At 41.3% G+C, this 144179-nt stretch overlaps 1 protein-coding gene and 1 pseudogene across 1 annotated transcript; both read right to left on the bottom strand.

The window, feature by feature from the left end:
* Positions 1–40391: 40391 nt before the first annotated feature.
* Positions 40392–104582, bottom strand: PYCR1 (pyrroline-5-carboxylate reductase 1). Its single transcript, XM_053705759.1, has 8 exons — positions 104439–104582; positions 99963–100082; positions 99770–99840; positions 97202–97381; positions 95378–95599; positions 70169–70261; positions 69928–70091; positions 40392–41443 (listed from the first exon to the last, which is right to left on the bottom strand). The coding sequence occupies exons 2-8, from the start codon at positions 100027–100029 to the stop codon at positions 41299–41301; spliced, it is 942 nt and encodes a 313-aa protein (XP_053561734.1). The 5' UTR covers positions 100030–100082; positions 104439–104582; the 3' UTR covers positions 40392–41298.
* Positions 71460–71571, bottom strand: LOC128646324 (uncharacterized; annotated as a pseudogene).
* Positions 104583–144179: the final 39597 nt, after the last annotated feature.

Raw genomic sequence — 144179 nt, 5'->3', positions numbered from 1 at the left:
CAGAACAAAGCAGCACAATCTTGTACTACTTAAAAAATAATAAACTCTCGATTGAAGAATCTTTAACTAACACTTAACTTTACCACTTCCTTGCTCTAACGTAGGCAAAGAGAATGACTGGGGTGGGAGGGAAGGGAGGTGATATTTAACAGCTTTGCTGTGGTGCTCGTTGCCGCCTCCTGCTGGGCAGGAGTGATATTCCCAAGAGTAATTAATGATGATCCGTGGACTCGTGTCATTAGAAAGAAAGAATATTATCAGGTAAGCATAATTTACTTTTGGGAAAACAATACCCAAGCTATAGAGGACACTGAATGTTAAAAACGGGAGGGTACAAAAGGCGGCCTATTCTGAGGGCATCCAGCCTGAAAACCCTGCGCAGCAAAAAACCCTACTTCGTCTGAAGCCGAGAAACTTTGAAAAAAAAAAAAAAGGACACTGATCCACAAAGGATCACAAACCTTGCTAAAGGCCACAGAAAATAGGCACCATCGTCCAGCAGCCGGTCCCCACAACGCACCTCTTACGAGAGAAAGGTATCAACTACTGTAAACCACCAAAAAGAAGAGAAGAGAACACATAGAAACCAGACATGGATACCCGGAAAACCCTAAATAGGCTACGACAAGTTCCAAATAAAATAAGGAAAAAAATCCAGTGGTAAGTCAAGCTCACAGAAACCAAAAAACAGTCCTGAGAAACAAGGGGAGGCAACGCCCAGACCCAAAGAGTACAGAACCACAAGATTAGGCCCTCGATCCGAAAAACAGAGAAGAAAACTTCTATTACAGTGCAAACGCACCCTGATAATAACTGAAGATGAAGTCCTCAAGTGGCAAAGAACTCAGAATATCAAGATATTCAGAAACCAACATACGTGCCGCAAACCCAGATAGAAACACCTGCATCAAGCACATGTAATAGTCATACCAGGATGACTGTGTAAACAGAAGGACTTGCAGAGCAATTAAAGAGCAGCTAAAGTAGATTTGATAAAATACACTTCCCAGTAATGGGAATCAAACCTGACTTGTCAAAAGACCTAAGCTGATGCTCTAACTATTATACTAGATCAGAGCACCAACCCCACCTTCAATTAGGAAACATCCACTGAACAGTGGACCCATCACAGGTTATCCAAGCCACCAAACTACTTGCATAACTTGAAAATAGGGAAGCACTGAAACCTCAAAGAGGCTCACCGTACCTCAAACCCGAGAACTAACTCCAGATCCCAGATTCTGCTCCCAAAACCAGACCAGCCCAGCTACAGGCAGATCTGACAAGCAGGGGAGCAAAAAGGACCCCACAGTCTCCGGCCCAGAAAAAGGATGAAATGGAACGGACCTAGCCCTCCAATAGAGTCCGGGTGCCAAGTCAAAAAGGTCCCTCAATTAGGAACTCCCAAGAGAACCTCAGAGATAAATGGAGAAATGCAGTAGATCCCCATAAGATACCATGACAGTCTCAACATGGACAGCCACCCTGTATATTGGCCGCTATCTCTGGCATAGCATATATATGTGTTATCTTATCCAACACCTCTGACCATTGTGGCGCCCCAGTGTCTGGCAATACATACCCTTGTAGCTGTGCACACTGTCCGAATGAAGGTATTAATTACTTTATTATATGGTCTTAGTCTGTTGTTAAGAAGCACATGCGCCACCGTCAGGTCCACCGCATCTCCCAATACTTTTCCCAGAAGTGTCTCTAGCCGTTCCCAGGTTGGCCTAATCTCAGTGCACTCCCACCACATGTGTAGATATGTCCCCTTGGCCCCACATCCCCTATAGCATTGGTCCGAACCAACTGGGGTAAAGTGTCTTGTCCTGTCTGGGGTGAGGTACCACCTAAAGGCCGTCTTAATACAATTTTCCCGAAGATCAGCACTTATCAACCCCTTGCTTGAATTATAGAAAATCATATCCCATTGAGACCTCGAGAGAGCCAGTCCCGTGTCCTGTTCCCATTTGGTCGCAACCGACGACCTGTTCTGAGATTTAGCTCCCTGGATAGCCAAGTATAGTGATGTGATAGCTTTTTTTGATCGTTCTCGCGTAATGCATATATTTTCTAGTGTAGTGAGAGTTTGTGTAGTCCCCAGGGAGCAGTATTTCTGTAGCGCTGAGGAGATTTGTAGGTAGAGAAACCAGTGCAATCTAAGTGGGTGAATGCAGTCCTGTATCTGTGAGAACGTCCGTATACGATTACCTTCCAGAAAGTCAGCCACCCTATACAGCCCCTTATTTTGCCATTTACCCACCCGCGCTCGCAAATCTGGATGCAGCAGAAGGTTCAGTGGTCTAGCCCTCGAGTTACTATGAATCAAAGCTAAAGATCCCGTTGATAATTTCCTTCCCCTAATTGTTTCCGCCGTGGCTTGAGTCTGAAAGGAGGGACCCTCCGTCATGTGTCTAGTCTCCCAAAGTACGTCTGCTGGATATACATAGCCCCCCAGGTCCGCCTCCAGTCTGGTCCATATGATGTTATACTCATTTTTACTCAGCAAAGAGTCTTGGGCCAGTCTGGCTGCCCTATAGTAGTCGGACAGATTTGGGAGGCCTACCCCTCCCAATTGTCTATGTCTAGTGAGAGTGTCTGATGCTATCCTGCCTCCTCTCCCTCCCCTCAAATAGTTGGTCAGTGAAACTTGTAATTTCTGCAGCTCAGTCCCAAGTACCGCTATTGGGAGTGCCCTGAACAAATACAAAAGTCTTGGTAGAATATTCATTTTAATACTAGAGAGCCTACCATACCAAGAGAAATTAAATGCCTTCCACTTCTTCAAGTCCCTATTTATAGTGTTATATAATGGAATGTAGTTCAAACCATACAGGTGCTGATACAAACCCGCTAATTTGACACCTAAGTAGGTGATGGACTTCTTGGCCCAGGAAAACTCGAAATTAGTTTCAACCAGTTTTTTAGTCAGCTGGGGGAGATTCATGGGCAGTGCCTCACACTTATCTAGGTTGATCTTAAAACCCGAGACAAGAGAGAAGTCCTGCAGAATTTGGTATAAATTAGGCAAAGATATCAGGGGTTTGGTCAGTGTCAACAGGATATCATCAGCAAAAAGCGATAATTTATATTCTGCCTCCTTGACCAACACCCCCGAGACATCTGGGTTATTCCTAATATTTGCCGCCAGCGGCTCCATGCATAACGCAAACAGAATCGGCGAGAGGGGGCAGCCCTGGCGGGTCCCATTTAATACCTCAATAGTCTTAGACTGAAAGCCTGCTGCCCTAATAACCGCCGTTGGTGTGGAGTACAGGCCCCCAATCGCCTTCATAAATGAACCCTCAAAACCCATTTCCTCCAAGACCGTGAAAATATACTTCCAATCTATCCTGTCGAACGCCTTCTCCGCATCCAAAGATAGGAGCAGAGAAGGCATTCCTCTCTCTCTCAAGCATTCAATCAAGGATACCACCCTCCTTACATTATCTGGAGCTTCCCTTTCCGAAATAAAGCCCACCTGGTCTGGATGGACCAGCTTCGGAGCTATTCTCTTGAGTCTATTGGCCAGTATCTTAGTAAGAATCTTAACATCCTGGTTGATTAGCGAAATGGGCCTGTAGCTTTGGCATCTCTCTGGATTCTTACCTGGTTTGGGGATCACTACAATTTTAGCACTAAGCATTTCAGAAGGGATAGCCCCACCATGCATGACATTGTTACAGAAAGTCTGTAAGTGGGTAGCTAATTCCTCCCTAAATGTTTTATAATATTCCCCCGGGAATCTGTCCGGACCCGGGGCTTTACCCACCTTCAGATCTTTGAGAGCTAACAGGACCTCCCCCTGCTAATGTCAGCATTCAACAGGTCTCTGTCCTGTTCGTCAATTTTGTTGAGAGTAGCGTTAGTCAGTAATCTCTGGAGGGTTTCCTGAGTTATAGGGGTGTGCTCCACTATTTTCCAGTCTTACAGGGTAGAATAATAATCTGCAAAACATAGAAAACATAATTTATGTAAGAACTTACCTGATAAATTCATTTCTTTCATATTAACAAGAGTCCATGAGCTAGTGACGTATGGGATATACATTCCTACCAGGAGGGGCAAAGTTTCCCAAACCTTAAAATGCCTATAAATACACCCCTCACCACACCCACAAATCAGTTTAACGAATAGCCAAGAAGTGGGGTGATAAGAAAAAAAGTGCGAAGCATATAAATTAAGGAATTGGAATAATTGTGCTTTATACAAAAAAATCATAACCACCACAAAAAAGGGTGGGCCTCATGGACTCTTGTTAATATGAAAGAAATGAATTTATCAGGTAAGTTCTTACATAAATTATGTTTTCTTTCATGTAATTAACAAGAGTCCATGAGCTAGTGACGTATGGGATAATGACTACCCAAGATGTGGATCTTTCCACACAAGAGTCACTAGAGAGGGAGGGATAAAATAAAGACAGCCAATTCCTGCTGAAAATAATCCACACCCAAAATAAAGTTTAACAAAAAACATAAGCAGAAGATTCAAACTGAAACCGCTGCCTGAAGAACTTTTCTACCAAAAACTGCTTCAGAAGAAGAAAATACATCAAAATGGTAGAATTTAGTAAAAGTATGCAAAGAGGACCAAGTTGCTGCTTTGCAGATCTGGTCAACCGAAGCTTCATTCCTAAACGCCCAGGAAGTAGATACTGACCTAGTAGAATGAGCTGTAATTCTCTGAGGCGGAATTTTACCCGACTCAACATAGGCAAGATGAATTAAAGATTTCAACCAAGATGCCAAAGAAATGGCAGAAGCTTTCTGGCCTTTCCTAGAACCGGAAAAGATAACAAATAGACTAGAAGTCTTACGGAAAGATTTCGTAGCTTCAACATAATATTTCAAAGCTCTAACAACATCCAAAGAATGCAATGATTTCTCCTTAGAATTCTTAGGATTAGGACATAATGAAGGAACCACAATTTCTCTACTAATGTTGTTGGAATTCACAACTTTAGGTAAAAATTCAAAAGAAGTTCGCAACACCGCCTTATCCTGATGAAAAATCAGAAAAGGAGACTCACACGAAAGAGCAGATAATTCAGAAACTCTTCTAGCAGAAGAGATGGCCAAAAGGAACAAAACTTTCCAAGAAAGTAATTTAATGTCCAATGAATGCATAGGTTCAAACGGAGGAGCTTGAAGAGCTCCCAGAACCAAATTCAAACTCCAAGGAGGAGAAATTGACTTAATGACAGGTTTTATACGAACCAAAGCTTGTACAAAACAATGAATATCAGGAAGAATAGCAATCTTTCTGTGAAAAAGAACAGAAAGAGCGGAGATTTGTCCTTTCAAAGAACTTGCGGACAAACCCTTATCTAAACCATCCTGAAGAAACTGTAAAATTCTCGGTATTCTAAAAGAATGCCAAGAAAAATGATGAGAAAGACACCAAGAAATATAAGTCTTCCAGACTCTATAATATATCTCTCGAGATACAGATTTACGAGCCTGTAACATAGTATTAATCACGGAGTCAGAGAAACCTCTATGACCAAGAATCAAGCGTTCAATCTCCATACCTTTAAATTTAAGGATTTCAGATCCAGATGGAAAAAAGGACCTTGTGACAGAAGGTCTGGTCTTAACGGAAGAGTCCATGGTTGGCAAGATGCCATCCGGACAAGATCCGCATACCAAAACCTGTGAGGCCATGCCGGAGCTATTAGCAGAACAAACGAGCATTCCCTCAGAATCTTGGAGATTACTCTTGGAAGAAGAACTAGAGGCGGAAAGATATAGGCAGGATGATACTTCCAAGGAAGTGATAATGCATCCACTGCCTCCGCCTGAGGATCCCGGGATCTGGACAGATACCTGGGAAGTTTCTTGTTTAGATGAGAGGCCATCAGATCTATCTCTGGGAGCCCCCACATTTGAACAATCTGAAGAAATACCTCTGGGTGAAGAGACCATTCGCCCGGATGCAACGTTTGGCGACTGAGATAATCCGCTTCCCAATTGTCTACACCTGGGATATGAACCGCAGAGATTAGACAGGAGCTGGATTCCGCCCAAACCAAAATTCGAGATACTTCTTTCATAGCCAGAGGACTGTGAGTCCCTCCTTGATGATTGATGTATGCCACAGTTGTGACATTGTCTGTCTGAAAACAAATGAACGATTCTCTCTTCAGAAGAGGCCAAAACTGAAGAGCTCTGAAAACTGCACGGAGTTCCAAGATATTGATCGGTAATCTCACCTCCTGAGATTCCCAAACTCCTTGTGCCGTCAGAGATCCCCACACAGCTCCCCAACCTGTGAGACTTGCATCTGTTGAAATTACAGTCCAGGTCGGAAGAACAAAAGAAGCCCCCTGAATTAAACGAAGGTGATCTGTCCACCACGTTAGAGAGTGCCGAACAATCGGTTTTAAAGATATTAATTGATATATCTTCGTGTAATCCCTGCACCATTGGTTCAGCATACAGAGCTGAAGAGGTCGCATGTGAAAACGAGCAAAGGGGATCGCGTCCGATGCAGCAGTCATAAGACCTAGAATTTCCATGCATAAGGCTACCGAAGGGAATGATTGAGACTGAAGGTTTCGACAGGCTGTAATCAATTTTAGACGTCTCTTGTCTGTTAAAGACAGAGTCATGGACACTGAATCTATCTGGAAACCCAGAAAGGTTACCCTTGTTTGAGGAATCAAAGAACTTTTTGGTAAATTGATCCTCCAACCATGATCTTGAAGAAACAACACAAGTCGATTCGTATGAGACTCTGCTAAATGTAAAGACTGAGCAAGTACCAAGATATCGTCCAAATAAGGAAATACCACAATACCCTGTTCTCTGATTACAGACAGAAGGGCACCGAGAATCTTTGTGAAAATTCTTGGAGCTGTAGCAAGGCCAAACGGTAGAGCCACAAATTGGTAATGCTTGTCTAGAAAAGAGAATCTCAGGAACTGATAATGATCTGGATGAATCGGAATATGCAGATATGCATCCTGTAAATCTATTGTGGACATATAATTCCCTTGCTGAACAAAAGGCAATATAGTCCTTACAGTTACCATCTTGAACGTTGGTATCCTTACATAACGATTCAATAATTTTAGATCCAGAACTGGTCTGAAGGAATTCTCCTTCTTTGGTACAATGAAGAGATTGGAATAAAACCCCATCCCCTGTTCCGGAACTGGAACTGGCATAATTACTCCAGCCAACTCTAGATCTGAAACACAATTCAGAAATGCTTGAGCTTTCACTGGATTTACTGGGACATGGGAAAGAAAAAATCTCTTTGCAGGAGGTCTCATCTTGAAACCAATTCTGTACCCTTCTGAAACAATGTTCTGAATCCAAAGATTGTGAACAGAATTGATCCAAATTTCTTTGAAAAAACGTAACCTGCCCCCTACCAGCTGAACTGGAATGAGGGCCGTACCTTCATGTGAACTTAGAAGCAGGCTTTGCCTTTCTAGCAGGCTTGGATTTATTCCAGACTGGAGATGGTTTCCAAACTGAAACTGCTCCTGAGGACGAAGGATCAGGCTTTTGTTCTTTGTTGAAACGAAAGGAACGAAAACGATTGTTAGCCCTGTTTTTACCTTTAGACTTTTTATCCTGTGGTAAAAAAGTTCCTTTCCCACCAGTAACAGTTGAAATAATAGAATCCAACTGAGAACCAAATAATTTGTTTCCCTGGAAAGAAATGGAAAGTAGAGTTGATTTAGAAGCCATATCAGCATTCCAGGTCTTAAGCCATAAAGCTCTTCTGGCTAAGATAGCCAGAGACATAAACCTAACATCAACTCTAATAATATCAAAAATGGCATCACAGATGAAATTATTAGCATGCTGGAGAAGAATAATAATATCATGAGAATCACGATTTGTTACTTGTTGCGCTAGAGTTTCCAACCAAAAAGTTGAAGCTGCAGCAACATCAGCCAATGATATAGCAGGTCTAAGAAGATTACCTGAACATAGATAAGCTTTTCTTAGAAAAGATTCAATTTTTCTATCTAAAGGATCCTTAAACGAGGTACCATCTGACGTAGGAATGGTAGTACGTTTAGCAAGGGTAGAAATAGCCCCATCAACTTTAGGGATTTTGTCCCAAAATTCTAACCTGTCAGGCGGAACAGGATATAATTGCTTAAAACGTTTAGAAGGAGTAAATGAATTACCCAATTTATCCCATTCCTTAGAAATTACTGCAGAAATAGCATTAGGAACAGGAAAGACTTCTGGAATAACCGCAGGAGCTTTAAAAACCTTATCCAAACGTATAGAATTAGTATCAAGAGGACTAGAATCCTCTATTTCTAAAGCAATTAGTACTTCTTTAAGTAAAGAGCGAATAAAATCCATCTTAAATAAATATGAAGATTTATCAGCATCAATCTCTGAGATAGAATCCTCTGAACCAGAAGAGTCCAAAGAATCAGAATGATGGTGTTCATTTAAAAATTCATCTGTAGAGAGAGAAGATTTAAAAGACTTTTTACGTTTACTAGAAGGAGAAATAACAGACAAAGCCTTCTTTATGGATTCAGAAACAAAATCTCTTATGTTATCAGGAACATTCTGCACCTTAGATGTTGAGGGAACTGCAACAGGCAATGGTACATCACTAAAGGAAATATTATCTGCTTTAACAAGTTTGTCATGACAATTATTACAAACAACAGCTGGAGGAATAGCTACCAAAAGTTTACAGCAGATACACTTAGCTTTGGTAGATCCAGCAGGCAGTGGTTTTCCTGTAGTATCTTCTGGCTCAGATGCAACGTGAGACATCTTGCAATATGTAAGAGAAAAAACAACATATAAAGCAAAATAGATCAAATTCCTTATAAGACAGTTTCAGGAATGGGAAAAAAATGCCAAACATCAAGCTTCTAGCAACCAGAAGCAAATGAAAAATGAGACTGAAATAATGTGGAGACAAAAGCGACGCCCATATTTTTTGGCGCCAAATAAGACGCCCACATTATTTGGCGCCTAAATGCTTTTGGCGCCAAAAATGACGCCACATCCGGAACGCCGACATCTTTGGCGCAAAATAACGTCAAAAATGACGCAACTTCCGGCGACAGGTATGACGCCGGAAACGGAAAAGAATTTTTGCGCCAAAAAAGTCCGCGCCAAGAATGACGCAATAAAATGAAGCATTTTCAGCCCCCGCGAGCCTAACAGCCCACAGGGAAAAAAGTCAAATTTTTGAGGTAAGAAAAAATATGATAATTTAAAGCATAATCCCAAATATGAAACTGACTGTCTGGAAATAAGGAAAGTTGAACATTCTGAGTCAAGGCAAATAAATGTTTGAATACATATATTTAGAACTTTATAAATAAAGTGCCCAACCATAGCTTAGAGTGTCACAGAAAATAAGACTTACTTACCCCAGGACACTCATCTACATGTTTGTAGAAAGCCAAACCAGTACTGAAACGAGAATCAGTAGAGGAAATGGTAAATATAAGAGTATATCGTCGATCTGAAAAGGGAGGTAAGAGATGAATCTCTACGACCGATAACAGAGAACCTTATGAAATAGACCCCGTAGAAGGAGATCACTGCATTCAATAGGCAATACTCTCTTCACATCCCTCTGACATTCACTGCACGCTGAGAGGAAAACCGGGCTCCAACTTGCTGCGGAGCGCATATCAACGTAGAATCTAGCACAAACTTACTTCACCACCTCCCTTGGAGGCAAAGTTTGTAAAACTGATTTGTGGGTGTGGTGAGGGGTGTATTTATAGGCATTTTAAGGTTTGGGAAACTTTGCCCCTCCTGGTAGGAATGTATATCCCATACGTCACTAGCTCATGGACTCTTGTTAATTACATGAAAGAAACATAGAATTTGACGGTAGATAAGAACCAAAAAGGCCCATCAAGTCTACCCATATTACATGTTACTTTTTCCTTAGGATAGCCTTATGCATGTCCCAGGCATTTTTAAATTCCTTTACAGTCTTTGTGTTTACCACATCAAATGGAAGTTTATTCCATGAATCCACCACCCTTTCTGTAAAAAAATGCTTCCTCAAATTTCTCCTGAATCTACTACCCTCTAACTTTAGATTGTGACCCCTTGTTTTGGCATTTATTTTTTTGTGAAAAATGCATTCAGCTTCTATTTTATTAAGTCCCTTCATATATTTGAAGGTTTCTATCATGTCACCTCTTTCCCTTCTATCCTAGTCCTATCTGCCATCTCTTGGGGATCAAAAGTTCGCTTGCCATCTACTCTCACTATCGAGGGCATTGAGAAGGCACTAGTCCTCTCCCTAATTTTGTGCGCCAAGTATCTGTCTGGTTTGTTCGAGTACATAAAATACTGTGCTTTCAGTCTCTGAATGGCTCTAACCGAGTTGGAGTCTAGAATTTTCTTTAGCGTCTGTCTTTTTAAGTGTAACAGCTTAAGTATAGATCCAGACATTGTTTGTCGATGTCTTTTCTCTAATTCCCCAATCTCCCTCTGCAATGTGTTGATAGTCTCTAAGTTTTGTCTAATGAATCTCGCTTTCTCCTTGATCAATAAGCCCCTAAGATTTGGTTTATGAGCCGCCCAAGTGTAAAGTGGATTAACAGTTGTATCTACATTGTGAGTCCAGTATTCCTCTATCAGCTTCGCAAAAGTCTGTTGGGTCTGGGGGTCTCTAAGTACTGTCGGGTCAAAGGTCCAGGAACGCTGTCTATTGTAGCTAATTAAACCCGTCATCTCTAGCAGTATAAGTGAGTGGTCAGACCACACACATGGCTGTATAGAGGATGCCATCACATTCGGAACCAATATCTGGCTCACAAATATGTAGTCCAACCTCGAGTACGTACGGTGGGCTGAGGAATAATATGTGTGGTCATTTGTCCTACCATATTTAACTTCCCAAGTGTCCAACAGGTTGTGCGCTGCTAGGGAGTCCCTGACACCCTTAGCCACAGAATTGTGTCTATGTTGTTTGTTGTTTAGTTTTACCATCCCTGTTGGGCTAAGTGGGAGTAAAGAAATATTGAAATCCCCCCCCCCAAAATGATTCTGGATTGGGACCACTGGGTTAATAAGTGAGAAATGTGTTTAAAGAATGCCCCTTGCTTCTCATTGAGAGCGTTTACATTGCAAATAGTGACCGGGGTAGCTTGAATGGATCCTCTGACTATAAAGGTACCTCCCCTCCGGGTCAGTGATTATTTCCTCTGTTTGAAATTGGAGCGATTGGTGAATGAGAATGGAAACCCCTCTCTTTTTTGTATCCGTCACTGAGTGATAATGCGTAGGGAACTGCCTAGACCAGTACCTAGGAATAACTGAGTTAGTGAAGTGGGTCTCCTGTAACAAAATTAACTCCGCCCTCGCTCTCATATACTGTGTGAGTGCTGTCTTCCTCTTCACATCTGTATTGAGTCCCCTCACATTATGTGTGATTATTCTAATAGAGTTAGCCATCTATCAGATCCTACCTATCAAGTTTTTCCTTATAGCCCTTTCCCTATATCTATTGCAGGATCCAGTGCCACATATAACCAAAAATAAACATAATAAACAGTATAACGTAGTAAAACAAACATTATAAGAAGAAAATGGGCTTAAAGCCCTAGTCACGTTAGTAAGCATATACAAACAATACCCACTTTGTAAACATAGCCTCCTTGTGCACTTAACATTTATATTGTTCATTCTAAACTTTGAACTCGCAGGAGCAGCACATTTCTTTTGTACTTAAGGCACTAAATATCTCCCCCCCCCCCCCCCAGCATACACATTTCCTCCCCAATCTTCCCTGAATCCCACAGTCACCAAGTCCATGGAAAGTCTCTAGATTTCAGACCCCAGTAAACTGTATATTAACAAAACATATTTATACTCATCTGATTCTGTTAAGTCCTTGATAGGCAATAGTCCCTGAGCCTCCTTTCTTCTGCAAATTTTATTCCAATTTCCCCTTAGAAGGGGATTCAGGTCTTCGGCTTCTTTTTAGACTGATTTACCCAGTTCTGTCTCTGCGGCATAGAACAGGCTTTATTGTAATCCTTGTTGTTAGAATCCGAAGGATCAGCAGCCACCTGAGGAGTCTCCAGTCCCAGGTGACCGCAGACCTCCGGGATGTCTTTAGCATCTCTAATAGTAAAAGTAGCTCCTTGATGTAGCATGATGAGAGCGAAAGGGAATCCCCATCTATATTTTATATCATTCTTTCGCAGCAGGAGTGTAAGTGGTCTCATAGTATGTCTTTTCTGTAGAGTCCGAGCACTCAAGTCCTGATAAAGCTGCACCACCGACCCCTTAAACTTAAAGGTTGGGTTTTTCCTTGAAGCTGCCAGGATGGCCTCCTTCTCTTTGAAGCGAAACATACGAACAATGACATCTCTTGGAGGTGCATCCCCCCTAGGTTTTGCCCTGAAGGCTCTGTGGGCTCTCTCCATCTGAAAGCAGCCCTCCTCAGAATGTCCCGTGATGGCTTGAAACAGCTGAGATAGGTAGCTCTCCAGCCCCTCTGAGGGCACCGACTTCGGGATGCCCTTCAGGCGAATATTACACCTGCGGCTGCGATTCTCAAGATCTTCCATCTTGTGTAATGGAGTTGACCTCCTCCAATACTGTAGCTTCACCATCTTCTAGAGTAGATACTCTGTTGCCCAGATCTTGCATGTCATGTTTGATTTCATCCAAACTACTGGTCACTGAGTTTTGCATTGCATCCATCTTTTCCCAGAGTTTGTCAAATGTATTTGATATATCCTGTTTGGAGACTAGCATTTTAATGTCAGCCTTAGTGACCGGGTTCTGGTCTGTCAGGAGCTCAGATATACTATTATCCGAATCTGCCTCTTCTACCTGTTCTGCCTGTGGGGTTACCACAGCCTTATCTCCCTTCACCTGTTTAAAAAAATGATGTGTAGTGGTGGCTTTGCTTCCCTGAGAGGACTTAGTTGGTTTCTTTGCTGCTATCCTTAAAGTGTGTTGCCACTATAGGACTGCTCTGCCAATAATATAGAAAAACAAAACCGAGTGTCTCTCTCCTTCTTTCCCAGCAAGAAAAAGTTCACTCAGATTAACTCAAATCTCTGCTTCTGGAGATCTCGTGTCTCTATCACTCCTCTGTGGTTTTACCCCAAGCCCATGTAAAGGTCTGTTTTGAGAGGCCTTGCTGTGTGTCCCCTCAGTCAGTCTGTGTCCCTGTCCGGATCTTTGCCACTATCTGCTTTGAGGAAGCTGGAGGAACTGCTCTGTCATCTGATCCTCATAACTGCATGCTTCAGCTTTTCAATTCTGCTATTTTTCCCCCCCTGACCAGACCCTCTGTGTCAGATTAGGGCCAATGCTAGGCATTGCAGGGGGTTTAGATGGCCGTTTTTGCTATAGGCTCTGCGGTCACAAGCTCCCCATTTATGGCCCTGTATTGCTCAGTACCGATATGAGGGGACCCATCTCCTTTGCGCCTACCTCCTTCAGCTGGCTCCGGGTCTTTTTATATCTCTCTGTAGCTTCACCGGCCTGAGTGTTCTGCTGATCGGCCCTCCACGTGGGGATCCAAGATGGCCACCGCACTTGCTGTCTCACAGTGTACCATGAGCTATGTGATCGTGGCATTATGCCACGTCTCCAAGCTGACCCTCGCCTAAGCTTCTGGCAGCCTCACCACATCTTCAGCTCACCAGATGGGCCCCCTCTCAGTGTCAGATCATGCCTATTCGGCCCCTTTGAGCTCTGGTGTGCACGGAGCTAACACACAATGCGTCTTACTCCAATGCCCTCTAGGCTCCGCCCCCCGAACTTTTAGAACTAAATTCAAACTCCATGCAGGAGCAATTGGTTTAAACACAGGCCTGATTCTAACCAAAGCCTGACAAAAAGACTGAACATCTGGGACATCTGCCAGACGCTTGTGTAACAAAATAGATAAGGCAGAGATCTGACCCTTTAGGGAACTAGCCGATAAAACTTTCTCCAATCCTTCTTGGAGAAAAGACAAAATCCTAGGAATCCTGACCATACTCCATGAGTAACCCTTGGATTCACACCAAGAAAGATATTTACGCCATATCTTATGGTAAATCCTTCTAGTTACAGGCTTACGCACCTGAATTACGGTTTCTATGACCAAGTCAGAGAAACCCCACTTAGATAGAATAAAGCGTTCAATCTCCAAGCAGTCAGCTGCAGAGAAGCTAGATTTGGATGAAGGAAGGGTCCTGGAATGAGAAGGTCCTTCCTCAATGGAAGTTTCCAAGGTGGCAGGGATGACATGTCAACCAGATCAGCATACCAAAGCCTGCGAGGCCACGCAGGAGCTATGAGGATCACTGATGCCTTCTCCTGTTTGATTCGAGCAATAACCAGAGGAAGGAGAGCAAACGGGGGGAATAGATATGCTAGGCTGAAGGAACAAGGAATTGCCAAAGCATCTATCAATTCCTCCTGGGGGTCCCTGGACCTGGACCCGTATCTCGGGAGCTTGGCATTCTGACAAGATGCCATGAGATCTAAGTCCGGCTGACCCCACTTGAGAATCAGATTGGAAAACACTTCCAGATGGAGTTCCCACTCCCCCGGATGAAAAGTCTGCCTGCTCAGAAAATCCGCCTCCCAGTTGTGGATCGCTGACAGATGGCAAGAATGGGCCTCCGCCCACCGGATTATCTTGGCTACCTCGGTCATCGCTAAGGAACTCCTCGTTCCTCCCTGATGATTAATGTAAGCAACTGTCGTTATGTTGTCCATCTGGAATCTGATGAACTGAGCTGAAGCCAACTGAGGCCAGGCCAGAAGAGCCTTGAAGATCGCTCTCAGTTCCAGGATGTTTATAGGAAGAGACAGACTCCGTCTGAGTCCACACCCCCTGAGCCTTTAGGGAACCCCAGACAGCTCCCCACCCTAGAAGGCTGGCATCTGTTGTTACAATCACCCAGGATGGTCTGCGAAAGCATGTTCCCTGGGAAAGATGATCCAGAGACAACCACCATTGAAGTGAGTCCCTTGTCTCCTGTTCCAGGATTATTCGAGGAGACAAGTCTGCATAATCTCCATTCCACAGCCTGAGCATGTTTAGCTGCAGAGGTCTGAGGTGAAACCGAGCAAATGGGATGATGTCCATTGCCGCCACTATCAGTCCGATTACTTCCATGCACTAGGCCACTGACGGCCGAGGATTGGACTGAAGGGCTCGACAGGTATCTAGAATCTTTGATTTCCTGACCTCTGTCAGGAAAATCCTCATATAGAATCGATTAGAGTTCCCAAGAAAGTCACCCTTCTCTTCGGGATTAAGGAACTCTTTCCCAGATTTACCTTCCACCCATGAGTTCTCAGGAAGGATAATACGATGTCGGAATGGGACTTTGCTTGTTGACAAGATGGTGCCTGGATTAGAATATCGTCCAGATAAGGCGCCACCGCAATGCGCCAACAGAGACCCCAGTACCTTTGTGAAAATTCTGGGTGCCGTGGCCAGCCCGAAAGGAAGAGCCACGAACTGGAAATGTTTGTCCAGAAAGGCAAACCTTAGAAACTTGTGATAATCTCTGTGGATAAATTGACCCTCCTGGATCAATGGAAGAATGGAACGAATAGTTTCCATCTTGAAAGATGGAACTCTGAGAAACTTGTTTAGACTCTTGAGATCTAGGATAGGTCTGAAAGTTCCCTCCTTTTTGGGAACTACAAACAGATTTGAATAAAAACCCTGCCTGTGTTCCTGTACAGGAACGGGACAAATTACTCCCATGGAAGAGAGGTCTCTTACACAATGTAAGAACGCCTCTCTCTTTATCTGGTCTGCAGATAATCTTGAAAGAAGAAACCTTCCTCGGGGGAGGATAATTTCTGAACTCCAGTTTGTATCCCTGAGATACTCTCTCTATAGCCCAGGGATCCTAAACATCCCGCACCCAAGCCTGAATGAAGAAGGAAAGTCTGCCCCCTACCAGATCCAGTCCTGAATCGGTGGCAAACCCTTCATGCCGACTTGGAATCAGCAGCAGGTTTCTTGGATTGTTTACCTTTGTTCCAAGAGTGGTTGGGTTTCCAAGTTGACTTGGATTGCGAATAGTTTCCTTCCTGTTTAGAGGAAGAAGAGAAGGAATTTCCCTTGAAGTTTCGAAAGGAACGAAAATTACTCTGTCGTCCCTTCTGCTTGTTTCTTTTGTCTTGAGGAAGGGGATGACCCTTGCCTCCTGTGATGTCAAAAATAATTTCCTTCAATCCAGGCCCAAACAAGGTCTATCCCTTGTAAGGAATTGCCAGGAGCTTAGATTTGGATGATACATCCGCAGACCAAGGTTTCAACCATAAGGCTCTGCGGGCTAGGATAGAAAACCCTGAACTTTTAGCTGCTAATTTAGTAATTTGCAGGGAAGTATTTGTTATGAAAGAGTTTGCTAATTTCAGAGTTTTAATCCGATCCTGGATTTCCTCTAAAGAAGTCTCAGTCTTAAGAGATTCAGCAAGAGCATCAAACCAATAGGCTGCCGCACTGGTGACCGTAGCAATGCATGCGGCAGGTTGCAAAAGCAGACCCTGGTGAACATAGATCTTTTTCAGTAGACCCTCCAACTTCTTATCCATGGGGTCCTTGAAAGCACAACTATCCTCAATAGGAATAGTAGTTCGTTTGGCCAAGGTGGAAATAGCCCCCTCCACCCTAGGAATCGTTTGCCAAGTTTCCCTGACAGCGTCCACTATAGGGAACATTTTCTTGAAAATAGGAGAAGGAGCACTGCTTGGGCGGGCGTTAAAGGTTGGGATGCTTGGGGAGAAAGCTGTGGCATACTCTGCATCTCATCGTTAGACTCCTGAGAAGCATCCGCCTTTGACAATTTTTTTATCATGACATTTTTTTTCTTTATAGCTTAGAGCCCTCTCAACACGAGGGACAAAAAGGAACAGGAGGTTCCACATTGGCATCCAAACACATTGCACAAGTAACATTTTATAAGTCCATGATATAGAACAGGCATGAAAATGAAATAAACAAAAAATAGAAATTGGCCATTTAATTTACACTGGCCCTTTAAAATATACTGGCCCTTTAAATTTCTAGCACAGAACTCTCTTACTATATGAGAGAAAGAGTGATGCAAAAAACAGAATTTATGCTTACCTGATAAATTACTTTCTCCAACGGTGTGTCCGGTCCACGGCGTCATCCTTACTTGTGGGATATTCTCTTCCCCAACAGGAAATGGCAAAGAGTCCCAGCAAAGCTGGCCATATAGTCCCTCCTAGGCTCCGCCCACCCCAGTCATTCGACCGACGGACAGGAGGAAATATATATAGGAGAAACCATATGATACCGTGGTGACTGTAGTTAGAGAAAATAATTCATCAGACCTGATTAAAAAACCAGGGCGGGCCGTGGACCGGACACACCGTTGGAGAAAGTAATTTATCAGGTAAGCATAAATTCTGTTTTCTCCAACATTGGTGTGTCCGGTCCACGGCGTCATCCTTACTTGTGGGAACCAATACCAAAGCTTTAGGACACGGATGAAGGGAGGGAGCAAATCAGGTTACCTAAATGGAAGGCACCACGGCTTGCAAAACCTTTCTCCCAAAAATAGCCTCCGAAGAAGCAAAAGTATAAAATTTGTAAAATTTGGCAAAAGTGTGCAGTGAAGACCAAGTCGCTGCCTTACATATCTGGTCAACAGAAGCCTCGTTCTTGAAGGCCCATGTGGAAGCCACAGCCCTAGTGGAGTGAGCTGTGATTCTTTCAGGAGGCTGCCGTCCGGCAGTCTCATAAGCCAATCGGATAATGCTTTTAAGCCAAAAGGAAAGAGAGGTAGCAGTCGCTTTTTGACCTCTCCTTTTACCAGAATAAACAACAAACAAGGAAGATGTTTGTCTGAAATCTTTAGTAGCCTCTAAATAGAACTTTAGAGCACGGACAACGTCCAAATTGTGTAACAAACGTTCCTTCTTTGAAACTGGATTCGGACACAAAGAAGGTACAACTATCTCCTGGTTAATATTTTTGTTAGAAACAACTTTCGGAAGAAAACCAGGCTTAGTACGCAAAACCACCTTATCTGCATGGAACACCAGATAGGGCGGAGAACACTGCAGAGCAGATAACTCTGAAACTCTTCTAGCAGAAGAAATTGCAACCAAAAACAAAACTTTCCAAGATAGTAACTTAATATCTATGGAATGTAAAGGTTCAAACGGAACCCCTTGAAGAACTGAAAGAACTAGATTTAGACTCCAGGGAGGAGTCAAAGGTCTGTAAACAGGCTTGATCCTAACCAGAGCCTGAACAAATGCTTGAACATCTGGCACAGCTGCCAGTCTTTTGTGTAGTAAGACAGATAAAGCAGAGATCTGTCCCTTTAGAGAACTTGCAGATAATCCTTTCTCCAAACCTTCTTGTAGAAAGGAGAGAATCTTAGGAATTTTTATCTTATTCCATGGGAATCCTTTGGATTCACACCAACAGACATATTTTTTCCATATTTTATGGTAAATTTTTCTAGTTACAGGCTTTCTAGCCTGAATCAGAGTATCTATCACAGAATCTGAAAACCCACGCTTTGATAAAATCAAGCGTTCAATCTCCAAGCCGACAGTTGGAGGGAAACCAGATTCGGATGTTCGAATGGACCCTGAACAAGAAGGTCCTGTCTCAAAGGTAGCTTCCATGGTGGAGCCGATGACATATTCACCAGGTCTGCATACCAAGTCCTGCGTGGCCACGCAGGAGCTATCAAGATCACCGAGGCCCTCTCCTGATTGATCCTGGCTACCAGCCTGGGAATGAGAGGAAACGGTGGGAATACATAAGCTAGGTTGAAGGTCCAAGGTGCTACTAGTGCATCTACTAGAGTCGCCTTGGGATCCCTGGATCTGGACCCGTAGCAAGGAACCTTGAAGTTCTGACGAGACGCCATCAGATACATGTCTGGAATGCCCCATAATTGAGTTATTTGGGCAAAGATTTCCGGATGGAGTTCCCACTCCCCCGGATGGAATGTCTGACGACTCAGAAAATCCGCTTCCCAATTTTCCACTCCTGGGATGTGGATCGCAGACAAGTGGCAGGAGTGATCCTCCGCCCATTGAATTATTTTGGTCACTTCTTTCATCGCCAGGGAACTCCTTGTTCCCCCCTGATGATTGATATATGCAACGGTCGTCATGTTGTCTGATTGAAACCTTATGAATTTGGCCTTTGCTAGTTGAGGCCAAGCTCTGAGAGCATTGAATATCGCTCTCAGTTCCAGAATGTTTATCGGGAGAAGAGACTCTTCCCAAGACCATAGACCCTGAGCTTTCAGGGATTCCCAGACCACGCCCCAGCCCACTAGACTGGCGTCGGTCGTGACAATGACCCACTCTGGTCTGCGGAAGCTCATTCCCTGGGACAGATTGTCCAGGGTCAGCCACCAACGGAGTGAATCTCTGGTCTTTTGATCTACTTGAATCATCGGAGACAAGTCTGTATAATCCCCATTCCACGGTCTGAGCATGCACAGTTGTAATGGTCTTAGATGAATTCGTGCAAAAGGAACTATGTCCATTGTTGCAACCATCAATCCTATTACTTCCATGCACTGCGCTATGGAAGGACGAGGAACAGAATGAAGTACTTGACAAGAGCTTAGAAGTTTTGATTTTCTGACCTCTGTCAGAAAAATCCTCATTTCTAAGGAATCTATTATTGTTCCCAAGAAGGGAACTCTTGTTGACGGGGACAGAGAACTTTTTTCTTTGTTCACCTTCCATCCGTGAGATCTGAGAAAGGCTAGGACGATGTCCGTATGAGCCTTTGCTTTTGACAGGGACGACGCTTGAATTAGGATGTCGTCCAAGTAAGGTACTACTGCAATGCCCCTTGGTCTTAGAACCGCTAGAAGGGACCCTAGTACCTTTGTGAAAATCCTTGGAGCAGTGGCTAATCCGAATGGAAGTGCCACAAACTGGTAATGCTTGTCCAGAAAAGCAAACCTTAGGAACTGATGATGTTCCTTGTGGATAGGAATATGTAGGTACGCATCCTTTAAATCCACGGTAGTCATAAATTGACTTTCCTGGATGGTGGGTAGGATCGTTCGAATAGTTTCCATTTTGAACGATGGTACCCTGAGAAATTTGTTTAGGATCTTCAAATCCAAAATTGGTCTGAATGTTCCATCTTTTTTGGGAACTACGAACAGATTGGAATAAAATCCCATTCCTTGTTCTCTTATTGGAACTGGATGTATCACTCCCATCTTTAACAGGTCTTCTACACAATGTAAGAATGCCTGTCTCTTTGGTTTGAGGATAAGTGAGACCTGTGGAACCTTCCCCTTGGGGGTAGTTCCTTGAATTCCAGGAGATAACCTTGAGAAACTATTTCTAGCGCCCAAGGATCCTGAACATCTCTGGCCCAAGCCTGAGCAAAGAGAGAGAGTTTGCCCCCCACTAGATCCGGTCCCGGATCGGGGGCTATCCCTTCATGCTGTTTTGGTAGCAGTGGTAGGCTTCTTGGCCTGCTTACCCTTGCATTGGTTTCCAGGCTGGTTTGGGTTGTGAAGTATTACCCTCTTGCTTAGAGGATGCAGAATTAGAGGCTGGTCCGTTTCTGCGAAAGGGACGAAAATTAGGCTTATTTTTAGCCTTAAAAGACCTATCCTGTGGGAGGGTGTGGCCCTTTCCCCCAGTGATGTCTGAAATAATCTCTTTCAAATCTGGTCCAAATAATGTTTTACCTTTGAAAGGGATGTTAAGCAATTTTGTCTTGGAAGACACATCCGCTGACCAAGACTTTAGCTAAAGCGCTCTGCGCGCCACGATAGCAAACCCTGAATTTTTCGCCGCTAATCTAGCTAATTGCAAAGCGGCATCTAAAACAAAAGAGTTAGCCAATTTAAGTGCGTGAACTCTGTCCATAACCTCCTCATATGAAGATTCTCTACTGAGCGACTTTTCTAGTTCCTCGAACCAGAAACACGCTGCCGTAGTGACAGGAACAATGCACGAAATTGGTTGTAGAAGGTAACCTTGCTGTACAAAAATCTTTTTAAGCAAACCCTCTAATTTTTTATCCATAGGATCTTTGAAAGCACAACTATCTTCGATAGGAATAGTAATGCGTTTGTTTAGAGTAGAAACCGCCCCCCTCGACCTTGGGGACTGTCTGCCATAAGTCCTTTCTGGGGTCGACTATAGGAAATAATTTCTTAAATATAGGGGGGGGAACAAAAGGTATGCCGGGTTTTTCCCACTCTTTATTTACTATTTCCGCCACCCGCTTGGGTATAGGAAAAGCGTCGGGGGGCACCGGAACCTCTAGGAACTTGTCCATCTTACATAATTTCTCTGGAATGACCAAATTGTCACAATCATCCAGAGTAGATAACACCTCCTTAAGCAGTGCGCGGAGATGTTCTAATTTAAATTTAAATGTCACAACATCAGGTTCAGCTTGATGAGAAATTTTTCCTGAATCTGAGATTTCTCCATCAGACAAAACCTCCCTCATGGCCCCTTGAGATTGGTGTGAGGGTATGTCAGAACAGTTATCATCAGCGCCCTCTTGCTCTTCAGTGTTTAAAACAGAGCAATCGCGCTTTCTCTGATAAGTAGGCATTTTGGATAAAAGATTTGCTATGGAGTTATCCATTACAGCCGTTAATTGTTGCATGGTAATAAGTATTGGCGCACTAGATGTACTAGGGGCCTCCTGTATGGGCAAAACTGGTGTAGACACAGTAGGGGATGATGTAGTATCATGATTACTCCCCTCATTTGAGGAATCATCTTGGGCAATATCATTATCTGTGGCATTACTGTCCTTACTTTGTTTGGACGCTATGGCACAATTATCACATAAATTTAAATGGGGAGACACATTGGCTTTCATACATATAGAACATAGCTTATCTGAAGGTACAGACATGTTAAACAGGCTTAAACTTGTCAACAAAGCACAAAAAACGTTTTAAAATAAAACCGTTACTGTCTCTTTAAATTTCAAACAGAAAACACTTTATTACTGAATATGTGAAAAAGTATGAAGGAATTGTTCAAAAATTACCAATATTTCACCACAGTGTCTTAAAGCATTAAAAGTATTGCACACCAAATTTCAGAGCTTTAACCCTTAAAATAACGGAACCGGAGCCGTTTTTAAATTTGACCCCTATACAGTCCCAGCTATATGCTTTGCTGAGACCCAACCAAGCCCAGAGGGGAATATGATACCAAATGACGCCTTCTAGAAGCTTTTTTAGTGATTCTTAGATCCTCACACATGCATCTGCATGCCTTGCTCTCCAAAAACAACTGCGCAGTAATGGCGCGAAAATGAGGCTCAGTCTATAACTAGAAAGGCCCCCAGACTAAAAAAGGTGTCCCACACAGTGCCTGCCGTTTTTTAAAACGTTCCCCAAGATTATAATGCCAATTGTTAGCTAGAATCTGCATAATATGCCCCAATAAAGCAATCGTTTTAGCCCATAAAAATGTCTACCAGTTTTTTAGCCCTTTTTTAAGCCCTTTATTCTTTTATGTTTGACTAAGAAAATGGCTTACCGGTCCCCATGAGGGGAAATGACAGCCTTCCAGCATTACATGGTCTTGTTAGAAATATGGCTAGTCATACCTTAAGCAGAAAAGTCTGCTAACTGTTTCCCCCAACTGAAGTTACTTCATCTCAACAGTCCTATGTGGAAACAGCAATCGATTTTAGTTACTGTCTGCTAAAATCATCTTCCTCTTACAAACAGAAATCTTCATCCTTTTCTGTTTCAGAGTAAATAGTACATACCAGCACTATTTTAAAATAACAAACACTTGATAGAAGAATAAAAACTACATTTAAACACCAAAAAACTCTTAACCATCTCCGTGGAGATGTTGCCTGTGCAACGGCAAAGAGAATGACTGGGGTGGGCGGAGCCTAGGAGGGACTATATGGCCAGCTTTGCTGGGACTCTTTGCCATTTCCTGTTGGGGAAGAGAATATCCCACAAGTAAGGATGACGCCGTGGACCGGACACACCAATGTTGGAGAAAAGTATTAATGTTAAAATAATACTGTGCCCTTAAGTAGTAAATGCAGCTATTTTGCTGTGCCGAGCAAAAACGTTTCACATCTGAGCAGTTTAAAAACTTTTTTTTGTCCCACATTCAGACACCTCTCCGCCTCAACAGCTAAGCTGAGGCGCCTACCTGCCGACCAGTCTCCAGACCGCTTCCAGCAATGTCTCAGCTCAGGCTTCAGCGTGCTAGCAACCGCTTGCTTTCTTAACCATGCGGTTCTAGCGCAATGCCTGATGTCCTGCAAGACTAAGCAGCAGAAATGTCGCTTTACAAGACCGGAACGGATGTATAAACAAACTGCGCAGTGTCTCTAAAGCGCGCGAATAGAAGACCCGCCCATCGTGGGCGTCAATCTGTACACAGCCCTTACCGGATAGTTGTTTTTTTTTGTTAAATAATTTTTATTTGGAATAAACATGTCAGTAACAAAAGCTTTTACAATTTAGACAATAGAGGCTCCATAGTTCTTACATTGTCCTTATGGATTAGTGGCAATGATTTTTAAAGTATTCAATCCGGACTACCCATAATGAGTAGGTCTTGAAAAAGTCTACAATAGTACCATAGATTTAAGTTAAATAACAATGAATAATAATATAACATGAATAAACAAACAACAAAATAACAAAGTTTGTGAGAGTGAATACACCAGACCTAGTAAGAAGAGTGTAAGGCTTTGTCTGTATTAAATGAGTTAAACCCCAGGCCCCCCAAAAATGTCTATGTTTAGATTAAGTTTAAAGGCATGGCCTTAGTTGTTCAATTGGAACTGTACTTTTATGGTAGGGTTCGAGATTCCCATAAAAAACATAATTTATACTTACCTGATAAATGTATTTCTCTTGTAGTGTATCCAGTCCACGGATCATCCATTACTTGTGGGATATTCTCCTTCCCAACAGGAAGTTGCAAGAGGATCACCCACAGCAGAGCTGCTATATAGCTCCTCCCCTCACTGCCATATCCAGTCATTCGACCGAAACAAGACGAGAAAGGAAAAACCATAGGGTGCAGTGGTGACTGTAGTTTAATTAAAATTTAGACCTGCCTTAAAAGGACAGGGCGGGCCGTGGACTGGATAAACTACAAGAGAAATAAATTTATCAGGTAAGCATAAATTATGTTTTCTCTTGTTAAGTGTATCCAGTCCACGGATCATCCATTACTTGTGGGATACCAATACCAAAGCTAAAGTACACGGATGATGGGAGGGACAAGGCAGGAACTTAAACGGAAGGAACCACTGCCTGTAGAACCTTTCTCCCAAAAACAGCCTCCGAAGAAGCAAAAGTGTCAAATTTGTAAAATTTTGAAAAGGTGTGAAGCGAAGACCAAGTCGCAGCCTTGCAAATCTGTTCAACAGAGGCCTCATTTTTAAAGGCCCAGGTGGAAGCCACAGCTCTAGTAGAATGAGCTGTAATCCTTTCAGGGGGCTGCTGTCCAGCAGTCTCATAGGCTAAGCGTATTATGCTCCGAAGCCAAAAGGAGAGAGAGGTTGCCAAAGCTTTTTGACCTCTCCTCTGTCCAGAGTAAACGACAAACAGGGCAGATGTTTGACGAAAATCTTTAGTAGCCTGTAAGTAAAACTTCAAGGCACGGACTACACCCAGATTATGCAAAAGACGTTCCTTCTTCGAAGAAGGATTAGGACACAATGATGGAACAACAATCTCTTGATTGATATTCCTGTTAGAAACCACCTTAGGTAAAAACCCAGGTTTGGTACGCAGAACTACCTTGTCTGAATGAAAAATCAGATAAGGAGAATCACAATGTTAAAGAACTAGCTGATAAGCCTTTGTCCAAACCCTCTTGGAGAAAGGACAATATCCTAGGAATCCTAACCTTACTCCATGAGTAACTCTTGGATTCACACCAATAAAGATATTTACGCCATATCTTATGGTAGATTTTCCTGGTGACAGGCTTCCGAGCCTGTATTAAGGTATCAATGACTGACTCGGAGAAGCCACGCCTTGATAGAATCAAGCATTCAATCTCCATGCAGTTAGTCTCAGAGAAAGTAGATTTGGATGATTGAAAGGACCTTGTATTAGAAGGTCCTGCCTCAGAGGCAGAGTCCATGGTGGAAGAGATGACATGTCCACTAGGTCTGCATACCAGGTCCTGCATGGCCACGCAGACGCTATCAGAATCACTGATGCTCTCTCCTGTTTGATTTTGGCAATCAGTCGAGGGAGCAGAGGAAACGGTGGAAACACATAGGCCAGGTTGAAGAACCAAGGAGCTGCTAGAGCATCTATCAGCGTTGCTCCCGGGTCCCTGGACCTGGATCCGTAACAAGGAAGCTTGGCATTCTGGCGAGACGCCATGAGATCCAGTTCTGGTTTGCCCCAACGATGGACCAGTTGAGCAAACACCTCCGGATGGAGTTCCCACTCCCCCGGATGAAAAGTCTGACGACTTAGAAAATCCGCCTCCCAGTTCTCTACGCCTGGGATGTGGATCGCTGAGAGGTGGCAAGAGTGAGACTCTGCCCAGCGAATTATCTTTGAGACTTCCATCATCGCTAGGGAACTCCTGGTTCCCCCTTGATGGTTGATGTAAGCCACAGTCGTGATGTTGTCCGACTGAAATCTAATGAACCTCAGTGTTGCTAACTGAGGCCAAGCTAGAAGAGCATTGAATATTGCTCTTAACTCCAGAATATTTATTGGGAGGAGTTTCTCCTCCTGAGTCCACGATCCCTGAGCCTTCAGGGAGTTCCAGACTGCGCCCCAACCTAGAAGGCTGGCATCTGTTGTTACAATCGTCCAATCTGGCCTGCGAAAGGTCATACCCTTGGACAGATGGACCCGAGAAAGCCACCAGAGAAGAGAATCTCTGGTCTCTTGATCCAGATTTAGTAGAGGGGACAAATCTGAGTAATCCCCATTCCACTGACTTAGCATGCATAATTGCAGCGGTCTGAGATGCAGGCGCGCAAATGGCACTATGTCCATTGCTGCTACCATTAAGCCGATTACTTCCATGCACTGAGCCACTGACGGGTGTGGAATGGAATGAAGGACACGGCAAGCATTTAGAAGTTTTGATAACCTGGACTCCGTCAGGTAAATTTTCATCTCTACAGAATCTATAAGAGTCCCTAGGAAGGAGACTCTTGTGAGTGGTGATAGAGAACTCTTTTCCACGTTCACTTTCCACCCATGCGACCTCAGAAATGCCAGAACTATCTCTGTATGAGACTTGGCAATTTGAAAGCTTGACGCCTGTATCAGGATGTCGTCTAGATACGGAGCCACCGCTATGCCTCGCGGTCTTAGAACCGCCAGAAGTGAGCCCAGAACCTTTGTAAAAATTCTCGGGGCAGTGGCCAACCCGAAGGGAAGAGCTACAAATTGGTAATGCCTGTCTAGAAAGGCAAACCTTAGGAACCGATGATCTTTGTGAATCGGTATGTGAAGGTAGGCATCCTTTAAGTCCACTGTGGTCATGTACTGACCCTCTTGGATCATGGGTAGGATGGTCTGAATAGTTTCCATTTTGAAAGATGGAATACTGAGGAATTTGTTTAAGATCTTTAGATCCAAGATTGGTCTGAAGGTTCCCTCTTTCTTGGGAACCACAAATAGATTTGAATAAAATCCCTGTCCTTGTTCCGTCCGCGGAACTGGATGGATCACTCCCATTACTAGGAGGTCTTGCACACAGCTTAGGAATGCCTCTTTCTTTATCTGGTTTGATGATAACCTTGAAAGATGAAATCTCCCTTGTGGAGGAGAAGCTTTGAAATCCAGAAGATATCCCTGAGATATGATCTCCAACGCCCAGGGATCCTGAACATCTCTTGCCCACGCCTGGGCGAAGAGAGAAAGTCTGCCCCCCACTAGATCCGTTTCCTGATAGGGGGCCGTTCCTTCATGCTGTCTTGGGGGCAGCAGCAGGCTTCCTGGCCTGCTTGCCCTTGTTCCAGGACTGGTTAGGTTTCCAGGCCTGTCTGGAATGAGCAAAAGTTCCCTCTTGTTTTGAAGCGGAGGAAGTTGATGCTGCTCCTGCCTTGAAATTTCGAAAGGCACGAAAAACAGAATTTATGTTTACCTGATAAATTACTTTCTCCAACGGTGTGTCCGGTCCACGGCGTCATCCTTACTTGTGGGATATTCTCTTCCCCAACAGGAAATGGCAAAGAGCCCAGCAAAGCTGGTCACATGATCCCTCCTAGGCTCCGCCTACCCCAGTCATTCGACCGACGTTAAGGAGGAATATTTGCATAGGAGAAACCATATGTTACCGTGGTGACTGTAGTTAAAGAAAATAAATTATCAGACCTGATTAAAAAAAACCAGGGCGGGCCGTGGACCGGACACACCGTTGGAGAAAGTAATTTATCAGGTAAACATAAATTCTGTTTTCTCCAACATAGGTGTGTCCGGTCCACGGCGTCATCCTTACTTGTGGGAACCAATACCAAAGCTTTAGGACATGGATGAAGGGAGGGAGCAAATCAGGTCACCTAAATGGAAGGCACCACGGCTTGCAAAACCTTTCTCCCAAAAATAGCCTCAGAAGAAGCAAAAGTATCAAATTTGTAAAATTTAGAAAAAGTGTGCAGTGAAGACCAAGTCACTGCCTTACATATCTGATCAACAGAAGCCTCGTTCTTGAAGGCCCATGTGGAAGCCACAGCCCTAGTGGAGTGAGCTGTGATTCTTTCAGGAGGCTGCCGTCCGGCAGTCTCATAAGCCAATCGGATAATGCTTTTAATCCAGAAGGAGAGAGAGGTAGAAGTTGCTTTTTGACCTCTCCGTTTACCAGAATAAACAACAAACAAAGACAAAGTTTGTCTGAAATCCTTAGTAGCTGCTAAGTAAAATTTGAGAGCACGAACTACATCCAAGTTGTGCAACAAACGTTCCTTCTTTGAAACTGGATTAGGACACAAAGAAGGCACAACTATCTCCTGGTTAATGTTTTTGTTAGAAACAACCTTTGGAAGAAAACCAGGTTTAGTACGCAAAACCACCTTATCTGCATGGAACACCAGATAAGGAGAAGAACACTGCAGAGCAGATAATTCTGAAACTCTTCTAGCAGAAGAAATTGCAACCAAAAACAAAACTTTCCAAGATAATAACTTAATATCAACGGAATGTAAGGGTTCAAACGGAACCCCCTAAAGAACTGAAAGAACTAGGTTGAGACTCCAAGGAGGAGTCAAAATTTTGTAAACAGGCTTGATTCTAACCAGAGCCTGAACAAAGGCTAGAACATCTGGCACAGCTGCCAGCTTTTTGTGAAGTAACACAGACAAGGCAGAAATCTGTCCCATCAAGGAACTTGCAGATAATCCTTTTTCCAATCCTTCTCGAAGGAAGGATAGACTCTTAGGAATCTTAACCTTGTCCCAAGGGAATCCTGCAGATTCACACCAACAGATATACCAAATTATGTGGTAATTTTTCTGGTTACAGGCTTTCAGGCCTGAACAAGAGTATTAATAACAGAATCTGAGAACCCTCGCTTTGATAAGATCAAGCGTTCAATCTCCAAGCAGTCAGCTGGAGTGGGTCGAACGGACCTAGAACAAGAAGGTCTCGTCTCAAAGGTAGCTTCCATGGTGGAGCCGATGACATATTCACCAGATCTGCATACCAAGTCCTGCGTGGCCACGCAGGAGCTATCAAAATCACCGACGCCCTCTCCTGATTGATCCTGGCTACCAGCCTGGGGATGAGAGGAAACGGCGGGAACACATAAGCTAGTTTGAAGGTCCAAGGTGCTACTAGTGCATCCACTAGAGCCGCCTTGGGATCCCTGGATCTGTACCCGTAGTAAGGAACTCTGAAGTTCTGACGAGAGGCCATCAGATCCATGTCTGGAATGCCCCACGGTTGAGTGACTTGGGCAAAGATTTCCGGATGGAGTTCCCACTCCCCCGGATGCAATGTCTGACGACTCAGAAAATCCGCTTCCCAATTTTCCACTCCTGGGATGTGGATAGCAGACAGGTGGCAGGAGTGAGACTCCGCCCATAGAATGATTTTGGTCACTTCCCCTGATGGTTGATGTATGAACTTGGCCCTCGCTAGCTGAGGCCAAGCTTTGAGAGCATTGAATATCGCTCTCAGTTCCAGAATATTTATCGGTAGAAGAGATTCTACCCGAGACCAAAGACCCTGAGCTTTCAGGGATCCCCAGACCGCGCCCCAGCCCATCAGACTGGCGTCGGTCGTGACAATGACCCACTCTGGTCTGCGGAAGGTCATCCCTTGTGACAGGTTGTCCAGGGACAGCCACCAACGGAATGAGTCTCTGGTCCTCTGATTTACTTGTATCTTCGGAGACAAGTCTGAATAGTCCCCATTCCACTGACTGAGCAAGAACAGTTGTAATGGTCTTAGATGAATGCGCACAAAAGGAACTATGTCCATTGCCGCTACCATCAAACCTATCACTTCCATGCACTGCGCTATGGAAGGAAGAGGAACGGAATGAAGTATCCGACAAGAGTCTAGAAGTTTTGTTTTTCTGGCTTCTGTCAGAAAAATCCTCATTTCTAAGGAGTCTATTATAGTTCCCAAGAAGGGAACCCTCGTTGACGGAGATAGAGAACTCTTTTCCACGTTCACTTTCCATCCGTGAGATCTGAGAAAGGCCAGGACAATGTCCGTGTGAGCCTTTACTTGAGGAAGGGACGACGCTCGAATCAGAATGTCGTCCAAGTAAGGTACTACAGCAATGCCCCTTGGTCTTAGCACCGCCAGAAGGGACCCTAGTACCTATGAGAAAATCCTAGGAGCAGTGGCTAATCCGAAAGAAAACGCCACGAACTGGAAATGCTTGTCCAGGAATTCAAACCTTAGGAACCGATGATGTTCCTTGTGGATAGGAATATGTAGATACGCATCCTTGAAATCCACCTTGGTCATGAATTGACCTTCCTGGATGGAAGGAAGGAGTGTTCGAATGGTTTCCATCTTGAACGATGGAACCTTGAGAAACTTGTTCAAGATCTTGAGATCTAAGATTGGTCTGAACGTTCCCTCTTTTTTGGGAACTATGAACAGATTGGAGTAGAACCCCATCCCTTGTTCTCCTAATGGAACAGGATGAATCACTCCCATTTTTAGCAGGTCTTCTACCCAATGTAAGAATGCCTGTCTTCTTATGTGATCTGAAGACAACTGAGACCTGTGGAACCTCCCCCTTGGAGGAAGCCCCTTGAACTCCAGAGAATAACCTTGGGAGACTATTTCTAGCGCCCAAGGATCCAGAACATCTCTTGCCCCAGCCTGAGCGAAGAGAGAGAGTCTGCCCCCCACCAGATCCGGTCCCGGATCGGGGGCCCGCATTTCATGCTGTCTTGGTAGCAGTGGCAGGTTTCCTGGCCTGCTTTCCTTTGTTCCAGCCTTGCATAGGTCTCCAGGCTGGATTGGCTTGAGAAGTATTACCTTCCTGCTTAGAGGACGTAGCCCTTGGGGCTGATCCGTTTCTGCGAAAGGGACGAAACTTAGGTTTATTTTTGGTCTTGAAAAGACCTATCCTGAGGAAGGGCGTGGCCCTTGCCCCCAGTGATATCAGAGATAATCTCTTTCAAGTCAGGGCCAAAGAGTGTTTTCCCCTTGAAAGGAATGTCAAGCAATTTGTTCTTGGAAGACGCATCCGCTGCCCAAGATTTTAACCAAAGCGCTCTGCGCCACAATAGCAAACCCAGAATTTTTTCGCCGCTAACCTAGCCAATTGCAAGGTGGCGTCTAGGGTGAAAGAATTAGCCAATTTAAGAGCACGAATTCTGTCCATAATCTCCTCATAAGAAGAAGAATTACTAATAATCGCCTTTCCTAGCTCATCAAACTAGAAACACGCGGCTGCAGTGACAGGGACAATGCATGCAATTGGTTGTAGAAGGGAACCTTGCTGAACAAACATCTTTAGCAGACCTTCTAATTTTTTATCCATAGGATCTTGGAAAGCACAACTATCTTCTATGGGTATAGTGGCGCGCTTGTGTAGAGTAGAAACCGCCCCCTCGACCTTGGGGACTGTCTGCCATCAGTCCTTTCTGGGGTCGACTATAGGAAAACAATTTTATAAATATGGGGGGAGGTACTAAAGGTATACCGGGCCTGTCCCATTCTTTACTAACAATGTACGCCACCCGCTTGGATATAGGAAAAGCTTCGGGGGGCCCCGGGGCCTCTAAGAACTTTTCCATTTTACATAGTGGTTCTGGAATGACCAGATAATCACAATCATCCAAATTGGATAACACCTCCTTAAGCAGAGCGCGGAGATGTTCCAACTTAAATTTAAAAGTAATCACATCAGGTTCAGCTTATTGAGAAATGTTTCCTGAATCTGAAATTTCTCCCTCAGACAAAACCTCCCTGGCCCCCTCAGACTGGTGTAGGGGCCCTTCAGAAACCATATCATCAGCGTTCTCATGCTCTACAGAATTTTCTAAAACAGAGCAGTCGCGCTTTCACTGATAAGTGGGCATATTGGCTAAAATGTTTTTGATAGAATTATCCATTACAGCCGTTAAATGTTGCATAGTAAGGAGTATTGGCGCACTAGATGTACTAGGGGCCTCCTGTATGGGCAAGACTGGTGTAGACGAAGGAGGGGATGATGCAGTACCATGCTTACTCCCCTCACTTGAGGAATCATCTTGGGCATCATTTTTACTAAAAAATTTTTATGACATAAAATACATATAGTTAAATGAGAAGGAACCTTGGTTTCCCCACAGTCAGAACACAATCTATCTGGTAGTTCAGACATTGTAAACAGGCATAAACTTGATAACAAAGCACAAAAAACGTTTTAAAATAAAACCGTTACTGTCACTTTAAATTTTAAACTAAACACACTTTATTACTGCAATTGCGAAAAAGTATGAAGGAATTGTTCAAAATTCACCAAAATTTCACCACAGTGTCTTAAAGCCTTAAAAGTATTGCACACCAAATTTGGAAGCTTTAACCCTTAAAATAACGGAACCGGAGCCGTTTTTATATTTAACCCCTTTACAGTCCCTGGAATCTGCTTTGCTGAGACCCAACCAAGCCCAAAGGGGAATACGATACCAAATGATGCCTTCAGAAAGACTTTTCTATGTATCAGAGCTCCACACACATGCAGCTGCATGCCATGCTGTCCTCAAAAACAAGTGCGCCATACCGGCGCGAAAATGAGGCTCTGACTATGATTAGGGAAAGCCCCTAAAGAATAAGGTGTCAAAAACAGTGCCTGCCGATATAATCATATTAAAATACCCAGAATAAATGATTCCTCAAGGCTAAATATGTGTTAATAATGAATCGATTTAGCCCAGAAAAAGTCTACAGTCTTAATAAGCCCTTGTGAAGCCCTTATTTACTATCTTAATAAACATGGCTTACCGGATCCCATAGGGAAAATGACAGCTTCCAGCATTACATCGTCTTGTTAGAATGTGTCATACCTCAAGCAGTAAGAGACTGCACACTGTTCCCCCAACTGAAGTTAATTGCTCTCAACAGTCCTGTGTGGAACAGTCATGGATTTTAGTTACGGTGCTAAAATCATTTTCCTCATACAAACAGAAATCTTCATCTCTTTTCTGTTTCTGAGTAAATAGTACATACCAGCACTATTTTAAAATAACAAACTCTTGATTGAATAATAAAAACTACAGTTAAACACTAAAAAACTCTAAGCCATCTCCGTGGAGATGTTGCCTGTACAACGGCAAAGAGAATGACTGGGGTAGGCGGAGCCTAGGAGGGATCATGTGACCAGCTTTGCTGGGCTCTTTGCCATTTCCTGTTGGGGAGGAGAATATCCCACAAGTAAGGATGACGCCGTGGACCGGACACACCTATGTTGGAGAAATTAGACTGTTTGGCCTTTGATTTGGCCCTGTCCTGAGGAAGGGTATGACCCTTGCCTCCAGTAATGTCAGCAATAATTTCCTTCAAGCCAGGCCCGAATAAGGTCTGCCCCTTGAAAGGAATGTTGAGTAATTTAGACTTTGAAGTCACGTCAGCTGACCAGGATTTAAGCCATAGCGCCCTACGCGGCTGGATGGCGAATCCGGAATTCTTAGCCGTTAGTTTAGTCAAATGAACAATAGCATCAGAAACAAATGAGTTAGCTAGCTTAAGCGTTCTAAGCTTGTCAATAATTTCATTCAATGGAGGTGTCTGGATGGCCTCTTCCAGGGCCTCAAACCAGAATGCCACCGCAGCAGTGACAGGCACAATGCATGCAAGGGGCTGTAAAATAAAACCTTGTTGAATAAACATTTTCTTAAGGTAACCCTCAAATTTTTTATCCATTGGATCTGAAAAAGCACAACTGTCCTCAACCGGGATAGTGGTACGCTTTGCTAAAGTGGAAACTGCTCCCTCCAACTTAGGGACCGTCTGCCATAAGTCCCGTGTAGTGGCGTCTATTGGAAAAAAAATTCTAAATATAGGAGGTGGGGAAAAGGGCACACCGGGTCTATCCCACTCCTTGCTAATAATTTCTGTAAGCCTTTTAGGTATAGGAAAAACGTCCGTACACACCGGCACCGCATAGTATCTATCCAGCCTACACAATTTCTCTGGAATTGCAACTGTGTTACAGTCATTCAGAGCAGCTAATACCTCCCCAAGCAATACACGGAGGTTCTCAAGCTTAAATTTAAAATTAGAAATCTCTGAATCAGGTTTCCCCGAGTCAGAGATGTCACCCACAGACTGAAGCTCTCCGTCCTCATGTTCTGCATACTGTGACGCAGTATCAGACATGGCTCTAACAGCATTTGCGCGCTCTGTATCTCTCCTAACCCCAGAGCTATCGCGCTTGCCTCTTAATTCAGGCAATCTAGATAATACCTCTGACAGGGCATTATTCATGATTGCAGCCATGTCCTGCAAGGTAATCGCTATGGGCGTCCTTGATGTAATTGGCGCCATATTAGCATGCGTCCCCTGAGCGGGAGGCGAAGGGTCTGACACGTGGGGAGAGTTAGTCGGCATAACTTCCCCCTCGACAGAACCCTCTGGTGATAATTCTTTTATAGATAAAGACTGATCTTTACTGTTTAAGGTGAATTCAATACATTTAATACACATTCTCCTATGGGGCTCCACCATGGCTTTCAAACATAATGAACAAGTAGGTTCCTCTGTGTCAGACATGTTTAAACAGACTAGCAATGAGACTAGCAAGCTTGGAAAACACTTTAAAACAAGTTTACAAGCAATATAAAAAACGTTACTGCGCCTTTAAGAACACAAATTTTCCCAAATTTTGAAATAACAGTGAAAAAATGCAGTTACACTAACGAAATTTTTACAGTGTATGTAATAAGTTAGCAGAGCATTGCACCCACTTGCAAATGGATGATTAACCCCTTAATACCAAAAACGGAATAACAAATGACAAAAACGTTTTTTTAAACAGTCACAACAACTGCCACAACTCTACTGTGACTTTTTACCTCCCTCAATACGACTTTTGAAGCCTTTTGAGCCCTTCAGAGAAGTCCTGGATCATGCAGGAAGAAGCTGGATATCTGTGTCTGTAATTTTTGCTGTGCAAAAAAACGGCAAAATAGGCCCCTCCCACTCATATTACAACAGTGGGAAGCCTCAGGGAACTGTTTCTAGGCAAAATTCAAGCCAGCCATGTGGAAAAAACTAGGCCCCAATAAATTTTATCACCAAACATATGTAAAAAACGATTAAACATGCCAGCAAACGTTTTAAAATACACTATATTATAAGAGTATGTATCTCTATTAAAGGGATACCAACCCCACATTTTTTCTTTCATGATTCAGATAGAGCATGCAAATTTAAGCAACTTTCTAATTTACTCCTATTATCAATTTTTCTTTGTTCTCATGTTATCTTGATTTGAAAAAGCAGTAAAAAAGGTTAGGAGCCGGCCCATTTTTTAGTTCAGCACCTTGGTAGAGCTGCTGATTGGTTTGCTACATTTAGCCACAAATCAGCAAGTGCTACACATGTGCTGAACAAAAAATGGTCTGGCTCTAAAGCTTACAGTACTGCTTTTTCAAATCAAGATAGCATGAGAACAAAGAAAAATTGATAATAGGAGTAAATTAGAAAGGTGCTTAAAATCTCATGCTCTATCTGAATCATGAAAGAAAACAAATGGGTTTAGTATCCCTTTAATAAGCCTGATACCAGTCGCTATCACTGCATTTAAGGCTTTACTTACATTACTTCGGTATCAGCAGCATTTTCTAGCAAATTCCATCCCTAGAAAAATATTTTAACTGCACATACCTTATTGCAGGAAAACCTGCACGCTATTCCCCCTCTGAAGTTACCTCACTCCTCAGAATATGTGAGAACAGCAAAGGATCTTAGTTACTTCTGCTAAGATCATAGAAAACGCAGGCAGATTCTTCTTCTAAATACTGCCTGAGAGAAACAGTACACTCCGGTACCATTTAAAAATAACAAACTTTTGATTGAAGAAATAAACTAAGTATAAAACACCACAGTCCTCTTACGACCTCCATCTTAGTTGAGAGTTGCAAGAGAATGACTGGATATGGCAGTGAGGGGAGGAGCTATATAGCAGCTCTGCTGTGGGTGATCCTCTTGCAACTTCCTGTTGGGAAGGAGAATATCCCACAAGTAATGGATGATCCGTGGACTGGATACACTTAACAAGAGAAACACTATTTCGTAGTAAACATCTAAGGTGTTGGATCTTACTGGATAGTTTTAATAATAAAATGACCGATAATACCAGGCATTTTAGCCCTAGCCCAGTGCCTGTACACATGCTGTCACCATAGGAAAGCCCCTTCCAAACATGAAGAGCCTCTATTCCCAGGAAATCAATGTAACCAACGTACAAGTACAGAGTCCACTCTGAGTCTCTGTAAATGTGCCCCAGAATAATAAGAAACTGCACATACCTTAAAGCTGTCTGGCAGAAAGACACCTCCAACAGGTTTAGGAGGTCCTCTCTCTCCCATAGTCCTGTGGAAACAGATAGGACCTGAGTTAGATATTGCTTAGGCCATCATGAGAAGGGCAGCATAACAATATGGGAGGCGCAGTGAGAATTATGTCTCACCAGTTCCCATTGCTCTAAAGCCACCAAAAGCTCTACTGTAGAGACTGATATGGACTACGGCTACATCCCAGTCAAAGCAGCACACTCTGGCACCGCTTTAAAAATAAAAAAACTCTTGATTGAAGCATCAAAAACTAACACCTCACTTTGCCATTTCCTATCACTAACGTAGGCAAAGAGAATGACTGGAGTGGGAGGGAAGGGAGGAGCTATATATAGCAGCTCTGCTGTGGTGCTCTTTGCCTTCTCCTGCTGACTAGGAGGCGTAATCCCACAAGGATGAAATCCGTGGACTCGTGTCTTTAAAAAGAAATAAAACAAACATGAGCTGTAATCAATAAACAAACTTCCTAACCGGAGTAAATAAGAAGGAAACCCGTAGGTTATTGCCCAACAAGAAGACACCCCAACAGTGACCCTGTTCTTCCAAGCTCAGAACTGGAAAGGATACTCATCCTGGGACAGAAGGCAAACAATGACTGGGGGAAGTGGGAGGGATATTTAATCCTTTGGCTGGGGTGTCTTTGCCTCCTCCTGAAGTAATGAATGCAGCTGTGGACTCTTTCCATTTATGAAGACAAAGCCCTAATCTAAAAAACAAAACAACCACCCCCCCCCAAAAAAAAAAAAAAATAGCACTATCCCAAAAATAGGTACTCAACATTGACGAAGTCCGGCGATCCATCTTCATCCAGGCGGCTCCATCTTCTTTCATCTTAAAGGGACACTGAACTCAAATTTTTTCTTTCGCGATTCATATAGAGCATGTAATTTTAAGCAACTTTCTTATTTACTCCTATTATCAATTTTTCTTCATTCTCTTATCTTTATTTTTTTTAAAAGACATCTAAGCTTTTTTCTTGGTTCAGCATCTAAACTTACATTCTTGCATTTCAAAAGTAGATACCAAGAGAATAAAGAAAATATGATAATAGGAGTAAATTAGAAAGTTGCTTAAAATGTCATGCTCTATCTGAATCACGAAAGAAAAAATTTGGGTTCAGTGTCCCTTTAAGTCCATCTGCCATCTCCTTGTCGGCGGCGCAGAGCAGTCATCCGAGAGGCAGATCCGTAGTGGTTAGCTGAAAATTTCAAATCAGCCAACAGGATGAGAGCTGTTTAAATCCTATTGGCCAATTTGTGTTGTGGGGGGGTTGGCGAATTAGGGGTTAATAGTTTTATTCGGTAAATTGCGTTGTGGGGGTTGGCGGTTTAGGTGTTAATAGATTAGATACTTTGCAATGTGGGGGCTTGGCGGATTATGGGTTAATACTTTTATTATTTATTGCGACGTGGGGGGATGGCGGGTTAGAGATTTATAAGGTAGTATGCGATATGCAGGATGGTGGATTAGGGGTTTCGACATGTCTGTTTAATTTTTTTTATTAGACGTTAAGATTTTTACGTGGGATTTTTTTTTTTAAAACTTACTTTTTTCTATCCTTGGCTATAAGCAGTACTGGGAGGTAGGGGAAGTAGAAGGGATGCTTGAAACTCTCGTGTAGGGGGTCTTTGCCTCCTCCTGGTGGTGTAATCCCAAGAGTAAGGATTGTGGACTCTCACTACTAAGAAATAAATTAATTTATCAGGTAAAAATCAGATTGTTTTTTAATTCATCATTCATCATTAAAGGGATAGGAAAGTCAAAATTAAACTGGCATGATTCAGATAGGACATGTCATTTTAAGACACTTTTAAATTCACTATTTTCAAATGTGTTCTCTTGGTATCCCTTGTTGAAAAAGAATATGCACATATCCAACACTAGTGGGAGGCTAGCTGCTGATTGATCCCTGCACACATTTGTCTTTTGTGTTTGGCTAACTATGTGTGTTCCCATAGCTGCTAGTAGTGTAATGCTGTTTCTTCAGCAAAGGATAACAAGAGAATGAAGCAAATTTGATAATAAAAGTAAATTGTAAATTTAAAATTGTATGTTCTGTCCAGGTCATGAAAGAAAATTTTGGGGTTTTCTGTCCCTTTAACACTAGCTAAATATTGATCTCTTTGCCTAACAAGGAATCTGCTATAAAAAAAAAAATCTTGAAAGAGACTCACATGCATGTTTCTCAAAGGGATTTTTTATTCTCCATATATCTTGTACTTTCAAAGAGGATCTGAACCTTTGAAGTAATCGGTCTTCTTTCTTCAAATGATTATCTAGATCTCGACCTCTACTACTTTTCCTATGGATAGGGAATGGTGGTGTCAAATTAAAATCTCCTGCCACTATTAAATTATGATCTAGATAATAAAATAACTTTCTTTGTAAATAAGGCCAAAATTCATCATCTAATTTGTTCAGGCCATATAAATTGCCAATTGTAAATATGTGTCCTTTTACTTTTACAGTTAAAAAACAGGCATCATTATCCAGAACAACGTCTAAGAGATTATATTCTAGATTTGTATTTAATAGAACAGCTACTCCCTTATTTTTATTGGAACATAAGGTAGCAAATACCTCACCTACCCAATTCACCTTGAGTTTATTTACTCTAGTTTCCTAGCGCATACAATTTTAATTAACTTTCCAGTTTCCTTTTATTCCTTTCTAGTAAAGTATACCTAGGTAGGAGCAATGCACTACTGGGAGCTAGCTGCTGATTGGTGGCTGCACATATATGCCTCATTATTAGCTCACCCTATGGGGCCGATTTATTAAGGCCCGTATATAGCCTTATACAGCTGTTTCCAAACGAGCCTTCAGGCTCGCCGTAAACAGGAGTTAAGAAGCAGCAGGCAGCTCCTTAACTCGTCCACCACCTCCGAGTCGGTGGATATCTCTTGCTAGCGGCCGATAGGCCGCGAATATGCAGGGGCAGGATTGCACAAGCATTTCACTAGAAATTGCTTGTGCAATGATAAATGCGTATGCTGTCGGCATTTATCGATGTCAGTCCGCATATTGTTAAATCAGCTCCTATGTGTTCAGCTATGTTTGTGCATAGCTGCTCCTTTAATAAAGGATGCCAAGAAAATGAAGCAAATTGAAAAGTTGTTAAAAATTGTATGCACTGAATTGTTACAGATTTTTTTTGTTTCCGTTTCATGTCCCTTTAAGTTTTTCCCTTATTTCTCTCTTCTGTTACAGACTATTAGGGACAGATATAAATCAGGCAATAAAAAGGACTGTGTGCAAACAAGGTTGCCTGGAAACCCATTTCGACAGTTACTTTAACATTCCTATGTTCCACACAGCTTTGTTTTATTGCCTGTTGTATGTCTGCCCTTAATTGTCCTGAGCAGTAGAGATAGATACGGAGAAAACAAGTTTAAACATGGCAGTGCCCATTACTTGGATAGAAAACCAACAATTAAATTACTTGAGGATGGGACAAAATAAATAATGAATGTACGCTGCAAAGTTTTTAAACTATACATAATTAACCTTTTTATATTACAATTTCATACTGTTAAAACATCCCTTTAGCGACAAGATTACAAGCAAGCATAAATTCAGATATAGATGACATTAGCGGTTTAGATAACACTTTACCATCATATATTTGGGTAACGCAGGGAGGACATAAATCTTGTAAGCCCAAACAGAATTACAAGAAATGCGCTATGCTTTTGTCTCAGATTAAACCATTGTAAAAAACAGGGTTTATTTTTCTGTGAGGTATCAGGGCTGTAATAAATATATACAGTGAGCAATCTACAAGAAACACAAAAGGAACAGTTAGTCCTGCCCATTCTGTGAATCTGCTAAAAGGAGTCACTTTATATAGGTAAGGAGAAGTCTGGTTGTGTTCATTCCTGATAAACACTGGCTAGGGTAAGCCAAGGTAAACTGTTATGAATTTAAATTTAGGGGTCATTGTGAAAGTATGTAAACAAAACACTGGAGAAGAGCAACACTGTGGTTCTTGGCCTTTGTAGAGAAGCCAACTATAGATTTCCTAGAACATATCCGCTCGTCTGTCCTACTCAATGGACACTTTTTATTCTAAAGTGAGGCTATCTAGACAAATTAACTCAGGTTGATTATTGGACCGCGTATATAGGGCCGTGTGTATTCTACCTGTCTATAAAGTACCACACAGAATGTCAGAAAGCAGCGATAAAATTATTTTTTTCAGCTCTGATTTGTCTGATTTTGTTTGAGATGAGAGATTTGTGAGTGGTTGTCATCTATCTGCTCCTCTAGTTGTGCATCAATATTATTCCATATGAGTAGACTCTTCATCTAGCACAAGTTGCTAATACCACATTTTAGTGTGTTGCTGCAATGCAGATTCCAATAATGGAAATTATTTCTCTAAATAACCTCATGTAGCTGAGAACTGAAATCTCTCTCAACCAGCAAAAAAGTGAGAATAAAACACAAAGTATTAATTTCTTTTATTAAAAAGCCATCAGACAGAAGTGGAATGGTTTGCTATGTGTAAAGCCGTTTCATTTTGCAGTGTGATCCACGTGGTGGGGGAGACAGGTCTACAGTATTGTGCAGAAGGAAGAAGAGAAAGTATGAAGGACACGAAGTATGTGGGTTATGGAATGGTAACAATACAATTAGGGTCTGATGATCTAAAGCGGTCTGCTCAGGCAAGATTATCTAAGATTACTGTGAAGTCCCTCAAATAATTTTGGAAAGGAGAAATTTAGCTTGAGAGCTATTTATCTCAATATACAGGATTCAGCAAGCGAAGGACAGATACTGTACATACTTTTCAATATAATGCTGGAAAAAAAGCAAGAGTTTGCACAATTTCTCTCCATGCCTGCAAACTTTTCATCATCAAGCCCTAAGTGACACTTAAGTCATGAGTGTAAAATCATTTTACTAAAGATAATCATATAAAAGAAGCCCATGTAATAAAGAGGTATTTTACTGCTTTGGAAATTAAAATTAGTATAAAAAGTCTCATTTATCTTCTAGCATTAAATAATGTTATAATAATAATAATAATGTGAGAGTCTGTAAATGGTATGAAGATCTGTGCATATAAACCATGGCAGATAATGATTAAAATATTAAAACTTTGCTTTTTACAGAGAATATTAAAAATGAGACCAGGATGTATAAATCGTCCCCGATTATATAACACAATCCATTCATTTCACTCTATTCATTCAAATATTTCTACACACAAAATCCCAAGCAAAACACTTTCACTTTCTATTCTCACATACACCCTTCTTTCCCCTGAAAACACCCAGTCTCACCACCACATACATTCCTGCATTTGCCCACTCCACTTCGGATTATAGCTTTTTATGAGTAGGGGACCACTCAGTACTTCTTGTTGAACAGACTGACTTTGGCTCCCTGAGGGGCTGTAGAAACTGATGGGGATTCTCTCTGCACTTGGCTTAATGTGGTCTTCTTAATTGCAGCTGCAGGGATCTTCTCTTGGTCTGCCACATACTGGAGTTCCCTGCACAGAGCGGAAGAGAGTTATGCACATTGATAGGTTAGGAAAATATATATATATACATATATAAATATATATATATATATATATATATATATATATATATATATATATATATATATATATATATATATATATATATATATACACATACATATACACACACACACACATACATATACATACATACATATACATACATACATATACACACATCATACAATTTAAAAAAAGTTTCCAGCTTAACTCTATCAAATTTTGCTTTTTTCTTAGATACTAAGGTAGGTGTCTGGAGCACTAAATGGCAGGAAATATTCTTGCAAAACTGCTGCCATAAAGTGTTCGACACATGCGCACTCCTGAGCTTACGCCCTTGCTTCTTAACAAAAGATACTGGGGCTCCATGTACTAAGCCGTCAATTCATCCGTCATTTTAGACGCGGATAAACTCGCCGTTACTCGCCGCGGGCGAAATGGTGTCCACTGTCACTATGTACTAATAATCCCCCAATAAATAGACAAGTCTAGCCCGCCGCGAGCAGTGGCGGATTATTGATAAATTTGACGTCTCGCTCGCCGCGACTAAGCTGATGTACTTTTAACTTTCAGTTGAATTGTCTGGCCAATTATTAACACGTGACATGCAAGGTGTCACGAACATCATAGTAGTCGCGGGAATAGAATTTTGCTCCTATAAAAGTTCAACTTATCTAAACAACTTTATTATTGTTCTAAATTTTTTGAAGAGTGATAACAGCGTTATTTTTGTAATATTTATTTACAATTTGGATATGGCTTCATCTGGATCTGATAATATATAAATATTAATATAAAAATAATTATAAAGATTGACAACTATACAATACAAATTTAAAATATAGATTACTCTTTAATTACAGTCGACAAATTTGGCGCAATTTATGTACATGGAAATGAGAGACAAATTAGACGCCAGTTATGCTGTACAATGCTGATATTACTGCCTTTTATATATGTCTAGACTGGCGTCTAGATTGACTTTCCTATTGTTTTGTACCTAGCCCGCCACCTAAAAGGTGGCGAGGCAAAAATAACGAGGTGGGAGCGGAAATTGTAGCGAGCGGACAAATAGATTTTTTAGTACATTCGTTTTTGGCGAGTTGGTGTCTAATTACAGTGAAAAATGGAGCGGTAGCGAGGTTTGGCGGATAAGTACGCTCGCAATTTTAAAGATGCGAGTTTTAACATAATTGACAGCTTTGTACATATCAGTTTGCGAATTTTGACGCGAGATTTGTTGCGGGTAGCTCGCTGACTGCTTAGTACATGGAGCCCCAAGAGAACAAAAAACATGATAACAGAAGTAAATTAGAAAGTTATTTAAAATCATATGGTCTATCTTAATCATGAAAGAACAATTTTGGATTTTATGTTCCTTTAACATACTAACAAAACTTAAGAAGGATAAAAATGTAGCTTTTATTCCATCAATCTATTAAAAAGAAGAGCTGTACAAACAGAGAAACACACAAGTAGCGGTTGAAAGAGCAGAACTGGCTTACACGTTTCGGCTGTCATAGCCATATCGTTTGAAGTTCCAAGCCGGATTTAAAAGTACTAAGAACATAATTGATGGGCTAACAATTGTATTACGCATAACAATAATACAAAATAGTTACAAAAAAAGTAAGAAAAGAGTTACACTGATAATCTGCTAAGTATTTATAGCAACAAAATGCTAAAAATCCATTGATTAGTAAAATATGCATAGCTAACTCATTGTTATAATTTATGAAGGTGTAAAAAAAAAAAATAAATGTATGCTTACCTGAAAAAATTATTTCTTTCCTAGCATGGAGAGTCCACAAATCCATTCCAATTACTAGTGGGAATTCAACTCCTGGCCAGCAGGAGGAGGCAAAGCACACCCCAGCAGAGCTGTTAAGTGTCACTCCCATAAACAATCCCCAGTCATTCAGCCGAAGGAAAATGGAAAAGATGATGAGACAAGGGTATAGAGGTGCCTAAGATTTATACAAAAAAAAGGTCGTCTTAACTCAAATTAAGGTCGGGTCGTGGACTCTCCATGCCAGGAAAGAAAGACATTTATCAGGTAAGCATAAATTTTGTTTTCTTTCCAATTGCATGGAGCGTCTACAAGTCCATTCCATTTACTAGTGGGAACCAATACCCAAGCTAGAGGATACAGGAAGGGAGAGAGAACAAGAGAGGCTGACCTAAACAGAAGGCACCACCGCTTGAAGAACTTTTCTCCCAAAGGAAGCCTCAGCCGAGGCAAAAGTATCGAATTTGTAGAATTTGGAAAAGGTATGCAATGAGGACCAAGTGGCCGCCTTGCAAAATTTGCTCCACAGAAGCTTCATTTTTGAAAGCCCAGGAAGAAGAGACAGCCCTAATGGAATGAGCCGTAATTCTCTCAGGAACCTGTTGTCCAGCTGTCTCATAAGCTAACTGGATAACACTACTCAACCATAGACAAAGCGTAGTAGAAGTGGCCTTCTGACCATTACGCTTACCAGCGAAAACAGGGCAGTCGATTACAGAAAATCTTTAGTTGCTTGAAAGTAAAATTTTAGAGCATGCACAACATCCAGGTTATGCAACAGGCGTTCCTTCTGAGAAGAAGGATTAGGACAAAAAGAAGGAACAACAATTTCCTGATTGATAGTGTGATCCGATACTACCTTGGGAAGAAATCCCAACTTAGTATGAAGAGCCGCCTTATCCGCATGAAAAATAAGGGAAGGGGAATCGCATTGCAGAGCCAAAAGCTCGGAAACACTGCGAGTAGAAGAAATAGCAAGCAGAAATAAAACTTTCCAAGATAACAACTTAATATCAACTTATGCATAGGCTCAAACAGAGCCTGCTGCAGAACTTTAAGAACAAGATTAAATTTTTGTGGGGCGGAGCCTATAGCTGTTGCGGTAGGACGTGTGTCTGTGAAGCTCCTGGTCTTTCAAAGTTATTTTAGAGATATTTTTCAACTATAACTTAATTTACTATTTTGGAACCATAGCTATATTCTCCTGTGTTGTCCAAGCAGAGACTAGAGGCACCTTACACATAACAGACTACCTATGCTCTTCAGCTGACTGCACTGCAGATAGCCATAAGACTGAGAGGCCTCTCTAGACTGATAGTGCCGTCAAAGCTGCCGCACGTATACCCCCCAGGACCCTGGGTTATCAAACCAGTTCTATAGTAACTGGACAGTTCTTAGATCCCTGTAATACCTAGTTTCCTTTCATAATGGTGACCGGCACTCATAGTATGCTGTTGGAGATTGAGGCCCTTCTACAATCGCACTTTGAGGAAATCTCTAGAGTTTGGGATACTGAAGTAGAGAAACTGCATTCTCTTACAAGATCTATCACTTCTAAGACAAGTAAAAGTAACATGGTTGAGTCGCTTGGAGGCGAAACCCAAAAAGAGTCAAGTATTACGCAGCAAATGTTGGCATATCCGCCAGTGAGGATTGCTGATACAAATACCATTTCCATGCGTGCCGGAGAGGCTTTGGGGGAACAGAGGACACAAATAAGCAGAGCCACTGTACAGATCATCCAGCCTGTCCCCTGCCACTACGAGAGATTGCAAATGCAGGCGCAGGCACCATGCCCTCCTAATACCACCATGAAAGACACTTCTGAAAGTAAGCAGAATGCTAAACTGCAGAACAGTAACGGCGAGGACAAACTTATCCCTGACCTAAGTGCTGGGATTGAGCAGTATGGTGTTTGGGAGGCAATAGAAAGATCAGCACAGTACTTACCCAAAGATGTTGTTACAATACAACAATCCCTATACAGTCAAGCCCCAGACGCCAATGACATTACACCTTCGATACTGGAGGTGGTCAGCCAGCCTCAATTAGCCTGGCCGAGATGTGTAGAAGAGGGTGGTGGGCTGAACCGTAGTCATGGCTTCCTAGGTTCTCCAGAGGCAGCAGATCCGCATGTGCGCAACAGAAGGCCTGTCCCGGCACTCACACCTAAGATTGAAAACGGAACAGTGGGTAGAGAGAAGCTCCCGACATCACTGTCAAGGCACCAAGGTCTGTCGCCTACGGAGCGATAAGTGCACTCTATCATCTACATTTTGCTGGGAGAGGTAGGCAGAGCACTTGCTGGGGGAACACGGCAGCATTTTTCTCCTGCCTTGGAAACATATTTTGCGAGGTCAGCACCTTGGTCTTCAAGCGGAACGGAGTTGGGTAAGCTGAACAGAGTCAATCCGACTGACAATCCGCTTCAGGCTCGGCATACCTCTGCACCCATTGGATTTAAACATCCTGTTTGCCCCTTTATTTAGCGATAACTATGGTATAGCGAGAACTTACCCCAGGTCACAGGATGACAAGCAAGATATTTCCTGACCAAAACTGATGGTGGGCGCTGTTGGTGCTCCCTCCCCCCATTAACTGCCCCATAACTATTGGAGTTCCAGCTGGGCCCATTGACTCATGAGTGCCATCGCTCTCAATCATATTTACTTGAGGTGCATGTCGTGTATAAAGTGGTTAAAGTGCTTATTAGTGTGTAGTAACTGTCATGTTCATTTGTGCTAATACCTAGTGAGCGCAGTTTTTCTGTCATAGGTCGCTATAAGTCATTAAATTCATATATCTCCATATCCCTTAAGCCCTTTGTAGGTCCCACTCATTTTAGTAGAAGGGCTAGGAGTAATACTATTTCAATATCCCTATAAGTCTGTTATTGTATGTTGACTCGCTGACCTTAACACATTAATTCTGCTAAATAATTCTCATAACTGCTTAGCCTTGCTGTCTTGCCACCTATATAAGTATTTATGCTAGTCACACCACATAGTTTACTATTAGATGCAATCAAGTAGAACATAATCTGAGAATTTGGGACCTCTATATACATACCACCCCTATATATTCATCTTTATTGGTAGAAATACTTTAAATCCTCTCTAGATATTTTAGGTTTTGGTACCTCATTATTCATGTTATGTTGTACACATAGATAAATGTTAAGGACTAGCCTACAGTTGTATTATACAAAGCTAGTTACCTAGTGATTTATATACTCCATAGTACCTGCATATATATAACTTAACTTTTTGTTCTAATGTCCTGTTGAAGTGTTTTGTATGATCTGACCTTTACACTATACCGTTAACTATGTTAATTATGGTACCCTTACTGCCGTTGCTATTATCTAGTTTACAAAAACATTGAATATGATGTATTATAATCATGACCCAAGAGTGGCCTTCGAGATTTATTAGCCCCCCTTCTCTATGTCACACGAATATGTATAGGCCCAAGAGTGGCCTTTTGTCTAACGGGGGAACCCTAAAATATAAAAACGAGGTTTAATTTAGGTTTGTCTTATATACTTTACAGACACTGTCCTGTGTCCTGGAATACTGGACAATATTTTGTATTGGATGTTATTTTCTTTTATGTCATTATCATATTTTTTCCTATGATCGTCTCTATTATATATCTTGAAACCTCAATAAAAACTTTATAAAAAAAAAAAAGGAACAAGATTAAAGTTTCAAGATTTAAACACAGGTCTGATTCTGACCAAGGCCTGCACAAAAGAAAATCTGCCAGACGTTTGTGCAAAAGAATAGACAGAAATCTGACCCTTCAGAGTGCTGACTGACAAAACTCTCCAGGCCATTGTGAAGAAAAGACAATTCGGGGTACCCTCACCCTGTTCCAAGAGAAACCCTTTGATTCACAACAAAAAAAAGGTATTTACGCCATACCTTATGGTAAATCCTTCGAGTAACAGGTTTACAAGCCTGAAGCATAGTATCAATAACCTTCTCAGAAAAACCACGCCTAGCTAGAACTCGGCGTTCAATCTCCAAGCAGTCAGCTTCAGAGAACCTAGGATTTGGGTAGAGGAAGGGTCCCTGAAGTAGAAGGTCCTTTCTCAAGGGAAATCTCCAAGGGGAAAGAGATGACATCCTCACCAGATCCTGCAAGGGCCAGGCAGGAACTATAAGAATCACTGATGCCCTCTCCTGTTTGATATGAGCAATAACTCGAGGAAGTAGAGCAAACAGAGGAAACAGGTACACAAGACTAAAGTCCCAAAGGACTGCCAGAGCGCCGATCAGAGCTGTTTGTGGATCGCTTGATCTTGACCCGTACCTTGGAAGCTTGGCATTTAGATAAGATGCCATCGGATCCAATTTCGGAAACCCCCACCTGAGGGTTAACATTGTGAATACCTCCGGATGGAGAGCCCACTCCCCGGGATGAAATGTCTGCCTGCTCAGAAAATACGCTTCCCAGTTGTCCACTCCTGGGGTGTGGATGGCAGAGAGAACACAATCGCAAGACTGTAGAATGCGAGTCACCTCCTTTATAGCTAAGGAACTCAGTGTCCCTCCCTGATGGTTTATATACGCCACTGAGGTGATGTTGTCCAATTGGAACGTTATAAACCAGACCAAATGCAATTGAGGCCAAGCTGATAAGACATTGAGGATTGCTCTCAACTCTAGGATATTTATAGGGAGAAAAGACTCCTCTCGAGTCCAAAGACCCTGAGGCTTTAAAGAACCCCAAACTGCTCCCCAGCCCGAAAGGCGTGCATCTGTAGTCACAACCACCCAAGATGGTCTCAAAAAGCATGTTTCCTGAGACAGATGGTTCTGAGAAATCCACCAGGATAGAGAGTGTCTCTCGTTAGGGGTCTAGAACTATTTTCTGAGATAGATCCGAGTGGTCTCCGTTCCATTGTCTGAGCATACATTACTGTAGAGGTCTCAGATGGAAACGAGCAAAAGGAATAATGTCCATGGAAGCAACCAATTACTTCCATATACTGAGCCACTGATGGACGAATAGAGGACTGAAGTGAAAGACAAGAAGCAAGAATTTTGGATTTTCTGACATCTGTCAGGAAAATCTTCATGGACAGAATCTATAATAGTTCCCAAAAAGCACACCCTGATGTGTGGTACCAGGGAACTCTTTTCCAGGTTTACTTTCCACCCATGGGAACGAAGTATAGACAACAGAGATTCTGTGTGGAATTTTGCTAAATGAAAAGATGGCACCTGAACCAAGATGTCGTCCAGGTATGGCGCTACTGCTATCCCCTGAGATCTGACCATTGCCAAAAGGGCTCCTAGGACCTTTGTAAAGATCCGAGGAGCCGTTGCAAGGCCAAAGAGAAGGGCAACAAATTGAAAGTGATTGTCTAGAAAAGCAAAACGCAGGAATTGGTGATGTTCTCTGTGAATGGGAACATGAAGATACGCGTCCTTCAGGTCTATGGTAGTCATAAACTGACCCTCCTGAATCAAGGGTAGAATGGAACGTATAGTCACCATTTTGAAGTACGGAACCCTGAGAAATTTGTTGAGACACTTGAGGTCCGATATTGGTCGTAAAGTTCCCACCTTTTTGGGAACCACAAAAATGTTTGAATTGAATCCCTGACCCTGTTCCGCTCTCCCAGGGAAGATAGGTCCTTAACGCAATCTAAGAAGCCCTCTCCCCTGTGGGGACAAAACTTGAACCCTATCTTGTATCCCTGGGATACTACCTCCATAGCCCAAAGATCTTGAACATCTCGGATACAAGCCGGTCGAAAGAAAGCCTGCCCCCTACACTTGATCCAGGACTAAATCGGGGGCGGCCTCTTTATGCTGATTTAGACTCAAGAGGAAGATTTCTTGGATTGTTTCTCCTTATTCCAAGGTTGACAGGACTTCCAAGAAGTCCTGGATTGCTCCGGCTTGGAAGAAGAGGAGGAGGAAGACTTTTGTCCTTTGAAGTTGCGAAAGAAACGAAAGTTAGAATTCTGGCGACCCTTAGGTCTAGCCTTCTTGTCGTGAGGTAAGAAAGATCACTTTCCACTAGTAACTTCAGAAATAATCTCGGCCAGACTAGGACCAAATAAAGTCTTACCCTTAAAAAGGTAGAGACAGAAGTTTGGACTTTGATGTAAAATCATCAGACCAAGATTTTAGCCACAGAGCTCTACAAGCTAGAACTGCAAAGCTAGAAATTTTGGCTTTCAGTCTAACAACTTAAATGCTGGCGTCACAGTATTAGCCAGTTTTAGAGCTTTGATCCCATCCTGGATCTCCTAAATGGTAGTCTCCTCTGAAATTAGGTCAGACAAGGAGTCGCACCAATAAGAAGCTGTACCTGTAACCGTAGCAATACTAGCAACTGGTTGCCATTGTAAACCCTGATGAATATACATCTTTAAGTAAGCTTCCAGATTCTTATCCATAGGGTCCTTGAACAAGGAACTATCCTCAAGGGGGATAGTTCTCTTGGCTAGAGTGGATATAGCGCCCTCTACCTTAGGTCAGCAACAGGAAACATTTTCTTAAAAACAGGGGACGGGGAAAAAGGGATCCCCGGCTTCTCCCATTCCTGATCTATAATGTCCGACTTACGGTCTGGGACCGGGAATACCTATACAGATGTAGGTACAACATCAGAAACTGTTACGTTTATTAGACTTCTTAGGAATCTCAGCGGCAGTTGTGTCATAGTCCTCCAAGGTGGCTAGGACCTCCTTCAAAAGTAGGTGTTCCAGCTTGACTCTAAAATTAACCTCCTCTGGATCTGTTGTACTAGCGACAGCAGTCTCAGAGTCTGAAATCTCGTCCTCAGAAGCCACTGAGGAATGATCCTCCTCAGATAGCTGAGAAAGGTTGACTAACACAGACTTAGTGGAGTCAGAACTCTTTGTATGAGGTATATTCTTAGATTTCCTCTTTCTTTTACCAGCTATAGGAAAAACTGATAAGGCTGCAGAAACTGCAGTAGTTATTTGCGCAGCAAAATCTCCTGGTAAATAAACACCCCCAGGAATTTGTTGAGAGGAACCGCAGGGCACTGCATGTGACATTGCTAAAGCTTGGGATGCTTGACGGAAAAGCTGAGGCATGGCACGAACAACATTATCCTGAGAGACAGATGGCTCTGAGAGGGATTTTTTATTTTTAGACAAAAGCATAGTGTTTAAACATAAGGAGCAAAACTGCACAGGAGGAATAATTTGCGCCTCCAAGCAATATAAACATTTCTCAAATGACACACTTAAGTTTGCATCAGGGTCACTAATAAAATTAATGTCCAATTAGTTAAATATTCTCTTACAAAAAAACAAAAAAATATTGTATACCCACAAACAAAATATAATTAGGATCCCAGAAGGATAAAACAAAAACTAACTGGCACCTCTAACCCTCAGCTCTGTTGAGGACTTACCACTCCAGTGACCAGCAGAGAATATCCCACTAGATGAAATTAGACGACTCTATAACCATCTAAGCAACACAGATCCGGATCAGCTAAGCAGACAGTTGCTAAAATATCCAGCTCGCCAAACACTCCGCTCAACTGTCGGCTTGATAGAGAAAGCCATGGAGCAGAAGAGCAGAGACCGGTCACATGACCAAAACAGTAAAAAGAAACTGCGCCACAGTGAAAAACAGGGAAAACTGACTAAACAAACCGGTTATTATAGACTAAGTGAGCAACTACCATTGTATAACGATAATCTGCCACACACAATATAAAGAATAAATTACCTTATAAAAACTTGCTCTTCAAACCTGGTTTGCAAAGGAAATTATATATAATAAATATTGAGCCTTCTCAGATATTTATGAGCTCCCTTAACCCTCTCATTGCCAGCCTCTTAAAATATAACATGAATATTCAAATTATATACCCCTATTAGCAGATGCAGTACTCAATTGTATGCCGCTGTTCTTACTATTTCTCCACCTTTAGAAATAAGTTATGTCCCAGGAAAAATTCCAGAGGATTTAACCCCTAAAGTGCCAGTTCTTTCTAACCTAGAAGGGAAAGCACTTATCTGTGGATCCAGCTGCAGGGCAGGGAACAGCTTCTTAGGTGTGACAGACTTAACCTCTGGCAGGGACCTGCAGAAAAAGACTAACCAACTCTGGATTTCTATAGGGGTAGCATTGATGGTAGAAGTTAAAGGGACACTGAACCCAAATTTTTTTCTTTCATGATTCAGATAGAGCATGCAATTTTAAGCAACTTTCTAATTTACTGCTATTATCAATTTTTATTCATTCTCTTGCTATCTTTACTTGAAAAAGAAGGCATCTAAGCTAAGGAGCCAGACATTTTTTGGTTCAGAATACTGGAGAGCACTTGTTTATTGGTGGGTGAATTTATCCACCAATCAGCAAGAACAACCCAGGCTGTTTACCAAAAATGGGTCGGCTTCTAAACTAATATTCTTGCTTTTGAAATAAAGATACAAAGAGAATGAAGAAAATTTGATAATAGGATTAAATTAAAAAGTTGCTTAAAATTGCATGCTGTATCTGAATCACAAAAGAAAAAATATGTGGGTTCAGTGTCCCTTTAAGCAAAGACCAGCTCGCCGTCTTCTAACTGCTAAAAGCCACCAATACTCTTACTAAAGAGAATTACATGGACACAGCATAGCCCCAATACTTGCTTGCAGGGAAAAGTACCCATTAAAGGATTAAATATCTTCAGACACCATCTACGCACATTCTCCTGATGAAAAAGGCAAAGAATGCTGGGGTGTTCTTTGCCTCCTCCTGCTGGCTAGGAGTAGAATTCCCACTAGTAATTGGAATGGATTTGTGTACTTTCCGTGCCATTAGAAAGAAATATATTTAACGTTTACAAGTACACACAGTTTCATAATTAACTATTCCAAATAAACCGCTATTAAACAAAATAAAAACTCAATTATGTTCTTAGTACTTTTAAATCAGGTTTGGAATTGCAGACGATATGGCTATGACTACGGTTGTGTAGCCGAAACACATAAGCCAGTTCTGCTCTTCAACCGCTACTTGTGTGTCTCTCCATTTGTAAAGCTCTTCATTTTAATGGATTGATGAAATAAAAGCTATGTTTTATTTATTTATGTTGGTGAGCTCATCCTTTTTAAGTTTTGCTACTTACAAACAGTGTTTGCTCTACCGATGTCACTCTACCAGAACTCACAACGAGGCTTGACATGAGACAGCGTGTAACCAACTCCCGCACGTACCAAGGGTAAGAGGCAGTAATCCTCCCCGGTAGGAAGTTGCTAGGAGTGCACCACAAGATGTCCCGCAGCCCTGTGGATTGCATGTTAACAAGCAAATCGTTGCCGCGATATTGTTGACCAGATGGTGAGTGACTTTTTTGCATAAGGCATGTGGTATAATTATATTAATCTAGCAACGGATCACATACATTACTGGATTTATTAACCCTTTGGGCTAAGCCATTTCCCACCTGGGTGCTAATAAAAAAAAAAACACAATTTATGCTTACCTGATAAATGTATTTCTCTTGTGGTGTATCCAGTCCACGGATCATCCATTACTTGTGGGATATTCTCATTCCCAACAGGAAGTTGCAAGAGGACACCCACAGCAGAGCTGTAATATAGCTCCTCCCCTAACTGTCATAGCCAGTCATTCGACCGAAAACAAGCAGAGAAAAGAGGAACCATAGGGTGCAGTGGTTACTGTAGTTTAAATTTAAAAATTACCTGCCTTAAAATGACAGGGCGGGCCGTGGACTGGATACACCACAAGAGAAATACATTTATCAGGTAAGCATAAATTGTGTTTTCTCTTGTAAGGTGTATCCAGTCCACGGATCATCCATTACTTGTGGGATACCAATACCAAAGCTAAAGTACACAGATGAAGAAAGGGACAAGGCAGGAACTTAAATGGAAGGAACCACTGCCCGTAAAACCTCTCTCCCAAATATAGCCTCCGAAGAAGCAAAAGTATAAAATTTGTAAAATTTTGAAAAAATATGAAGCGAAGACCAAGTCGTCGCCTTGAAAATCTGATCAAAAGGAGCCTCATTTTTAAAGGCCCAAGTGGAAGCCACAGCTCTAGTGGAATGAGCTGTAATCCTTTCAGGAGGCTGCTGTCCAGCAGTCTCATAGGCTAAGTGGATTAAGCTTCTTTAGTCAAAAAGAAAAAGAGGTTGCCGAAGCCTTTTGACCTCTCCTCTGTCCAGAGTAGACAACAAACAAAGCAGATGTTTGACGAAAATCTTTAGTAGCTTGTAAGTAAAACTTTAAAGCACGGACCACGTCCAGATTGTGTAACACAAGGATGGAACAACAATCTCTTGATTGATATTCTTGTTAGATACCACCTTAGGTAAGAACCCAGGTTTGGTACGCAGGACTACCTTATCCGTATGAAAAATCAGATAAGGAGAATCACATTAATATACAGATAGCACAGAGACTCTACGAGCCGAGGAAATAGCTACCAAAAAAAGAACTTTCCAAGATAAAAGCTTGATATCTATGGAATGAAAGAGGTTCAAACGGAACTCCTTGAAGAACCTTAAGAACCAAGTTTAAGCTCCATGGTGGAGCAACAGGTTTATACACAGGCTTGATTCTAACTAAAGCCTGACAAAATGCCTGAACGTCTGGAACATCTGCCAGACACTTAACTAGCTGACAATCCTTTTTCCAAACCTTCTTGGAGAAAATATAATATCCTAGCAATTCTGACCTTACTCCATCAGTAACCCTTGGATTCACACCAATAAAGATATCTACGCCATACCTTATTGTAAATTTTCCTGGTGACAGGCTTTCGTGCCTGTCTTAAGGTATCAATAACTGACTCGGAGAAGCCACGCTTTGATAAAATCAAGCGTTCAATCTCCAGGCAGTCAGCCTCAGAGAAATTAGATTTGGATGGTTGAAAGGACCCTGAAGTAGAAGGTCCTGTTTCAGAGGCAGAGACCATGGTGGAAAGGATGACATGTCCACTAGATCTGCATACCAGGTCCTGCGTGGCCACGCAGGTGCTATCAGAATCACCGATGCTCTCTCCGGCTTGATCTTGGCAATCAGTCGAGGGAGCAGAGGAAACGGTGGAAACACATAAGCCAGGTTGAAAGACCAGGGCGCTGCTAGAGCATCTATCAGTGTCGCCTTGGGATCCCTGGACCTGGATCCGTAACACGGAAGCTTGGCGTTCTGGCGAGATGCCATGAGATCCAGTTCTGGTTTGCCCCAGTTGTGCAAATACCTCCGGATGGAGTTCCCACTCTCCCGGATGAAAAGTCTGACGACTTAGAAAATCCGCCTCCCAGTGCTCTACACCTGGGATATGGATAGCTGATAGGTAGCAAGAGTGAATCTCTGCCCAGCGAATTATTTTTGAAACTTCTAACATCTCTAGGGAACTTCTCGTTCCCCCTTGATGGTTGATGTAGGCTACAGTCGTGATGTTGTCCGACTGAAATCTGATGTACCTCAGAGTTGCTAACTGAGGCCAAGCCTGAAGAGCCTTGAATATCGCTCTTAGTTCCAGAATATTTAATGGAAGGAGAGACTCCTCCTGAGTCCACGATCCCTGAGCCTTCAGGGAGTTCCAGACTGCACCCCAACCTAGAAGGCTGGCATCTGTCGTAACAATTGTCCAATCTGGCCTGCGAAAGGTCATACCTTTGGACAGATGGACCCGAGATAGCCACCAGAGAAGAGAATCCCTGGTCTCTTGGTCCAGATTCAGTTGAGGGGACAAATCTGTGTAATCCCCGTTCCACTGACTGAGCATGCATAGTTGCAGCGGTCTGAGATGTAAGCGTGCAAACGGCACTATGTCCATTGCCGCTACCATTAAGCCAATTACTTCCATACACTGAACCACCGAAGGGCGCGGAATGGAATGAAGAACCCGGCAGGAATTTAGAAGCTTTGATAACCTGGACTCCGTCAGGTGAATTTTCATTTCTACAGAATCTATCAGAATCTAATCAAGCGTTCAATCTCCAGGCAGTCAGCCTCAGAGAAATTAGATTTGGATGGTTGAAAGGACCCTGAAGTAGAAGGTCCTGTTTCAGAGGCAGAGACCCGGCAGGAATTTAGAAGCTTTGATAACCTGGACTCCGTCAGGTGAATTTTCATTTCTACAGAAGTCCCTAGAAAGGAAACTCTTGTGAGTGGGGATAGAGAACTCTTTTCCTCGTTCACTTTCCACCCATGCGACCACAGAAATGCCAGTACTACGTCCGTATGAGACTTGGCAATTTGGAAGTTTGACGCCTGTATCAGGATGTCGTCTAAATAAGGGGCTACTGCTATGCCCCGCGGCCTTAGGACCGCCATAAGCGACTCTAGAACCTTTGTAAAGATTCTTGGGGCTGTAGCTAATCCCAAGGGAAGAGCTACAACTGGTAATGCCTGTCTTGAAAGGCAAACCTGAGAAACCGATGATGATCTTTGTGTATCGGAATGTGAAGATAAGCATCCTTTAGATCCACTGTAGTCATATATTGACCCTCCTGGATCAGTGGTAGGATGGTACGAATAGTTTCCATCTTGAACGACGGAACTTTGAGGAATTTGTTTAAGATCTTTTAGATCCAAAATTGGTCTGAAGGTTCCCTCTTTTTTGGGAACCACAAACAGATTTGAGTAAAAACCCTGTCCCTGTTCCTCCTTTGGAACTGGATGGATCACTCCCATAACTAGGAGGTCTCGTACACAGTGTAAGAATGCCTCTCTCTTTATCTGGTGTGCAGATAATTGTGAAAGGTGAAATCTCCCTTTTGGGGGGGAAGCTTTGAAGTCCAGAAGATATCCCTGGGATATAATTTCCAACGCCCAGGGATCCTGAACATCTCTTGCCCACGCCTGGGCAAAGAGTGAAAGTCTGCCCCCTACTAGATCCGTTCCCGGATAGGGGGCCGTTCCTTCATGCTGTCTTAGAGGCAGCAGCAGGCTTTTTTACCTGCTTACCTTTTTTCCAGGTCAGGTTTGGTCTCCAGACTGTCTTGGATTGAGCAAAAGTTCCCTCTTGTTTATTATTAGAGGAAGTTGATGCCGCACCTGCCTTGAAGTTTTGAAAGGCACGAAAATTAGACTGTTTGGGCCTAGATTTGGACCTGTCCTGAGGAAGGGTATGACCTTTTCCTCCAGTGATATCTTTAAGAGAAACAAATTTTGTCAGAACTTGAAAAAAACTGAAAAAAATGCAGTAAATCAAACAAAATGTTTACAGTGTGTATAATAGGCTAACAGAGCATTGCACCCACTTGCAAATGGATGATCAACCCCTTAGTTCAAAAACGGATCAAAAAAACGAAATAGACATTTTTTAACAGTCACAACCAACTGCCACAGCCTTACTGTGGCCCTACCTTCCCCAATAAACGACTTTGGAAAGCCTTTGGGCCCTTTAGAGATGTCCTATAGCATTCAGAGGGCCTTTGATGGAAGCTAGATGTCACAGTTTGTAATTTTAACTGCACCAACTGTAACTTTTATACTACAACAGTGGAAATTGTTTCTAGTCAAAATTTAAGCCAGCCATGTGGAAAAAACTAGGCCCCAATAAAGTTTTATCACCAAAGCATATATAAAAACGATTAAACATGCCAGCAAACGTTTATATTGCAATATCATAAGGGTATTACCCCTGGGAGTAAGCATGATACCAGTCGTTATTAAATCACTGTATTCAGGCTTAACTTACATTAATCCGGTATCAGCAGCATTTTCTAGTGTTTTCCATCTCTAGAAAAAATTATAACTGCACATACCTGATAGCAGAATAAACTGCACGCCATTCTCTCGCTGAAGTTACCTCATCTGTGTAATCCCCTCAGACATATGTGAGAATAGCAATGGATCTTAGTTACAACCTGCTAAGATCATAGAAACCTCAGGCAGATTCTTCTTCTATTTACTGCCTGAGATAAAATGGCACAACTCCGGTACTATTTAAAAATAACAAACTTTTGATTGAAGAAAATAAACTAGCTATATTTAACCACTCTCTCCTACAACGTCCTTGCTTGTTGAGAGTTGCAAGAGAATGACTGGGTATGACAGTTATGGGAGGAGCTATATTACAGCTCTGCTGTGGGTGTCCTCTTGCAACTTCCTGTTGGGAATGAGAATATCCCACAAGTAATGGATGATCCGTGGACTGGATACACTTTACAAGAGAAATGTATTATTTTTGAAAACTTTTTTTTTTTTTTTTAACTTTTTTTTTATTTATTTTACAGACCCCCAAGACTTACACTGTTGGAAGGGTTAGGAGATTACCTTTCCAATAATGGGTCTTGGGGGCATGTAGCTGCTTAGATGCCTGAGATACACTCTTCTAAGCAGCATGCCCCTCCTCCTATACTTAACATTGTTAAGTATAAATAAAGTTGTGCGGTGACGTCATCACGTAATTGCACGTGACGTCACTGCGCATCACGTGAAGCCCGGGCGATGCCTGTCACTCTACAGGCACGATTGCCGGGGTAGGAGCAGTAAGGAGCCCCCAGATCTCCCTCAAGGTGAGAGAGTGCTCATAACGGCTAGCAGAGTGAGAAACTCTGACGGCTCAGAGCCGTCATTAGCACTCAAAGGGTTAAGTGATGTTTTGGGGAATACACCCCTTCATCAGACCAAAGTACATACAGTGAAACCAACATTTATAGACTCACAGAATACACTGAGGGAGGGTCTTCTGTGAGTCTATAAATGTTGGTTTCACTGTATGTACTTTGGTCTGATGAAGGGGTGTATTCCCCGAAACGCTAATTACTATTGGAAATATCACTCCTGGCCAGCAGTAGGAGGCAAAGAGCACCACAGCAAAGCTTTTAAGTATTACCTGCCTTCCCTCCAACTCCAGTCATTTGACCGAAGGAAAAAGAGAGAAAGGAAGTAACACAAGGCACAGAGGTGCCTGAGGTTTATAACACAACAAAACTGTCTAAATAAACAGGGCAGACCGTGGACTCACCTTGTCAAGAAAGAAAGAAAGACATTTATCAGGTAAGAATACATTTTGTTTCCTTTCTAATGACACAGTGAGTCCACGGATCATCTCTAATTACTATTGGGAATCAATATCCAAGCTAGAGGACACAGATAAGGGAGGGACAAAACAGGGAACCTAAACGGAAGGCACCACTGCTTGAAGAACCTTTCTCCCGAGGTAAAAGTATCAACTTTATAGAATTTTGAAAAAGTGTGTAGAGAGGACCAAGTTGCAGCCTTGCAAATCTGTTCCACAGAAGCTTCATTTTTGAATGCCCAAGAAGAGGAAACGGCCCTCGTGGAATGAGCCATGATTCTCTCAGGAGGCTGTTGTCCAACAGTTTCATAGGCCAAACTAATTATACTCTTCAGCCACAAAGAAAAAACATAATTTATGCTTACCTGATAAATTTATTTCTCATGTAGTGTATTCAGTCCACGGATCATCCATTACTTATGGGATATATTCCCTTCCCAACAGGAAGTTGCAAGAGGATCACCCACAGCAGAGCTGCTATATAGCTCCTCCCCTCACGTCATATCCAGTCATTCGACCGAAACAAAACAAGAAAGGAGAAACCATAGGGTGTAGTGGTGACTGGAGTTTTAATTAAAATTTAGATCTGCCTTAAAAAGACAGGGCGGGCCGTGGACTGAATACACTACAAGAGAAATAAATTTATCAGGTAAGCATAAATTATGTTTTCTCTTGTTAAGTGTATTCAGTCCACGGATCATCCATTACTTATGGGATACCAATACCAAAGCTAAAGTACACGGATGATGGGAGGGACAAGGCAGGAACTTAAACGGAAGGAACCACTGCCTGTAGAACCTTTCTCCCAAAAACAGCCTCCGAAGAAGCAAAAGTGTCAAATTTGTAAAATTTTGAAAAGGTGTGAAGCGAAGACTAAGTCGCAGCCTTGCAAATCTGTTCAACAGAGGCCTCATTCTTAAAGGCCCAGGTGGAAGCCACAGCTCTAGTGGAATGAGCTGTAATTCTTTCAGGGGGCTGCTGTCCAGCAGTCTCATAGGCTAAACATATTATGCTACGAAGCCAAAAGGAGAGAGAGGTTGCCGAAGCTTTTTGACCTCTCCTCTGTCCCGAGTAAACGACAAACAGGGAAGAAGTTTGACGAAAATCTTTAGTTGCCTGTAAATAGAATTTCAGGGCACGGACTACGTCCAGATTATGCAAAAGTTGTTCCTTCTTTGAAGAAGGATTAGGACATAATGATGGAACAACAATCTCTTGATTGATATTCCTGTTAGAAACTACTTTAGGTGAAAACCCAGGTTTAGTACGCAGAACTACCTTGTCTGAATGAAAAATCAGATAAGGAGAATCACAATGTAAGGCAGATAACTCAGAGACTCTTCGAGCCGAGGAAATAGCCATCAAAAACAGAACTTTCCAAGATAAAAGCTTAATATCAATGGAATGAAGGGGTTCAAACGGAACACCTTGAAGAACTTTAAGAACCAAGTTTAAGCTCCACGGAGGAGCAACAGTCTTAAACACAGGCTTAATCCTAGCCAAATCCTGACAAAAAGCCTGGACATCTGGAACTTCTGCCAGACGCTTGTGCAAAAGAATAGACAGAGCGGAAATCTGTCCCTTTAACGAACTAGCAGATAAGCCCTTTTCTAAACTCTCTTGTAGAAAGGACAATATCCTAGGAATCCTAACCTTACTCCATGAGTAACTCCTGGATTCGCACCAATATAAATATTTACGCCATATCTTATGGTAGATTTTTCTGGTAACAGGCTTCCGTGCCTGTATTAAGGTATCAATAACTGACTCCGAGAAGCCACGCTTTGATAGGATCAAGCGTTCAATCTCCATGCAGTCAGCCTCAGAGAAATTAGATTTGGATGGTTGAAAGGACCTTGTATTAGAAGGTCCTGCCTCAGAGGCAGAGACCATGGTGGACAGGAAGACATGTCCACTAGGTCTGCATACCAGGTCCTGCGTGGCCACGCAGGCGCTATCAGAATCACTGATGCTCTCTCCTGTTTGATCTTGGCAATCAGTCGAGGCAGCAGTGGAAACGGTGGAAACACATAAGCCATGTTGAAAACCCAAGGGGCTGCTAGAGCATCTATCAGCGCCGCTCCCGGGTCCCTGGACCTGGATCCGTAACGAGGAAGCTTGGCGTTCTGGCGAGACGCCATGAGATCCAGTTCTGGTTTGCCCCAACGATGAACCAGCTGAACGAACACCTCCGGATGAAGTACCCACTCCCCCGGATGAAAAGTCTGGCGACTTAGAAAGTCCGCCTCCCAGTTCTCCACACCTGGGATGTAAATCGCTGACAGGTGGCAAGAGTGAGACTCTGCCCAGCGAATTATCCTTGAGACTTCTAACATCGCTAGGGAACTCCTGGTTCCCCCTTGATGGTTGATGTAAGCCACAGTCGTGATGTTGTCCGACTGAAATCTGATGAACCTCAGTGTTGCTAACTGAGGCCAAGCTAGAAGAGCATTGAATATTGCTCTTAACTCCAGAATATTTATTGGGAGGAGTTTCTCCTCCTGAGTCCACGATCCCTGAGCCTTCTGTTGTTACAATCGTCCAATCTGGCCTGCGAAAGGTCATGCCTTTGGACAGATGGACCCGAGAAAGCCACCAGAGAAGAGAATCTCTGGTCTCTCGATCCAGATTTAGTAGAGGAGACAAATCTGAGTAATCCCCATTCCACTGACTTAGCATGCATAATTGCAGTGGTCTGAGATGCAGGCGCGCAAATGGCACTATGTCCATTGCCGCTACCATTAAGCCGATTACTTCCATGCACTGAGCCACTGACGGGCGTGGAATGGAATGAAGGACACGGCAAGCATTTAGAAGTTTTGATAACCTGGACTCTGTCAGGTAAATTTCCATCTCTACAGAATCTATAAGGGTCCCTAGGAAGGAGACTCTTGTGAGTGGTAATAGAGAACTCTTTTCCACGTTCACATTCCACCCATGCGACCTCAGAAATGCCAGAACTATCTCTGTATGAGACTTGGCAATTTGAAAGCTTGACGCTTGTATCAGAATGTCGTCTAGATACGGAGCCACCGCTATGCCTCGCGGTCTTAGAACCGCCAGAAGTGAGCCCAGAACCTTTGTAAAAATTCTCGGGGCCGTAGCTAACCCGAAGGGAAGAGCTACAAACTGGTAATGCCTGTCTAGAAAGGCAAATCTTAGGTACCGATAATGATCTTTGTGAATCGGTATGTGAAGGTAGGCATCCTTTAAGTCCACTGTGGTCATGTACTGACCCTCTTGGATCATGGGTAGGATGGTTCGAATAGTTTCCATTTTGAATGATGGAACTCTTAGGAATTTGTTTAAGATCTTTAGGTCCAAGATTGGTCTGAAGGTTCCCTCTTTCTTGGGAACCACAAACAGATTTGAGTAAAATCCTTGCCCTTGTTCCGTCCGCGGAACAGGGTGGATCACCCCCATTACTAGGAGGTCTTGTACACAGCGTAGGAATGCCTCTTTCTTTATCTGGTTTTCTGATAACCTTGATAGATGGAATCTCCCTCGAGGAGGAGAAGCTTTGAAGTCCAGAAGATATCCCTGAGATATGATCTCCAACGCCCAGGGATCCTGGACATCTCTTGCCCACGCCTGGGCGAAGAGAGAAAGTCTGCACCCCACTAGATCTGTTTCCGGATAGGGGGCCATCCCTTCATGCTGTCTTAGGGGCAGTAGTAGGTTTTCTGGCCTGCTTGCCCTTGTTCCAGGACTGGTTAGTTTTCCAGGCCTGTCTGTAACGAGCAACAGTTCCTTCCTGTTTTGGAGCGGAGGAAGTTGATGCTGCTCCTGCCTTGAAGTTTCGAAAAGCACAAAAATTAGACTGTTTGGCCTTAGATTTGGCCCTGTCCTGAGGAAGAGTATGACCCTTACCTCCAGTAATGTCAGCAATAATTTCTTTCAAACCAGGCCCGAATAAGGTCTGCCCCTTGAAAGGAATATTAAGCAATTTAGATTTAGAAGTCACGTCAGCTGACCAGGATTTAAGCCATAGCGCTCTGCGCGCCTGGATGGCGAATCCGGAGTTCTTAGCCGTTAGTTTAGTTAAATGTACAATGGCATCAGAAACAAATGCATTAGCTAGCTTAAGTGCTTTAAGCTTGTCCATAATTTCATCCAATGGAGCTGTGTGAATGGCCTCTTCTACAGACTCAAACCAGAATGCCGCAGCAGCAGTGACAGGCGCAAAGCATGCAAGGGGCTGTAAGATAAAACCTTGTTGAACAAACATTTTCTTAAGGTAACCTTCTAATTTTTTATCCATTGGATCCGAAAAAGCACAACTATCCTCCACCGGGATAGTGGTACGCTTAGCTAAAGTAGAAACTGCTCCCTCCACCTTAGGGACCGTCTGCCATAAGTCCCGTCTATTGGAAACATTTTCCTAAATATAGGAGGTGGGGAAAAGGGCACACCGGGTCTATCCCACTCCTTGCTAATAATTTCTGTAAGCCTTTTAGGTATAGGAAAAACGTCAGTACACACCGGCACCACATAATATATATCCAGCCTACATAATTTCTCTGGAATTGCAACTGTGTTACACTTATTCAAGAGCCGCTAAAACCTCCCCTAGCAATACAAGGAGGTTCTCAAGCTTAAATTTAAAATTAGAGATCTCTAAATCCGGTTTCCCTGGATCAGATCCGTCACCCACAGAATGAAGCTCTCCGTCCTCATGTTCTGCAAACTGTGACGCAGTATCGGACATGGCTCTCAAAGCACCAGCGCGCTCTGTCCTTATCCCAGAGCTATCGCGCTTGCCTCTTAATTCTGGCAATTTAGATAATACTTCTGTCAGGGTATTATTCATAATAGTAGCCATGTCTTGTAAAGTGATTGCTATGGGCGTCTCTGATGTACTTGGCGCCACAATATCACGCGCCTCCTGAGCGGGAGGCGAAGGTACTGACACGTGAGGAGAGTTAGTCGGCATAACTTCCCCCTCGTTGTCTGGTGATAATTCTTTTACAGATAAAGACTGACCTTTATTATTTAAAGTGAAATCAATACATTTAGTACACATATTTCTATGGGGCTCCACACTGGCCTTCAAACATAGTGAACAAACAGATTCATCTGTGTCAGACATGTTTAAACAGACTAGAAATGAGACTAGCAAGCTTGGAAAACACTTTAAAATAAGTTTACAAGCAATATAAAAAATGCTACTGCGCCTTTAAGAAGCACAAAAAACTGTCTCAGTTGAAATAACAATGAACCAAATCAGTTATAGCAACCAAATTTTCACAGTAAATGTATTAAGTTAGCAGAGCATTGCACCCACTTGCAAATGGATGATTAACCCCTTAATACCCAAAACGGATAATCAATAGAGGAAAAAAAAAACGTTTTTAACACAGTCAAACACACTGTCACAGGTCTGCTGTGACTGATTACCTCCCTCAAAATGACTTTTGAAGTCCCTTGAGCTCTCTAGAGACGTCCTGGATCATGTAGAAAGAAGCAGGAAGACAGACTGAATTTTTACTGCGCAAAAAAGCGCTAAAATAGGCCCCTCCCACTCATTATTACAACAGTGGGAAGCCTCAGTTAACTGTTTCTATGCAGAAATATAAGTCAGCCATGTGGAAAAAATTATGCCCCAATAAGTTTTATCACCAATGTACCTCAAAAAACGATTAAACATGCCATCAAACGTTTTAAACATCCTTTTTTAAAGAGTATGTATCTCTATTGATAAGCCTGATACCAGTCACTTCTACTGCATTTAAGGCTTTATTACATTACTTCAGTATTAGCAGCATTTTCTTAGTCAAATTCCATTCCTTAGAAAATTACTTTACTGCACATACATTAATCAGCCTGATACCAGTCGCTTTCACTGCATTTAAGGCTTTACTTACATTACTTCGGTATCAGCAGTATTTTCTTAGTCAATTCCATTCCTTAGAAAAATATTTTACTGCACATACCTTATTTGCAGGAGACCCCGCACGCTATTCCCTTTCTGAAGTTACCCAACTCCTCAGAATGTGTGAGAACAGCCAGTGGATCTTAGTTACTTCTGCTAAGATCATAGAAAACGCAGGCAGATTCTTCTTCCAAATACTGCCTGAGAAAAAACAGCACACTCCGGTGCCATTTAAAAATAACAAACTTTTGATTGAAGAAATAATTAAGTATAAAACACCACACTCCTCTCACGACCTCCATCTATGTTGAGGGTTGCAAGAGAATGACTGGATATGACATGTGAGGGGAGGAGCTATATAGCAGCTCTGGTGTGGGTGATCCTCTTGCAACTTCCTGTTGGGAAGGGAATATATCCCATAAGTAATGAATGATCCGTGGACTGAATACACTTAACAAGAGAAAGAAGTAGCTGTAGCTTTCTGACCCTTGCGTTTCCCAGAGAAAACAATGAACCAAGCAGAAGACTGGCAAAAGTACTTAGTTGCCTGTAAATAGTATTTCCACGCACCACATCTAGGTTGTGCAGCAGACTTTCTTTATGAGAAGAAGGGTTAGGACACAAAGAAGGAACAATTTCTTGATTAATGTTCCTATACGAAAACACTTTAGGAAGGAAACCTAACTTAGTACGCAGAACTACCTTATCCGAATGAAAAATAAGGTAAGGGGATTCACACTGCAATGCTGAGAGTTCTGAGACTCTGCGAGCAGAGGAAATTGCAACAAGAAACAAAACTTTCCAAGATAACATCTTAATATCTAAGGAATGCATAGGCTCAAACGGAGCCTATGAACAATGTTAAGACTCCAGGGAGGAGTAACCGTTTGAACACAGGCCTGATTCTGACCAAGGCCTGACAAAAAGGCTGCACGTCTGGTACATCCGCCAGACGTTTATGCAACAAAATAGACAAGGCAGATATTTGACCCTTCAAGGTACTAGCAGATAATCCCCTTCTCCAGACCCTCCTTGAGAAAAGAGAAAATCCTAGGAATTCGAACTCTACTCCAAGAGTAACCCCTGGATTCACACCAATACAGATATCTATGCCATATCTTATAGTAAATCTGTCTGGTAACAGGTTTACGAGCCTGAATCATGGTCTCAATGACCGACTCAGAAAAATCACGCTGAAATAAAATTAAGCGTTCAATCTCCAAGCAGTCAGCTTCAGAGAAACTAGATTTGGGTGAAGGAAGGGCCCTTGAAGTAGAAGGTCCTTCCTCAATGGAAGTCTCCAAGGTGGAAGAGATGATGATATCTTCACTAGGTCTGCATACCAGATCCTGCGAGGCCACCCTGATGCAATGAGGATCACCTACGCCCTCTACTGTTTGATTCAAGAAATGACCCGAAGAAGGAGAGCGAACAGAGGAAATAGGTATGCTAGATTGAAATTCAAAGGAACCGCCAGAGAATCTATCAGTACAGCCTAAGGATCCCTCAACCTCGACTCATACCTCTGAAGCTTGGCATTCTGTCGAGATGCCATGAGATCCAGTTTTGGCTGTCCCCATTTGAGAATCAAGTTGGTAAACAACTCTGGATAGAGTTCCCACTCCCCCGGGTGAAAAGTCTGTCTGCTCAGAAAATCTGCTTCCCATATGTCCACTCCTGGAATGTGGATCGCAGACAGAAAGCAGTTGTGGGTCTCCGCCCACTGAATAATCTTGGCTACCTCTGTCATGGCCAAGGAACTCAAGAGTTTCTCCCTGATGGTTGATGTAAGCCACTGAAGTTATGTTGTCCGACTGGAACCTGATAAACCGGGCTGAAGCTTACTGAGGCCAGGCCAGAAGAGCATTGAAGATTGCCCTCAGCTCTAGGATGTTTATGGGGAGAACAGACTCCTCCCAAATCCATGTCCCCTGAGCCTTTGAGTCCCAGACTGCTCCCCATCCCAGCAGGCTGGTGTGTTGTCACAATCACCCAGGTGGGTCTGCGAAAGCAGGTTCCCTGGGAGAGATGATCCTGAGACAACCACCAAGGAAGAGAGTCTCTTGTCACCTGATCCAGATGAATTTGCAGAGACAGAACCGCATAATCCCGGTCTATTGTCTGAGCAAGCAGAGGTCTGAGATGGAACCGGGCAAACGGAATGATGTCCATGGCTACCATCAGACTGATTACCTCCATACATTGAGCCACAGACGACCGAGGAGAGGACTGAAAGGCCAGACAAGAGTCGAGGATCTTTGATTTTCTGACCTCTGTCAGAAATATTCTCATTGATAAGGAATCTATTATGGTTCACAGGAACACTACCCTTGTAGCTGGAATCAAGGAACTCTTTCCCAAATTCACCTTCCATCCGTGAGAACGCAGAAAAGATAACATCTCCGTGTAAGAGTTTGCTTGATGAAAGTAAGGCGCAGAAAAGATAACATCTCTGTGTAAGAGTTTGCTTGATGAAAGTAAGGCGCCTGGAACAAAATGTTGTCCAGATAAGGCGCCACAGCAATACCCCGCAACCAGAGCACCACCAACAGGGCTCCCAGGACCTTTGAGAAAATTGTGGGAGCTGTGGCAAGGCCGAATGGAAGAGCCACAAACTGGAAGTGTTTGTCTAGAAAGGAAAACCTCAGAAAATTGTGATGATCCCTGTGGGTGGGAACATGTAAGTACGCATCCTTTAAATCTACAGTTGTCACGAATTGACCGTCTTGAACGAAGGTAAGAATGGAACGAATAGTTTCAATCTTGAAGGACGGTACTCTGAGGAACTCGTTTAGACTTTTGAGATCTAAAATTGGTCTGAAGGTTCCCTCTTTTTTGGGAACCACGAACAGTTTGGAGTAGAATCCCAGACCCTATTCCTGCATTTGGAACAGAAACTATCACTCCTAGGTCGGCATGGTCCCGGACACAGTGTAAGAACGCCTCTCTTTATCTGGTCTACAGATAACCTTGAGAGCAGAAACCTGCCCCTGGGGGGAATGGTTTTGAACTCTAGTTTGTATCCCTGGGATACGATGTCCACTGCCAAGGAATCCGGCACATTTCGAACCCTGGCCTGAGCTAAGAAAGAAAGTCTTCCCCCCACCAGATTCGGTCCCGGATCAGGGCAGAGCCTTCATGCTGACTTTGAGTCACTAACGGGCTTCTTAGATTGCTTCCCCTTGTTCCAAGACTGTTTGGACCCCCAGGAAGGCTTAGACTGTTCCTGCTTGGCAGAGGGAGAGGAATTTTTACTCTGACGTCCCTTCTGCTTATTCCTCTTATCCTGAGGGAGGAAATGACCCTTTCCTCCCGTAATGTCTGAAATAATTTCAGCCAAGCCCAGCCCAACTAAGGTCTTACCCTTGTAGGGAATCGCCAAAAGCTTAGACGTGGACGACACATCCGCAGACCAGGATTTCAACCATAAAGCTCTGCAAGCCAGTACTGCAAACCCAGAAATCTTTGCTCTCAACTTAATAACTTGAAGGAAAGCATCCGTAATAAAGTAATTGGCCAACTTTAAGGCCTTGATCCTATCCTGAAACTCTTCAACGGGGGTATCTGTCTGAAAAGAATCAGACAACGCATCAAACCAGTATGCTGTCGCACTGGTGACGGTAGCAATACATATTGCAGGTTGCCATTGTAAACCCTGGTGTACATACATCTTTTTAAGTAACCCTTCCAACTTCTTATCCATAGGTTTCTTAAAAGAACAGCTATCCTCTATGGGATAGTGGTTCTCTTAGCTAAAGTGGAAATTGCCCCCTCCACCTTAGGGACCATCTGCCAAGACTCCTTGATAGAATCAGCTATTGGAAACATCTTAAAAATTGGGGATGGAGAAAAGGGAATACCAGGTCTCTCCCATTCCCGAGCGATAATCTCTGTAGCCCGGTCTGGTACAGGAAAAACCTCCACTGTGGAAGGTACATCAAAGTATTTATTTAGCTTACTAGACTTCTTAGGATTGACTACGACCGTCATGTCTGAGTCGTCCAAGGTGGCCTAAACCTCCCTAAGTAACAAACGGAGGTGTTCTAGCTTAAACCTGAATGATACAACTTCAGCATCAGAAGAAGGAATTACACTGAGTCTGAGATTTCACCCTCAGATGCCACCGAAGTATCTTCCTCCTCAGACTTCTGGGAGGGAACATTCGGAATAGCCACGACTCTTTATATTTCCTCTTGCGCTTTCCCTGCAGCATGGGAAAAGCAGACAGGGCATCAGTTACCGCAGAGGATATGTGATTAGTAATGTCTTGCAAAGTAAATCCAACTTGAGTGTTAGAGGAAGCGCAGGGCACTGCATGTGGGGACGATAAGGTTTGGGACACTTGAGGAGAAAGCTGTGGCATATCTTGAACAGGAGACCCCTGAACAGCATCTTCCTTAGATAATGATTGCTCAGAATCAAAAAGTCTATCCCTGTACTGTAATGTTCTCTCAATACATGAGGAACAAAAAGGTATTGGTGGTTAAACATTGGAATCAAAACACAAGCTACATGTCACATTTTGCAGGGCCTCTTGATCCATCTTTACCCCCAAATTAAATAAAAATGTCCTTATTTAATTTTAAAGTAATTATCAAAAAAAAACTTTACGGTCACTTTAAATTTTAAAATTAAAATTTATATTCAAACACGCAACCGCAGAGCAGCTGCTCACTTACAACCTCAGACAGCCTCTTCACCTCAGCACTTTTGCTGAGGTGCCTACCTGTCCTGCTGGAACAAGGGAAATAGGAGATTTAACGATCCGGACCAAGAGCTGCTCAAACAGGCTACCAGCCGACAAGATCCTTGCTAGCAGAGCCGCAACGAACCCCTCTATACCGGATCGCACAGAAGGGCGTGACTAAACTAACTCCCGGTCGCCATTATACCTCCCTGTAGCCGTCACATAATAAAGCATACAAAAAACACATACCACCAAGTCAGGAATTAAACCGGAGCTGAGCATCGATAATGAGTTACCTCTCACATAACAGCAGCATATCAGCAAATATGCTACTGCTCCTCAAGCCTCCAGTGCCTGCATAACTGCCTATATGAATCCCATTGAGCCTAAATAGGATTGTATTAAAATGAAAGGTCCCATACAGATTTAACTGTAAAAGTGACATTCTCCTGACCCAAGAAAATAAAATTAGGCACTTAACTGAATACAACACTGCACGGCAGCAGGGCAGTTCACTTGGTTTGAGAGGCACACCTACTCACATGGACCTGTGAAAAAAAAACCTGAATAATCCTACTCAGGCTTTCAAAACAGGGCAGCAACAACTGCTTGGGAGGCGCAGTGAGGATTATACCCCACAAGTTCCCAATTGCTTAAAAGCCACCACTGCTCTACTGAAGAGACTGACAGGCTACGGCTAAACCCCAGGAAGGAGCAGAGCAAACTTGCTCTGCTTCAAAATAATAAAATCTTGATTGAAGAATCTTCTTTCAGACACCTAAACGTTACCACCTCCTTGCTTTTAACGTAGGCAAAGAGAATGACTTGGGTTGGAGGGACGGGAGGAGATATTTAACAGCTTTGCTGTGGTGCTCTTTGCCTCCTCCTGCTGGTCAGGAGTGATATTCCCAATAGTAATTAGAGATGATCGATGGACTCACCGTGTCATTAGAAAGAAATATAAATTTATTATATACATGAAAATTTGCAGCATTGCTTTATCACTAACTACTAAATTTGCTCTCCAGGTGTTTTTCGCTGACTGGTCAGCTATTTCAAATGTGTGTGTTTAAATGGCAGTGTCTTCATTCACACAGAGCATGTCACCTTGTCCTGATGCAGGATGCCTCCACAGCATTGATAAGCAGAGATCGGAATCCCCCACTCTCAAGTAAGTGTAGAGCATAAATAGTGGCACCTCCAGGGGAACATACATTGTCTTTCAGCTGACTTGGGTGTTGCTCGGATTCCAGAAGCATTTTTGCTGCCCCCTGAAGAATAGATAAACTGAGTTATCAGGAACTAAATCACCCAAGCAAAAAAGATGGGCAGATAGACACCTACTCACCAGCATGGCCTGAGCTCCAAGACGAACTGCAAGGCGTCTGGGGAGACCCATTTTTACTCCTCCATCCGCAAGAGCGTCTAGGGCTGTAAATGCCTAATATAAAATAAAAGTTAAGTTCTAAAGTGTTAGGTTCATGTAAAAATAACATGCTCTATCTTGCTAACAGTGTATTTAACGCCTACAAAGGCTTGGAGCCTTACATATACACATGTAACCAAATGCACTGTTTACATATGGACAAACTCCAACATAACACACAGAATACAGCCAGGTATATTTGCAAAATGCCGACAGTGAAGATCATACATTGACACATACAAACATGCTGCTCACATTTAGGCAAAACTGTAGGCCACTTTCATATATTATAATTATATCTTATAAATATATACATATTGTATAACTTTTTTTTTTTTTTTTTTTAAAAGAAAACCCAGCAGATTCAGCCAAAACCATTATTTTATGTATATATCATACCTGTCATGGAGAGTCCACAAATTCATTTAATTACTAGTGGGAATTCAACTCCTGGCCACAAGGAGGAGGCAAAGAACACCCAGCAAAGCTTTAAGTATCCTCACTTCCCACCATCCCCCAGTCATTCAGCCGAAGGAATATGGAAGAGAAGAGGACACAAAGGGTATATAGGTGCCTGAAGTTTAGAAATGACAGAAACCAACTCTGGTCGTCCCTAGGGGCTACCAATACCCAAAAGAGCGGAGCTCTGAGGCAAAGGGCCGCTGGAGCGACCTGGGGTAAAGTTAGCGGGTGTCTGGAGTGATGCGGCCAACCGGCAGCTCCAGGAGCCCGGGCAGCCGGAAAGGGGTTAGGCGGGTGTCCGGGGTGATGCAGGAGACCGGCAGTTCCAGGAACCCGGCCAGCCAAGAAGGGTTTTCACAGTCAGGGATCAGCTCTTTTGTGAGGGAGGTACAAGCAATAAAGTAGCAATATTAAGAGTCTGGGAGATCCTGTAAGCTCTGAGAAGGCCAAATCTGTAGTAAAAGGGAGTGAGCTGGGCAGTAAGGGGGTGGGGGAATAGCCTTGGTAACCTGGTATCCGTGACAGAGACAAAATAGGGTCACAAGTGACTCCTAACAATAGCCCCTCGACATGCGAAAGATTATAGGAAATGGATTAGTGTCCTAAGATCACTAAGAAAATGATAAAGAAACAAGATACAATACATGTCACAGACAACAGTATAATTACCTCAATATGAGAGAGATTAATATATAGAACCCCATAGATAAATCTAGGTGAAAACATGTTTACAGAAATGAAAAACGCACTTTGCACTCAGAATTAAACACTAAAGCTCTTTCTCATGGTTAACGAGTTAAGACACTTTAGAGCACATTTCTCCAGTCAAAAACTATAAAAATGATCCCTGAAAGTATCCACAATATGAGAGATTACTATATGGAACCCCTATAGAAAAACATAAGGGAAAATCTGTCAAAGACGGTAGTAAATTCAGGAAATTCCCTACGTATAAAACATAGGAAATATATGTAAGACATTAGGAAAAATCATCTTGGAATGAGAGAGATTAAAATAACTAGCTCCTATAGATAATATAGGAGAATAAATGTCACAGGCAAAATAAAATAACATATTAGCGCTGAAAAAGCGCTAAAATAAATACGTATACAACACACATGGGTACACTCGTCAGACATATAAAAAAAATATCAGATACATTAGACAATACATGCTGAATTGAACAATACACAATGAATTATAAATATATTTTGCAACTGAAAGATAAGAAAATCTTGACAGAGGGAATCTCATTATTAGAAAACTAAAAAAAAATGAAGATACAAGGAAGCACAAATAAAACTTTCTTCAAACAAGCTGCAACAGAAAAGCATGTGAAGCCCTAGACAAAGAGTAATCTCAAATATTTCTTTCCATAAACAAAGGAAAGAAAATCTCAGTCGAAAAAACACCAAACATCCTTATATAAAAGAATTGTCCAAGATAAGAAGGCAGTAAAGCCTACATATACGTAAAACATAATTTATGCTTACCTGATAAATTCCTTTCTTCTGTAGTGTGATCAGTCCACGGGTCATCATTACTTCTGGGATATTACTCCTCCCCAACAGGAAGTGCAAGAGGATTCACCCAGCAGAGCTGCATATAGCTCCTCCCCTCTACGTCACTCCCAGTCATTCGACCAAGGACCAACGAGAAAGGAAAAGCCAAGGGTGAAGTGGTGACTGGAGTATAAATTAAAAAATATTTACCTGCCTTAAAAACAGGGCGGGCCGTGGACTGATCACACTACAGAAGAAAGGAATTTATCAGGTAAGCATAAATTATGTTTTCTTCTGTTAAGTGTGATCAGTCCACGGGTCATCATTACTTCTGGGATACCAATACCAAAGCAAAAGTACACGGATGACGGGAGGGATAGGCAGGCTCTTTATACAGAAGGAACCACTGCCTGAAGAACCTTTCTCCCAAAAATAGCCTCCGATGAAGCGAAAGTGTCAAATTTGTAAAATTTGGAAAAAGTATGAAGCGAAGACCAAGTTGCAGCCTTGCAAATCTGTTCAACAGAGGCCTCATTCTTGAAGGCCCAAGTGGAAGCCACAGCTCTAGTAGAATGAGCTGTAATTCTTTCAGGAGGCTGCTGTCCAGCAGTCTCATAAGCTAAACAAATTATGCTACGAAGCCAAAAAGAAAGAGAGGTAGCGGAAGCTTTTTGACCTCTCCTCTGCCCAGAGTAAATGACAAACAGAGAAGACGTTTGTCGAAATTCCTTAGTTGCCTGTAAGTAAAATTTTAGAGCACGGACTACATCCAGGTTGTGCAGTAGACTTCCTTCTTTGAAGAAGGATTTGGGCATAAAGAAGGAACAACAATCTCTTGATTGATATTCCTGTTAGTAACTACCTTAGGTAAGAACCCAGGTTTAGTACGCAGGACTACCTTATCCGAATGAAAAATCAAATAAGGAGAATCACAATGTAAGGCTGATAATTCAGAGACTCTTCGAGCCGAGGAAATAGCCATTAAAAATAGAACTTTCCAAGATAACAACTTTATATCAATGGAATGAAGGGGTTCAAACGGAACGCCCTGTAAAACATTAAGAACAAGGTTTAAACTCCATGGTGGAGCAACAGTTTTAAACACAGGCTTAATTCTGGCCAAAGCCTGACAAAAAGCCTGGACGTCAGGAACTTCTGACAGACGTTTGTGTAACAGAATGGACAGAGCTGAGATCTGTCCCTTTAATGAACTAGCAGATAAACCCTTTTCTAAACCTTCTTGTAGAAAAGACAATATCCTAGGAATCCTAACCTTACTCCAAGAGTAACCTTTGGATTCACACCAATATAGGTATTTACGCCATATCTTATGGTAAATCTTTCTGGTAACAGGTTTCCTAGCCTGTATTAAGGTATCAATAACTGACTGACTGATAAAATCAAGCGTTCAATTTCCAAGCAGTCAGCTTCAGAGAAGTTAGATTTTGATGTTTGAAGGGACCCTGTATCAGAAGGTCCTGTTTCAGAGGTAGAGACCAAGGTGGACAGGATGACATGTCCACCAGGTCTGCATACCAAGTCCTGCGTGGCCACGCAGGTGCTATTAGAATCACTGATGCTCTCTCTTGTTTGATTCTGGCAATCAATCGAGGAAGCAACGGGAAGGGTGGAAACACGTAAGCCATCCTGAAGTCCCAAGGTGCTGTCAGAGCATCTATCAGGACTGCTCCTGGATCCCTGGATCTGGACCCGTAACGAGGAAGCTTGGCGTTCTGTCGAGACGCCATGAGATCTATCTCTGGTTTGCCCCAACGTCGAAGTATTTGGGCAAAGACCTCCGGATGAAGTTCCCACTCCCCCGGATGAAAAGTCTGACGACTTAAGAAATCCGCCTCCCAGTTCTCCACTCCCGGGATGTGGATTGCTGACAGGTGGCAAGAGTGAGACTCTGCCCAGCGAATTATCTTTGATACTTCCATCATAGCTAGGGAGCTTCTTGTCCCTCCCTGATGGTTGATGTAAGCTACAGTCGTGATGTTGTCCGACTGAAACCTGATGAACCCCCGAGTTGTCAACTGGGGCCAAGCCAGGAGGGCATTGAGAACTGCTCTCAATTCCAGAATGTTTATTGGCAGGAGACTCTCCTCCTGACTCCATTGTCCCTGAGCCTTCAGAGAATTCCAGACGGCACCCCAACCTAGAAGGCTGGCGTCTGTTGTTACAATTGTCCAGTCTGGTCTGCTGAATGGCATCCCCCTGGACAGATGTGGCCGAGAAAGCCACCATAGAAGAGAATTTCTGGTCTCTTGATCCAGATTCAGAGAAGGGGATAAGTCTGAGTAATCCCCATTCCACTGACTTAGCATGCACAGTTGCAGTGGTCTGAGGTGTAAGCGTGCAAAGGGTACTATGTCCATTGCCGCTACCATTAAGCCGATTACCTCCATGCATTGAGCCACTGACGGGTGTTGAATGGAATGAAGGGTGCGGCAAGCACTTTGAAGTCTTGTTAGCCTGTCCTCTGTCAGGTAAATCTTCATTTCTACAGAATCTATAAGAGTCCCCAGGAAGGGAACTCTTGTGAGTGGAACGAGTGAACTTTTCTTTTCGTTCACCTTCCATCCATGTGACCTTAGAAATGCCAGCACTAACTCTGTATGAGACTTGGCAGTTTGAAAGCTTGAAGCTTGTATCAGAATGTCGTCTAGGTATGGAGCTACCGAGATTCCCCGCGGTCTTAGTACCGCCAGAAGAGCACCCAGAACCTTTGTGAAGATTCTTGGAGCTGTAGCCAATCCGAATGGAAGAGCCACAAACTGGTAATGCCTGTCTAGGAAGGCAAACCTTAGGTACCGATAATGATCTTTGTGAATCGGTATGTGAAGGTAAGCATCTTTTAAATCTACAGTGGTCATGTACTGACCCTCTTGGATCATAGGTAAAATTGTCCGAATAGTCTCCATCTTGAACGATGGAACTCTTAGGAATTTGTTTAGGATCTTTAAGTCCAGGATTGGTCTGAAAGTTCCCTCTTTTTTGGGAACCACAAACAGATTTGAGTAAAACCCCTGTCCCTGTTCCGATCGTGGAACTGGATGGATTACTCCCATTAACAAGAGCTCTTGTACGCAGCGTAGAAACGCCTCTTTCTTTGTCTGGATTGTTGACAATCTTGACAGATGAAATCTCTCTCTTGGAGGAGAGTATTTGAAGTCCAGAAGGTATCCCTGAGATATTATCTCTAGCGCCCAGGGATCCTGAACATCTCTTGCCCAAGCCTGGGCGAAGAGAGAAAGTCTGCCCCCCACTAGATCCGATCCCGGATCGGGGGCCCTCAATTCATGCTGTTTTAGGGGCAGCAGCAGGTTTCCTAGTCTGCTTGCCCTTGTTCCAGGACTGGTTAGGTTTCCAGCCTTGTCTGTAGCGAGCAACAGCTCCTTCCTGTTTTGGTGCAGAGGAAGTTGATGCTGCTCCTGCTTTGAAATTACGAAAGGAACGGAAATTAGACTGTCTAGTCTTGGCTTTGGCTTTGTCCTGAGGCAGGGCATGGCCTTTACCTCCTGTAATGTCAGCGATAATCTCTTTCAACCCGGGCCCGAATAAGGTCTGCCCTTTGAAAGGTATATTAAGCAATTTAGACTTAGAAGTAACATCAGCTGACCAGGATTTTAGCCACAGCGCCCTGCGTGCCTGAATGGCGAATCCTGAATTCTTCGCCGTAAGTTTAGTAAGATGTACTACGGCCTCCGAAATGAATGAATTAGCTAGTTTAAGGACTCTAAGCCTGTCCGTAATGTCGTCCAGAGTAGCTGAACCAATGTTCTCTTCCAGAGACTCAATCCAGAATGCCGCTGCAGCCGTGATCGGCGCAATGCATGCAAGGGGTTGCAATATAAAACCTTGCTGAACAAACATTTTCTTAAGGTAACCCTCTAACTTTTTATCCATTGGATCTGAAAAAGCACAGCTATCCTCCACCGGGATAGTGGTACGCTTAGCTAAGGTAGAAACTGCTCCCTCCACCTTAGGGACCGTTTGCCATAAGTCCCTTGAGGTGGCGTCTATTGGAAACATTTTTCTAAATATCGGAGGGGGTGAGAACGGCACACCGGGTCTATCCCACTCCTTAGTAACAATTTCAGTAAGTCTCTTAGGTATAGGAAAAACCTCAGTACTCGTCGGTACCGCAAAATATTTATCCAACCTACACATTTTCTCTGGTATTGCAACTGTGTTACAATCATTCAGAGCCGCTAACACCTCCCCTAGTAATACACGGAGGTTTTCCAGTTTAAATTTAAAATTTGAAATATCTGAATCCAGTCTGTTTGGATCAGAACCGTCACCCACAGAATGAAGTTCTCCGTCCTCATGTTCTGCCACCTGTGACGCAGTGTCTGACATGGCCCTAATATTATCAGCGCACTCTGTTCTCACCCCAGAGTGATCACGCTTACCTCTTAGTTCTGGTAATTTAGCCAAAACCTCAGTCATAACAGTAGCCATATCCTGTAATGTGATTTGTAATGGCCGCCCAGATGTACTCGGCGCTACAATATCACGCACCTCCCTCTGAGCGGGAGATGTAGGTACTGACACGTGAGGCGAGTTAGTCGGCATAACTCTCCCCTCGTTGTTTGGTGAAATTTGTTCAATTTGTACAGATTGACTTTTATTTAAAGTAGCATCAATACAGTTAGTACATAAATTTCTATTGGGCTCCACTTTGGCATTGCAACAAATGACACAGGTATCATCCTCTGAATCAGACATGTTTAACACACTAGCAAATAAACTTGCAACTTGGAAATACAATTCAATTAGAATAATATTAAAACGTACTGTGCCTTTAAGAAGCACAGAAGATCTATGACAGTTGAAAATTAATAAATTGAAACAGTTATAGCCTCAATCCTTGTAAACAACACAACTTTAGCAAAGGTTTAATCCCATTAGCAAAGATAACAAATTCTGAAAGCAGGAAACAAATTACAGAATAAACGTTTTTTATCTCAGTCAAACTATAATTCTCACAGCTCTGCTGAGAGAAATTACCTCCCTCAAAATAAGTTTTGAAGACCCCTGAGCTCTGTAGAGATGAACCGGATCATGCAGGGAATACAATGAGTTGCTGACTGAAATATTTGATGCGTAGTAAAAGAAACCAAAAAAACGGCCCCTCCCCCTCACACACAGCAGTGAGGGAGAACAGAAACTGTTCCTCTTGCACTTCCTGTTGGGGAGGAGTAATATCCCAGAAGTAATGATGACCCGTGGACTGATCACACTTAACAGAAGAAATCTTCCCATCAAAACAAAATAAAATATTTCAGATGTTAAAAATCACCAGGCACAGTCATGATATCTGTGTAAATAACAGCAGAAGGGACATTGATAGCTATACCTCACAGGGTGTAATGCCAAAAAGACAGTAGACATCAGTGAAATGGAGGGACCAGTTCCTTTAAAGGGACATTATACACTCATTTTTTCTTTGCATAAATGTTTTGTAGATCTATTTATAAAGCCCATAAAGTTTTGTGTTTTTTTTTTAAATGTATAATTTTGCTTATTTTTAAATAACATTGCTCTGATTTTCTGACTCCTAACCAAGCCCGAAAGTTTTATGTGAATACCGTCAGCTACTCCAGCTTGCTCCTGTTTGTGTAAAGGGTCTTTTCATATGCAAAAGAAGGGGGAGGAGGGTCTTATTTCCCACTTGCAGTGGGCTTTCCAGATAACTTTTCAACAGAGCTAAACTGAAAGCTTCTAAGTACGTTTTTAAATCATTTTATACTGGATTTTTATATTAGTATCTGTGCATCTTATTCTTTATAGTAGTGTCTATTACATGCAGTTAAATGAAAATGAGTGTATACTGTCCCTTTAAAGTGAAGGTCAATTTGGATGAATTAGTGCCAGGTTTTTAATAAACCTATTAAAAACAAGGGCACTTTAATTCATCAAAATTGACATTTAATTCCTTTTCTTCAAAAACGTACCTTTTAATCCTGTCAGCTCCTGCAGCGCTTCCTCCGCCCGTCGCAAGTCCTTTTTGCGGGTCCAAAATTATGAATCCGGCTTCCTCCAATCACAGCGTTGCATCAGGCCATGATCCCCCTGGGAGGAAGGTCGTGATTGGAGGAGTCCGGATTCGTCATTTCTGACGTAAGAGGCTTCCGGCGGCATCGCAGGAGTGGCATTCAGGATTAAAAGGTAACTTTTGAAGAAAAGGAGTGAAATGTCAATATAGATTAATTAAAGTGCCCTTATTTTTAATCGGTTTATTAAAAACCGGGCACTAATTCATCCAAATTGACCTTCACTTAAACTGAAGTAAAGAACAACGGTCTACACCGCAACGAAAACCGAGTATCACACAAATAAAATCAGTGCCCCATATAAGTTTAGTATTAACTAAGACATACGCGCTATGTCTGAAAATAAAGCATATCAATATATTGTGATCAAAGCAAATCGCTAGATTGCTGTTAACTCGCTTCCCCTGTCATACCTAGAAAGCTGTCAGATCCAGATAAACCGAGTAGGAAGCGAGATACCTAAGCTGAGAGTATTCTCACAACGGTATCCAGCTAAGCGATCCAACGACGCCGTCAATGGCGGAAAGAGTCGCAGAGCATCTAAGATTAAAATGGCGCCGCCTTCACTGGCTGAAATTAAATGTGCGCATATCAACCGCACCAAGTAAACTCATTTATAAGCAATCAGTACCACTGGTAAAGAAAGTCTAAGGCTGAATCAGGGCTACAGTGACAAATACCCAGATTGAGTAGGATTTCATTCCTAGAATCAGAGGTTCTCTTAAAATCTCCATATAGGGGGGCACAGAACAGCAAGCAGAGACTTATGTATGTGCTCTTTTGTGTAAACTGAGGTGCAACCTCTGGTAAAGGAGACTTACCGGCATTAAAGAAGCTGAACATTAAATTCTTCATAACCAAAATGCCTCTAATGTAGTCCCCAATAGTGTTTGCCCCCACTGAGGAATTAAAAAGCAAAGTGGCAAAAGTCCCCCACCCTTATGTGACCACAATTTATAGAGGGGGGAAAGGAGATCAAAGACTTGCCAGTCTTGCAGCTCTCAGCAGCCCCTGGTTTGACAGAAAAGTCTCATCCTGACAGGAACCTAGGAGCTTCAGCTGCAGGGCAGATGCAATCTCCCAGGTCTGACAGCCTCAACCGACCGCTGACAGGGACCTGAAGATAAAAGAAAAGCAGAGTAACCAACCCTGGTTTTTTATATAGGGGATAACATACATTGTTAGAGGAGAAGCAATGACTACCTCACCCACCTCCGACAGCTAATAGCCACCATTACTCATACTAAAGAGGATTACATGGACATAGCATTGCCCCAATCCTTGCTTGCAGGGTTAAAGGATTAAAACTTTATTAACAATCACCTCAATATGAGGGAGATTCATTGTTAGAGTTCCAAATAATAAAAACCCCAAGACATGCTGCAACCCCTTGAGAAGAAAAAAATCCTCATTAAAAGAGAGAAATCATTATACAAAAAACACGTACAGAAAATATGTACTAAAACAAGCAAGCATTAAAATATACATTTTGGGATCATAAAAATTACCCTATATGCAACAACAGACATACAGATAAGGAGAAAATGGAATATGTATAATTTAATTCCTCTAAGTAGGATAAAACATGAAAATCCTACAATAGGAGAATCATTCCCCAATACATATTCTCTCCATGAGAAAAGCAAGAAAATTATCTGCAAAAATTCTAGAAGGGGTAATTGTATTGAATTGCCACAAGATGGCAGCAAATACTTACAAATCCCAGAAATAATATACTGTACATTTCAGAACTAAAACTCAGATTAAGTACATGAAATAGAGGATTAGATAAAATGAACTTGCATCACAAAGTAAAAAAACACCAGAGATGTAGTACAATAGCGAGCCAAAAGAACCCGTTCATGGCTTGAAGAGCAGACTTAAGTGCGCAACAAGAAATACAAATGGTGACTTCTAATTGAGTTATATAACAGAACATGCGAACCCGACCCTTTGTGTGCGTGCTTGAATCTGCCATCGCCAAAGTCATCTAGTAAAATATCAAAAAGAAGACTAAATCCTTCTAATAGTACTAAAGACAGACTACTGAGCGCATCACTGCTAACTAACAGAGGTGCTAACGTAACCGCCAACAACAGCGATTCATACTACTCACTGGAACTAAATCAGGACCCCTCTGCCTATCAGTGATCGCAATCAGCAGAGGGAATGGAAAACCTGACAGGATAACAGCCCGAGTGCCACTGCAATTACTAAAGGCCATAACCTACTCTATGTCTAAAGACTCACCGGGCGTGACAAGCAGAAGCCCCATAGACTGATCCCTTAAATAGCAAGAGGAGGGAAAATAAACATAACTAATACTGGGCCCCTACGAATATAAGAAGACCTCAAATATCTGTACAAAACGGATAATACAGGGATAGAAAGCCTGGGTACTTATCCATAGAATAGCCCAGAAATGTAGACGGCAAAATCCCTGTCTCTGGTAGAAAACCAGGTAGATGCTCAGGAGTAAAATATCACAAAATTAGTGGATATATAAATAATAAAAATACAAATCCCTTCTAAAGGGTAGCAGGTCCCACAAGGTCCCCGATTATCCCAGTCCTTCTGATAGTCTTCATCCTATAAATATATATACACAAGGACTTCTGCTGTGAAGCAGTCACAGAAGCTCCAGGTCTGTTAGCCTCATCCGACCGCTGACAGGGACCTGAAGATACAAGAAAAGCAGAGTAACCAACCCTTGTTTTCTATATAGGGGTTAGCATAAATAGTTGGAGTTAAAGGACTACCTCACAGATTTCACAACTGCTAAAAGCCACCATTACTCTTACTAAAGAGGATTACATGGACACCACATTGCCACAATCCTTGCTTGCAGGGAAAAGTACCCATTAAAGGATTTAAATACTTGCTTTTCTTCAGACACCTTCCTCCATGTACACAAAGAATGACTGGGGGATTGCGGGAAGTGAGGATACTTAAAGCTTTGCTGGGGTGTTCTTTGTCTCCTCCTTGTGGCCAGGAGTTGAATTCCCACTAGTAATTAAATGGATTTGTGGACTATCCATGCAATTGGGAAGAAAACAAATTATGCTTACCTGATAATTTTCTTTTCTTCCGATGGAAAGATTCCACAGCTGCATTCATTACTTTTGGGAAATAAGAACCTAGCCACCAGGAGGAGGCAAAGACCCCCCAGCCAAAGTCTTAAATACTCCTCCCACTTACCTCATCCCCCAGTCATTCTGCCGAGGAGCAATGAACAGTAGAAGAAATACCAGGGTGAAAAGGTGCCAGAAAATAAAAAATAAGAAACGCCCCACAGAAAAAAATACGGGTAGGGAGCTGTGGACTCTTTCCATCTGAAGAAAAGAAAATGATCAGATAAGCATAATTTAAGTTTTTCTTCATAAATGAAAAGAGTCCACAGCTGGGAAAACAATACCCAAGCTATTGAGGACACTGAATGCCAACCCGGGAGGGTACAATAGGCGGCCCATTCTGAGGTAATCAGGCCTGAAAAACCACAATCCAACTAAACCCTGCTTCGTCAGAGCCGGGCAAAAAAAAAAAAAAAAAAAAAACTAGAAGGAAAAAGGCCACAAGGACACTGACCCGCAGATAGTCCGAAAGCCTAACTAGAGACTGCAAGCAGACTCACTGAACCAACACTCCTCCAGGAGAACCGTCTCCCAGAGGTCTGTTTCACACAACCCTTACTAGTACAGTACCAAAATCCCCAAAAGGGAGATAACAAGGGTAAGCAAAAGAGATACCCAAAATGTACGGCAAAATCCATAAAGGAAAAACCCCCTCCAAAGGAAGGCCAAGGCCACAGAGACCCGAATGGATCCAGAGAACAAGGGGAGACGACGCCCAACCCACAAGGAGCAACCGGGCATCATCAAGGAGAAGAAACATCTCCCAAACATCGTGCAACAGCCCCGAAAAAGACTGCTGAAGACAAAGTCCTCAAAACGTCAGAACTCAGAGACTGAGCAAACAGAAAATTATAAGTAGCAAACTCAGAATAAGCGTCTGAGTCTAGTAACACTCTGCCATCCGTAGGAAGACACTGAGAAAACACTATCCTTAAGGAAAAAGCAGCCGAACAAAATAGCAGATTGTCCAACCTCCAAAACAGAGGACACTCACTAGGCAATCCAGGTCAACAAGCCTACCCACAGATCTTAAAGGGGAGAGGCACAGAACCTCTATTAAAAAAAAGGGAGGTCCCCTGTCACCCCCAAGACCTGAGGATGAACAACAGATCTCAGATCCCATACCTACCCGGACCAGCCCAAGTAACGGCAGATCTGAAAGCAAGGGAACCGAAAGGAAACCCAAGACCAGCCCCCTAAAGACAATCAAGCAGGCGTTAGACCCAAGGAGATCTAGCAAAGCCACCAGACCTAGTCTCAATGCGGAGCCAGCAGCTCCCCAGATGGAAAGGAACAACTCAGAGCAGACCAATCCCTGAACCAGATAAAACATCTGTTCCAACCTCCCAAACACAGGAGAGGCCCCTAAAAAAGGAACCACATCTCCGTAAGGAGGACAACGAGGCCCCTGAAGAGGAGAGCGACAATAAACACCTGCCCATAAGACAGGAAGTCGTAGGAAGAGCTGAGAGGACAAAAGGCCACGTCACCCACGAACACAAAAGAACCCCTTAAAACACCATCATGCTAGCACACATACCAGGCTCAAAAGAGACAGCAGAGCAACTGCAAACCTTCCGTTTGCTAAGCAGGAAAACCAACTATCAGGTCACGTTAGTTGGCTGTTCCAAGTGAACCGTATCGTCCGGCACAAGCCAAGTCCCAAGAAGCCCCGGCTCTCAGTAAATCTGGCCAAGTTGTAAAAAAGAACAGCCAGAACAAGGGCTAAGCCCAAGTACCCCGAAAACTGGAACCCCGAGGCCAGTCCTAGGATCATAAGATCCGGTAACATCCCACAGCGGGATCCATAAAGAGAAAACGCAGAGTAAAACCCTCGACAAACGGAAGATCAGGACAAGAATTCCGGGAAGAGACCACCCCTTGCAGGAGCCTAACACTCCAAAGAGCCAGGGCCATAAAAGGACACTAGAGCTAACAGGCGTTAAAGCAACATAAACATGATTGTGTTTGAAAAAAGCGCCTAATCCCCCTTAAGGGACACAAGACGCTGCTCATTTTATCAACCTCGAAAGGAGAAAACGTGTCACAACCTCTGGGGTGAACAATCCACCCTCCGAGGAGGAAAAAACATAACCTGGGTTACCCACATGTGTAGTAGTAGGGAGCAGTAGGGAACTCGCCTCCCGGAGGACAGGGAACTAAGTTATGGGAAACAACATTGGTCTGCCAATATCTGCCGTCTCTACCAAAAATAAAACAAATAGCCAAAACCTCCCATCACATGAAGCAGAATCATGTGTTATATGACCCTCTAGATACCGTATGTCTAATGTTACGATGTAAATTCCTGATATCGCTAGACGATTTGCTTTAGAGCTGAAAGTGGGCTGGTTGTTAGGATAGACACACACATATACTGCATTTGTTTGTCTACACTGAAACTGTTTTGTATAGGACACCTTATTCCCCCCCCCCCCCCCGAATACTGATGGCTACAGTACATGATCATTTACCTCTGACCCTAATTGATAAGATCCAATAATAATAAAAAAATTAAAAAAATTGATAAACATGCTCAAAAGGCTTTTCTAGGCTGAAGTCTTTTGGAGAGCTCTGAAACTGCAAAACTCAGCAAAATTTGCTGGAAAAACTGTTAAAATGATTAAAAAACATTTCCATGTCAGCATTTTACAATGTGCTTAAAGGGACAGTGTACTATAAAAAAAATTCCCTTAATAGGTTTCCAATGGCTTATACCAGCGGCAGAATATAAAATGTATGAGAAATTGCTTTCTAAGGGTTATATTTTTATATGAAGCAGTTGGTTTTGGTTTTGAAACCACAACCCATCAAAATGGGTTTAGCTTGTAGTGAAATCAAATATCCTTAGTTTATCATTTTCTATATACACACACACTTCTTTAGATTATCCCTATATAACAAAGCCCAATATTTATAGAGAACAATTGAAAAACAAAATGTATGCTTACCTGATAAATGTATTTATTTCCAGGCATGGAGAGTCCACAATTCATACCAATTACTAGTGGGATATTAACCTCCTGGCCAGCAGGAGGCGGCAAAGAGTACCCCAGCAGAGCTGTTAAGTGTCACTTCCCTTACTCATAACCCCCAGTCATTCGGCCGAAGGGAAACGAAAAAAGATTATAACAAGGGTATAGAAGTTCCTGAGGTTTGTACCAAAAAAAAAACAAAAAAAAAACTGTCGTCTGAATTTAAACAAGGGTGGGTCATGGACTCTCCATGCCTGGAAAGAAAGACATTTATCAGGTAAGCATACATTTAGTTTTATTTCCTATGGCATGGAGAGTTCACGATTCCTTCCAATTACTAGTGGGAACCAATACCCAACCTAGAGGACACAGAATGAAAGGGAGTGAGAACAAGCCAGGCGGACCTAAACCGAAGGCACCACCACTTGAAGAACTTTTCTCTCAAAGAAAGCCTCAGCCGAGGAAAAAGTATGAAATTTGTAGAATTTTGAAACGGTATGTATAGAGGACCATGTGGCCGCCTTGCAAATTTGCTCCACAGAAGCTTCATTTTTGAAAGCCCAGGAAGAGGAGACAGCTCTAGTGGAATGAGACGTAATTCTCTCAGGAGGCTGTTGTCCAGCTCTTTCATAAGCTAACCGGATTACACTTCTGCCACTCTTTCTCTCTGGTTGAGAAGTGGCCTTCTGACTCTTCTGTTGACCCAAGAAAATCACAAACAGGGCAGAAGTCTGCTGAAAATCCTTAGTTGCTTGAAAGTAAAATTTTAGAGCATGCACATCATCCAAGTTATGCAAAAGACGTTCCTTCTGGGAAGAGGAATTGGGACAAAAAGAAGGAACAACAATTTCCTTATTAATATTGCGATCCAACACTACCTTAGGAAGAAACCCCAGCTAAGTACGGAGGACCGCCTTATCAGCATGAAAAATAAGGTAAGGGGAATCACACTGCAGAGCCGAAAGTTCGGAAACTCTGCGAGCAGAAGAAATAGTAATAAGAAACAAAACCTTCCAAGATAGTAATTTAATATCAAATATCAAACTGAGCCTGCTGCAAAACTGAGTGAGGAAAAAAGAAACATGTAGTTACATGCGCTTCATCAGAGACCAGAGAATGCATCAGCTCACACTGAGCCTTCTGCAAAACGTTAAGAACAAGATTAAGGCTCCAAGGAGGAGCAACAGAATTAAACACAGGCCGGATTCTGACCAAGGCCTGAACAAAAGATTGAACATCTGGCAGTCTGCCAGACGTTTGTGCAAAAGAATAGATAGTGCAGAAATCTGACCCTTCAGAGTACTGACTGACAAACCCTTCTCTAGGCCCTCCTGAAGAAAAGCAAAGATTTGAGGAACCCTTACTCTGTTCCAAGAGAAACCCTTTGAATCACACCAATAAAAAGGTATTTACGCTATACCTTATGGTAAATTCTGCGTGTAACAGGCTTACGAGCCTGAAACATGGTATCTATGATCTTCACAGAGAAGCCACGTCTAGCCAAAACTAGGCATAATCTCCAAGCAGTCAGCTTCAGAGAATCCCGATTTGGGTGGAGGAAAGGACCCTCAAGTCGAAGGTCATTCCTCAGAGGTAACCTCCAAGGAGGAAGAGATGACATCCTCACCAGATCCGCAAACCAGATCCTGCGAGGCCATGCAGGAGCTATTAGAGTCACAGACGCTCTCTCCTGTTTGATATGAGCAATGACTCATGGAAGGAGATCAAATGGAGGGAAGATTGAAGTTCCAAGGAACTGTCAGAGCATCCATCAGAATGGCTTGAGGATCCCTTGACCTTGAACCGTACTTTGGAATCTTGGCGTGTTGACGAGATGTCACCAGATCCAACTCCGTAGCCCCCCACCTGAGGGTTATTTCTGAGAATACCTCCGGATGGAGAGCCCACTCCCTGGGATGAAAGGTCTGTCTGCTCAGGAAATCTGCTTCCCAGTTGTCTACCCCTGGAATGTGGATGGCAGATAGACAATCGTTAGCTTCCGCCCACTGAAGAATGCGAGTCACCTCCTTCATTGCTGGACGAATATCAGACTGGAGAGAAAGGCACAAAGCAAGAAGTTTGGATTTTCTGACATCCGTCAGGAAAATCTTTATGGACAGGGAATCTATAATTGTCCCTGAGAAACACACCCTTGTATCTGGTACATGGGAACTCTTTTCCAGAATCACTTTCCACCCGTGGGAAACATAGAATAGACAACATATCTGTATAAAATCTTGCAAGATGAAAAGATGACGCTTGAACCAAGATGTCGTCCAGGTAAGGAGCCACAGCAATTCCCTGACCACTGTCAAAAGAGCCCCCAGAATGTTTGTGAAAATTCTAGGAGCCATAGCAAGGCCAAAAGGAAGGGCAACAAACCTCAGATACTGGTAATAATACCTGTGAATGGGAACATGAAGATATGCGTCTTTCAGATCTATGGTCGTCATGAACTGACCCTCTTGTACCAAGGGAAGAATGGATCGAATGGTCTCCATTTAGAAGAAGGACGGAACCCTGAGGAATTTGATGAGACACTTTAGGTCTAGGATAGGACGGAAAGTTCCCTCCTTTTTCAGAACCACAAATAGATTTGAATAGAATCCTAGACCCTGTTCCTCTACCGGAACTGGATCAATCATTCCCAGGGAAGATAGGTCCTTTACGTAGTATAAGAAGGCCTCTCTTTAACTGGTTTGCAGATAACCTTGATAGGAGAAATCTGCCTCTGGGAGGACAAGATTTGAATTCTATTCTGTAACCGTGGGATGCTATGTCTACGGCCCAAGGATCTGGGACATCGCGTATCCAAGCCTTCCCAAAAAAAAAAAAAAAAAAGAGCCTGCCACCCCCACTTGATCCAAGACAGGATCAGCGGAAGGTTTCTTGGCTTGCTTCCACTTATTCCAAGGCTCACTGTACCTCCAAGAAGACTTGGATTGTTCCGACTTGGAAGAGGAGGAAGATTTTTGTACCTTAAAGTTACGAAAAGAAAAAAAATTAGAATTCTGGCGACCCTTAGGTCTATTCTTTGTATCCTGAGGTAGGAAAGATCCCTTTCCACCTGTAATTTTGGAAATGATCTCAGCCAGACCCGGACCAATAAGGTTTTGCCCTTATAAGGCAAAGACAGAAGTTTGGACTTGGATGTGACATCGGCAAACCAAGATTTTAACTACAGAGCTCTGCGAGCTAAAATCGTGAAACCAGAAATCTTAGCACCCAGTCTAAGCACTTGCATGTTTGGCATCACAAATAAAAGTATTTGCCAGCTTGAGAGCCCTGATCCTATCCTGGATCTCCTCTATAGTAGTCTCCTCTGAGATTAGATCAGGTAAGCCATCGCACCACTGCCACTGTAATGGATGTAGATTTTCTTTAAAAAAAAAAAAAAAAAAGCCTCAAGCTTCTTATCCATGGGATCCTTGAAAGAACAACTATCCTCAATAGGAATAGTAGTCATCTTGGCAAGAGTAGAGATAGCTCCCTCTACCTTGGGCACTGTGCGCCATGAGTCACGTATATAGAGTCAGCAACAGGAAACATCTTTTTAAAAAAAGGATACGGGGAAAAACAAAATTTATGCTTACTTGATAAATTTATTTATTTCTTGACACGATGAGTCCACGGATCATCTAATTACTATTGGGAATATCACTCCTGCCCAGCAGGAGGCAGCAAAAAGCACCACAGCAAAGCTGTTAAATATCACTTCCCTTCCCTCCAACCCCAGTCATTCGACCGAAGCAAAGGAGAGAAAGGAAGCAACAAGGTGCAGGTGTGTCTGAAGTTTATAATATACCAACAACCTGTCTAAACAACACGGCAGGCTGTGGACTCATCGTGTCAAGAAATAAATAAATTTATCAGGTAAGCATACATTTTGTTTTCTCTATCTAATGACTATCAGTCCATGGATCATCTAATTACTATTGGGAACCAATACCCAAACTAGAGTATACAGATAAGGGAGAGACAAGACAGAGAACCTAAACGGAAGGAACCACTGCTTGAAGAACCTTTCTCCCAAAAGCGGCCTCAGCGGAGGCAAAAGTGTCAAATTTATAGAATTTTGAAAAAGTGTTAAGAGAGGACAAAGTTGCAGCCTTGCAAATCTATTCCACAGAAGCTTAATTTTTGAATGCCAAGGAAGAGGAAACAGCCCTCGTAGAATGAGCCGTAACTCTCTCAGGAGGCTGCTGTCCAGCAGTTTCATAGGCAAAGCGAATGATACTCTTCAGCCATAAAGAAAGAGAAGTAGCCATAGCTTTCTGATCCTTACGTTTCCAAGAGAACACCACAAACAGAGCAGAAGACTGACGAAAATCCTTAGTCGCCTGTAAATAGAATTTTAATGCACGCACCATGTCCAGGTTGTGCAAAAGCCGTTCCTTTTGAGATGAAGGATTAGGACACAAGGAAGGAATAACAATCTCCTGATTAATGTTCCGGTCTGAAACTACTTTAGGGAGGAACCCTAACTTACTACGCAAAACCACCTTATCCGAATGAAAAATAAGGTAAGGAGACTCATACTGTAATGCCGAGAGCTCTGACACTCTACAAGCAGATGAAATCGCAACAAGAAACAAATTAATATCTAAAGGAATGCATAGGCTCAAACGGAGCCCCTTGAAGAACCTTAAGAACTAAATTAAGACGCCAGGGAGGAATAATTGGCTTGAACACAGGCCTGATCCTGACCAAGGCCTGACAAAACAATTGCACGTCTGGTACGTCCGCCAGACGTTTATGTAACAAAATAGACAAGACAGATATTTGACCCTTTAGGGAACGTGCCGATAAACCCTTCTCCAAACCTTCAAGGAGAAAGGACAGAATTCTAGGAATCCTAACGCTACTCCAAGAGTAGCCCTTTGATTCACACCAATATAGATATTTACGCCATATCTTGTGGTAAATCTTTCTAGTCACAGGTTTACGAGCCTGAATCATGGTCTCAATGACCGAATCAGAAAATCTCTGCTTGGATAAAATTAAGTGTTCAATCTCCAAGCAGTCAGCTTCAGAGAAACTAGATTTGGATGAAGGAAGGGCCCTTGAAAAAAAAAGGTCCTTCCTCAACGGAAGTCTCCAAGGTGGAAGAAATGACATGTCCCCCCGGTCTGCATAACAAAACCTGCGAGGCCACGCCGGTGAAATGAGGATCACCGATGCCCTTTCTTGCTTGATTTGAGCAATGACCCAAGGAAGCAGAGCTAACGGAGGAAATAGGTATGCGAGATTGAAATTCCAAGGTACCGCCAGGGCATCTATCAGTACCGCCTGAGGGTCCCTTGACCTCGACCTGTACCTCGGGAGCTTGGCATTCTGCTGCGATGCCATGAGGCCCAGATCCGGCTGTCCCCATTTGAGAATCAGGCTGGAAAACACTTTACCACTTCCTTGCTCTAACGTAGGCAAAGAGAATGACTGGGGTTGGAGGGAAGGGAGGTGATATTTAACAGCTTTGCTGTGGTGCTCTTTACCACCTCCTGCTGGGCAGGAGTGATATTCCCAATAGTAATTAGATGATCCGTGGACTCATTGTGTCTTTAGAAAGAAAAGGAATCCCTGGTTTATCCAATTCCTGAGCTATAGCTAGGATATCTGACATAGGGTCTAGAACTGGAAAAACTGGAAATACATCCACAGATGAAGGTACATCATATACCCTGTTAAATTTACTAGAATTCTTTGGATTCTCAGCAACAGACGGGTCGGAGTCCAAAGTAGCAAATACCTCCTTCAAATGTACCCTCTGAATTTGCCCTCAAAAGCCACTGAGGAATCATCCTCATCAGATAACTGAGAAAGACTGACTAACGCAGCCTTAGCTGAGTCAGAACCCTTATTAACAGTAATATTTTTGGGTTTCCTCTTTTACCAGCAACAGGAAAGGCTGATAAGGCTGCTGAAACAGCACATGTTATCTGTGCATCAAAATCCCCTGGTGAATAAACACCCCCAGGAGGATGTTGAGAGGAATCGCAGGGCACTTCATGTGAAACAGTATGGGACGTTTTAGAAAAGAGGTGAGGCATGGAATGTACAACAATACCCTGAGAGACCTCAGGAGGGGAAATCTTGTCTTTAAACTTTAAAGTTTTATCCAAACATGTAGAACAAAATTGCATAGGGGGCACTATCTGAGCTTCCAAACAAAGCAAACATTTTTCAAAATTAACTGAAATTTTGATCCGAGTCCATCTTAGGAAAAAGAAAATATTCCTACAGAATTGAAAGATAAAATAAAATATTAGGAAACAATATTAGGAAATTTGACTATAGCAACCACCTCTATATCCTCAGTCTTCCTGAGGTAACTCACTACACCGGGGCCAGGAGTACCCACTAGTAACCGGACACCAATGTAAATGATGGTTTATACACAAGTCTTTTCTACTTTTAGTCAATTCGTACTTAATGTGAAACTTCTTGGACCCAGCTCACAAGCAGCACGGAGCTCCGCTCTCCAAGCCGTTATGTGTAGGATGAGTGAAATTCACGTGAGCGCAATTAAACTTAGAGAGCGGAGTTGCATGTCGCTTGTGAACTAAGCCGCAATGTAACAGGATGGCAGGAGAGCATATACAGTCCTGGCCAAAAGTTTAGAGAATGACACAAATATTAATTTTCACAAAGTCTGCTGTTTCAGTGTTTTTAGATCATTTTGTCAGATGTTACTATGGTATACTGAAGTACAATTACAAGCATTTCATAAATGTCAAAGGCTTTTACTCGACAATTTCATTGTTTATGCAAAGAGTCAATATTTGCAGTGTTGACCCTTCTTATTCAAACCTCTGCAAATTGTCCTGCCATGCTGTCAATCAACTTCTGGGTCACATCTTGACTGATGGCAGCCCATTCTTGCATAATCAATGCTTGGATTTTGTCAGAATATGTGATGGAGGGGGGGGGGGGTTGTTCACCCACCTCTTGAGGATTGACCACAAGTTCTTAATTCTAATAAGGTCTGGGGAGTTTCCTGGCCATGGACCCCAAATTTTCGATGTTTTGTTCCCCAAGCCACTTAGTTATCACTTTTGCCTAATGGCAGGTACTCCATCATGCTGGAAAAGGCATTGTTCGTCATCAAACTGTCCTTGGATGGTTGGGAGAAGTTGCTCTTGGAGGAAGTTTTTGAACCATTCTTTATTCATGGCTGTGTTCTTAAGCAAAATTGTGAGTGAGCCCACTCCCTTGGCTGAGAAGCAACCCCACACATGAATGGTCTCAGGCTACTTTACTGTTGGCATGACACAGGACTGATGGTAGCGCTCACTTTTTCTTCTGCGGACAAGGTATTTTTCCAATGCCCCAAACAATAGTAAAGAGGATTCATCAGAGAAAATTACTTTACCCCAGTCCTCAGCAGTCCAATCCCTGTACCTTTTTCAGAATATCAGTCTGTCTCTGATGTTTTTCCTGGAGAGAAGTGGCTTCTTTGCAGCCCTTCTTGACACCAGGTCATCCTCCTAAAGTCTTCGCCTCACTACGTGTGCAGATGCACTCACACCTGCCTGCTGCCATTCCTGATCAAGCTCTGAACTGGTGGTGCCCCGATCCTGCAGCTGAATCAACTTTAGGAGATGGTCCTGGTGCTTGCTGGACTTTCTTGGGTGCCCTGAAGCCTTCTTCACAACAATTGAACCTCTCTCCTTGAAGATCTTGATGATCAAATAAATGGTTGATTTAGGTGCAATCTTAGTAGCAGCAATATCCTTGTCTATGAATCCCTTGTTGTGCAAAGCAATTATAACTGCACGTGTTTCGTTGCAGGAAACCATTATTAACAGAGGAAGAACAATGAGTTCAAGCACCACCTCCTTTAAAGCTGCCAGTCTGTTATTCTAACTCAATCAGCATGACAGAGTGGTCACCAGCCTTGTCCTAATCAACACTGACACTTGTGTTAATGAGAGAATCACTGATATGTCAGCTGGTCCTTTTGTGGCAGGGCTGAAATGCAGTGGAAATGTTTTTTGGGGAGTAAGTTAATTTTCATGGCAAAGAGGGACTTTGCAATTAATTGCAATTGATCTGATCACTACTCAAAACATTCTGGAGTATATGCAAATTTCCATCATAAAAAATGAGGCAGCAGACTTTGTGAAAATTAATATTTGTGTCATTCTCAAAACTTTTGGCCAGGACTGTATAGTCACGTGAGCGCACTGTAAAAGTAATTGCGCCACAGGCTGTCAAAGGGAGCAAAATTAAAGCGCTACGTTAAAAGTAAAGTCCCCTGATCCATTACACTTGACAGTTAAGCCAAATATAAAATCTCAAATACGCATTAAATTTCCCAGAGATACCCGATTGCAAATATAGCCAGCCAGTTTCAGTCTCAAAATGAAGGGTAAAGCATTAACCCCTATCCTGATAAAATTAAGTTCGCATCTTAAGTGTCTGCATGAAATAAACCGCCCAGAAATAAATTCCCAATGTACAGGAATTAACAGAGTCCCATTTAATGATCCACTGAGAATTAACCTCTAGAGTGCTGCCCTCAGAACCTAGAAGGTAAGAGCACTTACCTGTGTATCCAGCTGTAGGGCAGGAAACAGCTTCTTAGGTGTGACTGATTCACCAACATCTGTCAGGGACCTGTTAGAAAAAGAAAAAAACAGTAACCATCCCTGGTTGTCTATCATGGGGTACCATAATGTTAGAAATAAAGCAATGACCACCTTGCCGCCTTCTAACTGCTAAAATGACCATCTTTGATTGGTTAAAGTGCCCCTCCCAAGCTCAGGTGTGCTCATGACAGGGTATTAAAGTTTTTTTTATAAAGCCAGAGAAGTGGATGTGCGCCAATATCCCGTTTTATGTGTGAGAGGAGATTACATAAGCCTGTACACCCTTGAGTGGTTCCCATATTTTTTTATTGAGAGCTTACATTGTTTGGCTGTATTAGGGACCCAGGATGGGAAAGACCTTGACGTGGTACCTGGGCATGTCCTATTTGGCCAGGTGCGGTAACTAACCCTTCCAATTTTGCTTTTAATCTTAGCCGAGAGCTTGTGAGTGCTGGACTTTCTCTGTGTGTTGTATTAATTTTTTCTGTAATTTTCCCTATGGGCCTTGCACCCTGACTTGTCTGGGGTTAACTGCCTGTGACTCTGGGGATAGCACAGCTTCCTGTGAGTGCCATTCCAGCACCCAGGGCTGAGCATGTTGCAGGGTCATTCAAATAACTGATGATGATGATGATAATAATATTATTATTATTATATCATCAATATTTAAACAACTAATATAATAGTAAAAATACATCTACATATTATTCTAAGTATAAATCTTTGCTCTGAATACATCATTCTTTCTAGCATTTATTTACTTTTTAAAATCGATTTAAATTAAAGGGATATTAATTACTAGTCAGTCAGATGCAATTTAAATCATGTTTTTTTTATATAAAAGGTTTCATTTTGAGAATAACAGCCCTGGCATACTCCTGACACGATACCTACGCAGATGTTCCCGTACTGCTCAGTGACACTGGAGAAAATATCGGACTTTCTTCACTACAAGTTCATCTTGAACTCTTACTATCATTCCAATTAGGATTATTATACTTCATTCTGGTCCACATTGTTTAGAAAAAAAATCTTTCCTATGACACTATTCTTCTCACTTTTACATTTCCCTTTGTAACTACAAATTGCCACTTATTTGTTCCTTTTTCTTTGTTACTGAGCCACATGTGAGGTGACAAAAGTACAGCCAACAAATAGTTGTACATGATCTTGTTTACTGAATGACACGTTGATTAAATAGTTTTGAAACTGTCTACAGAGATACTATTTCCTTTAATATACGTATATTATGTATATGTGTAGAATATAGTTGCACAAAGATTATTTTTACACTTACCAAGAGAGGCTGGAGTATATGCTATTGACTCCCTACATGCTGCACATTGATTGCTTGATATGCACAAGAGCTGTACAAGGGGTGTGTGCTGGGACTACAGAACAATGGACATTTTGCTAACAAAATACTTTAAAAGTGACATTATAATTGATAAATTAAGTGTTCTAATTTATTACAGCATGTCATTGTAGCACTACCGACCCTGCAAGTCTACATGCTTAACCCTCACAAAGGAGTTAAAAACATAGTACAAGTAATTCCCAGGACCCACAGAGAACTGCTGGTCCCAAGTGAAAACTGATTTGCTGAGGTTAAACACATAGCTAGTAAAAATGCTGATGTGCTCTTTTATGTTGCTATAATGACAAGCAGGCTGCATGCAGCTCTGAACTCTGCATATCTAGAAGAAAGTGAAGGTGCATAGTGGTTAAGTCACCACACAGCAGCCAGAGGAGGGGCTGATAAACATCTGGCGTAATGTATCTTACGTTGCATTGCTGCTGTGAAGCTGCACTGTTAGGCACAAACATGATCTGCAGTAGGCAAACACATAGTAATTCACGTTTGTCTCATCTTCTAAACAAAACAAATTCTGCAGTTAACTTGTTACATTTTGGTTCTAAAACTTCGCTTTCATTTACCAGGATTCTCAGGACATTGGTTTGCCAGCTGTGTTTAGCTTGCTCCTCCCAGTAGTGCATTACTGCCCTGAAGAGGACTTTACCTATGGGTTTAGCTCCTCTGCAAGGATTAATCACAGAGCATTTTGTTATTTTCCCAATGCTTCAATATAATTAAACAATACAGCATTTTTTTTGCATTTTTATGTCTTTAATTGTTAGCGTGTCCCACTGCACCATTAAATGCATTAAAACTAATTTAGCAGCTTGATTCATCTAAGTTTCACAAATCAGAGATACATAGAAAGTTATATATCACAAGAGCAGGTCTGCTGGCACGGAGGTTACACGCTGTGTTAGACATGTATAGAAAGGGGACCAGGTATAAAACATATATACCCAGCTAATATATACGTCCACAGCATGCCTGGTACACCGCACCCACCCTAGAGTCAAGACATCCTTATACAACTCCTCCATTAGCTGATACTCACATAAGCAGGTCCACTGCCACTCAGCCCGGTGACTGCATCAATCAGATCTTCCTCCACTTCAGTGCAAAAGCCCACACTCGCCATTAGCTGCTCTAATAACTTCCCATCCTCAACCGCTGCATGGGTCCCTGTGGCGTAGACTGTGGCCCCTTCCCTCACAATCACAGGTGTGTTGGTCATGCAGCGGAGCACCTTGGGAGCTGGATGAAACAAGCTAAGTTTCTAAACAGAAGAGAAGAAGGGTTTGTTAATGGTGATGAATAGTGAGCAGAGATGAGTGAAAAATTAAGACCACAAAGAAAGAGGATATCAGAAATAAGACAATAACTACATAAGGGAATATAGAAACTAAAGGGCAAAAAGAAAACAAAAATATATACACACACACACCTCTCGGAGATAATGCGGGTTCGGTTCCAGACCACCACAATGCAATTAATCAATTTCACAATTTTTTTGGTTTCTCATTGCATATAAGTTATGTTTACAATATAGTCTATTAAGTGTGCAATAGCATTATGTCTAAAAAAACAAACAAATCCTCACTTTCATGATTGAGAAAAATAAAGTTTCTAATTTACTTCTATTATCAAATTTGCTTCATTCATCTATTATTCTTTTTTGAAGAGATATCTGGATAGGTAGCGTGCACATGTCTGGAACACTACATAACAGGAAATAGCACTGCTATATAGTGCTTTTGCTATTGTATAACATTTTTGCAAAACTACTGCCATATAGTGCTGTAGACATGAGTTACCTTCCTGATTTTAATAGAAATAAATTGGAAAGTTGTTTAAAATTATACACTGACTTATTTTTTTTGGGGGGGAAGGGGGAGGTTCTCTCTCTTTAAATAAAAAATACTTTATTGCCAAAAAAACATAATCTGAGCCATAATCTTTTTTTCTTGCTGTGTATATATATATATATATATATGTGTATATATATATATATATATATATATGTGTATATATATATATATATATATATATATATATATATATATATATATATATATATATATATATATATATATATATATATATATATATATATATATATATATATATATATATATATATATATATATATATATATATATATACACACACCCACCAATAAGCTTGATCGGCGCAGGAATGCTACAAACCTTTAAAATTGTTAAAAAAAATAAATAAAAAAATAAAAAAACAGCAATATCTGCAAAGCGCAATAAAACAAGGTATGCCTGTAAGCTGCACAGTTCCCAGAGACTGACAGTTTCACCAAGGGGCAATCTTTTGGAATTAATGGATAATAACTAGGTAAGTCAGTGTAGCAAAGCTACTTTAAAGTTATACACAGACTATCCCTAGATTTTATTTCTGGAACTTACAGTATCAGTCTCTGTTCATTACAATGAGAAGGCTTTAGCTACTAGATATTACTAGACAAAGAGCCTGATGATAATGGAGATAATATCTCAAAAGCTTTTATTTAGTTTTTTTAGCTATATATTGTTATGTACCTCCCCATATCCAGAACCCTGCATAGTGAGATTAACAGCTCTCCAGCTACACTTTACCATACGAAAATTCTTTGAAGACCACACAGTACTGAAGAGACCAGAATTACGAGCTTTAGATTATCGGATACTAAATGAGATATGTGGTCTACAGTGAACCTGGCTACTGCTTCTTGCTACTGCCCATTGTCAATCTCTAAGCATTAATGTTGGTGCTGTTAAACCACTTTGTCTTGTGATTGTCCATTTGCACTTATGCTTTCATTAGTTTGATTAGCCAATGCCAAGGGCTGCTCACTGTCTACCACTGAAGATACCTTTTCAATAGAGCTGATGGTGACACCTGCGGCACACGATACAACCATATGGCGGTCCTCTAGCTCAGAGCCAATTTCATCCAGCACAAATGGGATTATGGGGGGTTTCACCGCCAGGAACAGGACGTCACTGTTCTTCACTGTGTCCTTATTACTATTACTGAAGTTTATACCAATTTTCTGGAAACACAGAAAACATGTCTTATTGTTATGAAACATCTATTACATGAAAATCTAGCAACTGCTTAATTTAAGCTTATGGATTTTCACTTCACCTTCAAGCTTCTAATTTTTTAAGGGACACGATACTCAAAAATGTGAAAAGTATATTACAGAGCATCTTATTTTTTTTTTTTTTATGTTCCCACCTTGAATAAATCAATTTTTTCCCGCTGGAGTTGTCCCTGTCGGGCAGTTAGCAGTAGAATACTGGACTACATTATGCACAACCATACACTTCCTGTTAGTTTCCCCTTAAAGGGACAGTCAACACTAAAATTGTTATTGTTTAAATATGCCTTTACTACGCATTCCCCAGCTTTCCACAACAAACATTGTTTTCAATATACTTTATAACATTTAAACCTCTAAATTTCTGCCTGTTTCTAAGCCCTACAGACAGCCTCTTATCACATGCTTTTGTATTTGCTTTTCACAACAGGGGATTCCTTATTCATGTGGGCCATATAGATAAAATTGTGATCATGCCCATGGGTTGTGGTAGACACTGCACTAATTGGTTAAAATGCAAGTCAATAGATAATAATTAAAAAGTTATGTGATCGGGGGCTGTCAGAAGATGCTTAGATACAAGGTAATCACATAGGTAAATAGTATATTTATATAACTGTGTTGGTTATGCAAAACTGGGGAATGGGTAATAAAGGGATTATCTATCTTTTAAAACAATAACAATTCTGGTGTAGACTGTCCCTTTAAACACCTTTTTATTCTTAACGCTTTTTATATGCAGATGTTTAACAGCTGCTCTTTCATATGCATGACAGAAAATAACTGAGTAATATTTCCCTTTAACCCTTCAATGACCATTTGCGTCCAATATCCCATTACACACCGTTTCAGATCATTTTGTTACTATACCTCATTTTTAGCCGAATGCATTTAGAACATAAGTTGTGAGTTATTCTTTCCAATTAAAAGCCTCCTAAAAATCAAATGTCCTCTAAATCTGCACGCTTAGCCCCAAGTTAGGCGATCTTGCCTCACTAGTATAACCTCCTTGGCAATCCTGTTGACTCTGCATCAGTGTTCCTTTTTTTTAATTGCATTGAAAAAAAAAAAAAAAAGTATTTTTTGGAATGTGATAGTTTTAGTTTTTTTAATTTTGTTTTATAAATGGATATTACTGTGCAAAACATAATTCAATTGTTCTTTATTTTTCAGCAGGGATGTGTGAGTTGTCCATATCAGCCAGTGAGCTTTAAAGGGATATGAAACCCAACATTTTTCTCTCATGTTTCAAATAAACCATGTAATTTTAAACAGCTTTCCAATTTACTTCTATTATATAATTTGCTTCTTTCTCTTCTCTCCTTTGTTGAAATCGATACCTAGGTAGACTCAGAAGCTGGGCGCTAGCTGCCCATATAGGCCTCGTCATTGGCTTACTGATGTGTTCAGCTAGCTTCCAGTAGGACATTGCTGCTCCTTTAATAAAAGGATATCATGAGAATGAAGCAAAATTTATGTTAAAAGTAAACTGGAAAGCTGGAAAATACATAAATTTTAAATTAGTGGGAGGTAAAAGGTGAGTTTAAAATCCTCTGCTATGCACAAAATAGAGAAAATAACTCATTGTGTAGTTCATTAACAAATCTAGACAGGCCAGAAGGCTTGTTTTTCCCACAGAAAAGCTCTGGAATACATTGTTTCCAATGCAGCAAAGGATTCCAGAGGTTTTCTGTGGGAAAAACAAGCCTTCTGGCCTGTCTAGATTTGTTAATGAACTACACAATGAGTTATTTTCTCTATATTTTGTGCGTAGTGGAAGACTTTAAAAACTCACGTTTTACCTCCCCCTAATTTTAAATGTTGTATTTTGCCCAAAATCAACTTCACCCAGCAGTGATTCAAACCTTCTCCCAGCTGATGAGTATCAATAACTACGAAACAGTCTGTCCAGGGATGGTTATGAATCACTGCACTAACCCTAGCTAAGCTTATAAGCTGTGTAAACAGCGATGCTTTGGCGTTAAGGGAATCTGCTGAAAAGCAGACTTGAAGTTAAAAGGGGCGTCATTGTGAACCTAATTTGCATATCTTACCCAGAATCCTTTGCTGCATTGGAAACAATGTATTCCAGATGTTTTCTGTGGGAAAACACAAGCCTTCTGGCCTGTCTAGATTTGTTAATGAACTACACAATTAGATCTGTATGTATGTGATTAGATAGATAGATATATATCTATCTATATATATCTATATATATATCTATGTATATCTATATCTATCTATATCTATCTATATCTATCTATATATCTATCTATATCTCCCAGCTTGGTATTACACATCTCCATAATCCATCAATATCAGTTCTGTATCTCTCACCCGGAGTCCAGCTACTGTCTGCAGCTCTGTTTCTGGAGAACTTGCGGTAATCTTGTGCGCTGCTAACACTCCTGAAATATAAAAAAAATGCATATACCAATAAAAAATATACATAAAGGTCCTGGTGTAGTATTGTGGCTTAGTTCATGGGCCACATACCAGTGACACTGTAAAAGGGCATCCAGTTACATACCTGCTGCCGTGAAGCCCCTCACCAGGGCGTAGGTCAGTTGTCCAGCACCTATAAACCCAACACTCATGATGGCGTTTGTGTGGATAAGACTGTACAGGAAATTAGGGAAAGCTTTGGCACCTAGGGAAACAGACAAGGACATATCTAAGCAATGTGTTTATATTACGGAATACCTATGAAAAGAAGGAAAAACTACAGGAATGTTCAATGTACAAAGGCAACAAGTTATACACAGTACAAAGGCAGCAAGCGTGTGAGTATGCATGACATTTTATGTGCCAATCCAAAAACATTCATATTTTTTTCTGCTCACTAGGAATCATGAGACACACTACCTGTTGTTACTCAAGTGGTTTATAATTACGTGGCAATACTAATGTAAATGTTCAAGCAGACACTAAACTGGAAAAATAAATTAACCTGATCTATTAATCCATAAATTGATGCTCTATCCTATGGTCATTTTAATAATCTGACCCCATGCATCCTGTTCTAACGCTGTGCTCCCAGCCGCCCAGCACCAGACACTTTCCTGCAGTTGGGCAGTACAGCTATTGTCTGGCTACACCGCCCACTACAACTGCCTCTTTTATAGGCTTTCATTCAATGAATCTTCCATTTATAGAACGTCTACAAGAGTAAAACCAATTTACAGTATTGATGGGATTTCATTACACAGATTAAAGTCCTGTCACCAATAAGCAAGCGCTACCCAAAACCTGAACCAAAGATGGGCCAGCTCCTAAGTTTACTTTCCTGCTTTTCAAATAAAGATACCAAGAGAATGAAGAAAAAATGAAAACATGTTTCATATCCCTTTAAAATAAGCGCGTCTTGCAAAAAGGTGTTTCCTGCATTTTATGTATGTGAAGAAGATGCATACAGTACAATACTTCTCACAAAATAAAATGTAATTGAAAAAATGTGGATAAAACTAATAAATTAGATATTGAAATGAAAAATCTAGAGTAGAAAAAAAATGGATTGTGAACAATAGTTCTGCAAAAATAATTTTAAAATGTTATTCATGGTTGTAGCTGAAAGTTATCTGATATCTGGAAAATTCTCTAAACATTTTCCCCCTGCAGATCTTGCAAACTGAAAGGTAGTGAGATTGTCAAAATACACAAAGCGCTGTATTACAGACAGATAGCTCAGCATGCTAAGGCACTATAGCTGAGCTCTGTAGCAACCCAAGGGTTGTAGGTTCGATCCCCGGCGAGGTCCACTCAGCCTTTCATCCTTCCGAGGTCGATAAAATGAGCAGTGCCTTGAGACCCTTACGGGTGATTAGCCGCACTTTACAAGTACCCCATACATACATACATACCCTAATACAAAAACAGATACACAAAAAGAGATAACTGTAAGATACTATACGCTGAAAGCAGAGTAATCTGACTTGTATTGGCTGCAGTATTTAGGTGAATCCCCCAAACTTTGGTCTCCTCATCAAGCTCTAATAGTTTCTATGAGAACCCCCCCTATTTATTATTAAAGAATTCCCTGAGGGCACCCCCTGCAAGCGTCAGTGTCATCTTCTCGGGCAATTGTTTGATAATAAAGCCCTAAGACACCTGCTACACTTTGCATGAGGTACCTGTATTTCAATTTTTTTCCCCTCTTTCAAATTTTACACATGTTGAAATCACATTTTTGCCTGTTTCAAGGGCATTTTTTCAGCTGCTTGTGGGGCTTTTAAATCCACAGAAAAACAAATATATTTATTTGTAGGATTAAGTTCCAACAATGGGCTTGATTCCATTGATGTGGTAAAGTTTGGAAATTGGTGATTAAAACTTTATCTCCATTAAAGTCTATGGAGATTTTTTATGTTTTCAAACTTTACCTCCTCAATAGAAAACTAGGCCAAAGAAGGAAGTCAAATATTTCTGGGAATTTGTCTATGTATTTAACCTTGGGTTAAACTGATAACTTGGGAGCTGAAGAAAACTGCTGGTTCAAGCAGACATGGCTGGTTAGCCAAATAAGCAGATGCAATAACATGGCCCGTCAATCACCAGCCGTGCATGCTCAGGACCAGCAGTTCTCTGCTGCTCCTGAATGGTACTTCCATAGTTGCCAGCAGTCCCTGATTTCCAGGGACAGTCCCTGGATTTTGTAGTATGTCCCTGGAAATGCTACCTCTTTTGCCCAACATTTGGTGTGTATGTATGTATGTATGTATGTGTGTGTATATTTTCACCTTTAATGTGACCTATAAACTGTACAACTCAATTGAAAAACAAACTGAAATCTTTTAGGTTAAGGGAAGTAAAAATAAAAAAATAAAATAATATGGTTGCATAAGTGTGCACACCCTTAAACTAATACTTTGTTGAAGCACCTTTTAATTTTATTACAGCACTCAGTCTTATAGGTCACATTATAAGTGGAAAAAGTTCTGAAATTATTTATTATTTTTGTCTCATTTTTTTACATCACAGAAACCTGACATTTTAACAGGGGTGTGTAGACTTTTTATATCCACTGTATATATGTACAGTATATGTGTGTATAATATATATATATATATATATATATATATATCATACAACATACATATATACAGTACATATAGATAGTCAGTTAGATAGATGTAGTGTATTATTTAAATATAATTAATTCTTAATGGAATATTGTTATAATAATTAAATGGGTTCACATGAACGTGTTATGCATGGTTAATTTTTTGGAGGTGCATCACACACAAAAACACCATCTTATACACATCAAACTGCAGCACACACAAACCAGCACAATATCTCACACCCCAAATCACTGCCACATGTACACTCCTACACAAACCATAACACACATTAAATCATTGTCTCTCACACATGCCCCCTAACAAGTACATGAAATCAGCCACACGAGAATCCACAACCACACATGCCACAAATGGAAACCATTGCCACAAACATACTTCACGCAAGAAATCATTGGAACACACATATTCCATGCCACACAAGATATTACTGCTACACACATTCCACACACAGCAAATCACTGACACACATTAACAATCCACAAGGCACATGGAAGATAACTACCACAAACCACGAGACACAAGAAAACCCTGCCACGCAAGGAAAACACACACACTATGCCACATGGGAAATAACTTACACTGACAGGCACATATGATCACTATTAAAAGGGACACTGAACCCAAATTTTTTATTTTGTGATTCAGATAGAGCATGCAATTTTAAGCAACTTTCTAATTTACTCCTATTATCATAATTATTCTTCGTTCTCTTGCTATCTTTATTTGAAAAAGAAGGCATCTAAGCTTTTTTTGGTTCAGTACTGTGGACAGCACTTTTTTATTGGTGGATGAATTTATCCACAAATCAGCAAGAACAACCCAGGTTGTTAAACAAAAATGCTCCGGCATCTATACTTACATTCTCGCATTTCAAATAAAGATACCAAGAGAATGAAGAAAATTTGATAATAGGAGTAAATTTGAAATTTGCTTAAAAATTTCATGCTCTATCTGAATCACGAAAGAAAAAAATTTGGGTTCAGCGTCCCTTTAAACATAATAACAAGCACATGAAAACGTTTTATCCACAACACACACAAAATAAGTTACACATTCCAATAAATACACATTAAAACATTAGCTATCATATTTTACACCATTTCATTGTCACTTATCTTATAATGCACACCAAATCACTATCACACACACACCATATAATAGACATCCAATAAACATGAGTACAAATCCCCTAATAATGGCCACATTAAATCAGAGTTTAATTGAATTTCTAATATATATATATATATATATATATATATATATATATATATATATATATATATATATATATATATATATATATGCACTGCTTCACTAGTGATACACTAGGTGAAACATATCACTGCCAGTCTCATCATGCCACATAGACATACTACAAGTACAATACCACCCACCCCCTGTCACTTCACTCAGTGCCAATACTAAAATATATATATATATATATATATATATATATATATATATATATATATATTCACTGCTGCACTGGTTCATACACTAGGAGGTGAAGCCTATCACTGCCACTCTCATCATGTCACAGACATATTACAAATACAACAAAACAACCTAATGTCTCTTTACTCAATGCTAATACTATATAAATATGCTTCACTAGCTCATACAATATGTGAAACCTATTATTGCTACTCTCATCATGTCATATAGAAATATAAATTCACTGCTGCACTAGCTCATACAATTGCTGCCACTCTCATCATGTCACAGACATACTAGAAGTACAACAAAACCACCCACTGTCATTTCACTCAATGCATGCAATGTGTTCGCCACACGTCACTGCCACATACACGCATCCCAGGCCTCCCTAAGTAATATTGTGGATTCTCTGAGCTGTCAGATTCATGTAACATAATATTCTCTCATTCACACGCAATGTAACTTTTGATACTTCACTAAAAATCTACCTCCAGTTCTCTCGGGTGACAAACACCACCAGTTTCGACACAACACCGGTATTTTGTGAAGATCTGTAGTGTAGAACTAGAACCGCGTGCCTGGCTCCGCCCACAGCAGTAATTGGTGAAGCTTCACGGAGCATAATTAAACCACGCCCCTATCTTAAATACAATACCCAAATGACACTCCCATATGCACAGGTCCATTCCCCGAACGTTGTTATTTGATATGCCGCGTGGCTCAACGGCAAACTAACTGTCCTCCTTTGAACTTTGCAGGTGCGTCGCCATTTTTAATGTGGGCAGACGTGCTGGAGCTTCGTAAGTCATGACGTCCATGCAGCAACCTGAAATAAAACTTTATTTTATATAAAATGTGTACAAGTACTTATGTTGAATTGGGTAATCTCTTATTTAACCGTATTTTAATCTCTATGGGAGAAACAAGCCTTTTAAATTTCCAGCCACTGTTGATGTTTTCTATACAAAGTTAATACAATGTTGCTTCTTCAAGAAACTGCACAGAGAGCTTCTAAAATGTAAACAGCACTGTCCTTAGGGCACATATTGACATACTGAATTCAATCTCTTTTCTATTAACCCTTGCAATGCCATCAGTTATAAACTATTAACCCCATTACTGTAGGCAGTAAAGGGTTAATTTTACAGTGCATAATACTAGTTGCTGTAGGCAATAAAGTGTTAATTTTACAGGGCATAAATACTAGTTACTGTAGGCAATAAAGGGTTAATTTTACAGTGCATTATAGTAGTTACTATAGGCAATAAAGGGTTAATTTAACAGGGCATAATACTAGTTACTCTAGGCAATAAAGTGTTAATTTTACAGGGCATACATACTAGTTACTGTAGGCAATAAAGGGTTAATTTGACAGTGCAAAATACTAGTTACTGTAGGCAATAAAGGGTTAATTTTACAGGGCATAAATACTAGTTACTGTACGCAATAAAGGGTTAATTTTACAGTGCATTATAGTAGTTACTATAGGCAATAAAGGGTTAATTTTACAGTGCATTATAGTAGTTACTATAGGCAATAAAGGGTTAATTTTACAGTGCATTATAGTAGTTACTATAGGCAATAAAGGGTTAATTTTACAGTGCATTATAGTAGTTACTATAGGCAATAAAGTGTTAATTTTACAGGGCATACATACTAGTTACTGTAGGCAATAAAGGGTTAATTTGACAGTGCAAAATACTAGTTACTGTAGGCAATAAAGGGTTAATTTTACAGGGCATAAATACTAGTTACTGTACGCAATAAAGGGTTAATTTTACAGTGCATTATAGTAGTTACTATAGGCAGTAAAGGGTTAATTTAACAGGGCATAATACTAGTTACTGTAGGCAATAAAGGGCTAATTTTACAGGGCATGATACTAGTTACTAGGCAATAAAGTGTTAATTTGACAGTGCATAATACTAGTAAAAACTGAAGGCATGAAATGGTTAGCTTCACAGTTTTCCATGCAGTCTGATTACCCGTAACATTGTGTTATACGCTAAAATACTAAATCGGCAGATGCTCCTAATAAAATACGCTAAAATAAGAGATTACAGTTGAATTGTTTAAATAACTAATACTATGAAGTAAAATTTTTAATTTTTACTCATTAAAAAACATATTTCATAGCCGAAGTGTAGGATTGTACTATGATCCGTTGCATATTTACATATGTTTAAATTATGCACAGCTACTATTACTTTAGTAATCTTAGTGATCTGGTCAATAATTAAACTTACAGGAGCATTGACTGATAAAACAATGTAGAAATACAGGTATACCTCACTTTACAGCGCTTCACTTTACAGCGCTTCACTAATACAGCGCTTTGTGGAGCTGAAGTTCAACCTCCAAGGATTTTGAAATAGTGCTGTAATTATCGTGAGATTGTGAGAAAAATGACTGGCACCATTTTCTTATGCGCAGTTCACTCTGTTTACAGCAATACAGTGCAAACTGTGTCTCAGTGTTATAGTCTGGCAAATTTTACTACAGTAATTGTCACTATTTTACAGGTACAGAATTTATTGAATACTGTGCTGTGCGAATGTTAAACTAAACTTAGTCCTATTGCACCCCTAATATATGCTAGTTCAAACATGTTTTCACGTTTTTAAACACACTGGCAAGTAAAAAGAAAGCTAAAACTGCCTTGTTTCACTTTAAGGCGCTTTTCACTTTACAGCGGGGCTCCGGTCCCTAACCCGCTGTATGAGCGGGGTATACCTGTACAGCAAGAATGATAAGACAAGTCTTATTACCTTTCAGATATATTCGTTTCCAAAAGATTCACGTGACGTATGTAGATTGTAGCAGTTTATGAGAATACAAAATAAAGGCACAATAAAGTCAACATTTAATTTTATATCTGTAAAATATATAAGCAAAGTCGTCATACAAAATAAATATTTCTAAAAGAGTAGTTAAAACTATAATTAGTAAGATGTGAAATGTTTTGCAGCCCAGGGAAAATCCTGTGAATTATTGTTTATATCTTATCTCCTTTGCTGCAGCTGGTTTGGAATATATATATTTGTTTTTAAACCTGTCCCCAGGCCTCCCTAACAGACCAGATTTTCAGGATTACTTTACCTTTGGAGAGAGAGAGCAGGGACAAGTTTGAAAACTAATCGTAATAGATCACTGGTTTTCAAAAATGTCCTCAGGCCTCTCCAACAGTTTGCTTTTTCTGGATAACCTTGGATGAGAGCAGGTAAAATAACCAGGTTTCCTAATGAGCTGATTATTACACCTGTGCTCTAGCTCAGATATCCACAAAATGTGGCCTGTTAGGGGGAGGTCTGAGTACAGGTTTGACAACCAGTGTTGTAGATTAACCTTTGTACTAATCAAGCAATCACTGTGTATGGTGAGGGAGTTCTGAATCCAGTTAATTACATAAAAAGCTAGCAAAATAAATAATGTAAGAACATTCCATTTATTTTTGCTGCACATAAACATTTTATAGAGAATTACTTTCTGAGTTTAATGTTATAGTCAACTTCGTATATATAAATGTATCATTAAAGGAACATGAAACCCACAATTTTTCTTTCATGATACAGATAGAGCATAGATTTGTATACACTTTCCAATTTACTTCTATTATCAATTTTGCTTCATGCTCTTAGTATCATATGTTAAACAAACAGCAATGCACTACTGGGAGCTAGCTGAACACATTGATAAGCCAGTGACACAAGTCTTATGTGCAGCCACCAATCAGCAGCTAGCTCCCATATTCCGAGCCTACCTAGGTTTGATTTTGAACACCAGATACCAAGAGAACTAAACACATTAGATAATAGAAGTCAATTGAAAGTTTAAAATTGTATGCTCTCCCTGAGTCACAAAATAAAACAATTGGGTTCTATATTACTATATCTCACAATTGTCCTACCATTCAAGGAATGGTTTCAGTTTACTGAGCCTTATTTTCTATGACATTCCCAAGACCCTTTTTGAGTGGTGGCGTGGTGTGGTCGTATGAACAATAGAGCAGAATCAGTATACATTATGCATGTGCAGTAGAAGTGTCACCCTCAAAAGAAAGGTGTTCTATGTTGTCGCACCTGTTGCTGGCTTCTGATATGGCTGCTCACTATCTTCTTGCTTTCAATCTCCTCACCATGGCAGTCATTCAGTGTGCAGCTGTACTTATTGTGCTCTGTGTGCAAGGTTGTGTCAGAGTTTTTTTCCCTGCCTTGTTTGCCATGTGCTGCTGGCAGCCATTTTACTCACCTCTCTTGCTGACTCTGGGGCATACTGTGTGATGCTGCTCATTTCCTGCACTTCCTTTTATGGCCAGACTGGTGTACATCATCCATGTGAGACAGGATGCAGTCTCAGAATTGTGATGTCATCACTTATTATTTAAAGGGCCTCTGTTCAGTATGCTTTGCCCTTGCATTGTCTCAGACCTGTTTGTGAGAGCTCCTGTGTATTACCTGGCTGTCTGACGTCCCTCCTGGTTCCTGATCCCTGGCTTGTTCCTGATTCTGCAGTTCTCCATGTTCCTGATTCGGGCTCGTCTGACTATTCGCTTTGGCTCCTGACTCGGCTCATCTGACTACCAGCTCTGGTTTTGATTCCTGGCTTGTTATTTGACTTATTATTTTTTGCTATTAATAAAGGTGTGATTATTTTTGCACTTCTCGTCTCAGTCTGATTCCTGGCACCCTGACATTACGCAAGGGCCATGAATCCTGATGGTGCTAATAATCCACCTTTACCTACCATAAATTCCAGGAAGGAAGAACAGGATCACCGCTTGGATCAATTTGCACTAGCCCTGCAAACCCTGCTGACCCGCACTGCACATTTGGACAAAAGTGTTCCGCAAGTTATGGCTGCTCCTGTTTCCACTGCTGCACCTAGTTCTACCAGGAGCATGTCCGGTTCTGCACCTCTACCTCAGCGATATGGAGGCGATCCTAATCAGTGCAGAGGGTTTTTGAAACAGGTAGGCATTTACTTTGAGATGTTACCTCAGACGTTTCCCTCTGATAGAGCTAAGGTTGGATTTCTCATCTCGTTATTCTCTGACACAGCTCTTGCCTGGGCTAATCCCTTGTGGGACACTAATAAACCTGTGATTTCAAATTACCCTGAATTTGTGGCCTCCTTTCGAATCGTATTTGATGTTCCGGCTCGCTCCTCCTCTGCTGCTAAACGACTCATGTCTATTCAGCAAGGTACAAGATCTGTTGCTCAGTATGCAATTGAGTTCCGTACGCTTGCCGCAGAGGTAGGTTGGAACAATGAAGCCTTTGTTGCCGCCTTCTTTCATGGGCTCTCTGATGCAATTAAAGACAAAGTTGCTGCCAGAAGATCTCGAGGCATTGGTGTCTTTTTTTTATCCTAATTGACATCAGACTAAATTAGAGGCCCTCTTTCAAGGAACGCTTGCAGAAGCCTCCTGTTCCGTTGTCTCCTACGTGTTCGTTCCCACCCACGCCTCCCTCTCCTCCTATGCCTCCTGGTCCCGAGTCACCAGGTACTGCTGAGCCGATGCAGTTGGGATTCACGCGTCTCTCCGTGGCAGAGAGGGCCTTTAGGAGCTCTGCCTCTATTGTGGGTTACAGGGCCACCTTTTGAAGTCTTGTCCTACATGGCCGGGAAACGCTCACACCTAAGGTCCTGTTGAGGCAGACCTTGGGTGGTTTATCCTCATCCCCGGAAACCGCTAAAGGAGAAACCTTTGGTCACGGTTGTCCTTTCCTGGGTGGGCTCCTCCATAGTCACCAAGGCTCTTGTTGACTCTGGTGCTGCAGGCTATTTCATTGACTGTGCTTTTGTATCAAAGCACTCCATTCCTGTTTTGCCTCGGTCCGTTCCACTTGCTATTGAGGCCATTGATGGCAAGCCCCTTCAGCCCGCACTCGTTACTCATGAAACTGCTCCATTATCCATGGCTGTTGGGGCTCTCCATTTTGAAACCCTCCAGTTTCAGGTGATAAACTCTCCGCATTTTCCGGTTATTCTGGGTTTTCACTGGCTCCAAAAGCACAATCCCAGTCTTGTCTGGCGCAGGTCCGAAATTTTGTCATGGTCTCCGCAATGTATTTCCACTTGTCTTCGGAAACCAGTTAAAGTCTTGTGCACGTCTTCGGTATCTCAATTGCCACAGGAGTACCGAGAGTTCCTAGACGTTTTTGACAAGGTGCGTACCGGTACATTGCCTCCTCACCGGTCTTACGATTGTGCCATAGATCTGCAACCTGGAGCCATTCCTCCTCGGGGCCGGGTTTATCCTCTGTCTGTTGCGGAGAATTGTGCTATGGAGGAGTATGTTGCCGATGCTCTGTCGCGGGGGATCATCCGCAAATCCTGCTCTCCTGCAGGGGCTGGCTTCTTCTTACCATTAAGAATGCTTACCCTATTCCGCTCATTACGGAACTCTTTGACCGCCTCAAGGGAGCTACGGTCTTTACTAAACTTGATTTGAGAGGACCGTACAATCTCGTTAGGATCAAGGAGGGCCATGAATGGAAAACAGCATTTAACACCAGGAGTGGGCATTATGAGTATCTTGTAATGCCCTTTGGCCTTTGTAATGCTCCTGTTGTTTTCCAGGAATTTATTAATGATGTCCTATGAGATATGTTGCAACATTGTGTTGTGGTGTACTTAGACGACATCCTCATACACTCACCCAGACTTGAGGCTCATCGTTCTGATGTTACACGGGTTCTTCAGAGACTACGTGAGAACGGCCTGTTTTGTAAACTCGAGAAATGTGAGTTCCATCAGACTCAAGTAACCTTCCTAGGTTATGTTATCTCCTTTGCAGGAGATGAGGCTTACCATAAATAGCCAACACGTTTCGGCCCTTCCTTAGGCCTTTTTCAAGATTGTTACAGACTGTTACAGCTATTTATGGTAAGCCTCATTTCATTTATATCTAAAATTTAAGAAGCAATCTTGCACTATTTTTAATTTTTTGTATTCCACAGGTTCACTGGGAATGTTTACTCTATTTTTGGTCTAATACACGTATTGTTATATGGATTTTACCCTAAGCACCAAGGATATTTACATTATGTATTATTGACTATTTTGGAACATCACATCAATTATTTTTTCTATTAATTTTTTCCCTAGTTTTACAATTTTTTTCACATTTTTCATTTTTCCACAAATTTTAAACATTTTTTCATTTTTTAAATTTTTTCACTTTTTTTCTGTTTTTTAACTATACCACCATTTTTTTTTGACACATTCATATAATTTATCACTCATCACTTATACCGGATTAAGTGGAAGTTTATTTTGGATTTGGTCGCCACAGAGAGACTTGGACATTAAATTTATCACTAGGGACTTACAACATTTATTGTGGATACGTACGTACACCATTTGAAAAATCCTAATATTATTTTTCATTTTTATGTCTATTTCTATTTTTATTGTTTTTCATCCATTGATGTTATAATCCCCTCTTGACCTGAGAAGGGAGTATTGTATCTTATTATATCTAGTCAACCCCAGACTGGTTTTATCTATGTGATTTTATCTACGTTTTTTTAACATTTTTACTTATAATAGGAATATTTTGTGTGCGTTATCAGTTTCAAATTTATGATACATGGATCCATGAATGTTTTTATGTTAAGATTTTGTATGACTGGTCAAATATTTTTAGCTGTTAATTTATTGTATAATAAAATCTGATACAACTATATACTTTAGTTGCTCAATTTAGTTACATTTAATCAATTGTGTACTATTTATAAACTAGTTTAATATTTCGATATCCTTCGCCCATCCCGAGGCGCTCCCTAGATCCTACACCCTTTCTGAAGCAAAACGTTTGTCACCCCGACAGGCCAGATGGGCGCTATTTATGTCTCGGTTTAATTATGTGGTCTCCTACCTGCCTGGTAGTAAGAATGTTAGGGCTGATGCCCTCTCTCGGCAATTTTCGCCTCTGTCCAAGGAGGAGTCTGTACCTACTCCAGTTATACCCTGTACCTACTCCAGTTATACTTCCTGACCATATTTTCGCCACCATATGTACTAATTTGACTTCTCCCTTGGGGGAGGAGATCCTGGCTGCACAAACCAATGCACCTCCTGAGAAACGTGGTAAGTGTTTTGTTCCTGAGAATCTTCAAACTAAACTTTTGCACACTTACCACTATCCTAAAGCTGCAGGTCACCCAGGCAAGAACCAAATGATTTCGTCTGTCACTCGACAATTCTGGTGGCCAGCTCTTCGTTCTGATGTTGCTGTGTATGTTGCCTCCTGGTCAGTTTATGCACAGAATAAGACTCCTCGACGTCTTCCTGTGGGTCTTCTTCAACCAATTTTTGCCCGGGAGGTCTTCCGTTTACATTTGTTACCCAAGGAGATAGCATCGGACCGGGGTAGCCAGTTTGTCTCCAGATTTTGGCGTTCCTTTTGTGCTGAAATGGGGATCCAGCTTTCCTTCTCCTCGGCATATCACCCTCAATCCATTGGGGCTGCGGAACGGTCTAATCAAGCTCTGGAACAGTTCCTCCATTGCTATGTCTCAGATCACCACAATAATTGGTCTGAACTGTTACCTTGTGCAGAGTTTGCTCCTAATAGTGCTATTAATGCTTCCTCCAAGTTATCCCTGTTCATGTCGAATTATGGGTTTCAACCATCCTTGTTGCCCAATTCATTCATGTCTCAGGGTATTCCGGCTTTGGGGGAGCATCTCCGGCAACTCCGTTCCACGTGGGTGCAGCGTCAAAAGTTCCAGGCTGATCGTAGGCGTCTGCCCGCACCTTCCTACCAGGTTGGTGAGAGAGTTTGGCTGTCCTATCGCAACTTGAACCTTAGTGTGCCTTCCAATAAACTGGCTCCCCGTTATGTTGGCCCTTTTCAAATACTCCAACGGGTCAATCCTGTGGCCTACGCTCTTGATCTTCCTCCTGCAATGCCCATCTCCAGTGTTTTTCATGTCTCCCTCTTGAAACCATTGGTTTGTAATCGGTTTACCACTGTGTTGCCTCGTCCCCATCCTATCTTTGTTGACAACCATGAGGAGTATGAGGTCAGCAGCACTATTGACTCTCATATGTCCAGGGGCCACATACAGTATTTGGTTCACTGGAGGGGCTACGGTCCAGAGGAGCGTTCATGGGTTCCCTCCTCTGATGTTCATGCTCCCGCCCTCCTCCGTGCCTTCCATGCCCGTTTCCCCAATAAGCCTTTTGTCCTCCCGCAGGGGAGGGGTCGTTGAGGGGAGGGTACTGTCAGGGTTTTTTCCCTGCCTTGTTTGCCATGTCTGCTGGCAGCCATTTTACTCACCTCTCTTGCTGACTCTGGTGCATACTGTGTGATGCTGCTCATTTCCTGCACTTCCTTTTATGGCCAGACTGGTGTACATCATCCATGTGAGACATGATGCAGTCTCAGAATTGTGATGTCATTACTTATTATTTAAAGGGCCCTTGCATTGTCTCAGACCTGTTTGTGAGAGCTCCTGTGTATTACCTGGCTGTCTGACGTCCCTCCTGGTTCCTGATCCCTGGCTTGTTCCTGACTCTGCTGTTCTCCTTGTTCCTGATTCCGGCTCGTCTGACTACTCGCTTTGGCTCCTGACTCGGCTCATCTGACTATTCGCTTTGGCTCCTGGCTCGTCTGACTACCAGTTCTGGTTTAGATTATTGGCTTGTTATTTGACTTGTGGCCTTTTTATTATTTTTTGCTATTAATAAAGGTGTGATTATTTTTGCACTTCTTGTCTCAGTCTGATTCCTGGCACCCTGACAGGTTGCCACCCATTCCTTTAAAATACAGAACATTTATAAGTTACACATGATGCAGGGAGGAATATGAATAGTGCTGTCCAGAAACACAATATATGTTCCTCCCTGCACACCCTGCAGCATGTGTAACCCATAAGTGTCCTGGAAAACATGGCTGAGGTGGCAACCCTATCTGTGTGTCACACATATTTTATGAAAGCTGTAACTAAATGATCTCCTCCCCTGCACTGCAAGTCCTTTGTGACCCTGCAGCTAATGATTTCTTTATTCCTCAGTGTGGCTAAAAAAGTTTTCTGCCCCTCTCATTTTCTCTCTACCAATATTGACAGGATAGCCCAGGACAAGGGATTTAGCATCACCCAGTTCAATTGCCTCTGTTTATGTTGTGGTTACTTTCAGTGAAACCTGAGACCATCAAACCACAGCCAGAAATGGCCAAACCCAACTCAGAAATGCCCAGACTCGTCCCATGCTGCCTAAATTCCACCACTTCTCTGCCTCAGCTTGCTGTTTGGCCCAGGGTTTTTGTATTTTCTTTTACAAAGTTTTACCTGGTCTCCTTTGCAGTGGCAAATGAATATATATATTCCAGAAAAAGAGTTTAGCTAGCAGAAAGTACATCTAATTTCAACTGAATCTTGAAGAAACATTAATTTAAAACCGAATTCCTCATTTAAGGGACATTGTATGATGTATTGTAAAATTTGTTTCACAACTTTTATTAGTTGTTTAAATAGTGATAAATAAGTGTAAAGTTTTAATGTGTATAAAACAATTGGAGCTGCCATGTTGTAACTTAGGTTACTTTCTCTGCTGTGGCCAATTAGGGACAGTTATAAATAGGTCACTAGAGTGTGCAGCCAATAGATGTGTGGAATATAACGGTGTTCTGCACTTCCATTTCTAACAGGAATTGAAATGCTCACAATTTCAGAATGGAATTACAGGATAAGAGGGCAATATAAATAATGGAATTATATTTTAGAGGTTTTTTATATATATATGATTTATCCTTTTATATTACCATCTCAGTGTTTAATGTCCATTTTAATTTGTTCCCAATAACTTATAGTAGCTGCATAGTATGTATGGGAAATTGCTTCTATAGGATGTACATGAAATAGACATTTTTGCTGATTGAAAATGCCCATATAAATGGGCTGAGCCTACACAAATAGCATACTTCCTATCTGTATCAACTTCTTTATACATTGGGCTCGATTTATCAAGCTAGGGCAGACAGGGGCACACATATTCACCCCTGTCCCCCACAGCTCGCCTGTGGCAGGCAGAAATCTGCTGCCGGAATTTACCATTGCACACAATCGCTATTTTGCGCTTGCGTGCAACACCGCTCCTGCCCGCGCACAGCCAATCACGCATGGGCAGGAGCTGTCAATCTCCCCGGTTGGACGAGACTGAGGAGATTGAAATTGTACACCTAATAGGTGGAGAAGAGGTTAGGAAGCAGCGGTCTAATGAATGCTGCTTGATAAATACGGACTGCAGAAGAAATATAATAGATTTGGATGATTACAAAGAATAAAAACGAGGCGCAAGAGATTGGCAATGTTAGAAATGGGGATACTGTCATTGAGTCAACAGAAAATGAGATTGCCAATGTTGAGACAAATAAAAGTATTGTACAAAATATTTCAAAACTTTTTGGAAAACAAAATAAGAATAATACTGGGGAGAATACTAAAAAGACACAATTACCATAAAGAAAGAAAAGATATTAAAATATGGGAAGGACACAAAAATAAAGAATTGAATAAATGTAATTCTAGACAGAGACCTGTGACACACAATTCAGACAATAACTACAATTATACAAGAGATAAATATTTTGCAAGAGAAAATTGGAACAATGGAAGGGATAAGTTATATGATAATAGACCGAATAGATATAATAATGGAAATAGAGATTTTAAAAATAGGAGATACCCTCCTAGAAATGATAACAGCTGGTATAATTATAGGGACAATACCAATTTCAGAAGTAACCAAGGAGGATTCTATAAGAATCATTATAACAAAGACTATGACAGAGATTACGAAAATACTAATTTTAGAAGTAAACAAGGGGGATTTTATAAGAATCATTATAACAAAGAATATGATAGAGACTGCGAAAATAATGAATACAAAAATTACTCAAAACAGAAACAATATACAAATAGAGAAGGACATATAATACCTAGGGTTAATAGATATAGTAATAAAAGATGGGACGTTCCACTGCGAAATAGATATTGTACCCTAGAGAATATGTCTTATTCAAGAAACAATGACTATAAAGAACCCCAAGAGAAGGAGGATTTTTTAGGGATTACTCCAGGAGTAGCAAGTACCTCAAGAGAAGTAGAAATAAAATTGGAGGGTATGGGATGGAAAAAGAGGAAAGAGAAGACTAGACGAAAACAGAGGAGGACAATCAGGGATATTTAAAGGGACAGTCAAGTAAAAAAAAAACTTTCATGTTTCAAATAGGGCATGCAATTTTAAACAACTTCCCAATTTACTTTTATCACCAATTTTGCTTTGTTTTCTTGGTATTCTTAGTTGAAAGCTAAAACTAGGAGGTTCATATGCTAATTTCTTAGACCTTGAAGATTGCCTCTAATCTGAATACATTTTGACCACTAGAGGGCATTAGTTCACATGTTTCATATAGATAACATTGAGCTCATGCACGTAAAGTGACCTAGGACTGAGCACTAATTGGCTAAACTGCATGTCTGTCAAAAGAACTGAAATAAAGGGGCAGTCAGCAGAAGCTTAGATACAAGATAATTACAGAGGTAAAACGTGTATTATTATAACTGTGTTGGTTATGCAAAACTGGGGAATGGGTAATAAAGGGATTATCTTTCTTTTTAAACAACAAAAATTCTGGTGTTGACTGTCCCTTTAATCTCCGTAAAAGGGAAATTAATAATGATGAACTAAAGGTTTTATCAAAAAGGAATGTCCTTTGCTCTCTCATGTAAGATGAACAAAGTTGAAACCTATATACAAATTAACCAGTTTGTGAGAAAATTGACTCTAAAGAGACACTTTGTAAAAAAACCTATAGAAAAACAATGTACACAAATGAATGCAGAAGAAAAATTTATACACTCCTCTTTAAAAAGTAAATCATCCTTCTACCCAACACACTCCAAAGGAAGTAACACTATTTGAAAGAATCGTAAAAGAAGATCTAGAAAAATGTAATACAGGTAAAGGGATGAAATGGAATTTAACAAAAAGAGAGAATGAAATAATTAAAGAACTAAAGAACGATAAAGATATCACGATCAAACAAGCCGATAAGGGTTTGGTTATCATGGACACTAAATATTATCTAAAAGAGGCAGATAGTTAGAAAGAGGCTAGTTAGAAACCCCATTAATACACAACAGAAAAATATGCTATTACTACTTGAGAAAGTTAGTGACAAAGGCATTCTAAATACCCAAGAATATAATTTTCTCAATGTATTAGAACCAAGGACCCCAATATTCTACGTCCTGCCGAAAATCCATAAAAGTCTTGAAAACCCCCCAGGAAGACCAATAATTTCCGGAATAGAGTCACTTACAAGTAATTTGTATCAATGTGTTGATGGCTTTCTGCAAGGTTATCTAAAATCACTCCCCTCATATTTGAAAGATCAATAGATTTTATTGGCCTATTAAAAGACTTAGAATGGAAGGACAATGATATTTTACTCACCTGCGAAATTAGCTCCCTATACACAAACATAGAACACTCTCTAGGGCAGTGCTTTCCAAACTGTGTGTCGTGACACATTAGTGTGTCGGCAGCAGTGTGTAGGTGTGTCCCTGCTTCAGCACCATTTTTTTCTTAATTTAACATTTTTGTAAAAAAAAAAATTTGGTTTCTGACTTTCCACCTACCTGCTACGCATATCACGTGGTTGACACATGATTGATACCTAGTGGGTCACAGATCATCTTAACCGATTGGCACAGCTCAGCAGGAACTGAAACTATTCCCATTGGCGGCTTTGGTGGGAAAATTGGCTCCTGACTGCATATGTAGTCTCCTCAATCAGCTTGTGACTGCATGTGTAGTCAGTGAGTGGGACAGCAGTGTGTTTGCAGAACGGGCAGTAGTCAGTCGAAAATGCAGAGCTCTGAGGGTGGCAGCTTAAACGATGAGCAGAAGTCAAAGTGTTGTTTTTTTTTGCAGTTAGCTCCCAGTAGTGCTTTGCTGGTCCTGCTCTTGATATATGGATAGGAAGTGGAAGCTTAAAAATGCTTGATGATGAAATGTGAGTGTTTTTATCTAATATTCCACCAAATGTTCAGAAACTGTGTTTATACCATCAACCTCATACAGCCCATTTAAATAGTAAGTAGCTATTGTTGTTATTAAACTTTTTTTAATTCTTGCACATACATACTGTTACTTGAAAATACATTTTATTATTATATCATTTATGTATGTGTCCGTATCTCTTAAAACAAGTTAGTTTAACCTCCTGTTTGCTAGTACAACTGAATTACTGTGTCGCAAAATGATGTTGGTCTAAAAAGTGTGTCGCCAACATGAAATGTTTGGGAAGCTCTGCTCTAGGAATTCATTCACTAGACACCCTTTTTTAGCAAGGGATATGAATGTAAAAACAGATCAGAGATATTTTATCGTTGATTGTGTAAATTTCATACTAAATAATAACTATTTACAATTCAATGGGGAATATTATTTACAAGTCAAAGGGACAGCCATGGGCACAAGGTTCACACCAAGTTACACCAATTTGTTCATATTTTTTTTCAAAGAAAAATGGATGGAAAATTCCCCATGGGGTGCGAACCTTGTGCTATATAGCTGCTATATCGATGATCTGTTCCTTATATGGAAAGGTCATTCAGAAATATTATAACTTTTTATAAATGACTTGAATTGTAATTAATTCGGGTTGACATTTACTCAGAGTGGAGTAGAAGAAAGATTAGTTTCTTTGATGTAGAAGTCGAAATTGTTCATAATGAACTGATTACTAGAACTTTTTTTAAACAATTACGTACACGCTTGTAGCTGTCACCTGGACAAATGGAAGCAAAATATCCCTAAAGGACAATTCCTTAGGGTAAGAAAGAATTGTACTACAGATGATTTTAATATACAGTATCCCACAAAAGTGAGTACACCCCTGAAATTTTTGTAAATATTTTATTATATCTTTTCATGTGACAACACTGAAGAAATTACACTTTGCTACAATGTAACACTACTTTTAGTGTACAGCCAGTATAACAGTGTAAATTTGCTTTTCCCTCAAAATAACACACAGCCATTAATGTCTAAACCGTTGGCTACAAAAGTGAGTACACCCATAAGTGGAAATGTCCAAATTGGGCCCAAAGTGTCAATATTGTGTGTGGCCACCATTATTTTTTTGCACTGCCTTAACCCTCTTAGGCATAGAGTTCACCAGAGCTTCACAGGTTGCCACTGGAGTCCTCTTCCACTCCTCCATGACGACATCACAGAGCTGGTGGATATTAGAGACCTTGCACTCCCCCACCTTCCTTTTGAGGATGCCCACAGATGTTCAATAGGGTTTAGGTCACCTTTACCCTCAGCTTCTTTAAAAAGGCAGTGGTCGTCTTTCAGGTGTGTTTGGGGTCATTATCATGTTGGACTACTGCCCTGCGGCCCAGACTCTGAAGGGAGGGGATCATGCTCTGCTTCAGTATGTCACAGTACATGTTGGCATTCATGGTTCCCACAATAAACTGTAGCTCCCCAGTGCCAGCCAGACTCATGCAGGCCCAGACCATGACACTCCCACCATCATGCTTGACTGTAGGCAAGACACACTTGTCTTTGTACTCCTCAACTGGTTGCCGCCACACACACTTGACACCATTTGAACCAAATAAGTTTATCTTGGTCTCATCGGACCACAGGCCATGGTTCCAGTAATCCATGTCCTTAGTCTGCTTGTCTTCAGCAAACTCTTTGTGTATCATCTTTAGAAGAGTCTTCCTTCTGTTATGACAGCCATGCTGAACAATTCGATGCAGTGTGCTGCTTATGGTGTGAGCACTAACAGGCTGATCTGCCACCCCTTCAACCGCTGCAGCAATGCTGGCAGCACTCATACGTCTATTTCCCAAAGACCTCTGGACCTCTGGATATGACGCTGAGCACGTGCACTCAACTTCTTTGGTCGTCTATGGCGAGGCATGTTCTAAGTGGAACCTGTCCTGTGAAACCGCTGTATGGTCTTGCCCACCGTGCTGCAGCTCAGTTTTAGGGTCTTGGCAATCTTCTTATAGCCTAGGACATCTTTATGTAGAGCAACAATTATTTTTTTCATATCCTCAGAGAGTTCTTTGCCATGAGGTGCCATGTTGAACTTCCAGTGACCAGTATGAGAGAGTGTCAGCTCGATAACACCAAATTTAACACACCTGCTCCCCATTCACACCTGAGACCTTGTAACACTAACAAGTCACATGACACCAGGGAGGCAAAATGGCTATTGGGCCCAATTTGGACATTTCCACTTAGGGGTGTACTCACTTTTGTTGCCAACGGTTTAGTCATTAATGGCTGTGTGTTGAGTTATTTTGAGGGGACAGCAAATGTACACTGTTATATAGGCTGTACACTCACTACTTTACATTGTAGCAAAGTGTGATTTATTTAGTGTTGTCACATGAAAAGATATAATAAAAATATTTACAAAAATGTGAGGGGTTTACTCACTTTTGTGAGATACTGTACAAGCAAATATTATAGCTAAGATATTTGAGGAGAAGGGTTATGATATGAAATCAGTGACAGGGAACATGGAAGAAGTTAGAATTAAAAAGAAAGTAGATTTAATCTAAAAAAACAGACATAAGAGAAGAGAGAGAAATTATGAAAATATAAATGATATGTTATCAGTACCATTCATTACAAGTTATAATTAAAAACACAATTTGATTAGACTGATTTTAAAAAAGCATTGGCACTTTATTCGAGAATACCCAATAATAGGAGATAAGGTAAAACATAATCCCAGTTTTATTTTTAGAAAAGCTCATACATTGAAGAATAAACTAGCACCAAGCGAGTTTAAGAAAAAGGGGAAACAATTGGATAGAGATCCAGATGGCAATAAATTGGTAGGTTTCTTCCCTTGTATATCTTGCAAACATAGTAGTAAAATGAAAGAAATAACACTACTTTATAACAATAAGAAATATAGATAAGAAAATTGATCAAATGCACAGACAAAAATATAATATATCTTTTAAAATGTTCATGCAATCTGTATTATTTAGGGCAAACAAGTAGAACCCTAAAAGACAGATACGGGAACATTTACTTTGCATAGAACATTGGAAATCTGACACAGTATTATAGAAGCACTATAAAAACACCAAAGACTTCAATTAAAAGAAGCCAAGTTTAAACGCAGAAATGGATCATTTAAAACATCTTATATATATCCGTTTTTCACTAATAGGTTAAAAAAAAAAAATAAAGAAAAAATAATTTTCAATTTATTTTGAATATTCACATATGAGTAACTGGTTTTAGAATGCACTACAATAAATCTATTTTTCTGCCAGAGTAATGTAAAGAAATGTATATAATTATTTGAAGATAAATTTATATGTATCCGCCTATTTGTTTTCAAGGTATAACTTGTAATTCCATCTAGAAAGGAGCAGAGTGAATATGTTTGTTTTACCTTTTTTTTTTAAACAACAAGAAACTGACTTGTATCAAATTGAAATAATCAATCCCAGCAAAGCTAGGGTTAAACATTAAACACATCCGGTATATAAGGCTGAAAAACTGACCCTTCAGACATCTTGATCAAAATATACATATAAGTAAACGTATCCGAAGATTATATTACTTTCCAGGGTATCTTGTGTTTACACTGACAAGATTACACGGAGTTGGAAAAGACACCTATATTTGCTACTAGCAAAAAAAGTAATATATGTTCATACCAAGATAAATATTCAAGGTTATTCTATATAATCAAATCCAATATAACTACAAAGAATTCAAATCCGGAGAGATGAATTTTATTGGCCGGTAAATCTCACCTGTAATTGGTCCACCGGTATCACATGATCGAAGAAACAGTGAAGGATACGGCCATCTCGCCACACTGTAACAGTGAGTCTAAGAAGATTGCTCTATATAACCATTATTGGAACACCCGCAGAGAACCTGCAGTCATATGAGGGTGAACGACTTCATAAGTCGAGCCCATTGAGACCTCCTTATCTTATCTCTGTCTTTGCATAATTGCCAATACTTAGAAAGAGCAATTGAAACGGAAACTTTTATTACCCATCTCTTCCACCCCCACTGGGAACTTGAATGCTGTGTGTCTCTTCTTTACATATCTTGTCTACAAAGAACACTAAAGTTTTCATATTTTCAGTATATGTTGTGGTTTCAACAGCCCAAACCAGCTATTTTATTTTTTATATTTTATTATATTGACAAAATAAAGGTAAAGGAGAAATTTACAAACAATTTGATACACTCCAGCATGTAAAACAGATAATTGTGAACGCCTTAAAAATAAAAAAGTTCAGTACAATGTCCCTTTAAGGTTTGATTATGCATAGTGAGAAAAAAAGTATTGTGCACTTTCATTATTTATTTTGTTGGCTTTTCTTGTAATTTAAATTTATGAAAAAGTTAGTTTTAAAATAAGTTTTATCATAGTGTTATTATGAGTATAACTGTACTGTTAAATGTATGTTGTTGTTTTTTTGTGCAACTTTTTTGTCTCGCGTAACAGTTAGCCAGCACACATTTACTTTAAACTCGTTGCACGCAAAGAGCTGCATAATACCTGATATTGCTTGCGCGCTACAGTTAGCGAGCCACTTGTAATCTAGAGAAACAATGATATATGTGCACAGACTTCAAGAACACAAAGCATTTTGGCTAATGGTTGCTGCAATTATTTCTATTTTCTATGATTACAACGCAAGGACATGATACTTATTTGTCTTATGATGTACTGTAGTTCTGTTGTGAGGGGGTGTTACGGTGTTACGGTCCTCTTCTCTTTTAAATTTTGCTTATTGAATTTCATAGCTAAAATGACTTGATAAATTAAAAGGGATCAATCAACATACAGACCCTTCAACTTGTGATGTAGTCGCAAAACCCACCAAATCGCCACTTTGTCATCAAGCCTTCGCATTTGGTTTTTGGATTACAATATTGGGAGATTAATTATGCAGATAATGATCTTGTGTTGCTTTCAGGGCTATTTTTGGCAGAAGCACTTTGCGACTGTGATTTAATGGAAAAACACAATAACAGTTGAATATATCAGCAGGCTATAGGTAATATATGCATTTACCTTCTAGAGGAGCTAAAGATCAGAGCATACAGAGAAAACCATCTTGTGTGCATGTAGCCCATGGGAATATGTAACTGATCAGTATTGTTTTATACAGGCCCAGAATGGCCATCAGGCACACTGGGAAAATTTCAGGTGGGCCGACCAGCTAGTTTAGTCCCACCCATCAGTCTACAACAGGGCTTAAAGGACCAGTCAACACAGTAGATTTGCATAATCAACAAATGCAAGATTACCAGACAATGCAATAGCACTTAGTCTGAACTTCAAATGAGTAGTAGATTTTTTTTCTGACAATTTTAAAAGTTATGTCTTTTTCCACTCCCCCTGTACCATGTGACAGCCATCAGCCAATCACAAATGCATACACGTACCATGTGACAGCCATCAGCCATTCACAAATGCATACACACTTATTATTGCACATACTCAGTAGGAGCTGGTGACTCAAAAAGTTTAAATATAAATAGACTCTGCACATTTTGTTAATTTAAGTAAATTGGAAAGTTGTTTAAAATAGCATGCTCTATCTGAATAATCAAAGTTTAATTTTGATTGAGTGTCCCTTTAACAAACCCACATTGGGCCTTACTCCTTGAAATATAGGCCCTGATATTGTCCCTAACACTCCTTCCAATATAGTGCTTTTAAATTGCTGCCTAGTGTTTTATTAAGCCTGTACTGCTGTTCTAATGGAGCCTAAATACCACAATCCCAGCAAGATGAGCAATATGCTGGGAATTGTAGTCCCTAAACGTAGAACACTAGTCTGTGCAATTAAAAAAATGCTACACTCTGTGGGAATGTGCCAAGCTGAGGGAAAGAGAAGTAAGTTTGGTGTTGTGCACTTGTCTGTTTTGTAGTTTTATTTTTAACTCCTGTATGGTACTTTTTTTCCAGGTCCCTGCATTAGCTGGGTATATGTGCCTGTATGGGACTTCTTCTTTTTTTTTTTTTTTTTAAACTCTGGGTGCTCGTAGTAGCAGTCTGCTGGGGACCTAATCCTGTATTATATTTTTGCAATAGGCTAAAATCTTGCATACACAGGGGCCGATTTATGAAAGTGCGAGTGGACATGATACGATGTAGAGTATCATAGCATACACTGTCGGCATTTATCATTGCATAAGCAGTTCTTGTCAACTGCTTGTGCAATGCTGCCCCCTGCAGATTTGCAGCCAATCAGCCGCTAGCAGGGGGTGTCAATCAGCCTGATCGTATAGGATCGTGCGGATTGATCTCAGCAGCCTCAGAGCAGGCGGACAAGTTATGGACCAGCGGTCTTTAGACCGCTGCTTCATAACTGCTGTTTCCGGCGAGCCTGAAGGCTCGTGGGGAAACAGGGGCATCAAGCTCCATTCGGAGCTTGATAATTCGGCCCCACAGAGTGTAAAAGCATTAACCCTTCCACATTTAGAACATGTCACCTAATTTACTGTCCCAAGATGGTGGGTCCTATGTAGATGCCAGCTGCTGCAATTAAACAGAGGAAGAGACAGTTACTGCTATCAAAGAGTTTGACTGCTATTTCTTTGTTAGCCTTGTGACATTCAGGACCTGGATGCTTGTTTTCTGGAATCTTTTATACATATATAGAAAAAATTTTTTTTGCTGCATTCTAGACTTTTTTTGTTCATATATTATTATATTCTCCAGTTCTTGATATAAAACGAACAGTGAGTTATCATAGTAAATTAACAAAGCACTTGAGAAGTTCTATTTTTTTTATGATTTTGTGTGTATGTATATGTGTGTGTTTATATATATATATATATATATATATATATATATATATATATATATATTTGTCTCAGTAGCTGCAGGATGTGTTCAGGTTTATACAGTACATCTGATGAACAAGGTGAATATCGAAATAGCCTTTGAAACGTAATTCAAACAGAAGCTGAATATGGGCATTCTTACACAATTCAAAAATGTCAACACACAGCTTCTGTTTAGGGACCATAGGAGAACGCATATATATAATAAAGATATAAAAGAAAGTAAATGTTGACTAATAAGGATTTTGTAGGTTGACAGCCACCATCTTCTGTAAACGATATACTGATCAGTAAGATGATTGCTAGCACAAATAGTACAGCGATTACCAGTGGGGAAAACAAGACGGAGAAGAAACAATACTGATACTAATTACTGTAATGTTGAAAGAACACCACAAAATTTGTAGCCCTCACAAGAGCTTATGAGAAATACTAAACAAGATCTTGTTAGTAGCAGATAAACTCATCTGCATAGTTAGATTGTAAGGCGCAAGTTTAAAGGGACCGTCTACTTGAAAAATGGGCAAATCCTGATGCAGTGGCTGCTGTGTGAGTTTACCTATCGGTCATATATATTTATTATAATGCGCATTATAATAAATATATATGACCGATAGGTAAACTCACACAGCAGCCACTGCATCAGGATTTGCTATTTCCAGAAGCGCAATCATTACAAGCCATTCCGTGTTATTACTTTGTAGCAATGTACAAGCTGTTATGTGTTGCAGCATTGTGGGCTGTGCGTGAGTATGAGCATTGAATATGGGCATTACAGCTATGTTAGAAAGCATGATCATACTCACGCACAGCCCACAATGCTGCAACACATAATAACAGCTTGTACATTGCTACAAAATAATAACATGGAAAGGCTTGTAATGATAGCGCTTCTGGAATTTGACAATGCGATCACTGATTATCCATGACCTGGAGAACAGACCCCAGATTGTGTGTCATACTGTCTAATAGTGTAGCCTATACTTATGTAAATATATATAAGCCTGTATAATCTTATTAACACAGACACTAGAAAACAAAAAGGTGGCACAGCTGTTACAGGTTATTGTGTAACTGATAATCACGCACAGCCCACAATGCTGCAACACATAATAACAGCGTGTAAAGCCTTGTGAGTGCTGCCGGTGTGTGATGCCTGATGTCCCACTCCACTTGTCCCCCAAGGTATTCAATGTAACACTCCCACTGTCCTTCTCACTCCTGCAGAACTTTACTCTTGCGGGGCTCAGTCTGAAAACGGAGGGGGACAGCTCAGTTGAACAGTCAGGGAGGGGATTGTAATTGACATGTATTAGCAGCTACAGCATGGGGGCTGGCTATAAGGACACTAGCTAGGAAGCGAGGAAAAACTCCTTGCTTTGTAGCTAGTGTGTCCTGCGAACGTATTCTTATGTAGTGACACTTTATCATCAATTTTAGAAGCTTTAGCAGAAAAATTGCTAAAACATGTCAATTACAAACTTTATTTTTTTTAAATTCTTTATTTGAATACCCCATATTTTTTTGAGTGCATAATGTCCCTTTAAGGAATATGTCCGTTGTGGGGGTTTAATAGTAGATAAAGTACATAACAAAAAAACAAAAAGAAAATTTGCATCTCAAAAAATAAACGGCAAGGAATAATGCTATTTTGGCAGAGCCAGTTTAAGATTGAGATGCAAGAAGCCAAAACTGTATGCACTGTACATTTATGCTTTTAAAGTAAACTCATGTAATTCCTGTGTGAATAACTATTATATAACATAGATAAAATTAATATGGGATATACCACCTTGATTTAGCGTAAAAAGATTCAGAGAGCCTTAACAAATTATGAGCAAATTGTTCCTTCTTCGTGTCTGATGTTATAGGCATTATCAGATGAATAATGCTAAGTGTTTAGCTATGGGGTTGGGTAGAATGTTTGCTTCTAGTTTATGTTTGTAAATTGTGTAAAGCTAATAGGACATCCCAGCCTGGTTGTTTTTAATTCTCATGGCTTTAGTATACAAGGGACGCTCCTGTATTAAAGGGACACTCAATCAAAATTAAACTTTCATTATTCAGATAGAGCATGCCATTTTTAACTTTCCAATTTACTTCCATTAACAAAATGTGCACAGTCTTTTTATATTTAAACTTTTTGAGTCACCAGCTCCTACTGAGCATGTACAAGAATAAGTGTGTATGCATTTGTGAATGGCTGATGGCTGTCACATGGTACGTGTATGTATTTGTGATTGGCTGATGGCTGTCACATGGTACAGGGGGAGTGGAAAAAGACATAACTTTTAAAATTGTCAGAAAATCTACTACTCATTTGAAGTTCAGACTAAGTGCTATTGCAGTGTCTTGTTATCTTGCATTTGTTGATTATGTAAATCTACTGTGTTGACTGGTCCTTTAAGGGTGACACATTAACACCATCCTCTAGAGTGTTTATCAGCATATTGGTACTAGGTTGCTGTCTCGGCCGCAGACAGCAAAGTCCTAGATAGTGTAGGAGTAGTGCCTGTTTTTTCACATTATGTTACAGCATCTTCTGCATGGCTGTATGTTAGAATTTGCATAAATGTTTAGTAATCATTGAGTGTAAATCATTTTTGGGAGGGCTATCTGGTCCCCAGTGCCTTAAAGATGAAGTGAAAATGAAAGGTAGAACTCCTTTAAAAACATATTAAGTTTCTTATTACAAGGCTCTTCCTTCCTGCTAACTCTTGAGCCTGTTATTTCCACAGCTACTCGATAAGGATATTTACTCTGCTTAAAATCTCTAATAAAGGTGTTTAAGTATTACATTGATATATATCAAACATTTGGATATATTGAGTGGCAAGTAATTACAAACATGAAAACGGTTGAATCTAATCTCACTGCTACATAATACATGAACCATCTAACTTTTTAACTTAAGAAAAAGTCCGGTACCATTGAGATGTCGGTCAGATACTTATGTGTTATTTGATCCCGGTATATCAGAATATGCATAGAGAGGGTTTTTATGGCGGTACCACCGCACTCCGCAGCAACCCCCAGTATCAACAAAGATTTCACAGTCTGTGAAGAGCGAGCCCTCAGTGACCATCAAGGAGTGTAACTTCGGATCATTGTTCCTTGTTGCTTTAGGACTGTGTAGTTCTTTCAGTTCTGAGTGAAGAGAGAAAGAAAGCAGCGTGACTCCAAGTCAGCCCCCAGGAACAGCGGCGAACTCCAAAAACAAAACGACAGACAAACTTCAAAAGGCAGCTGATCTCAAGAGGTGCTCACCATATGGAAGGAAGAGTCGATCCTGTAAATCACAGAGAAAGAAAAAGGCAGCACACTTGGTCTTTCAAACACAGAAGTTGAAATTTATTCCAGGTTTGGGGTCGCTATACAAACATACCAACACAGGAAGCGAAAAAGGGGCGTGTCCTTATGCGTTTCGTGCCGTGCGGCACTTAGTCATAGGATCAGTTCTGAGCCTTGAGTTGAATCTCTCAGAGCCGTGATCCAGTGCTCTGTTGCGATATGATCCCTCATCAGGTACTCAGTGTTGGTTGAGACGGCTAGAGCCAGTTGGGCCGTAGCTTGCCTAGGTGCATAAGAGGGGCACCCGGACTCGGCCGCACCGGCCTCTATCAATCCAATCTGGGTCATCAGGCTCATTCATCTGCGCATCCCTTTTCCACTTAAGTGATGGGCCCTGTAACATCATATGGTGTTTTCTGTTTTGTACCGCGTCCGGGTCCACGAAGCCAGCCTTGTTCACCACTGAGCTGTCCCAAGTTAGTAACATTTCTTCAGTATTGATGTTATTCTGTCCGGTGATGTTTTCTTGCTTGGCTTGTATGAGTAGCATGGTGTCAGGTGTAATGCCTGTGTGTAGAATCCGCTTCTGTAAAGTAGGTTGCCCAGCTGTGTGTGCTTGGGTGATATCATCTGTTATGCTTGATGTGTCTTCTGAGTCGGGAGCTGCTGCTATATTTATGGGTGTAATGCTGAGTAACCGAGCCAGATTATCATATGGGGCCCTGTCCATTAAAGAGCGTATCATACTCTCAATTTTTTCAAGATAGCGATCGGGACTTTCTTGTAGTCTGGTTGCACTGAGAATAGATGGTTAGTGATTCGGCGGATGGTTAGTGATTCATTTAGAGCTCCTGGAGATGTGACCATTCAGGATCGCTACTTGGACACGCCCCCCAGGAGTGTTTTTAAAGGGATATGAAACTCAAACTTTTTCTTTTATGATTCAGACAGAGCATTACATTTTAAACAACTTTATAATATATTATCAATTTTCTTTATTGGTATCTTTTGTTGAAAAGCAGGGACATAAGATTAGGAGCGGGCCCATTTCTGGAGCACTATATGGCAGCAGTTTTGCAAGAATGTTATCAATTTACAAGAGGACTAGATAGCAGCACTATTCCCTACCATGTAGTGCTCCAGATGTCTACCAGGTATCTCTTCAACACAGAATATCATGGGAACAAAGCAAATTTGATAATAGAAGTAAATTGGAAACTTTTTTTTAAATGGTATTCTCTGCCTGAATCACATAAGAAACATTTTGGGTATCATATCCCTTTAATACTATATGGCAACAATGACTTACTCTTCAACAAAGGACACCAAAAGAAGAAAGCAAATTATATAACCAAAGAAAATAGAAAAGTTGTTTTTTTTAGCTGCATTTTCTTTCTAAATGATGAAAGTTTAATTTTGACGATACTGTTCCTTTCATTTTAATGATAGTTTTCAGTTGATTGCTGGTGCCATGAAATAATTATCCTGTTACATGCTTATTATGACTATTTCTCACCTATCACTATAATGTAAGGCAGAGGTTTTTTTATGCCTCTATGTACACTATGACTATTCATAGAAGTGAGTACTGGGAGAGTAATTAATTGTTCATCATGAAGAAATCACAAAAAGTAAAACTGCTGAAAAGTGTGAAGGAACCAGTCCTGTTACTAAAAATATAGCTAGACAAATCAGATGTCAAAATGCTTTCCTTTTGTCACTTTACAGCCTGTCTTCCAATATTGTTGTTTGTAGATACAGTTCCTCTTGCAGACAAAACACCAGTATCACTCGTAACTTCCTGTTGTGTTTGGACACATTGGTTACAAGATAAGCTATTAAAGGGACAGTGAAATCAAAATTAAACTTTCATTATTCAGATAGAGCATACAATTTTAAAGCAGTTGCCCAATTTACTTCTTTTATCTAATTTGCTTATTTCTCTTTGTATTTCCCACAAGTAAGGAATGAAGCCATGGACTCTCCTCATACAGAAGGAAAGGAAATTATCTGGTAAGCATAATTTATGTTTTTAGTTGTTTTAAGCCATTGGTTCTTTAGATGACAGTGGATAGGGTCCGTGATCATGAGATGATCTCTAATGCTCCTGCCCCTTTTGTACCTCATGATAGGAAGGTCTATATATTTTAATGGCAGTAGTGGGTCAGTGTCTAGGATTTCCCATCTCTCACGGATCACACCTGCCAATTAATTCTTCTCATAGTTATATGTGGTTGTGAAAACCATTCTGCTCCTGGGTTTGTCCTCTCTAGTGCTGCTAGATTGTACTGGTTGTGTGACCGCCCTTATAGTCTTGTCAATCAGTTACTGTTTGTAGCCACGTTCACGGAACGTATTTGCCATCATCTGTAGTTGTTGATTCCTATTGGTAGTGTTGGTGTTATTTCTTATCACTCTGACCATCTGAGATTTAATGATGGCTTTCTGGGTGTGGGGGGTGGTTACTGCTTGCCTCCAGTAGGGAGTTCTTGTCAGTCGGTTTAGTGTAGAGCGTAGTTAACAATTCACCACCATTCTTATACACCCTTAGGTGATCAAGGAAATCAATCTGACAAGGATCATACTGCATCTGGAATTTGATTGGGGAATCTAGATTATTGAAGTATCCAACCCATTCAGTTAGGGTTTGAAGATCTCCCCTCCAAATGATAAATACATCGTCAATGTATCTTTTGTAGGTTTTGATGTTAGCATTGCCATAGACTTGTATCACTTCAGTCTCACATTTCTCCATGTAGAGATATGCATACGAGGGGGCTACATTTCAAACTCATAGCGGTGCCCATCAACTGTTGGTAAAATCCCTTCTCAAATCTAAAGTAGTTCAGTGTGAGACATATTTCAAGTAGTTTCAAGAAAAATGTTGTTGGTTGACCCACAAATGGGTAGTGTTCAAGGGCCGATTTAATTTCTTCCAAACCGTCTGTGTGTGAAGTGGCAGTATACAGACTTGTCACATCCATCGTTACAAGTATGTCACTCTCTGTCATATCCTTGATTGTACTGAGTAAGTCAATCAATTCTCCTGAGTCTCTCAGGTAAGACTCCATCCATTTCATCAATGGTTGCAACTGTGCATCAATAAATTGGGCTACAGGTTGCAGTAGTGAGCCCCCTACTATTTTAGACACAAAGTTTAAATTATTTTGTGTTTATATTGTCGTCATTACATTATGAGCATTACCTATTAACTGTGATATATTGTGTAGATTGAGTACTCTTGATTGCCATTTGTTAGCTTTCTTTTTTTTAAATCTTTTATTAAAAATTTTTTTTTTAGTTTTATTTCAGTAATAAAACAGTGTTAAGAACAGTGTGTTATATATATATAGTGTTAAGTTTCTCTTGTGCTGGAAACAGACCGGTAGGCCTTTAATCCCTTATGTATATATGTACTTTTATCTGTGTTTGTATCTCTGTAGTGTGTGTATGTGATTTTATCTGTGTATTGTGTGTATCTGTGTTTGTATCTCTGTAGTGTTTGTATGTGTTATTATCTGTGTATTGTGTATATCTGTGTTTGTATCTCTGCAGTGTGTGAATGTATTATTATCTGTGTATTGTGTGTATCTGTGTTTGTATCACTGTAGTGTTTGTATGTGGTTTTATCTGTATATTGAGTGTATCCAAGTGTATCTGTATATGTACTTGTATCTGTGTTTGTATCTCTGTAGTGTGTGTATGTTATTTTGCCACAGCCAAATTGCATTCTTATTTTAACTCTTAGCCATGGAGGATTCTAATGCCGAGACTATTTTAATATCCGATTCTGAATCGTCCTGAGGATGAGGACTGTAATTTGGTCCTGTTATCGCAAGTCTGCCAATCTTGTCTCTCATGCCTGCAAGGTTTGCCGGGTCCCTCAGGCTCAGGGGATCCCTGGACCTTCTGAGCCATCGGCTCCTAGGGACTCTGTTCCTCAGGAGGTGCCTTCCCAATCACACACTCCTTTTACCTTTGCGGGTGACCCTGATGTTAATGTCTCCTCCGCACAGGAGATGGCAGGACATTTTCCATTTAATATTTTAATGGCGCTGATTCGCCTGCAGGACCCTGTGCTTTCCTTGCAGTTATGTGCTTGCTTGCCTATCCCAGGTGTTCAGACCGTGAATGGCATCATTGTTTTTCCCCCGGGGGTGATTGTGCCCCCATGTTATTTCTTTCGCTACAGGATTGTGTGGCTGCCTGTCCTACTACGACGTCTGTTTGATTTATTGGGGGATCCTTTCCTGTATCATCAGGGATCTTCTCAGGGTTCTTTGAGATAGACTAAAAGGGTGTGTTTTTCTCTGGTCAGTCTCATATGAGCTTTCCCAGTCTTTTTTCTGAAGGTTACGGTCTCTGTCTGAAAGGTACTACAGTGACATGGTTCCTTCTGGGCAGATGCCTGCGGGTGCCCTTGTTTGTTCTTTTATCCGGTCAGGATTATTTACTTTCTGTTTTTTCTTCCCTATGGGAATTCTGGGATTGCTCGACTTTCGTTCTTTTGTAGAACTTGTTTCCGGATTTCGTCCAGAGTTGTTTGTGTGCCTTGTGGCTTGTTAGTGACGCACGTTTTGCCTGTCTGGTCCGGCGGGACTTGCTGGTTCACAGTTGTTCGGGGTTTTTTTTCATAAAAAAAAAAAACAACCAATACTTCATTTAGACCTGAGGGTCTGGATGTCGGAAGTGCTTGGGCTGGCCTGTGGCAGTTCTGCTTCAGACATAGAGCCGGTGGTGTCTCACTGTGTTCCTTTGCAGCCCCGGTGGAGGGGTGTGGTCCTTAATACTTTGTGCGGTTATGGCATTTCGAGATGCTTTTTGACTCGTGGTCATTGTCTAGTTTGAACGATCCGTGGACTCTTTATGAGTATGACACAATCTTGAAGGGATATGTGGCGTAGTGGTTAGCTCTCTAGCTCCTGCAGTAGAAGGTTGTGGGTTTGAACCCAAGCGTAAAGCTCCTGCCTTCTGATCTGAAGTATCCTGGTGTCTGCTATCCTTCCAAAGCGGTAGTTGTTTCAAAGGGGACGTTTAGAGGTGGTTGGTTTCACTATCTTCGCCTCTGGGAGCTTTTATGCTCGGATTGTGTGGTTCACCTTTTTCAGGTGCTGCCACTAGGGTTCATAGGTCATTATGTCGCCCTTTTAGGGTTTAAGACCAGGTTGACCTCTTTCCTAGGATCTAGTGTCCGTTGGATTCAGTGTTGCGGTTTTCATTGCAGTGTCTCCTCTGCGGACTTGGGGAGTTTTACTTTGGGTCCTCCCTATTAGATTCAGTGGGAATCTGGAAGTGGATCTAGGGCTCTGGCGGTCTGGTTCCTCCTTTCTTTTTTGTCCCTGTGTTTTCCTTGAAACTTAGGGTTGAGATTAGGATGCGCTCCTTTGTCTCTCATTTATGGGGAGTTTGGAAGTTTCCGGTTAAATACCCGGTTGTGAAGCTGGGCTTGGGGTTTTGTCTCCATGAGTACTTGCCCTGCTGTTCGCCTTATGTCCTGGTCTTGTTCTCGACTTGTAGGGCCAATGATTAGCAGGTTGGTCTTTTTCCCCGCTCTGTATTTAGTCACCTGACTGACTGCCTTAGGGGGCTTGTGAGATTGTCTCACACAGTTAGTTGTTTTGTTGTTCCCCTATGGCTTATGCCAGACCTTTTTGGCAGGGGCCGCCATTTGGGTGCTAAGTTTCTGGGTAGTCATCCTCAGATGATTACAGAGGACGAGTATTTCTTGTCTCGTGTTTTCCACCGGGGGCCTCTTGTCTCTCTGCAGAGTGATGGGTCCCGGTGGTCCTTGTTTTTTTGGAGACGGGCTTGCCGTTGGGATCTTGTCAACCATTTTTAGGTGGTTTATCTCAGGGTTCTAGTCATCTTTTTTCTTAAGTGACTGATTATTCCCAGCCTTTTTTTTGAGTAGAGGTGTGTGCCGGTGGTTGGCCATTGTGGCCTTTTGGCTTGTCTGGCTACCGGTCAATTGGTTGGGTTGTTTTTGAATCACTGCACTAACCCTAGCTAAGTTTATAGGCTGTGTGAACAGCAATGATTGGCATACAGGGAGTCTGCTGAAGAGCAGACTTGAAGGGTTTTGCAGTTGTTGCCCGGGATTTGATTGGAGATGAGGTTCTGCTGCTCTGTGGCCTGTAGTGGTTGTGCTGTCTTGGTTGCACAGGAGCCAGGTGGGGTATTTCTTTTTAAGGAAGGGCTCCGCTTCTTGCTCATACCACTAGCTTCTCCTTTATGCCCAGCATCTTTTTAATTGATTTGTTTTTCCATCTCTAGAAGTGGTCCTTGTTAGGATGGTACCACCCTCAGTCTCCTGTGGTCTGGGGTGTGGGACTGGGTTTTGTTTTCTCCTGTTAGCTGGTAAGGGTTTTCTCCCTTGGTGACCGGGTTTTCATAGGAGTGCCATTGGTCCCTGCTGTTTAGCTGTTTGGACGCTTTCTGGGCCTTGAGTTTTGTTTGTTCTCTTCGGGTTTTTCTCTTGTACTTTGCTGCAGTTCCTGTCATTGGGAAATAGATTAGAGTACGCCTGTCAAGTGGAGTTGGGTTGTCTTCTTGATGACCTGGGGGTCCCTCCTTATGTTAGGCTTGTGTTCCCTTCGGGGAAGGTTCGTCAGGTCCCCCAGTTGGTTGAGGGACTGCAGCTGGGCTTTTGCCTTAAGAGATAGGGTCCTTGGGGTCTGTGATCTCGGTTGCGTCTATTCTTGATAGACTAAAAGGGTGTGTTTTTCTCTGGTCAGTCTCATATGAGCTTTCCCAGTCTTTTTTCTGAAGGTTACGGTCTCTGTCTGAAAGATACTACAGTGACATGGTTCCTTCTGGGCAGATGCCTGCGGGTGCCCTTGTTTGTTCTTTTATCCGGTCAGGATTATTTACTTTCTGTTTTTTCTTCCCTATGGGAATTCTGGGATTGCTCGACTTTCGTTCTTTTGTAGAACTTGTTTCCGGATTTCGTCCAGAGTTGTTTGTGTGCCTTGTGGCTTGTTAGTGACGCACGTTTTGCCTGTCTGGTCCGGCGGGACTTGCTGGTTCACAGTTGTTCGGGGTTTTTTTTCAGAAAAAAAAAAAAACAACCAATACTTCATTTAGACCTGAGGGTCTGGATGTCGGAAGTGCTTGGGCTGGCCTGTGGCAGTTCTGCTTCAGACATAGAGCCGGTGGTGTCTCACTGTGTTCCTTTGCAGCCCCGGTGGAGGGGTGTGGTCCTTAATACTTTGTGCGGTTATGGCATTTCGAGATGCTTTTTGACTCGTGGTCATTGTCTAGTTTGAACGATCCGTGGACTCTTTATGAGTATGACACAATCTTGAAGGGATATGTGGCGTAGTGGTTAGCTCTCTAGCTCCTGCAGTAGAAGGTTGTGGGTTTGAACCCAAGCGTAAAGCTCCTGCCTTCTGATCTGAAGTATCCTGGTGTCTGCTATCCTTCCAAAGCGGTAGTTGTTTCAAAGGGGACGTTTAGAGGTGGTTGGTTTCACTATCTTCGCCTCTGGGAGCTTTTATGCTCGGATTGTGTGGTTCACCTTTTTCAGGTGCTGCCACTAGGGTTCATAGGTCATTATGTCGCCCTTTTAGGGTTTAAGACCAGGTTGACCTCTTTCCTAGGATCTAGTGTCCGTTGGATTCAGTGTTGCGGTTTTCATTGCAGTGTCTCCTCTGCGGACTTGGGGAGTTTTACTTTGGGTCCTCCCTATTAGATTCAGTGGGAATCTGGAAGTGGATCTAGGGCTCTGGCGGTCTGGTTCCTCCTTTCTTTTTTGTCCCTGTGTTTTCCTTGAAACTTAGGGTTGAGATTAGGATGCGCTCCTTTGTCTCTCATTTATGGGGAGTTTGGAAGTTTCCGGTTAAATACCCGGTTGTGAAGCTGGGCTTGGGGTTTTGTCTCCATGAGTACTTGCCCTGCTGTTCGCCTTATGTCCTGGTCTTGTTCTCGACTTGTAGGGCCAATGATTAGCAGGTTGGTCTTTTTCCCCGCTCTGTATTTAGTCACCTGACTGACTGCCTTAGGGGGCTTGTGAGATTGTCTCACACAGTTAGTTGTTTTGTTGTTCCCCTATGGCTTATGCCAGACCTTTTTGGCAGGGGCCGCCATTTGGGTGCTAAGTTTCTGGGTAGTCATCCTCAGATGATTACAGAGGACGAGTATTTCTTGTCTCGTGTTTTCCACCGGGGGCCTCTTGTCTCTCTGCAGAGTGATGGGTCCCGGTGGTCCTTGTTTTTTTGGAGACGGGCTTGCCGTTGGGATCTTGTCAACCATTTTTAGGTGGTTTATCTCAGGGTTCTAGTCATCTTTTTTCTTAAGTGACTGATTATTCCCAGACTTTTTTTTGAGTAGAGGTGTGTGCCGGTGGTTGGCCATTGTGGCCTTTTGGCTTGTCTGGCTACCGGTCAATTGGTTGGGTTGTTTTTGAATCACTGCACTAACCCTAGCTAAGTTTATAGGCTGTGTGAACAGCAATGATTGGCATACAGGGAGTCTGCTGAAGAGCAGACTTGAAGGGTTTTGCAGTTGTTGCCCGGGATTTGATTGGAGATGAGGTTCTGCTGCTCTGTGGCCTGTAGTGGTTGTGCTGTCTTGGTTGCACAGGAGCCAGGTGGGGTATTTCTTTTTAAGGAAGGGCTCCGCTTCTTGCTCATACCACTAGCTTCTCCTTTATGCCCAGCATCTTTTTAATTGATTTGTTTTTCCATCTCTAGAAGTGGTCCTTGTTAGGATGGTACCACCCTCAGTCTCCTGTGGTCTGGGGTGTGGGACTGGGTTTTGTTTTCTCCTGTTAGCTGGTAAGGGTTTTCTCCCTTGGTGACCGGGTTTTCATAGGAGTGCCATTGGTCCCTGCTGTTTAGCTGTTTGGACGCTTTCTGGGCCTTGAGTTTTGTTTGTTCTCTTCGGGTTTTTCTCTTGTACTTTGCTGCAGTTCCTGTCATTGGGAAATAGATTAGAGTACGCCTGTCAAGTGGAGTTGGGTTGTCTTCTTGATGACCTGGGGGTCCCTCCTTATGTTAGGCTTGTGTTCCCTTCGGGGAAGGTTCGTCAGGTCCCCCAGTTGGTTGAGGGACTGCAGCTGGGCTGTTGCCTTAAGAGATAGGGTCCTTGGGGTCTGTGATCTCGGTTGCGTCTATTCTTGGTGACCATTCAGGTTCTATGACCTGTTGGTAGATTTACATCATTGGAGCTGACTTTTTTCAAAGGGTTCTTGTTCCCTGTTTTCGGACGAGACTTACTTTTTTGTTTTGGGAATGTGTTTTTTGGGTGGTGCCTTCATGTGGTCCGTCTCTCACCCTCACGTTTTGGCATTCTGTGTCCTCTTTGGCTTGGGTATAAATTTCCCATAAGTTATGAATGCAGCTGTGGACTCTTTCCCATTAGGAAGAAAAACATAAATTATGCTTACCTGATAATTTCCTTTTCTTCCTTGGGAAAGAGTCTAAAGCACCCCACCCATTTTTGATGTGTTGTTGTTTTCATCTTCTGGCACTCTTTCACCTTGATGCTTCTTCCACTGTTCCTTGTTCCTCGGCTGAATGACTGGGGGATAGGGGAAATGGGGGGAGTATTTAAGCCTTTGGCTGGTGGGTCTTTGCCTCCTCCTGGTGGCCAGGTTCTTATTTCCCATAAGTAATGAATGCGGCTGTGGACTCTTTCCCACGGAAGAAAAGGAAATTATCAGGTAAGCATAATTTATGTTTTTATCTGTATATTGAGTGTATCTGAGTGTATCTGTGTGGTATTCTGAGCTTTGTATTTCAGTAAACAAGTATTTGCACATTTGATATAAAGGTTAGCTCTAAAAATTAGAGCTTGTTGCTCTTTTTTGTAATAATCAGAAAACAACTTCTATGTAGCCTGATTAAACAATATGAGACATTTAATATATGATGAATTTATATATTAACTACTGACTTAGCTGTTAATAAACATGAGGATTTATAAATATAATATATATCTTATGTTCGATATATATATATGTAAACGGAGGCCACAGATGAAAAAGAAATACTGACAAGCTCAGAATCAGAAATGGAAGAAACAATTTGATCCTTTGTATTTCACGCAATCACACACAGCCTAAAATATTTACAAGTTCAGACATTCCACAGACTCACAATGTTTGTTTATATTGGATATTGCAGGTAATAGGATATGCCCAGTAATTCAGTATGGTGATAACAAACAAGCATGTATGAAGTTTAAAGGCTTTAGCTTTGTTCGTGTACGTTACCACCTTGAGGACCGTGGTTATTCTGTTACCGCATTGGAAGATCCGTGTCTGGAGCAGGCAGCGTGTGTGAATGCGGCTTACTTCCGGGTAGCGGTAAAAAAGTAGATCCGGCCGTTGAATGATCCGGACTCGGTAATGACAAAGTAGCGATGATATCATAAGAGATTCAAGATGAAGCAAAAAGTAAATATAGTAATTACTTTGCACAGGATACAAGCAATAGGAGACCTGAAATAAAGAATGCTACAACAGAGTAGGTATGACTTCAATAATCAGGCAGTAAATGAGTGTTACAGGTAGTCCTTAAATAGGGTGGAGACCAAATAGGAGGGGTTAGAGTTAAAGGTATACCACATCTCCCCCCCTTCAAGGAAGCACCCCAGGGGTTTCCAAGCTAGGTTTCTCAGGATAGCGGCGATGAAATTTTCGTAGAAGACGGGGAGTGCGAAGATCAGAATGAAGTTGCCAAGAGTTATCCTCCGAACCATAACCTTTCCATTTCACAAGGTACTCCAACCTCCGCCTATGTATCCTAGAATCCAACACAGCTTCAACTTCATACTCTTCTCGATCATCAACGAGTATTGGAGGTGGTCGAGTCAAGGAGAGGGACTGAGGTGAAGGAAGATAGGGCTTTAGCAAAGAGACATGAAAAGAGGGGTGAATCTTAAAATCCTGGGGAAGTTCTAATCTTACAGCATTGAGGTTGATTATTTTAGAAATCTTAAAAGGACCCAAGTATTGATTTGCTAGCTTTTTGCTAGGAACTGAAAGTTTGAGATTCTTCGTCGAGAGTAGAACTAAATCTCCAATCTGATAGGGAGGGCTAGCAGTGTGATGGGTATCATACAACCTTTTTTGATAATCTTTAGCTTCTGAAAGATGTTTTTTCAGGATGTCAAGTCTTTCTTGTAGAGTGGTTGCGAAATCCAATGCTGAGGGAGAGTTCACTTGTTGAGAGGACAAGGAAATGGTGGTAGGATGATATCCATAAGTAACGAAGAATGGGGATAGTTTAGTTGATGAAGAAGTAGTATTGTTGTAACAGAATTCTGCCAAAGGTAAATAGGAAGACCAGTCATCCTGCAGATGAGATATATAGCAACGAAGATATTGTTCAAGGGTTTGGTTGAGTCGTTCTGTAAGACCATTTGTCTGAGGGTGAAAAGCAGTTGAGTATCTTGAATCAATCTTGATTAGCTTACATAAGGATCTCCAAAAATTAGAGGTAAACTGTGTACCACGATCAGTTATAATAACTTTAGGCAGTCCATGTAAGCGAACTATGTTGTCTAGGAAAACGTGAGCTGTTGTGAAAGCTGTAGGGAGACCTTTTAGGGGAATGTAATGAGCCAGTCTTGTTAAATGGTCAATGACAACTAAAATAGTATTGTAATGGTGGGATTCAGGTAACTCGACAATAAAGTCCATTGATATGGTACTCCAGGGTTTGTCAGGAATAGGCAGAGGAGATAAGAGACCTGATGGTTTTTTGTGAGCTAACTTGTTTCTGGCACAGGTATCACAATGTTTTACGTAATTTGTAATATAGGCATCCATGAGTGGCCACCAATAATTTCTCCTGGTTAGGTCTATAGTTTTAGAAATACCTGGATGACCCGCTAGTGTCCCGTCATGGGTTTGTTTAAGAATAGAAGATCTAATTTGTTTGGGGATATATAGTTTAGAATTATGATAAAAAAGACCAGTATTGGAATCTTTTTGACAGTCTATTCCATGAGGTGGTTCATGCTTTAATTCTTTTAATATCTCCTCTTCTAAAGGTGTTAGTAAACCTATAATTTTTTCTTTCGGAATGATTTGGTTAACTTGATTATGGGTGTCTTGTTCATGTAATCTAGAGAGTGCATCGGCTTTGGTATTCAAGTGTCCCGGTCTGTAAGTTAAAAGAAAATTGAAACGATCAAAGAATATCGACCATCTTGCTTGCCTTGCAGACAAGGTCTTACTTGTTTTTAGAAATTCAAGATTTTTATGGTCGGTATAAATCTTAAAAGGTAGTTTAGAACCTTCTAATAAATGTCTCCAGTGATCTAAGGCACGTTTTATAGCTAGAAGTTCTTTATCTCCTATGCTATAGTTTTTCTCAGCGCTAGTCAACATTTTTGAATAGAAAGCAATAGGATGAATCTCAGTCTTTTTCTTATCTTGTTGTGATAAAACTGCACCGATACCTGAGTCGGATGCATCTACTTCAAGGATAAATTCTAAATCAAAGTCTGGCATAGCTAGAATGGGTGCTGTAGTAAAATATTCTTTCAATTTATCAAAGGCAAGACTAGCGGATTCTGTCCACTTAAATCTTTGTTTTTCACTAGTAAGTGTTGTTAATGGTTTAACGATTGAAGAGAAATTTTTTATAAACTTCCTATAAAAATTCGCAAAACCAATGAATCGTTGTACAGATTTTGTGGAAGTAGGAGTAGGCCAATTCAGAATTGCTGATACCTTCTCCGGATCCATTTGTATTTTGTTGGGACTGATGATATAACCCAAGAATTTTATTTCTGTGACATGAAAGGAACATTTTTCTAGTTTAGCATATAGTTTGTGTTCTTTTAAACGAGTTAATACCCAGCGTACATGCTTTTCATGTTCTTGTGGTGTTCTAGAATAAATTAAAATGTCGTCAAGGTATATTATGACACAAACGTCAATCAGGTCACGAAAGATCTCATTTATAAAAAACTGAAAAGTTGCCGGAGCATTACTCAGACCGAAAGGCATTACATTATATTGGAAAAGGCCATATCTGGTCCTGAATGCCGTTTTCCATTCGTGACCTTCTTTGATTCTAATCAAGTTATAAGCTCCCTTTAAATCTAATTTGGTGTATATAGTGGCACCAGTTAGACGTTCCAAAAGTTCAGGTATTAAAGGTAAAGGGTATCTGTTTTTTATTGTGATGTTATTTAATGCCCTATAATCAATAATAGGTCTTATGGTACCATCCTTGTTTCTTACTAGAAACATTCCTGCAGCTGCAGGGGATGTGGAGTGTGAAATAAATCCCTTACGTAAATTTTCGTCTAGGTAATTTCTTATATACTGAAGTTCCTCTTGAGAGAGAGGATAGATTTTACCATGAGGGATTTTGGAACCAGGTATTATGTCGATAGGACAATCAAATTCCCTATGGGGTGGAAGGTTTTCTGCCTCTTTTAAATTAAATACTTCTGCCAAATCCTGATAACACGAGGGTAAACCAATATCAAGTGATGCTATGGTTTGATGTGGGTAACAAGTGTTTAAGCAAAAAACAGAATCTAATGTTACCTTATTTGAAACCCAATTTATGTGTGGGTTGTGTTTCTTTAACCAAGGATAGCCTAGGATAAGAGTATGTTGATGTATGGATATGAGATCAAAGGATAAATATTCAGTGTGTCCCTGCAATGATGTTACAAGCAGGGGAACAGTATGATGTGTAATAGGTCCTTGTTCTATTAATGAACCATCTATTAACTTAATAGACACAGGATTTTGTTTGCAAATAACTGGTATTCGGTTTTTATTTACATAAGTGGAATCAATGTAATTTCCGGATGCTCCTGAATCAATTAATGCCTTGGTTTGGATATTTTTCTGGTCCCACTGTAAAGAAATGGACAAAGTCATGTGTGTATCATTAGCTATGCTGTAAATAAAGTCACTGGTTATTGTCTTACCATTCTTTTGTTTTTTCAACAAAGGACAAGTAGATACTACATGTTCTTTTTGAGCACAGTATAAACAGAGATTTTCCAACCTCCTTCTAATTTTTTCCTCTGGTGGCAGAGGTCCTCTAAGAACACCAATCTCCATAGGGGTAGCACTGCCATGAGCTCTGTCATGACTTGTTGTGACTTGGTAAGGTTTCCTAGTTGGGGTATCATAAGAGGCCCTCTCTGCCCTCCTTTCTCTCAAACGACGATCTAAAGATGTACTTAATTTAATAAGACCCTCAAGGGTATCTGGGATCTCAAGACGGGAAAGTTCATCTTTGAGTGTTTCAGATAAACCTAAACGATATTGATTCTTCAAACTGATTTCATTCCACTGAGAGTCCTCTGCCCACATCTGAAACTCAGTGGTATAATCTTCCACATTTCTCTTACCCTGTTTTAAAGACCTCAATCTCGTTTCAGCATTTATTTGAGTATTTGAGTCTTGATATAGACTAGTTAAAGCAGAAAAAAAATCCTGTAATGAATCCAGGATAGGGTTATTGTTTTCAAAAAACCTATTAGCCCAAGTCCTGGGTTCACCTTGTAGGAAAGATATTGTGGTACATACTTTAATCCGCTCAGTATGATAAGTCTTAGGTCTAAGAGAAAATAATAAATTACAGGCATTCTTAAATTCCCTGAACTCAGAACGTTTCCCTGAGAAAGGGTGTGGATAATTAATATGAGGTTCAGGTGGACCATGAGGCTTTTGTGAAACAAAGTCTTTAACTATAGTTTTAAGTGCAGCATTTTCAGTCTGCACTTCAGTCACTGCTCTTGCTAAATAATCAAGTTTATGATAGACATTATTAAACTCTGTTTTTATTTCATTAGGATCCATAATGGTAATTATTTCAAAGGACGGTTTGTTTAGGCCTGATTATTATGTGGTATTCTGAGCTTTGTATTTCAGTAAACAAGTATTTGCACATTTGATATAAAGGTTAGCTCTAAAAATTAGAGCTTGTTGCTCTTTTTTGTAATAATCAGAAAACAACTTCTATGTAGCCTGATTAAACAATATGAGACATTTAATATATGATGAATTTATATATTAACTACTGACTTAGCTGTTAATAAACATGAGGATTTATAAATATAATATATATCTTATGTTCGATATATATATATGTAAACGGAGGCCACAGATGAAAAAGAAATACTGACAAGCTCAGAATCAGAAATGGAAGAAACAATTTGATCCTTTGTATTTCACGCAATCACACACAGCCTAAAATATTTACAAGTTCAGACATTCCACAGACTCACAATGTTTGTTTATATTGGATATTGCAGGTAATAGGATATGCCCAGTAATTCAGTATGGTGATAACAAACAAGCATGTATGAAGTTTAAAGGCTTTAGCTTTGTTCGTGTACGTTACCACCTTGAGGACCGTGGTTATTCTGTTACCGCATTGGAAGATCCGTGTCTGGAGCAGGCAGCGTGTGTGAATGCGGCTTACTTCCGGGTAGCGGTAAAAAAGTAGATCCGGCCGTTGAATGATCCGGACTCGGTAATGACAAAGTAGCGATGATATCATAAGAGATTCAAGATGAAGCAAAAAGTAAATATAGTAATTACTTTGCACAGGATACAAGCAATAGGAGACCTGAAATAAAGAATGCTACAACAGAGTAGGTATGACTTCAATAATCAGGCAGTAAATGAGTGTTACAGGTAGTCCTTAAATAGGGTGGAGACCAAATAGGAGGGGTTAGAGTTAAAGGTATACCACAATCTGTAGCTGTACTTTTATCTGTGTTTGTATCTCTGTAGTGTGTGTATGTGATATTTTTTTTTTCTTTTTAAAAGCTTTATTAGGTTATTCAAAAGACAATACATAAACAATGGAAGTACAGAAGAAACATAACTATTAATGTTATACAGGGAATATTCATTACTGTTCCGCTTGCACTCGCGTCATGGGGAGCAAGTATCCGAGGGGACTTTAGTCCAGTCGTGTGTATGTAATTTTATCTGAATATTGTGTAAATCTGTGTTTGTATCTCTGTAGTGTGTGTATGTGATTTTATCTGTACATTGAGTGTATCTTTATATATATACTTTTATCTGTGTTTGTATCACTGTAGTGTTTGTATGTGGT

This window comes from Bombina bombina, chromosome 1 (genome assembly GCF_027579735.1).
Source record: "Bombina bombina isolate aBomBom1 chromosome 1, aBomBom1.pri, whole genome shotgun sequence".
Lineage (NCBI taxonomy): Eukaryota > Metazoa > Chordata > Amphibia > Anura > Bombinatoridae > Bombina > Bombina bombina.
This window is presented reverse-complemented; position numbering and strand designations above follow the sequence as displayed.

What these genes read in the sequence shown, in the direction of transcription:
- PYCR1 (XM_053705759.1), bottom strand. Translation starts at nt 100,029, where the DNA reads ATGAGTGTTGGGTTTATAGGTGCTGGACAACTGACCTACGCCCTGGTG. An exon ending in GAGGGGCTTCACGGCAGCAG is followed by an intron (nt 99,841 to 99,962) that starts GTATGTAACTGG and finishes TTTATATTTCAG; the next exon opens with GAGTGTTAGCAGCGCACAAG. An exon ending in GCATCCTGCATCAGGACAAG is followed by an intron (nt 41,444 to 69,927) that starts GTGACATGCTCT and finishes CGCTCTGTGCAG; the next exon opens with GGAACTCCAGTATGTGGCAG.